At 47.7% G+C, this 144,179-nt stretch overlaps 1 protein-coding gene across 1 annotated transcript; it reads right to left on the reverse strand.

The window, feature by feature from the left end:
- Nucleotides 1-7,615: 7,615 nt before the first annotated feature.
- On the reverse strand, nucleotides 7,616-65,118 carry LOC143429770 (uncharacterized). Its single transcript, XM_076905535.1, has 3 exons — nucleotides 63,756-65,118; nucleotides 11,671-11,823; nucleotides 7,616-8,640 (listed from the first exon to the last, which is right to left on the reverse strand). Exons 1-3 carry the CDS (start codon nucleotides 64,833-64,835, stop codon nucleotides 7,621-7,623), a joined length of 2,253 nt encoding a protein of 750 aa, XP_076761650.1. The 5' UTR covers nucleotides 64,836-65,118; the 3' UTR covers nucleotides 7,616-7,620.
- Between the last annotated feature and the right edge of the window lie 79,061 nt (nucleotides 65,119-144,179).

Below are 144,179 nucleotides of genomic sequence, written 5' to 3' on the forward strand. Positions count from 1 at the left end.
ACTAGGTTTGCACCCCGGCGAGAACGCGTCGGCATCGAGCCGTCCAAGTTTACAGGCAAGAACTTCGCTGCGATTCCCTGTTGCGGATCTACTGGGTGCTCCGACTGTTTCGCCAGTGAAACGTATCCGCCTTGTATCGAGCAGTGATGGTCATCTTTGAATAGTTTGGTGTCATCGTGAGAACTGTGACACTAATCTATAGTATTATGTAAATATCATACACCACTCCAACATCATGGAGTTCTAAAGTAAATTCGAGCTTTTGGTTATAATAAATGAAAACGCCGATGTATTAGATAAACAAAATAAGGATTTGTCTCAATTTTTACATCATAGCTATAAAAGAAACGTTTTTCAATTTCTAATGATAAAGCAGTGTTTCGTTATTCTCCACATATTGTTTGTTATCTTTTTGTGGAACACTTAGGGGTCGTTTGCGGAACGCCAATGTTCCACGGAACATATTGTAATTTGGGAAACTGTGGATTATGTTATTGGTTCTCCTGCAACGCCCTCGTGCTTGTTACTGACAATTTCCAACGTGACGTTATTCATTAATATATTATGCTCATTCGTATTAATTTACATAAAAAATTCATCTTCGTACATTAAATCATTAAATATACGTAAAATTTTGTTGATGTTTATCAAAATGAATATCTTTGGGTAATTAAATATTCGTCAAAATGTATATTATCTTTCATTCAAGAAACTGCCTTATATAATGAAAACAAAATACGTTCTTTTCTTACATTTTTTTAAAGCTACTAAAATCCCTCGTTTATACTTCTTTTAATTTCGAGACTATTTTAGCAGTATATTAATCATCACCACGATTACCACGATCGTTCATCAACCGTGTATCAACCATTTTTCTACATTCTCCTCCACACTCTCGATATCGTATATCGCGTTAGAAGAAATAAAAGAATCATTAACGAACCCCTCGAAATTATCGATCAAAATTCACCTACTGTTAAAATGGCTGACTCATTATTAACCCTTCCTCAATATTAAACCCATTACATTCTAAATACTTTTTCCCATTTCCACTCTGCTTTTAACGCTCATTATCCGTAATTTAAAACCACCCTTCTCGTCGTTCCATAACATCGCATTGTAACACGCAAGACGGAAAAGCGGAAATTCTCACGAAATTTATCAAATATCATTATCGCACGCTGACCTGAACGCTCGCGCCATCAGCGCGGCGACTAATCACGGTGCTGCCCAAAAAAAATAGAAGTAAAAGCAGAGGAAATCCTCGATTCCATTTACGCGCGCATCATCCAACTCGCCACGATTTCTCGCCAGACGATCGATCGACGGCGCCTGGTGGCTGGATATCGATATTTAACACCCCCCGAGGCCTAATGGATATCCGCGGTGACGAACGAATCGAGCCAGGGCATTGTCGAGCGGTCGCGCGCAATTTACTTCTTTTTTTTTCACCCCCCTCTACTCCCAGTCGGAGGAAGCCCGTGACACGGAGATCACGAGGAGCTCCCCGAGGAACAATGGACGTCACGCACGACTCGTGGCCTGGCTGGGCCGGAGGGGTGAACGGTTAAATCGGCGCGCGATTGAGTTACGCCACTTAAGCTTCGATAATATGGCCGCCGCGTGCGGTGACGCTTTGACTTAACTCGCTGGGAAGTCTAAGCATGCTACGTTTCGGCACTATCGGTGCGCGAAAATAATTAGAGCTGGGTTGGGGGATGAAGAAGACTGGAACGTTGCAGGTTACCAGCTATTACCTGAAATTTCTGGGGAAAGTTGCGTCGTTCCCTATTGGACAGTGGCAATTTGCTGGATCCTGGCTTTGATTCTTCATTTTCTTCAGAGAATTTTAGAATAAATTGTTCTTTGTTGCAAAAAAAATGTGTACTCTTAGATAATGTAGAATTTAACTTGAATAACTTAAATAAGTGAGAAGGAAATGTCTAAATTATCAATTTTCTATTCACCAGAGAATAGATTTTAACAAATATGAAATATTAAATATTTGTAATATGAAAATTGAATAACTCCTCTAGTGGAATACAACATTATCAACCTAAATGACAGCAATAACTATATAATGTAAACTAACCACCAAGAAAATCAGGCAACTAAACGATAAATCACCCCATTGTCACTCCTTTGTTGGCGAACGTAGAAAATGACACTTGCATCGCACAACATCGTACCCAATATGATTGGACAATGCAGTTTTTGCATTACGAGATATCACTCGACTCGAAAATGATAGTCGACGCATCCAAGCGTAGAAAACGAAAGTCGAGGGAGGTAAAGAACGAGGAAACGGCGGGACACGAGTCAATACGGTTCGTTCAACGGATTCGCGACGGATTCCGTGCGTACGTACCCGTCCCTCGGGAAGAATGTAACCGTTCGTTGAAATCTCCGGCTGAGTTTCGGCGCTTCTTAATTTCTGCCGCGAGATACGACGCATGGGGTGTCTTCGAAATAAGTTTCGTAAAATAATTATTACGATGAATAGAGAATACTGTAGATTTGTGTTAAAAATATTTTCTTGCTTTAAGAGCTTGCAATTAGTGTAAAAATATCATATATCTCAGTTAAAATTGTATCGACTGTAGATTAGATAAATTTGAATGATTTTATTGTGTTTAAGGTTTTACAAACTCTTCTATTTTTTACTTGTTAAACGAAATTAATTAAGGTTGCAATTTCCTAAGTTGTCATTGATCAATTACTGTTTAAATATTTTATAACAGTTGAATGGCTTTTATTCCATTTCTGAAAATTTCGATTTCATAATTTGAGGATTAATTCGTTGAAATCGCTTCGAATTTCGATACTTATGCGAAATTCACAAACTTTCCACGTTTCATAATAACTTTTACAGTATAATCAACTACGAATCAGCAGGAATCTCGTTCGAACAAGCAACGCAATGGCTCGTGTCTATTCCAAAAGGAACTCTCCCCGTTATCGTCGAATATAATGGCGACTTCTCGATGATACGAGCGCTTCGAAGTTTGCTTGTACAGCGTCAGCGTAATCATGGCGTTTGATTAAAAGTCATTCGATGGAAGTTGGTGTTGAATTTTGAATAGAGATTCACGTTTTTAAATAAACAGAAACTTCCAAATATTTTTCAATCTCGTCGATCTAAAATATATTAAACACTTTCATTGATCGACGCGTTTGCTGAACGAATTTCAAGCATACGATTAAATAACTGATACCTCCGTTTCTTTTTAATAATCAGTGACGTATTCGTATACTACATCGAAGAGGTGAAATGACGGAACTTGGTGTTGAATTTTGAATAGAGACTCACGTTTTTAAATAAACAGAAACTTTAAAATATTTGTCAATCTTGTCGACCCAAAATATATTAAACACTTTCACTGATCGACACGTTTGCTGAACGAATTTCAAGCATACGAAATTAATCGTATCAGGTATCAGTTAATTACTAATACCTCCGTTTCTTTTTAATAATCAGTGACATATACATATACTATATCGAAGGGGTGAAATGAACTGTACGGAAAATTTTGGCCAGAGTCCGCCTGGCTCGACCGTGGATATTAGTTCCTTGATTAGTCATCAAGAGTTTATGGCAGGTAGACGGCGAAGGGTGGTTCAACACTTTTCCGACACAATGGCGGGATTTTCATGAAAGCGTTTACGATTTGACAGAAACTCACGGGCCTATTCAACCTGAAGTCGTAAACGAAAACTTGTGCTCCAGCGATATAGAAAATTCTAAACGTTCCGACTAAGGGTTGTCCGGGTCCTTATAATTTTCTTAATCGCGCGCGGTAGCGGGTGTCGAAAAAGTACGGAGCTGAATAATTTCATCAGGAACGATTCTTTTCGTTAACAATTTAGTATTTTGAAAGAAGCAACTTAATAAAGCAATAGAGAGATTAAAGAATGATCCTAATTAAAATTCTTAGGAAAATCATTAGCTTTGTTTCAAGTTTGAACATTGTTAATTTTAGATTCTATCACTTTCAATGCTCACGTATGTGTTGGAGAACGTTACATCTGGAGAACGTGTGCGATGACTATTTGAATAAAATAGAAAATGGCCATATTTTTCGATCGATAGTAATACTTAACACACGAATATTTTATTTACACCGATACGATTCATAGATTATTCAGAGATTACAATCTCCACGACAAACCTAGCAATATTCTTAAAAAATCTACACAAACCCGTTCACCTTAAAATACGCCCTTCGAAAGCAACATAACTCCACCAAAAAGCAAGACAAAAACTACCCTTCCGCCTTAGTCGAACCAAGCATCGAGAAGCATGTCCAGCAGCGAAGATCGCGACAAACGAGGTCCCCGTGGTCCTCGTCCGTGCCTGAAGTCCGCGAGGGTGACTCGAAGGGGTCGAAGCCGAGCACCACGAGCGAAGACGGATCGCAGAAAGGAGGGACACTCCGGTTTCTTACAATCCTCGTTATTCCGGGCGAGCAGAGCGGGCTAGCGGGGAAAGCCACGAAATATCCGAAGAAAAACACGTTCCCAGGGCGGAATCGATAGCAACAATGTCGTGGCAAAAGCACGAGGCCTCCGGTCTTCTCGCGTTACTGGCGCAGGGGCGGTGAAGGGGGGGATCCTCTGAGCCGTGCGCTTAGAGGGTAGAGAACGGGGCGAACGAACGAGGGGCGAGAAGAGGAGGAGGGTGGTGCGCGCGCGGTGGAAAGAGAAACTGGTGTAAGGGGTAGGTGCAGAGGGAAGAGGAGCCGGTAACAGGAGCGGAAAGGGAGGGTGGGTGGTTGGTTGGTTGGGTGGTGTGGTACGGGGCAGCCTTATTGGAATCGTGGTGAGGGGGCGGCGAGTTTTCCTAAGGGCAGAGGGAGAGGAACGGAGAAGACAGGTGGCGAGGAGTCGGACGAGGGTGAGACGGAGAGGGATAGGGGACTTAGAGAGCGAGAGAGGGCAGAGAGACGCCGGTTGATGGAACGAGGCCGCTACAACGTTGGCAACAGCCAGATGGGAAAAGGCTGCATTACCTATGGTGCCTCGAAGAAACGATCCTTACCTAGGGGGATAGAGGCGGAGGGGGCGGAGGGCAGGTAACCTGCCGCCGCCCTTCTCCGCTTTTGTTAAAGGGGGACTCGATGATTCCATCCTCTTTGTTCGCGATATTAAAGTACATCCAGCCGCCCCCGGCCCAACCGCCACCTCGCGCGCCCCGTTCGTTGCACACGGCCAGAAGTGTCAATTGCGTTCATTGTTCGTTCATTGAGCGGTGGATCGGTCGATCTTTTCCGCGGGCGATCTCTTCCCCCGGTTTTTCGTGGAGGAACGCGCGGATGATGATGGACGAAGGGGTTGGGGGGCGCGTGGATCACGCTGCGCTTGTTGAATTCGATTAGGGGGTGTCGTTGGTTTTGGAGAACTATTTCTGAGCAGGAATTATCTTTTTTTTTTTAGCTTTTGTATTGGTTGCGAAGCAAATGAGAAACATGGAACTAATTTCTTTGCTTGAATAAAGTCATTGCTTGTTAATTGTTTCCATTTTATCGTTACTCGTCTGAGTTATGCAAGATATATTTGTCATTTATGAATGCACTGAGAATTCTGGCGGAGATTGTGTTAAGAATTTTTAGAAGAGGGACACCATATCGAGATTTTCTGAGGATGCTAAAATCGTATTTGCTTTAGTGGAATGTTTTATTCTTGTTGTTCAACTATTAGTTGGATGCTTGATTGCTCATTGACAAAGAATAGCGAGATAAAAATAATGTTATACTTATTTATACGTCGCAGCGGATGTATTTATTTATATTAGTAATAATAAATTTATTTATTCTTCTTCTTTTATTATTGCTCGTTACACGAAATGGAAATGAATATTAAAATTTAAACCCAAAAGGGATGAATGACAGCGCTGTTTATTCAGATTTTGTAATTTCATGTATTTTCCCATTTTGTTCATGTGCAATTTAAATATAATAAAATAATAATTAATAATTAATTATATATATATAATGATGATAACTGTCACGGTAATAATAATAATATAATAATAATAATAAAATAATAATAATTAATTGCAATATTATTCATAATAATACAGTCGCGCGTTTTTTTATCCTTAACAACTAGTTGCGCTATGTTACAACGATTATATACAAAATAATATTCAGATTCGGTGCTATTCAACGCTTCTCGCAGTGTTCCCCGTTTTACTCTTATTCCCCTCAACATCTGCGTCTACTTTCACAACGATTATCAAACTCCTAGTACAAACACGTCCGCGTGTGACCACACGTCCACGCCGCTCTCGCGACGTTAACAGCAAGCTAATATAATACACGAAGAAACTACCATTTTTTTTCCCTTAATATCATACACGAGGCTAGTCTACACGGTCAGATACGAAAATGGTTTAACGTCGAACGAGCCATCCGCGACAGCACTCTCTCGTTCTCGACGACAGCTTTACAACGTCCATCGACACTTCCACCGAAAAAGGTGACGCACATCGTGGCCCCTTACGACGCCTTTGGTATAACAACGTTCGCTCCAAGCGAGCTCCCGATTACACACAGACAACTCGCGTAGTCCCAGTACGGTTCCCGTTTCATCGTAATTAAACAACGATCCATCGAAATCCGTCGAGTTAAGCGTGTAATCGCGCGTCCACCGATCGCGTTGGGTCCCAGACACTCCAAAAGCGACGAACAACTTCTAAACGAGGACAGTTCCGTCTGATCAATTTTCCATCACTGTTCATCGTTTATCGATTGCTCGCGACTTATTATCAGCACGTAATAAATGCAACGCGAAGTATACAACTGAAATAGAAAACGAACAGTCATCCAAAAACGGTCGCGCGTCCATTTTTAATCTGTAGAATCCAATTACAAGTTGTCCATCCATCGGGGATCCGTTTGTCGACGGTGAGACGAGACACGAGAAGCGTCGCGGGTCAACCAGCCGATAGGTCTTAATTCCGCGATTAAATATTCAGAGACGCCGCGCTAGCCGCCGTCGAACGCGCCGTCCATTTTGGTGACCGCGGTCTAACAAGTGAGTGGCGTTCGAGCCGGATCGCGCGCGCGCACCTTGGACAGGAAGCAGCGTGATCGGGTTTGCGATCGTCCCTCTGTAAATCGGCGACACGACGTCGACCCACATTTCGACAGACTCACGAATAATTCGTCCCGCCTCGCCGTCTATATCGATGCGCCTGGGGCCGAGGATCCGATCCGGCCACGACTTTAACTGACGTTGACGCCGCGACCAAAGTAATTAATCTTATCCGGTTTAATAGATGATCGCGTTAGCCGGCAGTTTGAACGACAGCGCGGATCGGATATTGGGCCGCGTGTTCTCCTGGAGAACGCGATCGCGGATCACGGAGTCGGTGGGATGCTACGTCCGATTAGCCGAGTCGACGAGCTGCGAGTGCATCCTCGATTTCCATCCTCGAACTCGAAAATAGCTCTCGCCAACACTTTGAAGAAGGAAAGTTCCAATTTGTAAAATGAACGATCGTACATCCGCGGTACGATCGGTTCAAACGAAATACGGGAACGACCAGCGAGGAAAAAACCGGTGCAACAACTCTGTGTCCCGATCGTTTCACATTGCCCAAAAATCCTCTGCTGTCTTTCACGTGCGATTCTCCGCGGTCTGCACAGACATCTCAGAGCCCAAGATCAGTCCGCTGGACAGTACGTTGGTCGCAGAGGGCAGCACGATCGGGCTTGGCATCGTCATCGACGGTCTGAGCCTCTCCGTGAGAGCGAGCATCACTTGGCAGTGGAGATGCTGAATGGTGGCCAATAGATTGAGATTGGTATCGATCAACCCAGTGGCGGGCGAGTATCTGTCCCTCTCCACGGCGTCGATCTCGTCCGCTGGCAGGATGGTCACTTTCTGCTCGACCTCTGTCTCCTTGATTGCCGCGGCCTTGTTCTTCTCCGCCTGCTGCAGTAGCCTCTGCTGATGCTTCAGGTACGACGTAGTGATGGGAAGACTGTAGTCGATGGGCGTGTTCTTGGGGTCGAGACCAGGGCTCCAAGGCCTTGGCAACGGCTGGCTGGGCTGCGGGGATGGTGTTCGACCCTCTGGCAGCATCCGTTTCCTCTTCGACGAGGCGGAACTTCTCGAGCTGGCGCGATCCGACTCAGGGGTCCTCCTCGACTCGGGCAGGCTCTCCGCGGTTGGTAAAAAACCAGCGGTGACCGACTCCTTCTTCAGCAGATTCGTGATGCTCAGGGGATTGTACTTCTCCTCTTTCTCTTTGTCGACTTTGTCGACCGTCGACACTGAGGCGGCAGCGACGGTGCTGCTGCTGCTGCTGTTGCTGCTCCCTTTTTGGTGCCTCTGATGCCTGTAGCTGTACAGAGGCTTGCTGTCGCTGGTGTGATTTCCCTCGCGCAGCTTGGGGCTATTGTGCACGGTGGTCGTCGAGGTCGCGGCGAGGGCGGCGCCGGCAGCCGGGTTTGGGCTCAACGGTGTCGTCGTCGACGTCAATGTTGTCGTTGTCAACGGCGCCGCGGAGGTCGACTGCGATTGGTTGGATAAATTCGTCGGGCTTGGGGTCCGCGGGCGTCGTTGGCATTCCGTGCACCCCAGCAGAAATCGTGTTACCGCTTCCCGGGGAAGGAAGGCGTACGTCTCCGTGATCTGAAACGAAACAGAAGAATCGTATCAGACTGGGTGGCTCGGCCGCCCCCGCGGGCTCGTCCGCGTTTGATGATTCCTCGTCGAACTGCGAGGGTGCGCGAGGATGTTACAATTTCTTTGAGGAACGCAGTGGTGCGAACGAGACTCTTATCAATTTATAATCGATCGTGACTGGGTTGAATTTGGTTGTCTGACGATCATACAATTTCTGCAAGGTTAGCGAAAGCTGATTGTTGGCAACAATTTCTTTGGTAAATAGCAAACGGATGTAACACTTAGTGTTAATTCTCAAGGCAAACTTTTTTTAAGTTCTCATCCATTTATCAATTTTACATTGAGTTCCATGTTACAGATTACCAACTCAATCTTCTTGAATTCAACTGATAACTGCATAACAGTTCATAACTGTTTTTATTAAATGTAATTACGTCTGAGAAGATAGCAATACCGTCTAGCCCTAAACGCCACGCACCAATAACTTGTTTTTCATGCAACTTTCATCGAGAGCTTGAGAAAAGGTTCGTGTCGCGACTATGGGCCTCTGTAGGTAACTACAGCGTGGGTGTTCCCCGCGATACAGATATTCTCCCTCTACCGGGCTAGAAAAGCAATTGGGCCTGCACTCGCGGCGCTAGCAGCGCTGGTGACCCTTTTAAGTCCGCTGTCAAACGTCTGCGTCACGTGTTGCCGTTTCACGCGAAACGCCCACTAAGGAAAATTCATGAGCAGTAACGGAACTTTGATGTCTTTGCGAGGAGGTATTTAGCTGGAGGGATGTTCTCTGCCTCTTAATAGGAAACGTTTCTCTCTAAGGAGGCGGAGGAGCAGCATAACTTAATCAAGGATGGGAGACTACGAGCCGAGGAAGGCGATGGCCGGTCCCGTACACACGTGCACGGCTCGTACGCGTGCGTGTGTGTGGAGGAGACGGTGCATGGCACGCTGAGGCAATTCGATGAGATTTACTCGAGACGAGACGAGACAAGACGAGACGAAGGAAAGAGCCGTGGATAAGAAACGGGGATAATGGCTTCTGGATCGACGTGACACACTGGCGAAGACAGTTCCGTTTTTGGAGTCCTTGCAGATTGACTGCACGTCGCGTTATTATTGAAGCGACAGATAAAAGGGGTGGTGAACAGGAAGTGCGTGAAACTTGTATTTATAAATATTTCAATGGTGAATAATAATTTGTGAAAGTAACAAACGGATCGTTTATTATGATTAAATGCAACACTTCAAGATATTTTTGTAACGTCTTAAATCCTTATGTTAAACAGTTTTTGACATGCTTTCAAGAGGGTAATAAAAGTTTAATTCAGTTAACATGAAAATTACACGTTACAACCACGTATCGGATTTTCTGATCTAATAGTATAATTAATAGCCAGTACTTTTGCGTGAGCTGATTAAAATCTATTATAACAAAAGGAAATGGAGGGTAATTAATGTGTATAGCATGTATAAAATGTCGCAAGCTTCAAGCGTAACCCAACAAAAATACTGTAAGACACAACAATGCAAATCACGATACAGATTTCGTTTTAGTGGAAAAACCAACGGATACCCTTGAGAAAAAAGCAAAATCCAAAGTTCTCAATTTTAATTAATAACATTTCACCGCGATGTTCCAAACACCTCATAACAGCCACGAACCCAATCCCAAAAGCGCCGTATACGCAACCAAAAATCTTTGAAAACTTTTCCCCACCTTGCGTTACAAGTAATCGTGAAGAACCCCGCAACCCCGATCGATTATTCAGCGTCAGCCTTAAAACAACACGGGTCCACGGGGACAGGCGCGCGAGAGGCGCTACCGCGGAGGGTAGTTTCCCGCCAGCCAATGAATCACACTCCGTACCAGCCGACTTAAACGTTAAAACAGTTCCAGGGTCGCGCACCGCGAGAGGCGAGCGTCGGTGCACGCGTCGCCGCGTGTGCGAGGGAGAGCGCGAGCGAGCGCAGGCCCGCGTGTGGGTGCACCCGGTAAGCAGGCAATGCAACAAGTGTCCTGAGGTTTTGAATCACAAGCAGATCGTGGCGGTCGAGAGAGAAAGAGAGAGATAGAGAGACAGAGAGAGAGAGAGAAAGAGGACGCGACGTGGCTCGAATGGGATAGGGGGTTGGGTGGGCGCGAGTACGGGGCGGACGGGGTGGACGGAGGGGCTGCGAAGAGGAGGCAGGAAGAGGAACGGACAGGAGGAGAAACGGGGCGAACCGATCGGGTCGCCTGTCTGCTGGAGGACGATGTAACGGAGCAGATACGATACCCCGGAGAGAGGTTTACGCAAACGCGCGCCGGAACACGTGAGATGACGTGTGGTATCGAGTGTTCGACGCTTGAATGCCCCGATGCCTTCTCCCGTGGGAACGGTAAATATCGCGTGTCGCGGCCGGCCATGCAAGAATTCGGCGCGCCCACGATCCTGAACGAATTCGGGGTCATCGCTGCCCCGCGCTGATACGGATCTCCTCTGGGGGCACCCTCTAAGCGATTCAATTCGAATGGCAGTGGACAGTGGGTTGAGGGAAGCTTTGTTCTTCTGACAGTACCATTTTGTTTTTGGTAGCTATGACATCTTAGTCGCTAAGCTTTCCTCTTTTCACATTTTCCGTTTCTCACTTTTTGGGGAAAATTAGAATGCCACTGGTACTCTGCTATCTTTGTAGAGCACTTTCAATGGTTTAATTCAATAATCCCTAATCTGGGATTGGTAGTGCTTTGAACATCCATCTTTCGAGGATGCGCTAAGGTATTTACATATGCTGACGCGTATGGTGAATTCTAAATAAGAAAACCAAAAGCCATAAACCATGATTACTAATATTCTATTCAGTTTGTGTACACGCGTTTTTAAGAGCTTTCACTAAACCTTGCAAAAATGTATTTTAACTAAAATACTTTTTAGGAAAAATGATACAGGAGATTCTGGAATCTCTGATTACCCAGAAATCTTTTTGCAGGATTGGATGGGCAAGTTAATTTCTAACTGCATCGACTCTGCAGAAAAGTAATGTTTTGAAACTTACCGTCCTGTACGTTCTCTTCTGGCCGGCATGCTTTCCCGGACGACCCTCAAGGTCAACATGGACAGCATGAATAATGTCGAAGAAGTTCTCGACGATCGCGACTTTCTTGTACACTCTTCCGGGTGGAACGGTACCCTCGGCGCCATTTAACGTCTGAAATCAAAACGTATGATATAGTTAGAAATTCAATCTAACTTTTAAATAGTTAAAGTAGCTAAGGAGAAGGCGATAGGTTCCGAGGAATTTAGAATGACTCGCGTTAATATCTCCCGTTGCCACGTTACCGCGTTCCATTAAAAAGCCTGCCTTACTTTACAGTGAAAATCGAGTTACACGTTTCATTCCACTAATTAGTTATTAGTAATAATCGACGAATATTTTTAATTACTCCGCGTATTCAAGAATTTTCAATTTCACGCGACGATCTAACACAATATTTGTTCGTCTCAATGCCATCTAACTCACTGCGTGTAACTGAACTGCAAACAGGAAGGTATCTACCTTCGTGTCAGATGCACACTAAGTTCCTGCAACTGCCTTACCAACGAACGCTCACAATTCGCTACTGTCGGTAAGATAGGTCACGGCATGACCCGTAAACTCTATGGTCGATAATACAGATTTCTACCCAACAACAACTCCATGATACTCTAAATTCAGTCTTTCCTTTAGAAAACACACCTGAAAATCAATATGCCTTTAGAAAAATCATTAAACAAGTGCGTTCTCATAATTGCAAATGTTTCATTCCTAAAATCTAACAACGAGAACCATGTTTAGTTCTCCATAGAAAAAGGGGAGAGCAGAATGCTTGCAATTTTTATAAACTGGATCGCGTCTCCTACGATTTAAGCCAAAAACTAGACGAGGTTCCAAGTTCTATCACGAAGAACAGTCAACATCCTTCCAGCAATGATTTCCTTAATTTTTGCACCACGGGGGTGACGTTGGGTTGCCGGTGGAGAGAAAAAAACTGCAACTAGTCTAGAAACTTAATTAACCCCAGGGTGGCGTGACGGTCCGCGTGTATGGGGCCGCGGTCAGATTGTTCGTACAAACTTTCCGACCTTAAGAAGTTGCGGGCGCATGCGCGACATTATTGTATTTCCCTAAACACCTGTTGAAGGGTAAAGTTGAACTCGTGGGGTGGGCTTACGACTCGGTTAAGTGGCTGCGGTCAGGCAGGATAACAACGCCGATATCTAGGTGACCGCCGCCTTAAGATAACACGCCCGTGCGCCCGATTGAACGACCACGACCCGTTCGTTCCTCCACCTCCGCCGCCCGCCCCCCATCGTAATTGAACGTAATCGCAGCGCGAGTGTCCCGCGCGCCTCTTCTTCGCCGTCGTCCGCGAACGGAAATCGATGCTCTCGCAAATATCGAGACGGCGTGATCATTCAATTTTCAGCGGCCAGCGGGAAAGATGACGGGCTAAAACGGAACCAGTTCGATCCGGCGGCTACTTTTACCGCGATACGCTAATACTTAAGTGTTCCGCGTTACTAACGAGCTATTCTGAAAATAACCAGCTCTTTTTTATCCAAATACCGTCTGCTGACTGTGCAGAGATCTTTTACCAGTTTAAATAATATTTAACTGTCCTCGACCTATGCGATATCTAATAAATGGGCAAATTTGATAGGTATACTATAACGTATGTATGAGAAGACAGAAGGAGAGAGGGCGTAAGGGTAGAAAATGGAGGATGAACGTTATGTTGTAGGCCTCCTAGTTCAGTGCTTGCGATTGTAAACGTAAATAACAGGCAATTTTTAGGAAAATTTGACAGGAAAAATAATAACTTTATTGTGTACGTTTGAAATGTTCATCGAGCTCCTCAGGAATTAAAAGAATTGGCTTTTCAGTGAGCGTCAACGTGTTAAGGCTATCTAGCAGACCCTACCATGGAAAGATGGAGACTAGCAGTAGTCTATATACGCTACTATCTATCTAAAACCGAGCAGGGGTACGCAACCCTAATTCTGACAAATTACCTTAACGATTACGAACCCATTTAACAACCTTCTCCTCGAAAAAGCTCGCGACCAGTCCCCAAGTCTCTCGCCAATCACAAATTTCACGGGGTAGCAGAGCGAACAGACCTCGATCTTGGGAACCACGATAATCGTCGATGATCCAACAGAGTTCCGGGGTCAGACAGCGTCCACCCCTATCGAGATAGTCTGGGCTCGATCGAAACAGGCGGAGATTAACCTACTTGGGGGGGTGTATGTGTCTTGCTGTCCGCTTATGTAAACGTACGTGGGGGTGAGTTTCACGGCTGAATACGGCCAAGCAACAGAGACGCGGAGGGAGAGAGAAAGAGGGAGAGGGAGAGAGAGAGAGAGGGAGGAGACTCGGCATTCTGTCGCCTGTGGATGGTCGTGACACACAATGCTTATTAGTAAACGTACGAGCAGCGTCCATGGCGTGGTCGCGTGTCTCCGCGGCCTGAGACCTGTCTGGGAACTTGTCGATACGCATGCCACTCTGAATCAGCTATTCTCCCATCGCGTTTTAATGTTTAACGCCAGGCGAAACGTGAATGGTCGCGCGCCCCGTTTTAAGTTAGGATACCACTGCCGTTGGGTCCCTCGAGCGTCTTCTTGGCACAGTTAGATCTCGTCGAGAGAATTCTGATTGAACGGAGAACTTTCGGGATGTGATAAATTGATAATAGTTTCCATCGAACGATTCGATAGCGCGAATGGCGGGGGAGTTGGGAATCTGGATATCGAGGAATCCGGGTGTTAGGTATTATTGTGTTACCTGGCATTCGCTGGCTATTGAGAACTTCAACGTTTTCGGGTGGCAATTGTTAACGAGCGAAATTACGAGAGGCCACGGATTTTTCTTCATTTGTTTGACTACCAAATAAGAAATTATGGCGATGAACGATTGTTGCGTACGGTAAAAAAAAACTAGGTGCGGTAATTTGAAAACAGCACGCGTCGATACAAGCGTGCGCGCAACTGCGGCACCGCCAGCATAGTTGTTCGTAACAAGAGGGAAATTTTATTCGATCTGACTTATACGTCACACCCTTCGATATCGTGTTTTCGTTTCACCGAACACAGACGATAACCATCGGTGACGTCCTATGAAAATTCATCGGACGAAGTTCAATCCAAATCAGCAATAATAAAATCAAACTTCAACGCGGAACTTTTTTTCACTTTACCCGACGCAGAATGATGGCAACCGCGAGCTGTACATTTTATCAAATTACAGACACGCGGGTAAACGAAATTAACATAATTGAGATACATCGACTGTATCAATACAAAGACTCGTTTCACCTCTTTCCTTGCGCTTCTCTCGTTAGTGATAACAAAAAATTCGAAATTTTTAGTTAAAATCAAGGATAACCAAAATTTCGTCCACATTCAGCTCTCGAAGGGTTAAGCGCGTGTAACCAGAGATCTGGATCCACTGGTCAGGGATCCCTCGGGCCGTCCGGCGTGCGCTGTTCCAAATAAGGGTCGATACCCGGTGGAAGCGATCCACCAGGGGGATGACACGCGAGAATCCTTCCAATTCGAGCAGCTAATTCGATCCGTCGACGAACCAGACACTAACACAAGCGGGGGCACAGATTGTTTGCCCGTATTGGTCGCCTTTCCTCCCCCTCTAAACGCGATAAATATTCATATTTTATGCGGCGACCTTTTTGCCGCGAATGAAACTGGGCGCGCGAGAAATTCTCGCGAGTTCGACAAAAAAGTGGACGAGAGAAGAGGACGGATGGTTGACCGGAATATCTGCGACTTCTGAGGTACGTTCCACGTTTGAATGGGTGTTTGAGATGACGAAGAGCCCATCGAAGGTGCCCCTTAAAAACGCGAAAGAACTGCTTCCCTATCTCCCTGCTGTCTTACTTCGATATCGACGAAGCATTGTGACTGCAGTACGATAAAGATTCTGAAAACAATTTAATTTGAACCAGAAATCGAAGAAGTTAATACAGAATTTTATGTTTCTTAAAAAACTGAATCGTAAGAGAACCAAAGCACTAAATGCAATCGCAAGTTATCAATTCATATATTTCGCACACCCTAAATACATTTCAAGTTTAAGTAACGATGAAGTAACAGAAAAACGCGACAAATTGCAAGATCAAAGTCCGATTACTTGTTCGACCGCGTCCAAAGGATAGCATCGACGGCCACAGGGGTTTATGGGAACCGTAGGAAAATGGCAGATGGGAAGAGGGAGTTGGAAAATGTCTGGCGGGCAGCCGTGAAAGAGGAGCGCCGCGTCGGTTACTGTATAAATCCGTAGGAGGCGCGTTGCGGGCCAACGGCGCAACGAAATCCGGGTATAGCGGGTGTTTTAAAACCCCGCGGACCGTGAGTTTGCATTTTAAACGAACGAACGGCCGTGAGGGGTGGTGCCGCGGTGCAGGGGGCGGAAAACAACGCGCGGCCGCCACGCAAACGCGCTGGTGAATCGGATTAAAAAAATTCACCAGGGAGTCGTCGAGCGCCGTGGCGCGCGTGAACCGTGCGTGGGAGGGCAGCCGAGGAACTGTCTAACGGGTGGCCGGTTTCCAACGAGTTCTCGATTCGTCTGGAATCTGATTATCGCCAATCGATACCGAGAGCGGTTGGTCGTTTCGAGTTTGCTGGGCTTTCCGCAACCACTGAATATAAGGATGCACGAGTAAACTATTTATGACTGTATTGTCCGTTTATCGTTGCCGTATAATATTTGTTCGAAAGTACGCGTTAATGTGTTGGTTTGTAATTTTAATATCTGGTAAACTTCAGCGCGGAGCTTAATGCGTGTAAATGTTAAAGTTGCGTTTGGGTTAAGCTGACTCCACCGCCATCTCGATGCAGTGGATAGGCCCATAGATAGCTTAATCTAACTGAATTTAATTAAGGCAGGCTTAAGGATAGTTGCAGCGTGCTCGAAACTTGAAATAGGTGCGCGAGTATTATTTTTCCCTTTAACATAAATTCTTCATTTTGATTTATATATTCGCTGGTTCTCAGGTAACATCAACGCCTATGTGTGATGCATGGACTGCGTATTTATATGTCACATATTCGTGACGTGAAATATTTTTGCCGTAGATCAACGTCAAACGTTGTTATATATTGTGTAACATGGTCAGTGTGTCTATTTAACACATTTTGTATATGCGTATGTGAAAATGCGCGGTATATTATACGTATAGAGCAACGAAAAACAGGCGCGCCCAAGATTTTTCAACTAAATCACCAATATGTAGTAACGTGAACGCTTACTGATAAATTACGAACTGTATAAGTAGTCTGGTATTCACTGTTATCGAGCCATGCAACGAAGAAACAAAACGATTTCCATAATTTTCACTGTTCACTTCGAGTTGAAAAGAAACGATCCAGATGCACCGTTCTATGCCCACCCTGAAACCCAGGTCAGTCTGGTACCAGTCGTTAACGCCGACTTACGATTCCCTACTCGCAAGGGCAATTAATAGTTTAATGGAGCAAAGTAAGTTGTAAGTAAGCTAGAAATGCGTGGAGATCACTCGAGATCCCCGAAGACCTGCCAGGGTTAACGAAGCAGTGGCAAGGAAATTACCGCCAAGTACCGTTACCAACGCCGCCGTTTGGACCTAACTTTGAATTATGTAACACGTTCCACTGGCGTCGAGCGTTTTCGCGATTCGCACATGTGCGTGCAACGATGACTGTATTTCCAGTGACACAGCTCATAATTTCAGTATCGATTGTTCTTAACGCAATAACAGGACCTCCTACCTAATGGCGACCAACAAATTTCCAACATAGGAATGCTAACATGGAGTAGATTAACCCTTTGACCACGGCGGACATTGGGACGCATTAGTCGTGCTATAAAATTTCTTTGCACTCTACATTGTTGCATCTAAGTACCTTTAAACGCCTACAGTATCACAAGCACAAGTTAAGACATAGGTGGAGTACATAGTACATCTAGGATCGATTTGTAATACGACTATTTTGCCATTTGACAAACCTAAGGTGTGGAAGATCGTCGCACGCCTTACTTGAATACCTAGAGGACCTCCTTCAGGACAGTTTCATTTTTACTAGGCACTGCTAGAAAAGCAACTTAATCCATACAGATAGAGACACTAAAAATAACATTCTTTTAGGATAAATTTACTCACAGCCTTGCTTGCAAGTAAAAAGGGCTCGCCACAATGCCCTCACACATATACCCTACAATAGTCAGATGTAAAATCAAGAAAAACCATATCGCCCATGTCTCCCAACCTCTTTTCCTCTAACGTCAACGCCTGCACAATACACGGACTCGTGCAGCAGCATAGAGCACCGCTCTAACTCGAATTCCCCATAACTCCAAAAGTAATCCCAGCATTGGTCGAAGCCAGAAATTCCGTCTGGCAACACAATCATCTGGCAGACTCGCCTACTCCTCGATGACGCAAGCGATCGGCCGGGGACTGACGTCAAAGTGTGTTCGGGAAGCGTGCCGAAAATAGTTCCGGGACGCTGGTATCGCGGCCTCCCGGCAGAAAACGGCGGCGCACGGCCGGATCTAGGCGAGACGGATTCTCTAACGGGCGGCCGTAGCCATTGAAACGGTCCCGAGGTGACGGCGTGTCCGTTGCATAATAACGATACTAGGAAGCGGCGCGAAAGTGGCACGGTATCATTGCGGCCGGCCGTTAAATATTCTCAACGAGGTCGGATTACCACCATTACGTGAAGGAACGACACAGCCGGCCCGGTCAGGAACTAGCCCGCCAGGAGTTGTACTCGGAACTGCCTCTCCTTTCCGGCCTCTGCTCTCTTCGTCACTGCCGCGCACTGTGTCGCGTGGATTATTGGCGGTTCGTGGTAATCGATCGGTCATGTCGTAGAATAGTTTTTCCATACGTCTACCTGGTGAAATATGTACATACCAACCGTTGAACGAAACTGAAATTGACAAATGACAATTGACTGCGCGAAGAATACATGAAGTTTGTAAAATATTGTAAATTTCAAAGTATTGTTGGTTAATGATTATTCGAATCCTTCGCACAAGGGATAAATTACCACCAAAAATCCAAAGCCTACGATATCTATAGGAAGGGACAGGGTTGAAAAGGACGCGAAGGGAAAAAAATGCGGATCAGCAAAGAAGAGGCCCGGCTAGGAACGCGGTTACACCTCAATCCATCGTGTCCCCCGCTATATCGACGTTTGTTTAGAATATATGAAGTTTGTAAAAATACATAATATCAAAATATTGTTCGTTAATGATTATTCGAATCCTCCCCACAAGGGATAAATTACCACCAAAAATCCAAAGCCTACGATATCCGTAGAAAGGGACAGGGTTGAAGAGGACGCGAAGGGAAAAAAATGCGGACCCGCAAAGAAGAGGCCCGGCTAGGAACGCGGTTACACCTCAATCCATCGTGTCCCCCGCTATATCGACGTTTGTTTAGAATATATGAAGTTTGTAAAAATACATAATATCAAAATATTGTTCGTTAATGATTATTCGAATCCTCCGCACAAGAGATAAATTACCACCAAAAATCCAAAGCCTACGATATCTATAGGAAGGGACAGGGTTGAAGAGGACGCGAAGGGAAAAAAATGCGGATCAGCAAAGAAGAGGCCCGGCTAGGAACGCGGTTACACCTCAATCCATCGTGTCCCCCGCTATATCGACGTTTGTTTTTGGGGCCCCGTTTCCTTTCTTCTCGACCGGCACGGCTTAGTTTCCGTCCGGCCGGAACAGGGCGCTGCGAGCCAGGCCACCCAGTAGCCATTTAGATAAACGACCCGGCCACCGTTGAGTGCCGCGGGACACCGCCACGGAAACAAGAACATCCGTACGAGCGTCGCTGAGGGACGAGGATGGACGCATGCGAACGGCGAGGAGAAGGGAGGGGCTGACACGCTTCCAGACGGCCACAGGCCGCCACAGGCTGCCCGGAACACGGAGGGAACGCGGAGGAACACACCACGAGGTCATACCACGAGAGCTGCGCAGCCTGAAAAAGTGTTTGTGTTTCGGTGACGGAACAAAGAGTCTCTCAGCCGCGGATCCTCCTTTCGCGTTCCCGTTTATTTGACCAGCTAACCCCCCCGCGCCCCGTCCCGTTTGCGCGCCGGATATTTGTTGATCTTGCCTTGGAACCCGCCGACGTCCGCCGCCACCGATTGCTTCTGTGATTCTTTTAGCCGGATTCCGGGATACGTTTAGTCTGGTTTAAATGGGTTTGCCGGCGAAGTTGGCCGCGAGAAGGCACCGGGTTCTGTCGGGGTAAATTAGTAATGCGATTTTATGGACCGCGTTTAGCTGGGTGAAGCGAGGTTATGGGTGTAACGGATTCGAGGACGTATATAGAACGCGCGCACGAGCACCCAAGTTCGGATGACACGGATACGCGAAGAAATTTGAAATGTAGATCGAGTTGCTTATACCCTCGTTTTCATCCCTGGTGGGTCGATGCTGAAAGTATTCGAAAATGAATAAAACAGAACTTTCGAACTTCCACTGTCCGCGAGAGGCTGATCGATAATCGGACCGCGATTCCGTCTAATCCAGAGTTAGAGGATGCCTAGAGGAGAACTTCGCGCTCGCGAGCGGAGGGTTCAGTTTTTCGAACGGTTCGCCTTGTCCAATGATCTTGTTCCTCGCGGCGGTGTTTCTTTTACGAGCTGCCCGGCGGAAGTCCGAGGCGGCGGTGGTGTATCGACTTTCCTCCCCAGCCCGTGGCATTTACGGACCCTCGGACGCGGGAGTGTTCGCGAACCGCTGGAATTCCGAAGAATGTTCTCGTAAAGCGGCCCGGCTACGAGGAAACGCTCTCTGCGTTACTCGCGAAATTGCTGCTGCCGCTAATCAGACGCTTTTTGGCCGAACGCCGTTTCTTCGGAATACTTGGACGAAACCCACCCATCCTCCGCGAAGATCTATCTCCTCCGGCCGTCGGATAAGAAACGCTCGTCGAGGCTGTTCCACTCGTTCTGATAGAATCGCGAGAAAACTGTCGGTCAATTATCCTGAACTTTCTAGCTGTACAGCCTGTCGAAAGTGGAGCGATGACTAATCGCAGGACTAATTTTCACGGTCCAATACTGCTGACAAAATTTCAACCAATTTATCGCCAACAACTAATTCTGCCAACGAGACGATTTAAACGTTTTATATCAAAACGAAGCAGGATACGTGTTAATATGAGACGATTGTTTAAACTGTATAAGAATATCGCGATAACCATTGCCACCACTCTGTTGCACAGCCAGACACTTTTTGCTGACGCCATTTAAAGTTCGGTGATAACGAGCGGGATCTGAACGCTCTTTGTCGCACAATGTTATCTCATTCAACGTTTCCGAGTAACATCAAATTGTTACGCGCCAAGTCAGGTGTCTTGCACTGACTTACGAGGCGGAATGGACAGGCGCGAGCAATAATTCTGGCCCTACCGGTTTCACAACCTCAAACACGCGGCGCCGCGACTGACTAATTGGACCCCACCTATTGTAATGGCATTATTTCTCGCTGAATGCATAGCCCGCGCGTTCCAGCTGACGAGGCCAGAAATCGAACTTCCCAATAGCGCGTGAAAAATACCGCTGCGATCGATTTGACGAAAAAAAAAAGGGGAAAAAAGCAAGAACACGCTCAAGGACCCCAACTTTCGCCGCGCGCATTTATCTATTCATCCCGAGGCCAACCGTGTCGCGGTGGCTCGCTTAAAAATACCCGAGCGGCACGAACTTTATCCAGGAAGTCGTTACAGTCTGGCTCCGAGGCCTGCTAATTCGGCCGAAGTTTCCAGCATTTTTCGCCGCCGATCTCTCACGGCGGAGCTGCTGTTTTATTTATAGCGGGACGCGCTTCGTTACCTTTCCGCCCGATTATCGATCCTCGAAACGCTAGATACCCGACACACACCGTCCCCCCTCCGTCCCTGTCTCCCTTCGCCCGTTACTTACGGTATTACTTAACGTTTTGCCTTCTGGCTCGAAGCGAAAAAAGAAATGCGTGGAGGGAGAGGAAAGCAGAAAAAAAAACTCGAGGAATTCTTTTGCCGTCCCGCTCGACCCGGTTCGTGTACACACGACCCGTTCCCTATCCGGACCAGCACAGCGAAGTGGAGGGCGAGGAGTGGGGGCGGGCAAGGCGGACGAAAAGGAGAGACGCTCGCGCCACGGTCGGGGATCCACCGTCAGTTCCCAGAGGTTTTTTGCGCCTCGCCACGGCTTGGGCCGCAAGTCACGCGGTTTTATCGGGAGCAAGGCCATCCTGCTCGACACCTCCTCCTTCGCGTCGGGTACTTAGGAAGCCCCGAACGACGCAGACAACCCATCCCTTCCGGGGCTGTTATGAGGCGCGGGTGAAAACCCTCAGGTTCATTCATTTTAACGATTTATCCCGCGGTAACAACGGGGCGCCACGGATTGGAACCGAGTGCCTCTCCGTCGGATGAAAGGTTCGGCGAAGGTCTGAGGACAGCCGGGGATTGCGACGCTGAAAGGAAACGGGGTGTCCGTGTGGGACAGGGATCGGTGCGTGTTGATTAGAGAACGACGCTTCAGATCCGATTGAAACGTGGCACGAGGATATTTCAAATCCTTCGAACAATGGTTAGCAAATTTCTGAACGACAGTATATATACATGTATAGAATCCACTAAGAACGAGAGGAGACGCAGTACAGAAATTCCAAGATATTTTGCGAATTTAAATGACAGGACATTCTTCGAGCTTGATTTGGTATTTTTTTAAACAAATAACATTTGCGCAAAATTATATTCGAGAAACATCTACCTGGCGACCTTGACCAAACCGCCAACAGCGAACTACGCTTCCAATCGCCGATCAAATTCCGTCTGAATCGATATTTCAGCACGTTCTCGCGATTCCGAGGCAAAAGCCATCGGGTTCACCGGAACCCGTGTACGGGTGTCGATTTCACGTAAGCCCAAGCCATTCCCTTGGTGCAGTTACAAACGCCGCTAAGGCTTTTTCCATCCTCGAAACAGCGTCGGTCCGCTCGTAAAAAGCCACGAACCCACTCCCCCCTTTCTACTGCTGCGGTAGGTAGTTCGTGGTCGTTTCGAGCCGCCGCTCGGCTCGGCCCCTTTTCTCTCCCTTCGTTAATTTCTCCTCGTGATCTTATAATCTTATAACTTGCCAATAATCCTGTAACTCCCAACAGTGCTCAACGGGAGATAAGTTTCTATTGCGTTGGTCGCAAAACGTTTAAGCGATATCGCTTGAAATTTCGAGGGAGACCACTTTGAAGATCATGCGCGTGCACCTGTGCTAGCTGGTCATATTAACGCAGCCGTATAAGGTTTCCTCGCGCTTTGCACTGTCTCGTATACTTTTACACGCATCACTGAACTCTCAAAGTCCATTTGATATATGTATTATTCCGTATCTTTATTCTCTCCTGTAAAATCTATTGGGTTCCACCTGGGTTTCGTGAACCCCAAAAAAAGTCTCGCGCTGTTTTCTCATTATATTTAACCGACGACTTTTTAATGCGACGTTTATTCCAGTGCAGACGATGATATTCTATCGAAGACGACATTAATTTCTCACAGCCCAGAGGAGGGAAGCGTAATAAACCTTCGATACCGTTTTAAATTCCCCCCCAGTCTTTCTCTCTTGGGCTCACGGATCGCTAACGACGAAGCGCGAATCGATAAGGGACCGAGCGCTGGGCCGACTCGCCAACGAGCGAGGCGGCGACCTGGAATCCGACGGCCCGTGACCGGAAACCGATCGTGTCGGCCGCACTGGCCGGCCAATCATCCGAAAAGCCGCGTCCGGCATGTCTGCAACGCCGATCCCGGAAAACCGGAACCTCCGGCTAGCTGCCGCTACGCCTGCCTGCCTACCTGCCCCGCCCTACATCCGTGCCCGCTATCAAGATACAGCGGAAACGTATTCCGGCCTGTCCGCGTTCATTATCGACGCGCAGAACGTTTTACGGCACTTCTAGCAACGCGCCACTAGGAATTGATTTTCAGATTTATGGCCGTTGCGCACTCGCGAGACCAGAAGAAGAAGCGAGGCTGGGATTGTTCGCGGTTCTAAGATGCAGCTTTGAGGCTTCTCGTTTAAACTGAAGTCGAGCTTTCAACTAGAAGAGTATCCGTGAGTCCTTTATTGAGCTATCAGAGAGCTTAGAGACTTGAAAGTCAGTTTGTGTATGAGTTTGTAGGAGGTGCGTGTCCAAGAAGAGTACAATTAGATTGGTGTCTGTGAAGTATGGTTTTCCTGCTGCCATCTTATTTTATTGCATTATATTATCTTCCCGTTTTGTCTCATTTGTTAGATAGACTCATCGTTGATCGAAGAGAGAGATTTAATCTTGAATTTTAATTCCTAAGTACGCGCGAGCCTTATCCCTGGCTTTCACTGCAGGAGCCGGTACGGTGGAAACCGCTCTTCCGCCGTTCGAGCGCAGTAGCTTATCTCTCCTGGCAGGGTCGTTACAATAGCGAAGGAAAGCGATAAACGCTCGAAGGTGTCATAAATTAAGCTCTTCACACGAGCTGCGACTTGGACTGCGGAGCTTGACTGTTTTGCGACTGCGATCAGTTACACAGCGAGATTGTCGACACGGACGAATGCCTCGACGATACATAGCGCATGCGGTTCTACTAGCCGAGATTTTATTGTAAATCTCGAAACAACCGGATTTCGTTTCTAGCATATCTTCTAGATGATACCAGTAGCCTTAATTAATGAAAATGGTATTTTTAAATTTGTTACATGCTACGTATCCTTTGTAAGTATGTATTTTGCTCAATTGTCACATTGGTTGTCAAATGAACGAATGCAAAAAAAAATACTTCACCCCAATAAACGTACATAAAGTTGCGTACAACATATTTACAATATACCCTTGTTTGTAACTGTCAGCCATAAACAGATTTATCGTCGATAGCCGTTCACGTTATCACGATAAGTGTTCGCGTCTATGTAACTAACTTCTTAGACGCGTTTCACAATCGCCGCGAAATCCGTGCGCCTAAGCGCGAACCAAATTACCCGCAGTGCAATGGGAGCATTTACAGTCCAGTGGACAGGCCTCGCACTTAGGACATAAATATATAATCCCTGTGTACATAGCTAGCTCTACATGCCGCCAGTGGAACGAATTCCAAATTTCCATCTATCAGACAAAGTTAAGGCCCCAACTGGGGACCCTCAAAGAGGAGGTCATTTCTACGGCAAGCGCGCGCACAGTCAACTGACTTTCGAGGATCTTCTGCCCTGGAAGCTCTAGGCAAGCTCTAGCTAATGATCCGCTCCCTACTCTTTTCAAATTCCTCCAACTAACAGCCGTATTGTGATAAATTTGTCGTAAAACTTCGACGACCAACTCGTGGCTGGAAGTAAAATTTGTCCAACGTCGTTGAACACCTTCTCTCCTCTGCGAAATCGCGGTATCGCGAAACGACATTATCACCAGGATCCTCTTGGCAATAGAAAACAAAACCAAAAAAAACACCGTCCCACGTGCGCGCGATCGGACGATGTAACAGCAGCGTGCGTCGTACATCGTGTTCGTCCTTGACGAGCCCCGACACGACGCTATACGCGAGGGGAGAGCCCCGGTGATCCGCCGTCGAAGAGACCCGACAGCGAGGCTAAACCGAATAAATTATTACGCAGGCTCCTCCGTCGTCGTCGACGTCGTCGTTCTTCTCCCCTCGGCCCATCCCACCCGTACGACGGATGCCCCCCTGCCGTTAAGCGTCAAGCGCGGGCCGCCCTCCGGGCACGAAGATTCATATCTGGCTGGGAGGCTTGCAGTTCCCTCGGCCGCGGCTTCGAACGGGACCCCTGAGAGCCCGGAGCGGGACGGGATTCGGACAACACTTGTCCCGTCTGCGGGACAAAACTTCGGCATCCTCTGACTCCCGTCTCGTTCGCTCGTATCTCCGTCCTCGTCGGCTCTCAGCGCTCGCCGCGGTGCCTGTTCCAACCGTACGGAGAGTCGAAGCCGCCTGGCGCGGTGCTCGACAGACAGAGAGAAAAACAGAGAGAGAGAGAGAGAGAGAGGAGGGATACCGCGAGCAGACACGAAGCGAACGAGGACAGAACGACGCGACCGAGAGAGACAACGTCTGCGTCAGACTGTGAGGCAGCGGCAGCGAGCGAGTCAGAGAAACGAGCGAACAGAGAGAGAGAGAGAGGAAGATGGGGGAACGAGATACGGCGAGGCTGGCGAGCGAACGGGCGACCCGTGGAGCGACGGAGAGGGCAGCCACGCGTGGGACGAGGAGGCACCTAGGTGATCGCGGCCCGGTGTTGAAGTCAACGGTGGGAAGGGTGAGATTGAGGAGCGGCAGAGAGTAGGGACGGGCGGAATCTCCGGAGATTCCACGCATGGAGAGTCGTGGAACGGGCCAGACCGGGCTTGTTGGTTGCACGGAAGGCAGCTGCTAGCCGGCTTACCGCCGCCGCGCATTATACCGGACGTGGGAGCGACGCAGACGGACCGATAGGCTGGAAGGAATGGCTGGTGCGGAGGGAACGGGACGGAGAAAGAGGTAGCGCGTGCAGAGTGCCGCAACCGTGAAAGGGGGACTGGGGGAGGGCACGGCTGTCCCGTAAAGATCAGCGCTAAAAAGTATACGGCTAGAGCCGCGCGCGGCCGAACAGAACGGCTCCGTGGCCGGGGAAAAAAATGTGGAATCGCTAACGGGGCACGAGGGAGTGTACACCGTGGCTGAGAGCTACCGAATCCGGACCAGCGAGGAACCCGGTAGCGTTTTTGTGCCGACTCTTTGCACGGGACCGATAGAGACCCGTGTCGACGGTTCTCCCGTTCTCTCTGACTGTCCGTCTGGCCGCGCTCTCTTTCTCTTTCACTCTGCCTCTCCGCGTCTTTCGTCGGTGTGTTCTCATTTTTTTGTTTTGTTTTATACTCGAATGCCCGGAATTCGTGGCACGGAGTTCCTCGAATGCGAAGAAAGGCGTGCCAGGAACTCACGGTGCGGAGAAAATGTTCCGTGAAAATAGGTGGCGCGGTCGCCATCGTTGCACATTTCGATAGGGACGATCGAGGGACACAGTGGGACCTCCGGAATGGAATTTTTTTCGAGTCTGCGGTCTCTTCGCAAAGATTTTCGCAACTATTATTTTATCGTGTAATTATTGTTGTACCTTTAATTAGACACTTGAAATTCCTTGCGAATGGACTTTGCTTGCATTGGGTTAAAAAATCACGATGTTTTTCCACCTTATCGACACGATGTTAATGAATATTTAAATAAGAAACAGTATCGGTAGTCGAACATAAACAAATATCCATAAGCTAAACTTCCATATTTTGAATGCAGAACCTTCCTACCCGTATTTTACAAAATGGAGGCAGACGGAAAGGGCGAGATTAATCCCTGGGATTTAATTCTCGATCGACGCGAAGGCAAACACAATTTTGTTGCTGGAAGCGGCTAAACGGCCCGGGGATGGGGAGTGGGGAGGTTTCAATCTTGCCAAAGAAGAAAGGCAAGATTACTCAAACGAGCGATCCGCGGCTGGGTCATCCCGTGGCGGAAGGGGTCGCGAACTCTTAAACCAATTCTGGCAAGACACGATGTTGGACGGCCACCAAGGAACGTCCAAGAAAAGAGAAACCACGGCTGATCGCGAGAATTCCTCCTTCATTCGCTTCTGCAATCTCTGCCTGCCAAGGGACACTTTTGGGTTTCACTTTCGTTTTTTCCACGGTTTTTCCGTTTTTTATTTCCGATCTTCCTCGAACCTTATCGCGATCCTGCTCAATTTTTTAGGTTTTTTATAAGGCTGTGCTGCATAAAAATTCAGCCAGGGAAAGAACAGGTGTACTTTAGAGATTCCAGGCTGGTGACTGAATTTATGCCACGTCGCGTCAGGTTTTAGAGGAACAGAGTCTAAAGTAGAAAAGGGCAATTTTGAGCAAAGAGATTACATATAATTGGTTTGTTACTCATAAGTGTTTCCTCGGAAAGAAAACAGATAAAGTGTACGAATTTTAATATGCTGATTCCATTTTCGAGGTTCCTTTTGGTGACGCAAAGTTTTCTTGAAATTTAAATTTCGTTGCTGGATTGGCCATTTTGGAATAAATTATTAGGCAAATCTTGACGTGTTACAAAATTTGTTAGAACATTCTAATAATGAAAACAAAGTACTGCTAGTTCTGGTCCTTGCCTTTCACATGTCAGTTAACGTATTCACAAATGTGTTCCTATGGTTAAGTTACGTGTACCAGGATTGTGTAACGTCATTTCGAAATCTGTCCTTCTAAGTCCCGAATGATGATTGCAGGGTAAATTAAGGTAATTTGTAGCCTGAGAGTGTTTCCATACACATGTGAACATAATTCCCATGCTTCTCCAGATATTTTCTATATATTTGTTATATTAGTCACTCAAATAAAACTCTGTTACCCTTACAATCTTTCTGAACAAAATGATTACTATATCAATGCTAGCAAACAACCCTTAAGAATTCAACTAAAAAGTAGAACCTCGCCAAAATTTTTTTACCATAATCTTGCTACCATTAAAAGCCAACACAGAAACCCAACCATAGGTGTACTACTTTTCTATCCACGTAATCGTAGAAGACGCATGCACGTGCCAAATGGCACCGTTCAACAATTTTCTCGCGTGCAACAAATTGGAAAAGATCAACCTCCACTATGCCTTCCCGCAACGCGAACGCGGGCAGAAACTATCGAAAACGCGAAAAGGTGGAGAGACGGGGACAAGCCAGCGAAAACAAGCGAAAGAGCGCCGCTACAAAAGTGACCGTGCTTCTGTCCTCCGTAAATTCTCCTTCCCAACCGCCCCCGAAGCGCGTGTCGCGCGTGCACGACCCCGGCACGGTGGAATAAAAAAAAAAAAAGAAGGAGAAAGAAAAAAAAACGAGGGCTCCCATTGTGGGACGAACTCGCGTTTTCACCCTCGTACGGTGACACGGGAAGTCAGGGGCCACGGGGGTAGAGAGCACGATCCACAGTCAACACGAACGGCATAAGCCCACCCCTGTTCCGGCCCAGACTGTCCCGTCCACCCGTGTAACTGTCTCTCTCTCTCTCCCTCCGATTCTCCTCCACCCTCGCCCCTATTACTCTCTCCCTTTACCCACCCTTCTCGCTCCCTCTTGGACCGGCTGGCGTGTCGGATTTCTGTTTGCGTTACCGTGTCACGCATCGAACCCTGACGCTTCGAATTCACCGCCGCCTGCCCTCCTCCACCTCCGACGCCCTTGTCGCCCCCACGCCGCCCCCCTCTCGCCTGTCGTTCGCTTCCATTTCGATCGCGCGCCGCTCGTGTAATCTGGACCCTCTCAAGTGTGATTCCGGCTGATCCCGCCTTCGACTGCGTGAATTATTAGACGGGCATTTAGGATCGGCGCGGGGGATCGATCGGACCCTCTTTTTCGCCTGGATACGGACCCGCGGGCGAATGATGAACGACCAGCCTGGCCTCTCTCTCTCTCTCTCTCTCTCTCTCTATTTCGCGCGCGCGATAAAACCGACCGGATCTCCTAGCCCAGGAGGAGGAGTTTCGTGGAATGCAGCGGAAGAGGAAAGCAGATGCGGCTGGATCTTGGCGAACCCGAACGAGGAAAAGGGTAAAAGCCAGTTGTAATGCCAGGTTTCCACGTACCGAGTTTGCTAGGACCAGGACGAGCACTGGGTCATTGGATTTTTGTCGAATTCGAGGTGGGCAATTGAAATTGGAGTCAAATTCAGAGTACTTAGGCTTGATTCTGTACAATTTCGATTTTGGAACGAACAGAAACTTAATAATTGAATTCGCGATAAAGAGATGATCTATGTTACCATCGAAAAAGTTGGGACAACAGGTGAAAATTTTTTATGTTTGGTCATCTGAATTTATTCACCCTGTCACACGCGTGGACAAGTTTATCTTGGGCATACTGAATCGATGACTCTTGACTGAGGAGATATTACATGTGTAACAGTCGCAATAAACTTTGCATGATGAAAAATAAAAGATTGGTGGGATGTGTGGAAGGGGTAAAGGAAACTTTCGTTCGGTTTAATTGATTGAATTATCTCGACGATGGATAAAAGTTCTTCCTTCGACGTTTAATATGTCGGCGATTTGAATTGAAGTGGTGAGTTGTAAATCGAAACTGTTTAGTCAGCGCAATGCTGGGAACTGACTCTTTTATTTCTACAATGAGATGACTTGCTATATATGGTGCAATTCATATTTACTTGGGAATCGCAGTTTTGGGAAATGTCAATCGTTTCTTACTTCATGAAGAGCCTAGCCCAGAATCTAATTAATTAAACCCATCTTCATAAAACGATGAAACACAGAACCTAAATCTAATCGTTATTAATACTATTTTGAAATAATATGTAAATGGTATGGGTTTGGTGCATACGTGCATGGTTCAGTGCGTATCACCGCATGTGAGGAAGGGCTCGAAATCCAGGGACCGAGGCAGGCTCTACGCGCGTTTCGAAAACGTGACAGGCACCGCGTGGAAAATGTAAAAGACGGAACGAGCCACAGCGGTACGCATGCCTCCTCCTCAAAGGTTACATCCCGCTATCCATCCAGCCGTTCATCCGTTCCACTCCAGCCCATCCCACTTTCAGGATCCATCGCGTCTATCCTCTCGCGTTCCTCGCGCGCCGCTTCTTCCGCCGCTTTTGTCCCGACGCTTTGTTTTTCCCGCTTCCCGTCGCCGGCTCACCGCAGACGGTTCCCATTTCGACAACTTTTCGCCAGGACCACGCGGCCTCTTCCCTTTATTCCTTGCTCGTGGGAATTTCTACCGGAATATTTATCAATTTCATTTTAGAAATTGTTGTCCGATTACAAAGATCGTCTCGTGAATTCTTAGGACTCGAAATAACGTTTTATTGAAGGAATTCCATGTTCCCTTAAATTTCCATTTTAATAAATTTCGGAGGGTTCCACTTGTAGCGATGTAGTAAAGTGTGATGGAGAGGAAGGAAACAAGGAAGGGTGTTTTAATCCTAGGTTTATTAGTAGATTACATAGTTAGGCTACCTAGCAGGCCCACGCCTTAAACGCAGGGATGGCACAGTTAAGTTAGGAAGTTTTTATACGATAACGAGAAGATTATGCGTGGGCTTGCGAGAAACTATTGCGACGGTGTACCTCTAGCGACAAGTGTAGAACGACCGCATACTTATTTCTTTTCTTACTACCCCGTGCACATCCCCATTAATATCCCCTCTCGCTAATTAACCTCTTTATCCTGGCGTACACGCGACAGCTCCACGCATCCTCGTACATCACGCCACTCCACGCTCCCGAATACTCCTCTAAGCTCACCGTAATTACTCAAATAGTTCGCTGCTCTGGCCGCCATCGCTTCTATCCCCTACAACAGGACCTTTTCTATACTCCCGCTTCTCTTTTCGATACATCTGCGTGCAGAGGTCGCGACTTTTCTCGCACGAGGCGCCCTCGCTTGCGTAATTCCGCGCGAAAGCGAAGGAACCGCGCGTGCAGGCCTGGAACGATAACCTACAAACAGCCGGCGCCGACGGTGAGTAACGAGATCGGGTCGTGTTCGTTCGAGCGAGATCAGGCGGGATCAACGACGTCGTAATGAACGCGGGGATTCCAACGGTCGGACTTTTTCTCCGCCACGGGAGGAAAACTTAACCTTAACGCTCAGACCGTGAGAGAAGAGGGCAGAGAAGACGTAGGGAGGGTTTCGACCCCAGGATTACTTCAAGTATCCTGTTTGAAATGTAGTTGAGGTCCTTCACATTATCCCTCGACTTGAAACAAGTTGCGAGCGATATAAAATTCATACGCGTTACGCGAGTATCTTCTGTGCATGAACAGTGAGGTTCTAATCATGGAGAACGAGCAAACACCAATGCCATTTGTATAATTCCTTACCCGACTCACATTCAACTTAAGAAACTTGGAATAAATGCTCGCAGAACCTACTTGAATCAAGTCGTACGTACGCGTATAAAACATTTTTGGTGATATAAATGCCTCAAGAAATGACGAACCATTGCACCACGCGCGACAAAACTGGTACCAATGTGGACGTTAGAATAGAATGGTGTACCAACTTGTACCAAAGGAAGCAAAATAGTGAGAGGCACAGTTCGACGAATAGTTATAGATTTCGAAAAACGAATGCTCTATGAGCAGTTACGAGGCGGTCGTTGTCGACTGCGTTGGTAACGCGAGCGTTAATGACATTTCGCGAGGTACAGCGCGTTCCCCGCGCGGCAAAACAACCGGCTGGAGACCGTCAGTGTGAAACCGCTCTTAGCCGAAGGGAAGCAACGGGTGGCGACGGTGAAGGGGGGGTGGGGCTGGCTGGCGAGAGGGGAAAAAGGAGGAAGACGAGGCGAGCGCCGGGAGAATTAATCTCTTACCACGAGGCTCGAGGAAGCGGCGAGCCGCGCGGTCTCTCAGGGAAAAAGGGGGAAAAAGGAGGAGAGGGAAAAAAAGACCGCGTTAAAACACTTTCCGGGCGTACGCGATTTTGAGCCGGCAAGAGGAGAGAAACCGGGCAAGCGGGAACGAACAACACTCTCCCGGCTCCGCCTCTGCCTCTGCCGCGTTTGAATGAAATTGTTCCGATGGAGATGCGGAATAAACGCGCACGACGAAGAAAATTGATACGCCGGAAAGCCGTCCCAGGAGGAATTTCCTGCGCATTTTCTGAACATCGTGGAAATAGCGTTTCCTCTTCTCTACGTGTCCCTTTTTCTTTCTCCTGTTCTCTGTTGCGCTGTTTCCCCCTTTCTTTTTTGGGGTTGGGAGGAGCGGGGGTGTTTCGTTTGACGCGTAACGAGCGTTGTTCGTGGGCTACGCGATTCGAACCTGTGAGCTAGAGCGATCTCCGTGAATATTATCATCGTGAGTATGTATTACTATTTTTTAGGAGTTCATAGAACTCAAATAGATACTGAATAAAAATTTACCCTCAAATAAATGATAATTCCACGTTAAGAATTTAAGTTGAGTAGTATTTGAGCAATAAAAAGCTAGCGCTGACATGTGTGATCTATCGTACTTGAGGATTCGTTTTCGAAAAGAATAAATTTGAAAATCGTGGATTCGTGCACTGAGAATAAGTCCATAAGTCAGTGCAACGTAGTGTGCGGAGAAATACCGAATAGTCTTGGCATTAGTGCGTGCATGCTCGAGGCAAGAACGCAGCTTCAAACCCATTTTCATTTGTGCCACCTGTAGCAGAACGCCGCGTATAGACGCATTCCACAATTTCACGCGAAGCCTTTCCTATATAAATCACAAACCTCTGACTGCAAAAATAATAAAAAAAAAGGGAGAAGGCAGACATGAAAAACGACGGCGCGTGGAATCTCAAAAATTCACGAGACAGCATCCGTCATGAATCCCGCGCGTCGCGACGCGGTGGCGGCGTCGAAATTACAGAGCTATCGAATCCACGGTCTGGAAGAGACAAGATCCGTGAGAGGAGAAACAACGGCTTTCTCATAACCGGAAGGAAATTCATCTGGCAAGTCTGACTTGAAATCGACTAAGAATGACAAATAATTTTTTAGATCAGAATTCGTAAGTTGCCACTAATTATTTGGCAGAATGTGCAAGGATTATACAATTCATGTTAGTAAGGATATTTCAAGTATTACAGCAAAGTAATTAACAGACACGAAAAAACATAAGGAGACTCGAATCCTTCTCCAGGGCCGTTACATGTACTTATTCATATGCGTACAAATGACTTGCATTTATTGCACAGGCATATGACACATCGATAGTTATTCAGACAGAACAAGGAGCTTCAAATAGCAAAAATGTCAATTAAGATTTCCAGTTAAATAAAATAAGCAACCCTAGGACCCACTTTTCTGGAGCTTTACAACCCAAGCACATCAGCAACGCTAGGACCCACTTCTCTGGAACCTTTAGAACCCAAGCACCTCAGTAACCCTAGGACCCATTTTTCTGAAACTTTACAACCCAAGCACCCATATAACCTTAGGACCCAAGAATATTTTAAAATACTGTGAAAAATGAAGAAATGACGATAACATATGTACATACACGTATCCGGCGGCTGGGAATCCCAGGCTTCGGCCTAAGTTGAACAAATATCCGCTGTCCCGTCAGTGACTAAGTAAGATTCGACGTAACTCCTCTCACCAAGCAATCAGCCGCATCGATACGGTAATCACCAGGCTCTGTAGTTGTTGCTAGGTACCACGCTCTCTGATTGCATGTGGGAATATTAATCTCTATGGGCCGTGGGCCGGCTTTATATCGATGCGTGCCGGTAACGACGCGCCGCACCGGATGGATTTTAAATGCGTCCCCGCCCTGCCTCACCCCCCCCCCCCTGCGCGCCATTAACATTATCTGGCTCGCAATTTAGAATATGCGCATCGTTTGCTCGCCGGAGAGAAAGGCGGAAAGAAGGGTACGATGAGAAGGGACTCTTCAGAGACCAACGCTGGCTCGGATGTGGGTTTGGTGACGATTCACGAGATGGGACGCCTTGTCTCGTGAATCCTCCGGATTACAAATTGTACAGTTACACCGTCCCAACTTTTGCCAAGCGAACTGTCAAATATTTTAAACAACTTTTGGTTGACAGAAAGAGCAAAGTTTTAAAGTTCACGAGTCCAATGCAAGGTTATCGTAGATTCCATGATGTCCAGGGCTAAAGATTAAGTTTTTAAATGATGGCTGATACTTAATCTCTAAACTCGTGTCTCTATGTAAAATTGTAATCTCTGATTTCCATTTTTGTCGTTGGCACAGAGGTTAGGTCAAGTGAATATCGTTCCAGAGCAGACGATCTCTCTACGCCCATGTCTACGCGCGTACCATCCTCGCTTTGTGTACGACGTAACCTTCCACCTGTACTCCCTGTAAGTACAAAACTTTCAGGAACCACATACATATATCAAACCAACACTTTCCCGCCCTACATAAACGACCCTAAACACAACCTCAAGTTGACCTACAAATTCCATCCCTTTTTCTCCATTTTAAAGTATAATAAACCTCTGTGTTACGCGGATTTGTATAACGCGATGAAAAATTTGCGGAAATCCACAATTCCATTTCGCGAAGAGCTTCAACCATGAATAAACGTTAAAGGGACTCTGCCTCTGCCTCTTTTATTTCAACTAGACCTGGAAGGCAGCATTTTTAATTCCAATACTTGACATTGGTATTCAAGCGAGATGAAAAATATTTTCTGGTTACTGTACTGTAAATTCCCCAGTTTCTCCGCCACCGTTACCAACATCCCTGGCGTTACGCTTATCATTAAATATGAACGCAAGCGAAGACAATACAGACTCCACGCGGGAACAATTCCTCGAGGAACCCAACGAAAACCGTCAAGCAAAACTGTCCCGCGCAACGATCCTGTCTACGGTTGAACGTCCATCATCGGAAAGCATCGGGGCTCTTTGTACCAGCCTCGACATCGATCGCGCGACACAATGCAAGGCCACGCAGTGCTCGCGGTCCGTCCGTGAAAAAATAAATTCCCCACGGTTTCGCGACCTGTTCAATTACGGCCGCGAGCGTGTCGGGCAGTTTGCACGGCGGCTACCCGGCCGGACAGCTGGTCGCAGCTGGTACGCCCGCCGTCGCCGTTGTCGTCGTCGACGTCGTCGTCGACGACGCCGTTGTCGCTGTTGCTGTTACCGCCGCTACCGGTTGGTCGCGTCGAGAGCGGACGAGGACGCGGCGCTCTGGTATTGGTATCGGTGTCGGTGTCACCGTTAACGGGCTGGCGGTGGTGTGGCGATGCTGCTGGCTGCTACTGCTAGGCGGCACGATATCGGACATAACGTACATGTGGGAGTATGTCATTACCGTGACGCCTAGGCAGCGCGACGTGGCGCATTGTGTTCGAGGCCGGCGGAGAGGAAAGAAGGAGGATGAGGAGCACTGTACGCGGCGTGGAGATGCGAGAGGAGGGCGTCGCCGTCGAGGGGACACGTACGTTGCGCGTGCGCGCGAGCGTGTGTGCGTGCGCCTCATTAACCAGACGTTTGCGTTCGGCTGCCGAGGGAGGAGGAGGAGGGTGAGGAGGAGGAGGTGGAGGAACAGGCGGCAACGGAACGGAGGCCAGGCAGGGTCGAGCACGGGGCCGTGTCGGGCCAAGCAAAGCCAGGCTGCGCCGCGCTGGGCCAAGCTACAACCTCTGCCCCTCTACCCTACCCTACCCTACCCTACCTTGCCTCGCTCTCGTTGTTATCTCCCTCGCGCGCTATTTCTGTGTCGCTTTTGCGCGCACGCCCTGAGTCCCTCTCTCTTCGACTACCGGCTGATCCGCGTCGCTTGTGCTGCCGTTCTTTCTCTGTTGCCTGGCTGCCTGGCTGGCTGCCTGCCTGCAAGCCTGCCTGCCTCTGCTTGTCGGTCGGTCGAGTCCCGCTTCACTCTCTGACCCCCTGGCTCTGACTCTCGCACGCTGTCTCTCTACCTCTCACCCGGCTTCGCTCTGTATCGCCGGCACGGGGAATCAACACACCAGTCGGCCGATTGCGGGCTGCTAAACGCCCGAAGCCACGATCCCGCAAGCGGCGACGTTTATATCGGGTGAACCCGAGGGCCGCGTTCGTTGCACCGTGCCGTGGCAGCCTCCGAATCGATCGTTCGGAAACCGTTCCAGCCGATCGGCCCACCCCGACTTTCGAGCGCCACGGCCTCCCATATCATCTTTCGATGCTTACTTTCACTCGCTCCTCTTCTTTCCACACTTTTTGGATCGATCCGCGGCTGGTCCGTTTCGCGCTCGAACGAGTCCAGTCGAAAGATTCGTCGGGGTTTCGAGACGGTTGGTAGCGGGGTTCGTCGCGAGGTAACGAGATTAGGAAATTAGTCGGGCATCAGAGTTTGCACGACTGCGCGCCTCGACGGCCAAATCGAAATTGAAATCTATGAAGATAACGATCTCTGAAGTGTACCTAGCGCCTTGCGTTTGGTGTAAGGTTGCGTCATTAAAAACCATGGTGCACTGCATGGGATCCCAAATATTGGCGTATCGATTGGTATTTTCGGATGCTTTAATTCAGGGCATCGTTATTCCACAGGGGACTGCTATAACTCGCAATTAGACCATCTGGCAACGGAATACGCGAGACTCGTGAATATCTCCTGGCACGCTTTGCACCTTGCCGACGACATATCGAGACTTTTTCAGCGACGGATCTTTCAGCCAACCGTTTACGAGCCTGCCGCTATATCGCGAGCGCTCTTAATTGACCGTGCCGGCAAAAAACCTGTCACCTCGTCAGGCTGCCTATCCGTACCTCCTTCCTCCGTCGTCTCTCGCTCGAGCGTCCCGTACACGTTCGCCGCTGCGAACCAGCTGAGGCGAACGTATCGCTTTTCCCCACTTTCAACCGGGCAATAAAAGTCGGACGGCGAAAAAGCGAGCGCTAACAAGAAGCGGCAAAAACAAGGAGGAGGGTCAGCAGCGAAACGCAAGAATGAGCGAGAAGAAGCTGCGATCCAGAAGAAAGCGGGAGGGCGAAGAAAAAAAACAAATTCCCGTTCCACGGTGGCCAAACGCGATGGATTCACGGATCGCTGCATTACGCGCCCACGTAAAAGAGCTCGCGGTACGAGCAATTCCAAGGCGGGTCCCGCTCTAACCTTTTACATCCGCCACGGTCCGGCGCGCGCGGTCTCCGTCGACGTCGCGACGCACACAGCCACCAGGCGCCGCGCCACCTACGTACGCGCGCACACACGGACGCGCAGACGGTCCCGCCGCGGCGTTACGCGTTACGAGAGCGCCGCCACCCACCGCCCCCGCTCTCGTTCGGTGATCGTTGTCGCACTCGTCGTCGTTAGGCTCCCACAGCCACCTCAAGTTTTACGATCCACCGCTGCTCCCGCGCGGTGGAAGTTTGAAATTTCGCACGTAGGGTGGCCCCGAGCTACGGGACGCGGGACGGGCTGGCGGTGGCGGTAGCAGCTACCAGAGAAGCCGTCGAGCGACGGCGCGTCGGTGCGCTATATAGCATCGCGGAGTAGGAGGAGAGCCAACTACGACTGGCGGCGGACCGCGCGTGGAACGGGTGGGCGGCAGGAGGGCACTGACGTCACCGGCTACGGAAAAGTTAGGAAGATAAGAAAGCGGAGGCGCGAAGCGGCTACGAACGGGACTCCCCCATTTCCACGAACGTACACTCGCGACGTACCAGACGAACGCGTGCAGCCGCGGCACCGCTGCTGTCGTCTGTCTCGTGATCACGCTCGGGTTAATTCGGTTGAGAGGTGCGCGCACACATCGACGTTGTCTGCGACAAAGAATGAGATGAAACGTGTAGCGAGGGGGATGAATCCAATTACACGCAAACCTCGCACCTACGACCCATTACCCCCCACGCCGTCTACTATTCTTTGTCTCTGCCCTCTTTGTCCGTCTCCCCACGTTGGTTGCCCTGACATCGCAGCTTTTTTGCCTCGAAACGCGGGGCAGGCCAACGGGACGGCGCAGGGTCGCCTCGTTGGGTCCGTACGGCTTCTTTCTCCGGCTTTCTCGCGTTCCTTTTCCTTTCTTTTCTTCTTTTTGCCCCTCTCTTTCTCCTTCAACGTGTTCCTCTCCTCCTCGCACGCTCTCGGTGCTCCTTTTCACCGCCACTTCCGGCCGTCTCGGTTTAGTTGTACGTATTCTAACTCGCTTACACGCACGGGGATTTGCGGTGCGCCCCGATTATCCGTCCCGGCTCCCAGCCCGCGCCCCCACCACGGCGGCCATAGCGTGCCAGCCAGCTTCCCTCTTCTTACACACGGCCCGGCATAATTCCTCTCGCACACTCGTCCCTTTTTCTCCACCGTCTCTCCGCTGCGGCCGGCGAGCGTTCGCCGTCTCTGTCCTCCCCCCAGCCACTTCGGGAACCGTGTACTCCTCTTTTTCTCTGCCACGAGAACCGCGTCCGTTTCCCTCCAGCCGCCACGGTTTCACCGTTTCCCTTCTCGCTTCTGTGGTACGGTCGGCCGTAGAGCCGCGCGCTTAACCGTCGCTCGTATTTCAGCGTCTCTTGGCGGGCCTCACACCACGTCGGCGGGGCAACAAATTCCGCGACCCTCCAATTACCCCAGGGCCGAGTTTCGTCCGCTCGTTTTTAGATTTAAATGTCCATGCGTCCCGGCTTCTTTCACGGCGCCACCGTGCGCTCTCTCCGCGTCTATCCTCTCCCTCTCTCGTACGCCTCGCACGGCCCGTATACTTCTCTCTCCGTCCGTCCCGTTCTGGCGTCGAACGCCTGTTGAAAATCGATGATCCCCGCACACCCTCCCCCTGCTCCGCCCAACGCTCGTTTTTTCACCCGTCCCGATCGGCGAGAAACGAAACGGCCGCGAGAGTGGCTTCAATTACCCAGAGCCGGGGAGTTTTACGCGGCTCGCGAGCCACGCTCCCTCTTTCTTCGTCGGGTTCCACCCTGACTCGCTCCGTCCCTCTCGTCCACGTTCCCTCGCTTCTCCGCTGCTGATGCTCGTTCTCTCTTCTCCTTACAGTCGGGGATAGTACTTCTCGGTCTCTTTTTCCATCCCATTAAAAGGAGAGCGTAAAAACGTTGTTTCCTCGAAGTCAGCGGCGGAAAGTTTCACGGAGCTTTCCGAATTTTCCGCCGCGATTTTTTGCTCCCGCTTGCACATCCGGGGCGGCGCGTTTAACGTTCTGACGGCGGCTCGCTTTTGCGCGAGAACTTGTTTCCCCGCGATGTTCTCTATTTATTTTATTCCTACTTTTTTTTTTCTGAATACATACACAGTCGGAACCCGCTCGTTGGCATCGCCGGCGCAGACCGCTGATGCGTTTTTTGGCTAGCTTTGCGATCATCGCGCGCTGTTTTCCCTCAATTCCACTGACTTTCGCGTTGCCTTTTTGAACGATTCGAAAGTTTTGAATATCATTTTTCGTTTTACACGTTAAACCTATCTTCGTAGCATTTCGATTGCACCCGCTGTTTCCCCAGCACGAAAAGAAGCTAAATTAAAATATAATACACATACATAATCTCTGGAAAAGAAAACTTTTCCTGGCGCGATTAAACTCGCGTCGAATTAATTCAACAAATTATTCCGCTCGCCAACGATTTGAAACCGATGAATAAAGTAGGAAAGCACATTCGTTCGACGTTTGGAGACAACGAGGGGCTGGCGATTTTTCGAAAGTCGCGCGATTCCTAATGGATTCACGGCTAGCTTATCCCACGGGCGATCGTAGTGAAAAGGAGCGAAACCGAGAATGAAGTGCCGACTCACGCCACGCTATCTGCCGGGACAATCGATATCGTTGTTGAGGGAGATAATTCCAGGCAGAAGGTAGCCGCGCATGGTGGCGATAACTATCCCTGCTGTCATTCATATTGCCGACGATATTATCGGTTATACCTCAGATCTTTGCAGCACGACGTCCGATAACGCCTCCCCGTTAACCGTCGGCTCAATATATACATCCGCGTATATATAAGATATGGCAGGGACGTGTATATAATGTATGTGCGTATATAGAAATATCTATACAGAAATGCCCCGTGGGAGTAATCGGACAGCGAGGTTCGATGCGAAGTCGGGCGATGGGAATCATTTTTAGAAGCGACCACGTCATAGTTGAAATCCGCATCCGGTTCCTGTTATTCCGCTGCAAGATTTAAACGTAACTACGTAAAATTGTTTTGCTGGTATTTTGGAATAGGAATACCGTGATGTCGGAAATCTCTTTTTCGTTATATTCCGATTAGAAGCCTGGTTAGGAGTAATTTTTGTGTGCTATCAGAAAAAAGTATTGCCAGTTACGTTTTTGTTAAGGAGTTTGTATCATTTTTTGCACGACCTGTGTACTTCGGAAAATGATGGATAGGATGGAAGTGTGCGAAATTTGTGTTGTTCACTTGTGTATTTGCAGTGCACGATATTTTCGATCCTTCGCACTTGTGTCTTTTTCGAAAGCAGAATAAATTGAAAGCGAAGTGTTGCTTCGAGAATGCGAACGGTTAAAGACACTCGAGTTGTTCAGTCTTGCTAGAAGCTATGCTATACTCGATTTGCAGCGTCATGCCAGAGTATCGATGAGAATTAAAAAACCATGTTGATCGATACGAGTATAATAGAAGAAATTAAAGAGGTGTTAAAAGAGTGTACAACGAATGGAGAAGTTGCAAATCTAATCTGAGCAAATGGAAGTTCATCAAATCGAATGAAATTTGCAAAATTTCCTCTTGGAAACGTCTAGACGAATTCGATCACAGTTTAATCTCGGTCTTCGCGATCATTTTACGCGTTACTCGATCCCAGTTCTATCGAAGGAAGCAACAATGGCGTAGCAAGAAAAAGAAGAAAATTCGCAAGAATTCGTCGCACGTAGCGATCCTTTTAATGAAGAGCAACGCGCTGATCGATACGCGCAGTTAAATCCTAATTCGCGACAGTCACATGGACGGACAAGCTGTGCACGTACCGTCAGAAAACGTTGCTAATCTGGACCGTATTAGCTTACGTATATGCAAATGAGTCCTACAAAATATACTGTCGCAAATAATACTGCATTTCAACCCTGCATTGGTCTTCATATTCTATCGTCAATGGGGATGCTTCGATCCAAGTAAATGTGATTATATATTCGACTTTAAACTTTCGTATATCAAACATTTCTAATCGATTAACATGTCTACCAATTAAATTTCACGATTAAACAACTTTCACTGACACAATAATATAGAAAACAGTATTAATAAAATAATATTCCAAGTTCTGTTAATTAAATATAACAAAATAAAAAAAACACTGTTAAAATACTTTATATTTTTATGGCAATGAGGTTTTCCTCTTTATAGAGGATTTTGGTTTTTTGTGGGGGTGGGGGGTTTCTCCTTGTAGGAGACATTTCTTCCTTGTGGGGGACCTTCCTTGTGTGTGTAATTTTGGGGGGGGGGGGGGGGGGGGTTCTCCTTATAGGAGATATTCCTTGCAGGGGAGGGTTTTCCTCGAGGGCATTTTTTGGGGGTTGGGAGCGCAAGGGCAGGGGTCGCAGCATTTTGGTACCAGGGCAGGGACGCAGCGCAAGCGATCGCAAGAGCAGGGTTAAACGGTATGGTATAGTGGCTAGGACTCTCATAGAGGGTCAAGGTACCTACGAGCATCAATTACGTCACGAAGACGCTACCAAAAAATAGTCGAATCGACGAAAGCATGTCGCGACCACCTGCCTTATATATACTCCCGAGTCAGCTACCCCTTGCGAGAACAGGTTAATTGCCGTAGACCTCTAGCGGCTGTGAGGTTTACTTCGCGGGTCCGTGGTTTTGGTTTAAATGTATAGTGGGGAGGTTGCTATGCGCTAGGCGCGTGCTTGCGTTAAGGGTGCTGCGATCAAAGTAAACACGAGTATATTATTCGACGTTCTCATTTCGATATCGAACATTTTTTGGTATCGATGCGAAGGTTATATTTTCACTCAATGACCGTCGCAACGATACGGCGTCTCAGTCGACCGCAATTAGCGAGAATTTTCTCAGGAGAACCCTTTCGTTTCCTTTCTACATCGATAATGCATATCTATCGCATCTGCTCCGCAGACGATTTGACGCAATCACACTTGGCCTTTCCACTTTCGTAACCCATTCCAACGACCGGTTGACTGCGGCCCCACGGGTCAGGTAAGCTAAGAATAGAAAAAATCTCCAATCCTCGTGCATAAGGAGATTATGTACGCGAAAATAAAAAGAATATTTAAAGAATTCAATTTTATTAATTTAATGCTTCATTTCGCACGGCTCGGGTGTGATTATTATTATTCTATGATATAATACGTTCGAAATTTCTGAGACATTTTACATTTCTCATAAATGTTGTTCATAATTAATAAGAAAGATCATTTTATTTAATATTCCAGGAATATTACTGCGGATAATTTGCTTTACGTTAATCTGCGGCTTTTATACTATATTCCTGTCAAAGATTTATTAAAATTATTATTTATATTCGATGCGAAATGTGGATTACTAAAATTATCAGCAACCTTTATGCGATTTATTAATTAAATGCATTCTATATATATATATAAACTGTTCTCCCTTTTGCAATCGCCTGTGACAGTTACCGCCAGCAGAAGGTTTACCACGACAAATTTTCTTCCAACTCCCTGCTTCACCCCACGTTTAACGCACGAATCCGCGAGACAATCCCAGCGACGAGTCTGCCAGCAGACCCGGCACGAAACGCCTCTCCGTACCCTTTCCTCGTCCTTCCACCCACACTTCACCTTCAACGCCCACGCGTCCGTCTATCTGCCGATATTTCATACATCGTACTGCCTCCGACGATATTAAACGTTTCCGTAACAACTATTTAAATACACCCTCGGCGCGGCGCGTTGAACGGGCGCGCGAACAGGATGTCGATAACGGCAACTGGCCGTTTCAACGCGGAACGCGGCAGTTAAAGGGTCAATACCCAAGACACTGGGAAACGGAGGCGAGCACGGCTTCTCCTGGCTCTCCTTCGGCTCCACGGAACGGCGGGAGTTTCCGGCCAAGACGTTTGGACAGTTTCGCCGTGGCTCGGATATCATATCTCTTGAACGCCACTCTTCATTTCCGCAGCCACGGCCAGAGAGAGAGAGAGAGAGAGAGGGGCAAGACGGGCGGGTGCCGCGACGTCGGTGCTTCCCATCCATACCCCCCCTCTCTGCGCCCCTGTCTTCGACCACGGTCGACGAAGTCACTCTAATTCCCTGAAACTGCGGCGTGTTTACGAGCGGAAATCAAAATCAAGCCGAGGGAAACGGCGCCCTTGCACTGTCGCTCCGGCGACCCAGATAAAACGACGAACCGTGGAGCTGGCGTAGAAGGGGAGGGGGGATCCTCATGAATTCGCAGGACACCGCTGCGAGTTCACGTTTTATTGTCCCAACTCGATTTACCCGTTCGCGGCCTCGAGGACAGTCCGAGGACGGAATTCTGCGAGCTTTAAACGGATTTCAGTCGTCGGTGACTGGGTCCCTCCCGCGTGGTGGTAGGTGTTACGTAGTTCTTTTAACCGTTTCACTGCTGCGGACGACTGCGAACGCCTAGACCGGGACGGTTGCACGTTTACGGGGGATTTAAATGGGCGAACGAGCGCGCGCATATAATAAAATGTGTACGTGAATTATGTTCGGATGGCGGGATAAATTCGAAGTCTACGGATTCGTATTTAAATTTGCAAATCAATTTGTTTGCGGGACAGATGACGCGACGAGAGTTGTTAAAATCGCGTTAAAATTTTGTTTCGTTCAGTAAAATGTAAAAATGAGAGACACTCGTGCGCGTTAGAAGCGAACTTTTTTTGTTACCGCGAAAGTGAAAACTTTTCAGAGCGAGGAGATGAGCGCCAGAGCGTTATCGAAGTTCGTTCCCCGACAAATTAATACGTTCAACAGTTTCGCGACATTGTACCGTCGCAGGAATAATATCAGCTCTCGCAACTGTAAATTGTCCCGGCTGGAGTAGACTGTCAGGCCCAGGCGATTTCTATAGAGCTCCCGTTGTCTCGGTTCTAATTGAACCAAGGTAAAATCGCTCTACCCATCGCTTTTTCGTCGCTTCTAGAGTAACGCGAACTGGAAACATTCGAAACGAGGAAAAATATGATTTTCAATTTTTAAAAACACGTGAGACGCGCGAGAAAAATTCCAAAAAGTCTCTAAAAAATCCAATCTTCGTTATCGATAATTTCGAGAGGAAATGTGAAGAATAAAAATTAATTCAGCAGTGTGGAAAAAGTCAGTCGAGATCTGAAGAAAAGCGACGAAATCGCGCGAGAAGAGCGCAGGTCCCGCGATTAATTCGTTCCCCGCAACGAAAATGGACGGCGGTCCGCAAGATCCGCCGCGGTTTGACCGCAAATTTCTCGCGACGACCACGAAAACGGTTTGACCGTTCCGCGGGAAATAAACAGCTCACGGTGGTGTGGCCGACACGCGGACGGCCGTCGGTGGAAGAAAGCGATGGAAACGGCGTGGATGATAAAAGAGCGCGGACGAGGTGCGGCTAATTAGCCGTGGATACCGGATACCGGCCGCGCGGCGGCAGCTACGAGAGTTTCACTCGACCCTCCTCCTCCCCCTTTCGCCCTCTTTCTTTTGCTCTCACCGGGTCTGCCACCCGTCTTTCCCTCCCTTTCTCCGGCCGTTCACTCAGTCGTGGCGCACGTCGTTGCCGCGGGAACGAGGGGACCACGCGCGTTCCGGATGCTCGACCACGCTTCTGCGTCGACGGTGATTCCATTTTGGGACAAATCGAAAGGTCCCCGCCCGTGGAATTAAGAGTCGACCCGTGGAAAACGTTTCGACGGAACGGTAATCTTAATAAGTGGAAATTTAAAGGTGTTATCAGATGTTTCACTCCATTATTAGTCTATCTGTAGTATTGAAATTGTACGCATTCATGAAGAGTGAGATATTCGTTGGAGATACGCGTCGAAGGTTCCAGATAAGTTTCCACGTGCAAGGATTATGAATTTCCAGGGTTTTTCATAAGTTACGCAAGATTGAATGTGGCGTCAGCTGTTGTACGTCAAATTGGTAACCTCATTGCTATTTTTGTGGGATGAAAGGTTCGTTATACTCTTGTTGGAGAGTCTAAGTGATATTCGGAAGGCAGCGTGGGAGAGAAAGGAAAAAGTATTCAATTTTGGGTTTGAAACTTGAGGATAGTAGAGTACAGAGAAACTGTTTGTGGTCTAATTTCTAATTGCAATTTGGACGAAATAAGATAGAACGCAACGCGAGCTAATTTGTTGATTAAAAAGAAGTCGAACGGTGGGAGATGTTAAATGCACGCGTCCCAATATAACTCCAGCGATTGTACGAACTTCGTGGATAGACGAAATGGGTAGAACTGGATTTTCGCGTGGACGGAGCTCCGCAATGCTGGGTTTCCGCGCATTTGAGCCGCCAGCACTCTCGTATATACGCGGAACTGCCGTCTACGCGTAGCCGGGATACGCGCGGTGCTTCTTCGCTACGTAGTTGGTCGAGTGTATGGCGCTCCGTTTTCAAACCTTTGGGACACCCAGTACTACGCCGTTCCGACGTAGAACTCACCGTATAATACTTCCTTTCCGCGCAGTCGGATCACATACGGCTCTAGTTTCACGGATTTCTGATACGCACTCCTCCGTTTCTGTGCACGTAAACGGGCCTCGAGTTTTGCCGCGGTCCTTTCCTTCGCTTTCCAACGTTCGACGGCTGCGTGGGCTTGGGATTATTTGGGGTTACTTTTCAAACAATGAGGCAGGAAGTAAACGTTCCCCTTTCTCTATGAAATTACGCCACGGAACTCTTAAGAATTCATAGACATTCGACTACCCAATGAATGGAATTTTCGAAAATTTCTATGCGTATCATACAGAACATTTAACATCTTCGATTTGTCCTTTCGAAAAAAAAATGTAAAACTTTCACTTTCGATCTTCAGTTTCCCAGTTGCGCTTGAGACGTTCCAGGAACGAAGTATCTTATCGGCAAATAGAAAAAAGGGTTCGAGTAACCGCATCTTTAAGGATTTCCATCGGAAGCGATCGCGGGTCCATCGTGCGCGCTCAGTCAATTTGACGAATCCCGCGAAAGACGAAGCCGCGACGCATAAAGGACATCGACGAGGGGTAGAGAGGAGGGCGGATGAAGGAAACACAGGAAAGAGGGATCTTGATTACTGGCCAGAGAGACAGGAAACATCGGGAACGCCGGGGAAGACCTCTGTCGCTGACGGGAACATCCTTGTATCGTATAAAAATGTATGACAGCGAGGAAATGCTATTTTCCAGCTAGGAGAATTCCATGCACGGAGAGAACGAATTCCTGATACTCGACGGAGTTCTGGTATCGATTACCAGCCACGAAGAGAGTGAGAGAGAGAGAGAGAGAAAGAGGGAGACTGCATACCAGCGTCGGATCGAAAAATTCGCGTATGCAGAGCCGGTCTTAAGAAGAGTCTCACAGGATTGGAAGTGTGTAAGAAATTTTGAGCCGAACGACCCGGCAGCCCGCTGCGCTACTTATTCCGTATTTATAGAGCCAGCGAGAAATTGCATAGAAACCTCTCATTTCTGCTCAAAAGAGCCCAGCACCGGTCTCCTCTTCGCGCGAGCTCTGTAATTTCAAATTTTAAGCGGGCTCCGTAGAATTGTAAATTGTCCCTACTTGCTCCTCCGCGCTTTGAACCGCTAGACAAAGCTGGAACACTTGTGTAGACACCAGTACTACAATTTATTCCCTATATTTTTCATTTTTAAATACATATGTATAGTTCGTCTGATTCTCGTACAGAAGGACATTCAGAATTTCCAAAGGCAAACACCTGCGCGCAACCCTAAAATCAACTCCCTTATCACGAAAGCTCGACAACAATCCGGTTGACTTCCGCTCCCGCCATCAAATTTATCGCGCGGCGGCCAAAACGTTTCACCGAAAAAAAAAGAGAGAGAAAAAAAAAAATACATCCATCGCTACGTCGCTTGAATTAAACCAATTCAAGTTCATCGCTTCCGTTCCGCTAAACCCTGTACGAGAACGCGAACACGCGCGCGCTGGCTCGATCCGCTCGGATATTCGAACCGCGCTCGAATTACTCGAACGCGTCAAATTTTTCCAATAATTTCTCATGTTCCAGCGTCCGGTCCCGCCTCGCCTGCCGTTCGCGCGACCCCACCCGCGGACAGCGCTCGACTCGGTTTCACCGAGCGCGCGATCTAAACGCGTCGCTTTAAATCGTGCCGCGGCGTCAGCCGTGGCGAACAAGTGTCAACCGCACCCAGGAACGTAATCCAACTCCCCCACCCCTCCCACGGATCCGCCGCCGCTCGTTCCGTCTCGCTCCAGGATGGCCATCAACGCGACGGGACGTAGATCGTGAGTAACGCGGCGAACGGGGGGTGGAGGAGGAGGCGGAGGGACGACGAGACCATACGGCCGGGATCCCGTCCGTGGAAAGGAGTTTGGGAAGTTATTTGTAGGGAAGGGGGTCGTAGAAAGGGGTCGATACGTATCGCGATTTGCCGGGCGGCCGGGTTATCAGGCAGGAGCGAGGGTTGCGAACGAAGGGGGAAAAGCGGGCTCTCTCCAGGCTGTCGCGGGTTGCGTGTAGGCAGCTCACCGCCTACGCCCACGTTACCGGACGCCTGGCAGATAGGCATCATCGAGGCGTGTTCTATCGGCCTCATCTCGGGCACCCTCTAACAACCTCGCGCTCCGTCTCACTCTGTCTCTCTCTCTCGCTCGCTCGCTCTGTCGCTCGGTCTCTATTCCGGTCTCCGTGTTCGGGCCGTGAACGAGCAGCAGCGCGAAGCGTGGAACGCCTGGCAGAGGGACGCGGACGAAGAAGAAGAATAATAGAAGGGAAGAAAGAGGGAGAGGGAGAACGAGGACGGAAGACCCGTTGGCGCCATTGAAGCCCGAGATACGAGCCGAGGAGAACGCTTCTATGGCACGCCGGGTACCCCGTGCGCACACAGAAGCGAACGTCCTGGGAGGACGGGGAACACGAACGGGGTCTATTTTTGTCGGGTGGCGGCGGCGGTGGCGGGACAAAAAGCCTGCGGCTTCCACCCTACTCCGCGCTGTCTGTCTCCCTTTTTCCCTCCGCCGCCGTCTCTCTCCAGCCTTGGTTCCACGTTTTTTCCCTTCGTCCTCACTTCCTTGCCTCGCGCCCCCCCGCCCGCCGCTCTTTTCACTCCGTACGCCTCTTTTTTTGCTGCCACGCCGCTTCTGCCGCGCTCCGTTCTCGTCGTCCTGTCTCCCTCGCGCCGCCGCGGCATCCGTTCCGTCGCGCTTACCCACCGCCTCCGTCCTCGTCGCGCCTTGCTAAACTAGCTTCCGCCCTCCGCGTCGCGCTCGCCTCTCTGTCGCGCCCCGTTCCAACGACGGCCGAAGCAATCGAGCACGCGAGCGACGAGGACGCGCGTCGTGCGCGGGACAAGAGCGGACGGAAAGAAAGAGGAGAAAGGAGGAAGCCGTGGCTGCGGGACGGAGACGGACACAGGCGCGCCGAGGAAGAGACGCCTCGGTCGGGCATGGTCGAGTCGAGTCGACTCGAGTCGTGGCGGGTCGCGTTCAGTCGAGTCGAGTCGAGCCGAGTCGAGTCGAGTCGGGGAGCGAGTCGGCCGTGCCCGACCGAGGAAGGACGGAGAAGCAGCCGGTGCGGCGATAGTTACGCCAAGGGCAAAGAGGCGGAAAGAGGAAGAGGAAAGGGAAGCCGCGCGCGTGAAAGACAGAAGGAGAGTGAGGCGGACGACTGAGGCCAGTGCGAGAGGGAGACAGAGAGACTGAGCGAGCGATGGGATGGGCGCAGCGGGTTGGGGAAAAAGGCTGAGGCCGAGGCTCCCTTGGCGGCCCGCTACTAATTGCCGCCGGCCGCTCCTGGCTACGGGCCGCTGAGCATCGCGCCACGCACAACAGCCAGCACGGTTATGTTCTGTGGGTTATAGAGGCGTGACTGTATGGTCGAGGCCCAAGCTCGGACGCTCGAGTTAACGTGCCGCCCGTTCTCTATCGGCCTGAGTTCGATCGTCGCGCGCCCCGCTTTTCGGACGCGGACCTTTTTGGGACGCGGTCTCGATCGCTGCCAGACCACGGCCAGGTGGATTTCGGGGACGCCCGTTCGGCGAATTTCAAACACGGTTAAGAAACATTCCAATTATGGGACTTTTGCTCGCGGGTAATTGTTGCGCGATGTACGTTCCATTTACGAACTGCTCGCGAGTTTCGCACGCCAGGCGCGTTCGTTGTCGATAGAACCGCGTTCGCCCTCCACTTTTTTTTCGAAACTATTAGCTGAAATTCGTTCTGCATTTTACGGATTGCGAGCGATCGAACCGCTGTCAATCTTTCGCGAATGATAATAGAAAATGGGACTACGACTGTTTAGATATTGACGCTGTGGATAAGTAAGAGTAGTCGATAGAGGAACGTTCATTGAGGTGGCGAAAGTCAACGAAGGACGACGTCAAGACGGCGTCTGCGGGTTACGCGGATAAATAATATACGCGCGCTGATTGATAGCCGATGGGATATTATATAAATCGATCGTTGCTCTAGTTAAATTCAAAACGGCCGTCGGCCATGCATATTGGCGGTGGAGATAATATCGTGCGCGCGCACTTTTTTAAACGGATCGCCGAGGAGCGGCTCGAGGCGGATGGAAGATCGATCGCGCGCGGGGGATTAAGCCGAAAGACTAACGGTATCCAAAGTTTCCAAGGCGACGATCGGAAAACGTGGCTCGCTAATTAGCCCCGGCGTCGCGCGGCAATCTCGAGTTATCGGCGCGCGGAGATTTGATAAGCTGTTAATTTGTTGATAATCCGCGCGTCAACCTGCACGGTTTTCGCGCTAATTTGCACCGCAAAGGTATCGGATTTAAGGGCCACGCGTAAGGATATTGGTTCTGCATGATGGCATCTTGAAATTACTTGCTCGACACGTTGGTACCATTTTTTTTTAACACCAAGGCGAATCCTGAAGCTTTCTTAGGGTCGTTCGAAAATTTCTACTGAACATTCCAACCTCATCGAGTAAAATATTTACGCTGCAGTTAAAGCGTCGTAAAAATGTCTTCTATGAAAGTTACATGATGTTCTGTGATGACTATAGTCCGTAATAAGTAACAATATTTTTATTTTAATAAAGTGGAGAGATATTTAAGGAGATACAAATTTTGTGACGAACGACTGCTATAGTTGAAAGTACGAATTTGTTTGAAATTTATAAATGCGACTGTAGTTCGGTGACGTAATGGTACTAATAAAATGAAACAAGTAGACGAGTTCGTCGTATTCCGGATGTCTCGAACCTTCAGAGGGTTAACGAGCGAGTCAACGCGGAACCACCCCGCGCCAGCTTTTTCCTCGAGACGCGACTAAGCCGTGAGTCGTGCGAAGATAGCGTTTCGAAACGGCAGAACTAACGGTAACGATAACGAGCCTTATCCATCCGCGGAACAGATATCAGCTCGTAAACCACCAGCGGCGTGTTTCTCCTCGCGAGCGGAATTTCTCGCGGAGAAAAGTCTCGCTTGGTTGCCCTCTCGGTTGCAACAACTATCCCACGAAAACGCTCAGCGTTTCGCACACGTTCGTTCGCCGATTTGGATACCGCGATAAACCCGTGCTCGTCAGTGAAATCGAGCGATTCGACGATTTTTCAACTGCTCCCAACAGCTTCTTTCTCTCTTTACAATCTCCCCAATGTTTATTTAACTTAATTCCCGTCATTGCATTAATGATGTCGAAAATATAGTTTGCTCTCCTCGAAATGTTATACAATATTTATAAAACTCGTTTCCGTCGCGAAGCATTTTAAAATGACCATCGTAAAGACCCACGTTCACCCATCGCGAGCGACCCCAGCAATCCCTGGAAATCCTTAAAAATATTCCCACCTTCGCGATCATTCCGGAACCCCAGTGCGCGTTCCCAGCGAAGAGAGAGAGAGAGGGAACAGAATAAAAAAAAAAAAAAAAACTCGGAACGAGCGGTCGTCACCAGCGAGAAATCGAAAGGACGACACCGGAACGAGCGGGACGGGGAGGCTAAAAAAAAAAAAAAATATCGACGCTCCCCCGACGTAATGGTTTCCAACCCCTTGCCCTAATATATCCCGTATTCGAGATCCGGCGTGGCGCGCGCGCACCCTTTTCGACCTCTCCATCTACCAGCCCGCCTCCACCCCTCGCCTCGCCCCTCTCGACGTGGGCCAACGGCGCACGATTATTATCACCGACCCTGCCCCGATAATGAAAGTACACGCACGTGCTGGTATTAGTGCTGGGAGAGCAGTAGGGTTCGCCGCCTGGTTGCATTCAGGCCCCGGACAGCCACTGCATACACGAGTGGGGAGGCACAATGAGGGTGGCTCCGCTGTTTCGGCTCCGCTGAGTCACGCACTAAAGAGAAACGCGTGAGGTCTCTCCCCGCGTGGCCTGTGGCCCGGACAAACCCGAAGGATCCACGCTTTTTCCTCCCGGAATTTTTATTTTCTTCTCTTTTTTTTTTTTACCCGACGGTTGGGATTCGAGGCTTTCTTACGGTCGGACCCGATCGGGGATTAATCTCTATCGCGGCACTTTTGAGCCCGCACCGGTGTTCCGGGTGATCGATGCCTCTTTCGCGGGGGGATGATGGAATTTTTCGGCTCCGATCGGACTTTCTTCGACGTCTTTTCCAAGAGGGATCGCTCGACGGGGGAATATCTGGGAGGAATACTCGATGTTATGATAAACAGAATATTGCACGCTGCGGTGTGTGCGGTATTCTACAAATGTTCTCGAATAAACATCTGAACAGTTGAGTGATGCGCCAGTAGAATGCTGACACCGGCGGTATAATTGTAGCCGCAACGATATTTGAATTACGGGTGTGCCTGATGTTACGTCAAGTAATCAACGCGTACCAAGGAGAGCTAGCAGAAATATATATATGTGTGTGTGTTATACCCAGTAATACCAATTTTTTCCAACACAAACTTTCGACCACGTCGTTCTGTTCTTTGAGTTTTATTATTTTTAAATAAAACGCCAACGGTTCTGGCCACGAGGCAGGCGCATTCACGGGGCATGTGAATAGAAGGGGCGATTTGAATGGACGATTTCGCGGTGGCCAAGACTATTAGCAAAGGGAGAAATTCAGGGTACTCGCCAAAAATCCGAGTGCACTAGTCGACCGGCGGGTTCTAGTAGCGGCGCATTATTTCCTGCTCTCCTGGAGGAGGTCAACTGTTTTATTGACTGAGGGTCGAGGTGCCCGGCCTCGGAACCACGGTTACGGTTAACCGAGCCAAACCTCTGAAATCGTGGCGGGGGAATTATCGGTTCAGTTAGCCGCTCTGCTCCGTTTCCTCTTTTTCTCGACGGCGCAAGGACGAGGTTTACTCTTCGCGTCCCTCGGATACACTTGGGTGGCGCTTGAAAATTTATGGACACGCGGCGGTCATTCGAACCGCGCTCGTTTCCAGCCTCAAAATTCGAACACCGCGATTAATCCGCTCGTACCAATCCCGGCAGAAACAACGCACGTAATTTTTAATCATTTTTACACTTCACGTGCTGCGGGTACAAATACCGATCGTTTCCTTTCTCAATACTTGGCAAATATTGGAAAAACCGAGGGCAAAGTACACACGAAATAATTAATTATTGGACGTCGGAAGATTAAAAATCGCGACCGACCCTTCTCGACGTGTATTTCGCTCGGCTACGAAATTATCGCTCGTAGAAGGAAAAATAAATTTTTCCCGCGAGCAAATTAAAAAAAAATATGTACTCCTTTCGATGTTATCGTTTTTCCGAAATTTATTTCTAGAATAAATTGGACGGAAAGCGATAGAGGCAGAAAAAATATGGAATAATTCTTCTTAACCGTTACGGAAACTGCTTCCACGGCGGAGAACGAGAACTCAAAAGTTTCCCGGCGCGCAAACACCGAGCCGTTCCATCGGGAGAGTAAACGACGTCCCAGCGATTAGCCGGCGCACCGGATGAAAAAAGAGAAGCGAAAATCGTCGGTCGATCGTCACGGTAACAGATGCCGCGATTGCGGTGTCGAATCGACCGCTTTCTATTGAAGCTGCAGCCGGCCGCAATCTTTTCCGAATGGCGCGCACACACGAACAGACGGAGGGAGAGAACGTGGCGACGAAAAGTGTTCAGGCCAAACGCGCAAGAACTCTGGCCGCCTTTCGCTACCACCTTTTTGGTCAAATTAATCCTTAATTACTCGCGTCGCGTTAAAATCGCCCCGTACAACTTACATTTTATCATTATCCTCGACGTATCTGTGCGCGAAACCTAATATCGTTGGAGGCTACTGCATTTTTGCTAATTGGTATCGCGCGGTAACTCGAATAAAAATTATTGTAGGTATTTCGACTTCTTTCAAGCTAGCATTCGCTGTATTCAACGTTCTCCAAACTCGACCCAACTCAATTCCACTTCCGGTGAAGGTAATTTGGGTCTCCCTAAATTCCGCCGCACTTGATCAAAGTTTTTTCAAACTTCATTCCAGCCTTCCCGTAGCAAACTCAATTATTCCGAAACTCGATTCGACCTGACTCCTCTGTCTCCCAACTTGCCACGCTGAAATTTCAAATCCTCCTGCCGCCCCTTTTCCCGAAATAATATGCCAATACATCGCAGCGATCGAACGAATCCGAAATTTCCCAGACCCGAATAACACCGTCACTCTCCGCAAACCCCAAAACACGCGCGTCTCCGATCTCAATTTCAAAAGCGACCGAGAAAGAATTCCTCCGAAGGAAAAAGTCGAAAAAAAAAAGAGCCCCGCTTTCGTAACGCCCGTGGTTGTTCGCGCGATAACCATTCCGGCAATTTGCAGGGAAAAAACGGGCATGAGAGGCAGAATCAACGGAGCGCGCGTTCTTCTGCGTAGCCAGCGGGGCCAGTCGTCGCGTTTTTTTCGGCCGCGCTCGTTCCGGCGCGCAACCGAGCGTGCACTTTCGACGGAGTGTCGTGTCGTCGTTGAAACGCCTGCCTGGGTGCGTGCGTGCGTGCGTGCGGGGCAGAGAGAGAGAGAGAGATACGCGCGAGACCGTCACGTACACACGCACGCCCACACGCGCACGAAGGACGGCCACCGCCGCACGCTGACGGGCCCGTACTTGTACGGGACCTTTAGCGGCTCGTGAGCCGCAGTCGGGACGATCAATGACAACCCGTCCCTCCCCTCCGACCCCCTGCTCGTTCCGCGGTGCTGCTCGTGTTCACGGAAGGCACGATAAACGCTCTCTCGCTCCGGATCACGGGTCTCCGAGAGAACGTTCCTCCCCACCCGTCCCACCGCGTCGGCCGCCTTCCCCCGTTCCACGACCCGATCCGACTCACCGCACTCGACGCCACTCTGCGCCCCTCCCCGCGTCCCGCGACTCCGCAGCCGTCGTTCCAACGTCGTTCTGGCACAGGCTGTGCCGCCGTGCCGTGCCGTGCCGTGCCGTGCCGCACCGCGCGCTCCGCCGGCGTCGTTCCTCGCTCTCAATCAAGATAGACGCGCGCGAGAGGCTTAGCACCGAGAGAGCAGGCGAGAGAGAGAGAGAGAGAGAGGAGGCAGAATTTCTCCGTGACTCGAGGGAGCGACCGATATACTACAGGGGCGGCTGGGGTGACGGTGGGGGACGGTGAACGGGACGAAGCCACAGGCGGCGGAACCGAGAAGGGAGACTTACTGCTGCTTCGAGTCGCAGCCGCCGCCGCCAACGGCGGCACGAGGGGACGACGAACGAACGAACGGGTCGAGCAGGGTGGATGGGCGGGCGACGGCTGGGTGGCTAGCGATGGGCGCTCGAGACGGCCGCTCTCGAACAATTTCCAGCGTGAACCTCACAGCGATGATATCTCCGCGGGGAAATTGCCGCGACGCTGCCTGCACCAGTTGGGGTGGAAAGGATTAATTGGTGATCCGAGTTTGTTGATAGCGCTCCCGCTGGGTGAAATGTTGGCTTTTTTTTTTTTTTTTTTTTGTTTTCCCTTTTTCCCCGCTCAGGGATTTCAGAGGGATGGGATTGGTGTTGACGTTGGGACGGGTGGTTTGAGGGATTTCAACGGTGCGATGGTGTTTGTCGGATTAGGAAGATTGCGATGATTGAACGTATAATATTTTTTCGTCGCCTTTTTTCGAACTTGGATATCTCCGTTTTCTTGCCAATTGGGAATAAAATATGTACGATTACGGAATTAGGGAAATCGATTTTTGCTTGTAGGATGTCATCGGATATATTGACGTATTCGTGCTATTCTCCAACCGAGCGTCCAATTACTTGAACGCATACATAGAACACGCAACAGAAATGCGTAAAAGCGAATGATAACATATTCCAGGAAAAAGATATGTTATTTAAACACTCGTATAATAAACGATCACCGACTTAATTTCTCTTGTAACGGAAGTGCAATTTGAGCAACGCCGACTTTCAAAACTTTCCAAACTCCAAACGTATTAACACTCCTATCGCTTCCGTTAACATACTAGTTCTCACTTTTTTCTCTCCAATTTCCCAACAGTTTCAGACTTCTCGTTTTCATACCACCCATAATTAATCCGCGCGTCCTTAAGCTGCAACTAATTTCGTAAAACAATGCACGCATAAATTCAGGCACAGCTGCACCCTTTGTTACGCAACATATTATGGAAGCATGGGAGAGTGCACAGGCGTATACAAGCTCGTCAAAGGGATGTACGTACAACGCGTCTTCGACTAAACGCGATTTAGCCGGCTGTCCACGATGAAACCGTCGGCTAATATCCCGTGAACCGAGAAACCAACCATCGGCGAAGTTCCTCGAATCAACTGGTTCTCGTCGACGCGGCGCGTCTCGCAACCATCGCTGAGGGTGGCCGGTACAGAGACGGCGGCAAAGCGCGGCCCAAGAGAAGGAACGCCGCGGCGTCTCGCGTCGAGGGAAAGAGAAACGCGAGCCGTTCCGTAGAAGGCAGAGCGGCGCGCGGACGGAGAAAGGATGAGAGCGCGCGACGAGGCGCAAGGGATCAAAAGAGCGAGAGAGAGAGAGAGAGAGAGAGAGAGAGAGGGAGAAGGAAAGGCGGCGAGCGGATACCGGCGCAGGCTGTCTGTGCCTCTGCTTCGGAAAGTGACTAATGACTAGCCAGCCAGACCTACTCCTCTGCCACCCAACGAGAGAAAGAGCGCGAGGGACCCGCGTGCGCCTTACGAGGGAACAGACATAACGGAGAGGTGAGCCGCTGTTATCTCGCGGCCCTCGACGACGGTCAACCGTGAAAAATGACAATCGTGACGAAGAAATATTTTACGGCCGGTGGCGTTGGTACGGCGTCGTTAGGCGCCACGGGCGGGGGCCCGCCGTGTGCAACTGGAGGGAAATAAAGGAAAGGGATAAGGGTGGAACTGGGAGGGGTGAGAGAGAGGTTGGCGAGAGAGTTCCACTGGGAGTAAAAAAGAAAAGGAAAAGCGCTGTCGCGTAAGAAAACCCGTAATGGTGGGCGCGATTCTTATTCCCGTTTTTGGGAAACGTTTGGTTTCCTTCGATGCAGTCCGATTACGATTTCGGAAATTAATTACGAACGAAACACTTGTTGATCTGAAACGTTCGTCTTTTTTATTTACGCTTTCGACATCGACCATCCTTTGCGACGAGGATTACGCTGGAGTACATTTTGGCCAAAGTTTTCTGCGTTTATCATTCGAATCTTGTGCAAAAAATTAATGCAAAACGGCGCAACGATCTGATACCATTAACCACTATGTCCTTCAATACTTATCATAAAAATGGGAACGAATAGTTATGACTAGATATTTATGCATTTATGAAGAACAGAGAAATATGTGCAAATAAATTCCGATTACAGGTCGAAAGAAATGTTCATGTAAAGCTCGTTTCTTTAGCAGTGTTCATAAAAACGTGGATCTGAATGAAAAAAAAAAAAGAAAAAACCCGTCCAGTTCTAATAATTCCCAAGGAGACCGCGGAGCGGGAAAAAAGTCGACGTTGGAAAGGTTCGAAGAGCGCGGAGAGCGAGGCATCGGTAGAATCGAATGGAAGACGCCTCTCCTCAGATCGATCTCCGCCGCGACTAGCACGCGGAACTGAATCCGGATCGGATGAACGAGGGAACCGGGCAACTTTATGCGCCTGCTCTGCTTCTCTTCCTTCCGTGGGAAGCGGGGCCAATCTCTCTCTCTCTCTCTTTCTCCGTCGCCGCCTCGCTCTACGCCCGCCGCCTCCCTCCCCGCCAAACCCTCCACCACGCTCTCCCTCTTCCTCTCTCGTTACTTCCGCGCCTGGAATCCCACGCTTACGCCGCCGCGGACGTCAGAGGCGTAAATCCGAGAGAGCTTCCTGGGCTGCGAAGCGTCGCGGCGTCGTTAATGATAGCTTCGAGCCGCGCTCTGCCTTTCTGCCGCCGCGCTCGCTCTGTCTCTCCCTCCTCTCCCACCCTTTCTTTCCGTCTATGTGCACCGTCGCCGCCTGAGAGCGCGCCCGCGCGCGTCTCCAGACTCAAAGCCTCGGTAAAACGCGCGTTTCGTTCGCTCGTTTGCCTCCCGTCCCGGTCATGAGTCGATGTCGGCAGATACAAGTTTTTCGGTCGCCGTAGTTCCAAGTAGACTGCCAACGTCTACGGGAATTCGTAACTGAACGAGTGGATGACAAACAGGGATGCCTTTCACGAGTGTATGAAAGGGTGGCAGAGTCATTGGACTTAATATATGCGATGACTGTCAATATGATACCAATACTGAAGAATTTTCTTAAAAAGTGTATCATATCTGACACACGCCGTAGGGATTCTCGCGTGTACGTTTTTATGCATTCAAATTTTCCATAGATACAGCAATAGTGTCTACTTTGTTCGCGTATCAATAAAATCTAGTAGTTTAATCGAGCATTAATCGAACCAAATTATCGACCATGTCTAAGCATACAAAACAAAGTTCAGTTTCAACAATTCTTTGGTTATCAATTGTACGACATATGGCAACCCCAACCCGTGGACGGTTTACGTGATTTGAAGAAAGCCCGCGTAATCGATTGCAATCAGCGAAGACAGTGACATGTACGATCATTTCTCCAAAGGATCGATTCAATCCACAGACCAAGATTACCATACCCACAGGTCCCTCGCACAACTTATTATCGGTTAATTATCACGGCTGTCCCTGACTGAAATTTTTCGCGGCTAGCCCGTATCAAGAGTCCGAGATCCAGCGCGCGCGTTCCACTTGCGAGAACGGGAGCCGCCACGAGCTCCCTCTGTGAGAAATGGACGAGCCATTTACGCGGCCGAGATCGAAGGCCGCGGCGCGTTACATCGGAAACTGCCGCGAGCTGGATCGAGGCACCGCGTAGCGTGTTTCAGAAAGAAAAGAGACGGAGATCTAGGCCGTCGACCCGCCAACAAAAATGCAACAAAATGAATCAGAGAATATAGGGAAGATCGAGAGAAAAGTTGTTGTCTTCGAGAAGCGGTTGGGTTAAGAAACTAGCGGAAGATGTACTTTGTGTCTAAGAAGGTGGGGAGCAATTGTAGTAGAACTTATTTTGGACAATCTATATCGTTCAATTGGTAAAAGATAAGATTCAACACCAGCTAACTTATAAACCACCCCTATTTTCATTGGCACGCCTAAGTTGAATGCTCGTGGAGAAGCCCAAACTAGCCAGAATAATGCTAAAAACCATCAGAACGATCCAGCTTCTAACTCACTCTGGCCACAAGCCCCATCGATCACCGAAACAATCGCCAGGCTTCAACATCTGACCCACGATCGACCTCTCAACCTCAGCGCCTCAACTCCCGTTCCCCATTCCAGTCGCCTCAACTTTCAATCTCCCAGCGCCCCGTTCTTATCCGTTTACGCCACGCTAGAGGGCTCCCCGCGAGTCGCTGCGAGCATAATCGGTCCGTGACGAAAGTTCGGGTCGGCGAGAAATCGCGGAAGCGACGCCGCGTGTTACGTGAAGAGGCCACAGGCGTCAGCGAGCGGACTTAACCCGTTCGAAGCCGTATTCTTACCGTAAACCCTGGTACCCTGGCTAAGGCAGCCATTTCTGACGGACTGTTCGCGAGCGTGAACGTTTGCATAAATGTTCGTTCGTACGTGCCACCGCGACAGAAATGTCTCGATCGTAATAGATGCAGGCGTAAATGTGTTGGTCAACAAGTGTAAACGTGTTGGTAAAACGACTCGAGGCCACGCGTTGCCCACGAATGGGCGTATCTTGAATATTTTGACGGTCCTGGTCGTCCAGAGTACTTATGTCTTACGTCGAGTCCCTAAGATGGCTGTCTCCGTGGTATTCCGCCATACTGAAAGCTCCGTGTGACTACTCTTGCGTCATGCATCGCACTGGTTAATTAAGACATTGCATCGGTTCGCTGACATTTACGTATCGTTACATTAATAAGCGAGAGGTATTTATTGAGACAGATGTGTTGATACGCGATTACTTTTCCATTGAGGTCTTTCACCGACTCGATGAAACCTGAGACGGAATTGGGACTGCGGTATATATTAGCACACTCTGGGGCTGCGACCTGGGTAATTCGTATCGTGTTATGTCAAACCTGTACCCCCAGCATGCGTTGCTGCTGAAATTTTTTTTCTATGGAACGAAGGAACTTTGCGATTCCCTTTTGAACTTTACTCCGGGCATTACCGGAGGATTTAGAATTCTCTGTGTATCGTGGCTTTCCATCGTATTATATTGAAATTATCGCGCCACGGAAAAGCACCCCGCAGCTTGCGCGGCCCTAAACGAAACCCGAAACGATACATCGTCGGCTACGAATGCGTTAATCCCTTCGCGGCTCGATACGGGAGAAATCGTGACTACAAATAGCAAGATGGAGGGTGTTTCTCACTCAATCCAAGCGCAATTTTGTCACCGTTGCTGGAAAGTGCTAATTTGCCGAGTTGCAGCATTAATTTTTTACCTCTTGCAGAGGCAAAGCTAAGAGGACGTATTACGTCAGTATGTAACATGGACGTATGCTATATCCTTCTAGACGTGGCTTACAACCCGGAAGCTTCAAAGGCTGCTAAGAGCTACGATGCTAACCATGTCGGCTCAAATTGCAATACCAATGCGTGTATTTTGTTTCCACTGGACAAAATCTTCATTCCACTCGCCAGGATCTATCTATTTCGAAGTTTCAAAAGAGGTTAGAAAACCCGGGAATTTTTAAATTTTAGTCCAAGGGACGAAAGCGAAGCAATTTGTCGTCAGAGCTTTTTGGGCCACTTAAAACAACTTGACAAACGATGAATATCATCTACGTTTTACGACTCTAAACTGTTCTATCTTTGCTCAACGATGAAATTCGTGAAATATAAAGACTAAAAATTGTACGCGATCAAGGTATTCAACGCGACACAATTATTAAAATGCATACGGATCCCACAGCTTGCAGAACAAAGCGAATCCCGCACAGAAAGCGAAATATCCGAACAATTTTTACGCCTGTACTTTCCGTAATCTTTCGTCATTTCGTTACACCGTGAAAGTGTTATGCTCCGAACGAAACGCTGGAAACTGGATCTAAACGCCGTTGTTCCAGGCTTTTTCTTACCGGACGAGCGGACAGGTCGTTGGCCACCCCGGCTACCTACGTATCCGTGTAATTAGACGTAATTAAGCAGCCACCTTATCCGACCGCCTTTTCCTTTTTCTCCCCGGGTCCCTCCAACCCCCCACCCCTGCCACATCCACACCCCTCTCTCCCTTCTTCTTCTTCTTCCGCCAATGTTCGCATCGCGCGGGCGAGCGTGCTCGCGATCCGTTTTCCCAGCAGCCGTGCCCGAGATTTCTCGCGGTTTTTCTACTTGCACGCCAGAGAAATTCCCAACCTGTAACCCCGTCGAGGCATCGCGCGAATCCGTGCGAGAAATCGTCCGCGCGCGTTTCAGCGGGCCAGCTTCCGGTGACGCTGGGCTTTGGGACGGGTTCCCCCGTACACGGACCTACGATACGCGGTTATTTGTCGAGTCAACTCGCGCCTCTTGGCTCCATTGTACCGTTGGATTTTTAAACGTACCCAGTGCCAAGCTATCGCGCTTCTTCTGTACGTAAATGCCGCCGCTCTAGGCTGCCAAGCCGACAATCGCGGCGAGCGCGGTTTTTGTCGATGCGTGACTTTACGGTGCGCACAGAAAACGGCGCGACTGCGTTCCTTGGCATTTTTTAATACGGGATTAGACGAGAGCTAGTTTCGATTGGGAAACAGTAAAGACCAGTAGCACTAAAACTTAGTTTTTTATCGGTAACGGGATCATAAATTCTGGGCAGGGTCTTTGGAGTTATATAGAGTAAGGTAAGTGTAACGGATCTTAGGATACTGTGCTTTTGGACTGGCGTTTTGTTAGCGAAAAATAGCGATGGTGGTCCAACAGATTAGCTCGAATTATGAGCGTTACAAGATTAATGCAGTTCAACGATCTTTGCAGTTCTAATGTAGTGCAATCAGTTTTTTCTTGTCGTAGTGGCTGTGGGCCACTACCAGATCAGGCTGTTCGAGGATATCTACCAGCATTTCTCTTTCACCGACCATATTCCCCTCGTGGCTTCGTCGTTTGTGATGCTTCCCGATTAGTTAGCCCACGCCGTGCACCTATGCATTCGAGAATCCTGACGTCATAGCGCGCAAAGGGAATCGTGGCCCTATACAGATCAGAGTACTCCCACTAGCGCCTTATCCCCACGATTCGTGCGCCATTTTTCACTGGCCCTGCTCTAAGTACGTACGTCTTCGAACAGGTACGCTCGATCGATTTTTCTTTAGTCTTAGCGATGTCTCATAAGATGTTTAAGCCGGGTATACATTATTCACTTCGATTCTGCGAGCGAGAACATTGTAAAAGTGAAACTGTCGGCTTTTTGCGGTACGTGTATAAGTATTTGTGAAAGTAATTGCATAAGGAGGTGTCACTTCTAATATAGTTAATACCGTGTCGAGAATGTAAGACATTTACAATCCCATTCATTGTTACATCACACACAATACCGATTTTCGAGGAGTCAAGTACATTGTAATAAATGTAGGAATGCATTTGCATGCTGCATAGATTAATTTACAACAGCCGACCGAAGGCTGAGAATAATCAAGTATTGTATGATAAAGGTAATTGCACGAAGCGTCCTTAACCTCTTCAGGGACACTGACACACGTATAATTTTTCGAATTATAATTATCCTAAATGGAGAACAATATTAAAATCAGTCGATGATCGAACTATTTTATAATCAAAATTAATAAACCGTTCATTTCTATAGCTATCAGTATTTATTTATAATTTTTATGGAAAGCAGCTTCCCTATCAGCAAATGTCACCGCACGCTTAGTTCTTTTTTAGGGGGAGTTATAAACGTGCGCATATGCGTCAGTGTCTTCGCAGAGGTTAACCCTTTGCACTCGACGTCTTCCTGGTTAGCGATAGAAAGTTATTGCTAACATCTATCAACAATAGAAAATTTCCATTTCACCAGAAAACGTCAAGAACACGCATTTCTCAAAAAGTTGCGATAAGTTTAACTTCAGTAATTACTGATTAATTCTGATGTGCCCACAGAGGGGACATCCGAGTGATATATTGGACTTACGATGTCCCCTCAGAAGGGACACTCGAGTGCAAAGGGTTGAGTTCGATTTAAGGAATCGAACGACGCTCGTCGTCGGTGAGAAACGTGCTCGAACGACGTTCGTCTGCCGTTTGGGACGTTGAAGTTTAAAAATGATGACTATGAGCGAAACCGAACCGAGGCGGTCCGAGCGAGTGTGTTTATACGCGGTCGGAGTAAATTCAGTGCTGCGTCGGACAAATGTGCGAACTCAATATGAAGTATTTTTAGCGCGTCTCACTTCGAACACGTTCGGTTACCGACCATTCGACTTGCGATTTTGAATTATACGCTGCGCTGCGATTCGCAGGTGTCTCGGCGCGAATCGATCCCATCGATTCAAAATCTGTCGTTGCCGTTAAATTCTCTAATTCAAATTAAGAATAAGCATATCTCCATAACACTAAATTTGTAGATTATAAGTTTAAAAATTTTGACATTTGGATTTTTTATGCTACCATGAAACGCGTTGCTTTGGTTTTGTTGTGAATGAAAGAAGCAAAATGGAAGGAAAAGAGATAGAAACGTTTCGTTCTAGACCTGTTAGTGGACTCATCAGTAAGGCCACCAAGCAGGCTCTGCCTTAGACGCGAGAATATGTTAGGGTCAGATTAAGAAGTGGTATATATTGAAACGGAGAAGGAAATGTACACTTTTGGAAATCTGTAGGTGTCGTTGTGCCTTTAATCGCGAGTGTCGAAGGGTCACCACACCACAATTTCAGCTATTCCATTTTATATGAGATGCAGGATAGCTTAAAAAATGTATAAATGGCAAGATAGAAATAGAAGATCTTGCTTCTTGATTCAAGTCGTGTCACTTAACCACCCCAAATATTAACTGCAGATCTCAAACTTCGCAGTCGATTCAGAATTCCTCGGAACCGTTCGTATCTAACCGTAGAACCGCAGTGTCCACGGTCGAAGACGAGGCGAGAGCCCCTGGAAACACGATAATCTATGAAAGGACAGACTCACCTTATTGTGCGGCAGCTGTGTGGGCACGTAGAGCGGGGGATCCAATCCGGGACTCGTCACCGCGTGACGCCCGATAATCCTGTCCGCCGGTTTCGCGTCGTACTCTTCCGGCTGGCCAATATGGAAGCCTTTGCTCTTCACCCAGAACCGGAACTTACTGTTCTCCGCACTGTTCACTTCCTCGCCCCGCAATGTTCTCAAAATACGCGCGTACTTCTTAATAGTGATCGTCTTAGTCTTCGCCAAGTCCCCGTACGTTTTAATAACCCACGGTTGGTACGCGTTGAACATGCCGTCGTTCTGAAACTTCTTAGGCAGACCAGCGCCCTCCTGTCCCTTCTGCATCCCATAAGCAGACCCGTTCACACTAGGCGACATACCAGGATACGGCATGGACACACCGTTCTTCGAGTCCATCGCGTTCCCAGTGTTCCCATTACCGACATAAGTAGAATTCAATCCAGTCGTGGTAGCCGAGCTCAACGAGCCTCCAGTCATGTTCGAGATGTCCAGGTACGATACGGACGAGCTCTTGCCCAGATTGGTCGCGTTGCCCACAAACGTGGCCATGGAGGAGGACATGTACGGTATGGGAGTGGGCAAGCTGAGACCCCCAGCGCAGAGTCCCGCAGTTGGACTCGACGCCATGCTCAGTCCAGCCACAGACGCGTACGTGGACACGTCGGACATGTTCGACGTCTGCCAGCTGGTGGACAATACACTGTTATTGGTAATCGCATCAGTAGTGGATACAGACGCCGCTGACGTCTTGGTCTGCGCGGAGGACCTCGACGAGTTACCACCGCGGCTCTTTGACGACGGGCTGGTCTCTGGCGAGGAGGACGAGGCGTTCGAGGAGGAGGAGGACTTGTTAGCGTTAGTCGAGGTTCCACGGGACTTCTTCGCAGGCGGCTCGTCCCGTGACCCGTTCATCGAGTTCAGATTGCCCTGGGACGGGCTGTTGTTGTTCTCGGACCTTGAACGCTTGCTCGACGAGCCAGAGGACGCGGATTGGCTTGGCGGGGTCGGCGAATTGTTCACCGGCACTCTGCGACGGAGTCCCATTGTCGCGCTGGCCATTATTCCTCGGTATATTTAGTAGGACCGCTGGCCGGTTTCCCCTGCTGACGATCGATTTCACACTGTCACTAGTTCACCGTGCGCGTCGTCGTCGATCACCAAAACCGTCAGCCACCAGCATTATCGTCCGTACGCGGGTACACGGGCCGATAGACGGACGTAGGCACACGGAAACACACAGAGGGGGACGATACACGCTGGTACAACGAGGGCGGCGCGCCTATGCCTGTTGTATATCGACGTCGAACGTGGTGTCCGCGGCGGCGGCTCGGTCCAGTTGTTGTCGTCGGCGACGCTTCCGGGATACCGCCAGGCGGATCGACCCGGTCCGCTCGTGTCTGCGTCGGCTGGAAAATAAAAAAAACCCACACGGATATCATCAGGTACGCGCGATAAGTTGGATTAGCCATGCACGATTAAGCGGCGGAAACGTTTAAACGGGACCAGACCGCTAATGAACAGGCGGACGGGGTAAAACGCGCGGCTGAACTTCGCATACGAAATTGGTTTCGCCTGCACGCGCGCCACGGAACCTTTCTCCTCGCCCAGGGAAAATTCTTTTCGCGCGAAATTAACTCCTCGATTGGGACGGTTGCGCTCTTGCGCAATCCTGCGTGGTTGGTTCTCGCGTTGGCCGTTTGGGTAATTCCGTGGCTGTGTGTAAGGTCGTAACGAGTTTCACCTCGTCGATTTGTGTGTTAAAGGGTTACGTGGTAGATGGAGAAAAATGAGGTAATAAGGATTGTTATTAACTTTAGGGCGAGAAGTATCGACCATAAGGAACTTGGACAGTTTCGAGAGCTTGTCAGCACGCCAGAATCGTTATCTCGTCTAAAGAAGACCGTCAAAGAGCTGGTGTCTATCAGGATTAGCCTCGATGATGTGCGCAAGAAAGCTTTATGAGTACGCTAGACGTACTTCTGACTGTCGTCGGAATAATATACCGTGGTCGTTAACGTTGTTTTCAAATAGCTGTGGAGATTAGGTTCGTTAAAATATCGCGTCCTTTCTCTCTCTCTCTGTCTCTTACTTCTGAACGCATCGCAGAGAATTAAGTAAGACGAATAATTACGATAAATAAAACCATACAATTTACTTGGTAATATCCTTCCATTACAGATATTCAATTTTTCTATTAAAAGAAAATTTTCCGTATTTTCACCATCAATACGAATCTACATTTAAAGAATATTTAAATGTTCAATATCATGTTCCTTTAAAACAACCCTGCAAATGCAATAGTATTGTTAACGTCTTCCTGTTTCCTTACATTTTCACTTTTAGAATCATCTCCGTGAAATTTCTGTCGATAATAACCGACGCTGCGGAGTGTCGAGCGCAACAAGCCGTGAAAAACGTCGGCGACATCCTCTCGAGGATCGCGAGGTGCGAGAACCAACGGAGGGTAGTCGGCGGTGGTGGAGTAGATCGTCGTACGGCCACGAGCACGACCACCAGGGCTACAAATTCACCCGTCAGCCGACTATTCGGGCTCCGTGCATGCGCGCCGCTAATGGATTTTCGTAAGACAGGTGTTGGAACGTCGGGGCGACATACATAGATGATATTCAATTAGACACGAGCGCGACTCGGACGGCGCGGCGAATTAGGAAACCGGTTATTTACCAGCCACCGACTTCCTTCGCGTGTCGTGACCGCCCAGTCGTGCCGCTGCCGTAACGGCGGCGCGTCGTCGCCTCGAAAGCAGCGGGCCCCGCCGTCGCCTCCGGAGGATCGTTATTAACGATTTTTTTTAACGTAGCCCACGTTTTCTCCTTCGCCACTTCGAGACTGCGAGGAGGCGCGACCGTGTCTCGCGACAGCTCGTTGAAGGTACGCGGAGAAAGCGCCACGGACCTTCGAAAAATTTGAATACCATGAAATAATTGCCGTTCGAGTTTGTAATTCATGAAGACTGACGCTTGTACATTGTGACTAGTGGACTGGAAGTACGAGTCGTAGAGATTCGTGTCATTCGCTGAGAAATGTATGGTAAATTAATTTGTAACAGAATATTTAGTTTGATTATGTGACACATGTAAATGGAGGTCTACTTGATGCTGGTACGAATCCGTCGAAGAGGAAACGATCGTACAATGTGTATGTTAATTATCTTAAGGAACTTTCCTTGAAGAAGAATGAGAGAGAAGAAGAAAGGAGAGACATGTCGTGAAAGTGGTGGAGCGGACTTTTAACGTCCCCCTCGTTGCGCCCGCGCGCTTACCCATCGTCGTTACGCCCCATGATTTCAGCCCTATCTCAGATCGAACCAACCCCCGCGATGCCTGTTATGATCGGAACGAGACCCTCTTTCGATCAGCGGATGGAATCATCGGAAGCGTCCCGAGTTAAATTTTCTTGCCCTCGATGCGCCAGTAGCGTCATTAATGGCACTTTCAGCGAGTGCCTTTGCAATCTTCAAACTGATTTTAGCATCTACAGTATCAAAAGCGCAAGATTTTCAAGCCTTCATAATATTATAAGCTTAAGTTTTCTTAGCGCCTTTAGGCGCCCACAGTATCACAAGCGCAAGATTTTCAAGCGCTCACAGCTTCATAAGCTTAAGTTTTCTAAGCGCCTTTAGGCGCCCACAGTATCACAAGCGCAAGATTTTCAAGCGCTCACAGCTTCATAAGCTTAAGTTTTCTAAGCGCCTTTAGGCGCCCACAGTATCACAAGCGCAAGTTTTCAAAGCACTCACAATATCATAAGCGCTAGATTCCAAGCGCCCACAATATTACAGGCACAACTTTTCCAAGCGATTTTAGGAGCCAACAGTAATTAAAGGATTAATATGTGGTGGTCCTCCAACACTCGTCACTAGAGAGACAACGACACCTGCAGATTCCCAAAAGTGCATATTTCCTTCTCTGTTTCAATATACACCAATTCTTGACCTGTCCCTAACATTCTCGCGTCTAAGGCAGGGCCTGCTAGGTAGCCTTACTGATGAGTCCGCTAGCAGGCCCAGAACGAAACATTCTTCCCTCTCTTTTTCTTTCATCTCTAGCAAACCAAATCAACGCGCTTCAAATGTATTCACAATTAGAATGTATCCCTAAATCGAATATAAAATACATCTTATATATTATTATATTGCTGTAACCCATCTCTGACCCTCGCAACTAGCTGAACATTAACACTCATGATCTCCCACAGGTCCTCATCTTCCCTTCCTCCACAAGAGTCTGATCCGTCTAACGCACGGGTCAACTAAATAGCCTCAATAATGAGTCCAGCGGACCCAGAACCAAAACCTTCCTTCCTGCCTTTTCTTTTTCTCCTATACATTACAACACACGTCCTTCGCGAAGCGAACCGCGTGTTTTGGGGTGCGCGCGCTATTAACAGCTTCAGTTGTACCAACTCGAACTGTTCTACCATATAATTTAAGTCTAGAAAGGAAAAAGAAAAAAAATAATAACTACAAGTAGGAATGATTTTCTGTGTGTCGTAAAGAACGCGAAGAAAGATATAATAAGAAATTGTCTGAATCCATGGGCCCACGGTCTGCGAAGAAAAACTGTGGCCTGTACGACGCTTGAAAGGGGGGACTCGCAAGGTATACGAAGAAACGACGACAATTTATATAACATTTGAAAGTTGTACTTCGAGAGGGTTATTAACGAGTAATGCAAATAACTGAATCCAATTCGCTCGCTTCACTGTCCACGTTTTATGGTGAACCAGAGATCGAGCAATTGGGGATTCGGTTAACCCAACATTCCCTGAACCTACGTTCCAATGCACAAACATATTATACATAAAAATGAAATGACAAGACGTGACGACTTCGCATGACAAAAAAATGTCTACCAACACAAGAGCTTACTTGGAGCTACTCGCAGACGAACGACGTGTGTCCTCGGATTAGAGTTAAAGATCCATCCAGTGGAAAGAGGTTCCATTGGAACAATTGACTCCTGTAATGGAGCCAGATTTTGTTTCCGTAATTATCGCGGCCGATGCGACAACCGTAACGAACAGGAGGTGTACTGAGATAGCCTGCGTCAGATAATCGCGAAGCAAACCCTACTGCGAGTACTAATTCAATAAGGCCGATCGCGGTACTATACAACGCGATAGCCTGGATCGTGCAATGAACTCGCTGCGATGTATTCGCGTTCCTTTAGATAACAGAATTCAACGTAAAGAGAGTTCCAGGGACACATTTCTCTAGCTTTATTATCGCGCAGGTAGGCACGCTCGTAGGAACCTTAAGATGGCGCTGGACAGTCGGAAGGCAACACTATAAATACAGCCAGAAGCGTCTAGGTATAATCGACAGTTTCAGCGATCGAGAACTTTAAGAGATTTACGAACGTTCTTAAACACGTTATTTCTGTCAAGTCGTTCGCGATAAATTTCGCCTACAAATCAGGTAATCTCGAATTTATATTTATTCAATATCTCCCTCTGGTCTCTGGTTTAGAACGAATTTCTTTAAACTGATGAAACTTGTACCAAGTCTAGCGCTCGAGTCGAATACCGCTAATGTGACGGGCAATGTATCGAGATCTGTGTTTGTCCATCGTGAGAACTTCGGTAGAGCTATTTTGGTATGCAGATTACGCGAACCATGTACGTACTATTCCTGGCTCTTCTGTACAGCATTACACAAGCGTGGCGACGGTCTTCCTTTTTTTATCTCAGTCAGATTACAATTACGTGTTCTCGACGATAATGTAATTTCAGTCTCGCAATAGACGGTTATCGTTTAAGAGTAGCCGAAATAAAGCGACAGGTCCGAGAGAAGTGGTAAACGGATTACAAAATCGGGTACTCCAGCGGTTATGTCAAACGCCAAACACCGCGAAACCTTCGCCACCCATTTACGTCCGATGATTTATCTCGCCGGTTCTTTAATCTCCTCGCGACACGGCCTTTTTCTCGCGTTACTTCCACACGTACTTCTCTCCAGCGTCCCGTACATTAATACCTACGCGAACTTTCACTAGCCCAAAAGTAATCATTTTTACCTCTGGTTCGTGACTCGAGCTGTTAGCACGTTAATGGGCTCCCCTGCATACCAAGCCCCTAGATTTCAAAGATAGGGACAGAACGTCACGGACATCGGACTTAGAACCTTGATAACTGCAATTTTTTAATCGATTTCTCTAAAGATCGACTCTTTCTTACCCACAAAGTGAACATACTCCTCCACTCTACGCAAACTGGCATAATTGCTTTTTAAAATTATTAAAATACATTCACACGATCGAGTTGTACCGCACGCGCCGCGATTGGACGCGGCTAGGAGCTAGCGAGCCGCAGCGAAACTATCGATTAACGATACCGAAATGGCGACCCGAGCCTTTGTCCTCGATTTTTCAGCGGATCGTCCGCAGCGTTCAATCTGAATCGATAGGGAAAGAAAAAGAAAAAAAAAATGAAACCGATTTCGTTGCGAAAAGGAAAAAAAGAACGATGGGGGACACTGATCTACAAGGTCGTTCGAAGAGCCGAGTGCAGGCCTGAAGCGGGCCAAAAACCGCTCTCGAAGCTCAGCGGAGGGAATTAGAGTCCACGGGGAACGATAACGAGGCGAGTATCCGAGAAGGGAACCGATGGAAAGAGGACGATAGCCTCGCCGCGATATAACCGCGCTCCTTCAGCTGGCAGAAACAAGGTCTTTAGCGCGGCACCGGCTTAAGGCGGCGCGGCGGCTTACTGTAAATTATCTCCCGCGTCATTATCAAAGATTGCGCGCGGCCGCGAATGAAAATCGACAAGAAATCGACGTCTATTTCTGTCCGCCGCCTGAAAACCGTCCCCGCTACGACGAATAAAACGATCTCTCCACCGCGCTCCACCCTCGTTACGACGTACCGTGGAAATTTCTGGCCGCGAGATCGATCGCGCTGATTACTGGCCGATACGAAAAGAAAATCGCGCGCAGAAGTGCCGGCGCGTAGAGCGTTTCGGGTGGCGCGGCGGGTACGGTTGCGCGCGTTGGCTGCTGGCCGACGAAACGTGTTCGCGAGAGCCGAATTAATTAGTCGAGGATCTAATTAATCATCGTGAAAGGTGAATAGTTACGCGCGAGAGGGGAACGGTTCGCGACGATATTTTGTTCGTTGGTGAGAAAGATGTGTATAATTATTATAAATAAAAAGTTATAATTGTTACTCGTTTATCAGTTGAATAATAATAATAATCGCAGCAATGGTAAGGAGGAATAATAAAGAGAGCGAGTATCGTTCGTCTGCGTTTGAACGCTGAACGCATTCCTCCGAGGCACTCCTTCGTCGAGCGGATCGTTACCGTTGTCACCGTCGGCCAGAGGAGCATCAATGAATCGAAATTAAGGAGAACAATGGCGGTACCAAGCGAGGGAAGAGGCAGCCTTGACACGCCACGCTCCACAGTGATAATCAGATACATCTAATCAGCGTCTCGCCTCGGAAAAACCGAATACTTCAAGGCGTCCCGCGTGCCGCGCGGACTCGACCGGAAAACGCGTGCGAGCGTACCAACAAACAGTGGAATGCGGCGGCACGCGGTGGTAAAATTGGAGCGGTCGTGAACGAACCGATACCGACACGCCGAGGACGTTAATCGCGCGAAGGAATTGAGAAAATTGAAGGCGGCACGTCACCTTTCACGCGAACGAGACGCTCGTGCGCGTGTTGGTATCGCGCGAGCCGCGCTCGGTTTCCTCGGTTATCCGTCGCGAATCGCTTCCGTAAAAAAGATTTTTCGAGATTCCACGCACCGTTCGATCAGGAGCTTTTTAAACGATAGAGAGTGAGTTATTGTATTTTTTAGAATATTCGAATTTTTGAAATTCATGTGTTCGATGAAATTCCGTCGCGATCTTTATCTGCGAGGTACATAACTGTATCGTATATAGATATGAAAGATGGTTCTCGTGGCACGATCATTCACCGCAACGATCTTAAGTCGCGACTTACGCAACGCCTCTCAAACGTGTATTCTCGCTCGGTGTACGCGTAGAATTTCTCGCGGCCCACTCAATTTTTCGCTAAAAACTCTCATCAATTTTTCCTGCTAGCGAGTCCCGTATTACCCAAGGACACGAGGCGTCCTGATTTCCCGCGACCTGTCCCACTTCCGTCTGAACGTGGTTTCACGTCAATTTACCCTTGCAGCTGCAACCCAACAATCCTAAAGGCGCGTTCGATTTTTCCACGAACCGCTGCTGCGTTCCCTATTCATTTCCCTGGAACTCTTAGATTTCTCGCGACGATATCGATTTCCAGCAGAAGCTTTTACCTAGCCAACCATTAACGCGCGATACGTAAGTATCCACGCAGCAACTAATTTACTCTTAGCTCACGACTTACAATACAAAATACGTATCCCCTAACGATCGAGCCACCAATTTACTTCTTACTGACAGAACTACCTCGAGTTCTCCAAATTTACTTTACTTTTCCCAGCCGCGACGAGGAAAGCGAACCCACCCTCGACCAAAACTGCTCTCCCACCGACCCGTCTCTCGTTCCACGGTTCCTCGCGGTCGTGAAGCCCAACGCGTCCCGATTTTCCGCGAGGCGGCCCGTTAAACGGAGTCTCCCTCGGCAATTTGCCGGCGCGCCGCACAACTCGCCACTCCCGAGGGCGAGCAAACGAACGAGCGAGCGAGCAAGCGAGCTAGCGCGCGCAATCGATTACCGTGGTCGAAACTCGCGGTCGCCCGATACCGGATACAATAAACCCGGGCGCAATAGCTCGCGCTCGCGCGCGCCTCCTTTAGGTGGCAGAAACCGGGTCCCCGGGACGGCCACGGCTCTCTCCGTCCCGGCGCGGCGGCTTAAAGCGGCACACAAGTCACGTATACCGGCTTGGGACCACCGAGTATTATGGCGCGTCCTCTACCCTGAACCGCCGCCTCCCCCCACCCCGTCCCGCGGCGGACGGGCTCTACCCGACCCTCTACCGGCTTGCCTGGCTGCCTCTACTCCGACCTTCTCCCTCTATCGCCGTCCCGTCGCGCCGTTCCGTCATACACGTATTACGCGCGCGGCGTTATATAGTGTGGGTGCCGCTTGCACAGAGCGAGGCGGCCCGGTGTCACGCTACGTGCTTCCTGCCCGCAGGCCATGGTGTGACAAAAGGCCTTATGTCCGCCCGCTCGTGGAACACTCGTGATCGCAATGTGTAATCAAGCTCGCATGGCCACTGTATTACCACGTACACCTACCCGTGGCCCGCGGCCATCCGAGTGCCTCTATGTGCGCGAGTGCTGGCGCGGCGGCGGCGGCTGCTGCTGCTGCTGCGAGCTCGCGCGCGCCTACGTACACAGACACGTACAACACACGGGGACGCGAGCACGCACGCGAGTAACGCGCCGCTTTTGGACGGTCGTTTCCCGCGCAGGACGCCACCGACCCTCCTTTCCTCGATTGGTTTCGCAAGTCGGACAGAGAGAGAGGGAGCGAGGGAGAGAGAGAGAGAGAGAGAGAAAGCCGAGCGGCGCCCACTTTTCTGCTCGATTCGTCGCGCCAGCGTGCCCCCCCGCTCGCAACCACCGGCACCGCGCGCTCTCGAGAAAACGACCCGTCTCTCTCCGGGGGGACTTTTTTTTACCATTTCTTTTTGGCTCCCCCTTTTTCGCCTTTTTTTTTCTTTACTGGCGATCGGGCACGATTTAGGTACGGACGTGTTTTGAAAGGAGGATCGAGGTAAGGAGGATTCGAGGGGAGAGACTTCATTTTGGCTCGTTTCGAGGGTTTTAAGGGTGGTTAACGTATTCGCGGATAAAATCGTGCTCTAGCTATGAAGCTGAGTACTATGGGGCGCTGCGGTTTTAATTAAATTTTTTTACTTAAAGTACCTCCAAAGGTGTAGCTTCTAGCTAGCCTTTTTATAGACTCGCGTGGTATTCTATCATGCATTAGGGCATCCGAAGGCGTCTTGACACTAGCGCGGTAATAAAAAGCTGCGCAAATTTCTCGAATGCCAGGATAGAGTTTTGAGTCAGTTTGAAAAATACGAACTGAAATGTTATAAACGAAACCCCGCGAATCCTACCGGATGACACTAACGATAATTAACTCGAAACCAAATCGAACGGGTATTCCCGTATTTTTCGGTCAAAAATCGGAACGGCCAGTTTCTACCTGTTTTTCCGCGTACGAGGCCGGGACGAGGCGGGTAGGGGCTGGAAGTTAAGAGCGGAAAAGGGCAATCCTGCCCGTCGTACCGATCCCCCGGTGTACGTTGCACTTTTGGCAGTTTCCGAGCGGTGTCGGGATGCAGTCTGCCGCGAGTAACGTGTTTACCTAGACTATTGATCGAAGGGGGCGAGAGATCCGTGTTCGGGCAGAGGTGTGCGGCTTCTGGAAAACTTCGACCACGGGGGTTGGGTCGGGAATTTTTGTGGAGTTCCAACGACCGAGGGGGAGGAGCAGGGTGGCGGCGGCGGTGGTGGTCGGGCAGATAGGTTACGGATATTCGAGAGCCAGCGGGATAGCCGAGCGTATCCATGCGTCAGGAAACTTTCGAGACCTCGGACTCGACAACTCGACGAGGACACGCTTTGATATTTCTCCTGGCTCGATCGGAATTTTTCCGCGACTCGATTCGACGTTTTTCTTTTCCCGGTTTTTTTTTTCTATTTTTCGTGCGATTTTCCCGATGAACCCGACGCGACTCGATATTTTCCAAGGCAACACCGCGGATCACCTGGTATATTTCGGATTCCTTATTGGGACCGTCTAATCGCGCATTCAGGCATTTTAGAATTTTTCTTTCGCGAGTTCGTCGTTTGACACGGGTTCGTAATGGAATTGCACTTGGTTTCTTTGGTTTTATGGCACAGGGCTCTCGATCTGACTTTCGAACTAAACCTAGAACCTAAGTTCGTCGAAATCATATCGATTCACGGGTAATTTGTCGAACGTGCTATTAAATAAAATGGAGTCTCAGACAGATGGTTAACACACTGTACTCCTGGCACAATACGCTTTCGAAGTATCCCCAGTGGCGACAAAAAAAAAAATAACGGCAAAGCATTCCAGCTATCCCGGCAGAATTTGAAAACACGCTAAATTTGGCAAGCCAAAATTAGAAGAAGATCAACACACCTTAACGGAGACCAATAGAAAACACCTGCTCTAACAGCGGTCCAAAGTCTCCATCCGTCAAAACTTTCTCAAGTCCGTCGATGGAAATAAAAATAGAAATCACCACTAAAAGAAATCACCCGATCGACTCGTTCACCACAGATGCGCGCCGATTTTCGAGGATCGTAAACACCTTGTACATAGTTTGTAATCGCACTGTCTCACAGGTATCGATGTGTATCGTCCACGCTGAAGATCTTCTCGAGAAACCGTTTCGATCCGACAGGGCACTCTTCTTTCCCGTTCGCGTGCAAAAGTTTGAATCGTTCCGTTTTGGTCGTTCCGCCGTCACGTTTCACCGGGAACGGCGGTTCGGATGTCTGTAACGGCACGGCGCGGCGCAGAAAAGCGAAAGACCGTGGGCAGCAATTTCTGCGCCGGTCGGAATCTAATCCGCCGCGAACAGCCGCCTTTCGTGATACCCGTTACACACACCGTGGAGAAAACGTCGAACGCTTCGGTGTCCCGAGCGGCAGTAAGTTGAATTCCCAAACGGGCGGGTGTGGCGACCGTCCCGCAACGGGCACCGAAACGGATGCCGCTATCTCTCCACCGACACGCCGCCGCGACTCCCGGCGTTTCTCCCTCTCTTCTTCTCTCGCTCCGCTCCGCGACTTTTTCACTTTTTCTCCTTCCACGCACCTTCCGCGATTTTTCTCACTCCGTGCGGTATTTTTCGTCGTTTACTGCTGGTATCCTCGATTTTTGCGAAAGCCCGCACAATTTTTTTCGAACCCTTTTTTCCTTACGAAATGAACGAAGGTTTTGTATTCGTCCGTTTTTCAGGTTCCCTGCGTACTTTTTATCGCTGAACGTGTTGTTTTTTTTTTTTAAGGATAAATTTTGTTCCTCGCTTCGATTGTCAAGCTTTTCAATTTTTCTCCTTTCGTGTTTCCCCGATGTCTATCATCGGATAGGAACCCTTTCGTAACGGTATACACCTTCCGTTCGTGAGAAAATCGGCGAAGTTTCGAAAGCGACGCGGTTTTTCATAGAACGTAGACGTAGACTTGTACAAACCACACTGTTCCACAAAAATTAACGATAATTCATGCAATATTCGCCTGGCGTGTACACGACACAAGTTGTAATGGAAACTTATCGATCCTAGAAGATCGATCACCAAAGATATGTGAAACACGTCGTCGATGTTGTCACTGGACACCGCCAACACAAAGTACCACAATTCTCACCAATAAAATGTACCAGGAGATAGAAAGAAAATACAGTCGCGGGCAAGAATCAGTTGGCCGAAAATCGGCTGACAGGGCAGATATAACGACCTTACTCGTGAAAGCGTAACACACTCGTGCCGTCAGCGACGCGTTCGATCGAACACTTTCCTCGTGACACTTTTTCAGCACGGAAAACGGCGAGCGTGGCAGGCCGGTCCGTGGTCGGACCGGGTCGTCGACGGTACGACACGGGACGATTTCGCGTGACGTGTCGTCACGCGCGACGAACGGGCCGTGGTGGTCGCGTGCGAGCGCTCGAAAGAAACTCGAGCACGTCTCGTTCGTCGGCTACGGGCGAAAGAAAGGCTACGCGGGAGGGGGGACGGCGAGGAGGACGAACAAGGATCGACACGGGCGTCCGTTCATCTCCATATTCATGGGGGGAACGTCGCGGCGCGACGATTCCGTGAGCTTTAACGAGCCGTAAAACGCAGCGAAAAAAAAGCGCAGCCGCGGCGCGATCAACGCACCTACGATTACCGCCGCCTTTTCGAATTCCGAGCGGCGGCGAGTTATCGCCGGCCCACGGTTGTCACGCTGCCTCGACATGGTGAGAACGAAAGAAAAAGAAGAAAGCGCATAAAGCGAGAGAGACACATGCACACTCACTGTCTGCGTCCGTCGTGGACTGCGATCGTCGTAATCGTGGACGCGACGATCCCGAGACTGATTCCGATATAGCGATATACCTGTGCGCCTGGCGGAACGCTGGCGGAGAGGATGGACAAGAAGAAGGAGGAGAAAAAAAGCTGCAGCTCGAGCGCGTGTAAGAAAAAAAAAAACACGCGGTGTGCACCAAAGACAGAGCGCAGCGGAGAGTGAGAGAAAAAGAAAAAAGAGCGAGAGCTCGCGGAACACTTGACTCGCCGCACGGCTACGAACACACAACACACTATATCACCGACCTGCACGAGAGCACGGTAGCCAGCGGAGTTCCCCTGGATCCTTCACGTATCCAGCGTGACGATCCGTGCGTGCCGCGTGTCCACGTTCCGAAAGTGTCACCTCCCTCTCCAGTCGGTTGGCTTCAGACGTGTGCACCCGGCGAAGATCCGTGAAAGGAGGAAGAAGAGGCGAGAGATCGGGCAAGCCAGTCGTGGTTGGACGACGTCGGTGGCGCGCACTTCTCTATCCTTCTCTCTCCCTCCCTCGCCTCTCTCTAGACACTCTTTCTTCCCTCCTGCGTTTCTCTCGCTCCCGACACTGTTCTCCTTTTTTTTTCTCTCCTTTCCTTCCCTTTACTTTTCCCGTCTAGCTTCGCCTCCTCGCGGCGGGCCTCCCTTCGTGCCGATGTTTTCCCTTCTTCCTTTTCCCTCTTTTCTTGCCGACGACTTTTCCGCCCTTTTTTTTTCCCTTCCCTCTGGGAAACCACCAGCTAAGCCGCGCGCACGTTCGACGTCGCGCGGCGGCAACCAGCCGAGTATAGGAAGAGAGCAACGGCGACGTGTCCGCGCGCGAGACGGAAAGGAAAAGGAGATCGCGCGCGGCTCCGCGAAAGAAAGAGGAAGAAAGAGAGCGTAGGAGCAGATGCCGTAGGAAGAGGCGGGACGCGCGCGCGGGAGGAGGAAAACCGAGCGACGGTGGCGGCGGCGGCAGACTCGGTTGACTCGGTGGCCGAGCGGTATCTCACCCGCGAAAAGCGTCCCGCGATCAGGTGACAGCCGTTGTACACACCGGCGCTACCCGGGAGCGAGAAAGAGGGACGGCCGTTGCGCGCGGAACACGAGTGGAACCGAGCGAACGGGACGGAACGAATGGGCCGCTCGAGTTCCCAACGGAGACAGAAGCCGAGCGCCGGCAGTGGAGGGGGCGCGTGGTGGAACGGCGGGAGGTTAAACACGCCGAACGCCGACTGAACGATAGAGAAGGAGACCTTGCGGGAGGGAGAGAACGATAGCCGGCGCTCGTGCGTTCCGAGTGTGACTGACGGCGAAAAAGAGAAGAAGAAACGGGGTGGAGAGTCTGGCGTAGGGAAGAAGAAACGAACGAACGAAGGAGGACCAAGAAGAAGTGGAGGAGCAGGGTAAAAGGAGACCAGGGTGGTAGGCAGGCGGTGGAAAAGAGGAGACGACCGGCAGACGGAACGCAGAGTTGAAAATCGGGACAGAGGAGACGACACTCGCGTCCCTTCGCTAGGGACAAAGAGGAACAGCGTCGCGTAACGAAGACGAGGGAGCAATGGAGCGAGGAAGACGAGAAACGGATATAGCGATGGGTAGTATATATACGCGGTGCCGCGACGTCGTCGGGGTGGAAGGGCGCGCGCGCGCGCTCACGCGGGTCTCTCTCTTTTGAAGGGGGAAGTCGAGGGAGAGAAGGGCTCCCTGATCGCTTCTGAGTGCAAACGGTTCGGCGTGCGGTGGGACACTGGCAGGCGGGCGGCTGGCTGAAACTGCTGTGGATAGCGGGTGGCGAGCGGTGCGATACTCTACGGGACGGGACGGGCCGAGAGCCGAGCCGGGACCCCCATCCACCTATACGGGAACGCACACAACCGTTCGTTCGTTCGTTCGTTCGGTCGGTCGCCCCTCGTGCAGAGAGGGAGAGAGACCCGACAGACGCGCCACGCAGAGAGCCAAGCATACAGCCGTGCTTTCACATGGATAGTGAGTCAGGCAGGCGAGCAGGCAGGCAGGCAGGCAGGCAGGCAGGCGGGCAGGCAGACAGGCAGGCAGGCAGGCGGGCGAGCAAGGCACGTTACTACGCCAACGGCACTGCCTGCCCTCGGCTCGATTCGGTCTCGCTCGGGCGGCCGCGTTAGTTCGACTTCGCCGTCTTCGTCGACCGCGCGCTCTCTGTCCTCGTCGTTCTCGGCTAACTCGTCTTTCGGCGCGCTTCTGTCTCTCCCTCGCTCTCTGTCCGCCTCTCGTTCCCTCGTTCTCTCTGGCGCTCCGTTCCGTGCCGTTACTCTCTTCGCCCCTCCTACACCGCCTCATCCCCGATCTCGTCGTCGTCGTCGTTCTCGTCCCCCCTCCTTCCTCACGCTTCAGCCGATGCTCTCTTCCGCAAGCGCGCACGATTCCGCCTCTCTTTTTCTCCACGCTTCTTCTCCTTCTCTCGGATTCTCGCCTCCCGTCCTTGTCCAGCGCGCGGTGTCCCGGTCTGATCGTTCCCTCTCGGATCGTGTGCACCGCTCCCCGAGTCTTCTTTCTCCAAGGGTCGGCTTCTCTTTGTCGCGCCGTCCTCGTCGTTTCGCGTGCGCCTCCTCGTCGCGCTACCGAGTGTCGCGTTCTCTCTCCGACCCCGGGTCGTTCCTCGTCGGGCTGTTCTCGCGGCGTCCTCTTCGTTTTCACGCTGTCCTCGTCCGACCCTGTCGGCGGCCCTCTGTACTCTCGGGGGAGCGCGCGAGCGCGCGCGCCCACACTCGAGCGGTAGCATATCGTAGGTCCGCCTGCCTACCGGAGCTTTTCAGACACCGACGAACGTGCTGGAGGCTCGAAAGCACGACAGAGCGATCGGGGAGGGGGGTAAGAGCGACGTAGAAAAAGGGGCGAAAAAAGAAGAAGCTTCGAGCGCGAGGAAGAGGCGAGACCCCGGTGGGAAGAGGAGAGGGAGAGAGATAAAGCGAAACGTGACCGCGGGGATGTAACGGGTGTGTATGGAACGCCGGCACGACGACGACGACGACGACGGCGACGATGGCGGCGACGACCGGCCCGTCTTGTTCACGAATTTTTCGCCGCTCGACCGGGATGAGTTTCGGGAACCCTGGGTAGCCGAGGTGGAAATTGCTTCTAGAGAAATTGGATTTCACGATAATGGCGCGAATCGGTTCCAGAGATTTCCAGGAAACCAAAACGCTGGGAAAGGAGCGGGAACCGGCGGTCCCGCTTCGATTCGTCCCGTATTGCCGGGCGACTGTAAATTTCTCGATACACGCGAACGGAACCCGTATGTGAACGGAACCCGTTCCCGTTTCGGCTTTCTGGGGATGCCTGGCAACTGTCGCGGCTGCCAGAGATTAAATTCTTCCTCGGATTTCTCTAAAAAATTTCGAATACATTATTGGAAACCGTGTACCCGCGCAGCGGCGATTGTCGATGGAGTTAATTGGACGATGCAATTAGTAATTAGCGATTTTAAGCGTTCCCTGTTTTAAGTTACGATCTCGACGGTGTATCGACGGGTTTCGTGTTTATAGCGACATTTTCCGTTTTAAGGGTAGCTCCCTTTACGCAATACGCAAGACACCTTGCGGTTTCATGTTTCCTTGTTTAAGTAGATTTATGTAATATCTTCGTCGCTACTAATTGGCTAGCCCCTCAAAGCGCAGCCAGTCACTAGTTACGATCGCAAACAGAATTAGTATGATTTGCGGTCACAGATCTTTCCATTAAGCTTCCCCAGGATGCAGAAACTAACGGAACTTACGGAAACTTACAGAGCTTTAGCGGTTACATTTTTAGAACTTCTCTATGGTTGGTCCCCTGCTATCCATTGTCACGTTTAGACTTTTCAATGTTTCCATTCCTTTTCTAAATCGTACTACTAATTCGAAAATGTTCGAAGCCTGAGCTTGCTCCTCAAGTGAAACCAAAGGTTCATCAGCATTTTACAAAAGAAACGTGTTAATTGCGAGGGCAGAATCGTGGACAGGGAGGAGGAATTGAAAAGCGACGAGGGATCGATAAAATTTTTGGACAACGACGAACCTATTAAATTCCACTTTCAAATACTTCACCGTCCGCCCGAATAACGCACAGAATTAAACTCCGTTCTCCCGCGGAGCTTCCTTTCACATTTCAAAGTCACTACCCCGGGTCCCGAAACCCAACTTATTATCATCGCTGTTTACCATACCAGCATAATTCTCCGGAACCAAAGGCTCGCCAGCGCGTTCAGCCCTGGCAGACACGATCCAAGAAAATAAGAGGAACGGCCTCCGCTACCAGCGTACGAGAAGGTAGCAGCCGTGTCCGGCAAGAATCGAGGCGATCGGTCAGCGGGACCCGAGCGCGCGGAAGCCTTGTCCGTTTTCGTCGCGGCGCTTCTGATCGACGGCCAGGCGGTCTCAGCTATTCCGACAAAGTATTCCGCACACAGAGCCGCGAGCGTGCTCGTCGAGTCTCCAAAGTTGCCTTAATCTCGATCCGTCTCCGCTCGATCCTTTCTCCCACTCTTTCTCCCGCTCAGTTCGCTCTTTCCACCTTTCCACCTTCCCACCGCTGAAAACGGCAGACTTCGAGGGTGACTTCGCGTTCGAGCTGGGGCACGGAGCGGGACAGGACTCGTCAGAAATGAGGAAACGAGTCGTGGGCCGAAGAAGGACCGTCGTAATCCGGGTGAAGAAAGAACTTGGGCGAGGGAGACGACGGGTGGACGGCGGACGTCGCAGACGATGGTCCAGGGAAGACACAGGCAAGGAACGAGGGTATACCTGGGTACAAAGGCGTGCTTGAAATGGCGAAATGCTGGGCCCCGCGATACCATGGACCCGCATCCCGTGGCAACCGCCATGGCTCTGAGGCTTTGCACTCGACGCCGTGCCGCCTCGGGACCAGCGAGAGAACGTATTCGTTTCGGGTTACAGCGTGATTGTCGCCTATGAAAGCGGCCCGATCTCCGTCCTGGCGAGGGTAAGCGAGCGGGGGACGACGGGATAGGAGACGGGACGGGAGATGAACGCGCAGTGGGAGGGCGGTACCCCTTAACACCGGGCACGAGGCAAAAAGGGGTCCAGCTGCGCCGCATCCTTGTCCAGGCCGCTCCGAAGGGAGTCCTGGGATTATTAAAATGCCGCAGAGGGGTGGGGAGGCGAGCTCGGTCTACTGTTACCGGGGCTACGTAGCCACGAAACCGGTAAAACCCTCCTCGTCTCCCTTGCGGCTCTCCGTCTCGGTCCCACCGTCGTCTCCCCTGGGCTCGACCTCGTCTCTCCTTCGGCTGGCTGATTCGGTATTCAAGTTCGAGCCGCGGTGCACGGGCCGCTGCATAAAACGCCTCCCCTCCCTCTACAATGATACCAATCAACCCGCCGCCATCGAGCCTACCAATCAGGGAGGCTTTGACGCGCGGCGACAACGTTTTTCGGGGTTAATTCCTGGGAACGGGTGGATGACTGCGCGATACCGAGATCGATCACGGTCTTACGACGTGCTGGAAAATGGGTGGCTGCAAGGTGGGACATTGTTCGCGATTTCGGGTACCGCTCGAGCGATCGATCTAGGGTTACGGAGATGGTTATCAAGGTTATCGTTGGTTATCGTTACGATTAGTGACATGGATAATGCTCTTCCTTGAGGGGAAGTGCTTACCATTTATTTGCATTTATGATTCGATGTAGATATTAGTAAGTGGATATCTTCAATTTGAAAAAAACGCATAAACTTAATTGTTCAACTTTTGTTCTGAAGATCTGGTTATCGTTACGATTAGTGACATGGGTAATGTTCTCCATTGACGGGAAGTACTTGTTATTTATTTGCATTTATGATTTGACGCAGATATTGGTAAGTGGAGATCTTCAATTTGAAGAAAACGCATAAACTTAATTGTTCAACTCTTGTTCTGAAGATCTGGTTATCGTTACGATTAGTGACATGGGTAATGTTCTCCATTGACGGGAAGTACTTGTTATTTATTTGCATTTATGATTTGACGCAGATATTGGTAAGTGGGGGATCTTCAATTTGAAGAAAACGCATAAACTTAATTGTTCAACTCTTTTTTTGAAGATAGAAGAAATGTGGAATGAAATTTGATGGACTGATAAATGTTTATTGGCGTTTAAATAGAAATGTCAGATTCGAACTTGTCTTGGCACATCCGCGTAAACAATTTGTCGCCCGTGTACGATAAGAACGCTAGACAAGATGAAGGCTAATTATGCACGTCCCTTGTCATCGTTTAACGACCTAAACGAGGGAATCCTACGACCCTTCGACACCTTGCAGCTTCTTGGCCACCTTGCACATGAGACCGGCACAAAGAAAATGCCCGTGAAGCACGTGCAGTCTGTCCCTCGGGGACTAGTTACCTGCGTGCGTTAAGGATCCTAATACTTTGTTTAGGGTGCGGCCATTGTCGACCAAGGAACTCTAAATGAAACTATTAGAGGACGACTCGTCCAACCTTTCTGACAAAAAATATTGCCTCGAGTGATTTTTTTTCTCTGTTTGGACTCTTGCAAGGTGTCCTGTTTCGACCTCTCCCCGTAATTATGTGCTATTCATTACTGGCGAAGCTTGTCAGGTAGAAATGGAGGGCGAGATTTGTGTCAGAGAATTAAGCGAAGTTTTATAGTAAGTTACACGCATATTGTTTATGCGTTTCATAAAATGGTCAGTTAATTAATGCAAACACTTACCTTCTTGTATAAATATTGCTTCCTCTTTTTTTGTTGACGTCCTGAAATCCTGTTTGATGTGGGTCCACGACGGTCTTTGAAGAATGATGACCACTTGCTTTTCTGCAAAAGAAATATAGAGCACCTGTCAGAGTACTGTATAGAGTACTGTATAGAGTCCTGTAGAGAGTATTCGTCAGCACGTATGACGTGGCACATCAAAGTAATTATTCGAAACATTCAAGTTAGGCATTTTTCAACGTCAATATAAAAACAACGAACAAAATATGGCCTGCTATATTTTTAGCAAAAAGTACATTTTCCTATCATATCCCTGCATACACATTTCCTTTATATTTTTCCCCATTCTATTTAGACATTTCTCATCTACAAAATCCAAAGTGCAAAGTAAACGTTAACATTTTGGAGCCTACTACCCACTACTTAGAGCCCTGTGAGGGTTGTATGACGTCCTTTAGGTGCCAAATAACGAAAAAATGAGAATTGAACAATATTACCAAATGAATCATAGAAATCGATAATTGGATCCTTCGACGATCTTTTAGAAATATGTCAAAATTCTTCAGAACACTATATTCAATTATATTAACCTTTTGCGTTCGAACAGCGACTCTCACACGCCACGATGTTTCGCGTGGCAACTCGAGCGGCGAGCGAGAAGCGACTGTCTCTGTTTATAGTGAATTTCGTTATCTGCAGTTGATAGAAGCGAAGTATTGGTTCGGAAATAGGTGCCTTAGGCTGTTTATGTTGTTGGTTGGAAAGTGACATTATGACGTAAAATTCCTCTACGACTGTAGTCTTGAATACGATGTGTCTAGCTTCAGTACAGTTTCGACGATCGTAGCAAGCACACGTATCGCGAAATTTTCCACTACTCGTTTTGAAAGTTTTAACGCGAGTTTGATTTTGAATTGTACGTATGTTCGTGTGACGTAGTATCGGGTATGAGAAATAGAAAAATTAGAGTAATGGACATCAGTGAAACCGGAAGTAGCTGCGATGATCCACAAGATTCTGGCAATTCAGAATACCTTGGTAAGTGTTTTTGTAAAACATCACATCAAACGCAACTACAGAACTACAGAACTCCGATAATTATGTTTTTCAAACTGTAAAAACACTTCCGTATGTTAATTTTTATATAAATTCATTTACGCGGGGAATCATCTCGAGTTGCAGTGCCATCCGACCAAAAAAGTCGAAGGTTAACCATTTGCGCTCGCGAGACAACTCGCCACGATGTTCCATGCGACAACTCAAGCTTTCCATCGACTGATTTTAACCATTTGCACTCGAATATCTCCTCAGAGGATACATCAAAACTGATTACTAATTACATACGTTAAACTTATCCCACCGCAACTTCTCGACAAACACACGCTCCCCTCAAGCTCTCCATCGAAATGGAAATCCTGTACGACCGTTAGACGCTAGCAGTAGAAGACACAACCGCAAAAAGGATTAAAATAACCGAGGCTCGACGCGTTAACCACCACCGCCCAGTAGCCGACAGTGAACGTCCCATTTCCTAATCGCCTCAACGAGCCATTACCTATCCGATGTAAAGTAACAGTAAAATAACAGATATTACTGGGCGGGATGAGCGTGCAACAGTTCACGGGCCCTCGCAGAGCGCTCGCCGCTCCCGTCCCTCAGACTCGAAGCGTAGAACAGCTTACTCGCGGCCCAGGCGCGCATAATCGCACGGAAACGTTCCGCAAACAGCTCCGTCCCGGGATCCATAGATTCCCGCCGAGTTTGTCCCGGATATCGTGCCGGCCAGCCGTTGGGAGGGATCGCCGGCAACGTCCCGTCACTAATTACATTCTCCTCGCGCAATCACGGCCGCGTGTACACTTACCGTCCCGTCCCGTTCTCCCGTCCCGTTCCTGTCCTCCGCCTGGCCCGCGTCCAATTGCCCCACCGGATCAGAAGCTCCTTCTTGGCTGCCCTCTCTCTCTCTCTCTCTCTATCTTTCTCTCTTTCTCTGTCGAGAGTCCAATGAACAGTTCTTTCTCCGCAAGGGTTCGCGCTGTTCCCCCTTTCGCGTCGCTTCGTTCCTGTACGGGATACCTGGAATTTGGAGGTTACTCGCGAGCAGCCTGAAACAAGCCTTGCCCACCCCTGTTCAACGAGGTGTCCGGACCGAGATTCCGACACTTTGCTGTTTGAAGAGTTTGGAGAGTGTGTGTGTGTGTGTAGGAGCGGGTACGTGGAATAGTTAAGGTAGATGGAGTGATGGGGAGAGGTTTGGTTCGCAGCCAAGGTGGCGATACGGGTGTTTTTGATAGGTTGGGGTAGGTGAAGACGTCGAGCGGTCGCGGAGGAGTTCCGTGGGTTTTGGAGATTGGTTTCAGAGTTGGATATGCTTGTTTGTGGAATCCTTTGGGGAATTTAGGGCGCACGAGTGGTGATAAGTACTTTTGTGGGTTTAATATTGGAATGATTAATTTTGTTTAAGTTAATAGAATATAAGGAACTTATGATGTATTAGAAAATCTTTGCTTCAAATGAAATGCTTGCAATCGTGTTGTTGGAATTAGAAGCTCTGTAATTTTATTTTAAATTAATTTAAAATAAAGTCTGTAGCAAACTCTTTGATTTAAAATAATTTAGAAAATGTTTTAATCTAATTTTATTTAAATATCGTGAAATGATTATCGCAAATGAGTAGGATACTTAGATTAATAGAAAAAAATATAAGAGCCTGTTAGAAGTGTCGCAAAAGTATTTAATACTTTTGATACGTTAGATGTAATGGAATTTCGAGGGAAGGATAGTTTTTCAGAGGTCGTTTTGCCACGGGACACAGGCAATTTGCTTTGACGTTTTTGGTGTTAGGGACGTAACGAGTTTTGAGAAAGGGATGATGGTTTTTTGGACGGATTTGAAAAGAGGCGCAGAGTGAAAGAGAGGACCAGCGGAAATTGGATTCTAATTCGAAGCAGGGCTTGATAATGCATCAAGGGTTGTCAGATAAAATATGGAATTGATTTTTTGACAAAAAATTGAATAAGAGGAAGTAATTGCGATTAATCAAGTGATCGCATTTAGGTCTTGAAAAGGGATAGAAAACTGGTTTCAGAGAATTAGAATTCTACTAAACTTTTCAAATTAAAATCATACGGAGGAAACAAAGTTACTTTACACGAATTTTATATCATGCGATAACGATTCGAAAGACATGTACATCGAATTTAATAAGAAATTGGAAAGCAAATCAAGATTGAAGAATATCTTCAAATTTCTAACGGTTTGAGTTAAAACCAAACCAAGAAATTTTGCATCCTAAACAACCACACCAAAAACCCTTAAACAATATAAAAATCCTCAAAAACCTAACAATAACTGTCAATCTGATCGCAAATAATTATCCAAAAAGTTCAGATTGTCCCAGTTGATTAAACAGTCGACATCAAGCGTATAATTACCGTAAGAATACCGAGATCGTAAGAACAGGGGATGAATAGAATGTGCGTGGAGTTGGGAAGGAGAAATGTAAGAGGCAAAGCGTCGAAGGCGATAAAATTTTATCAGGGACGGCGTGCGGCGTTGCACACGAGCACGCAAAAATCCATACACTGAGGCAACCCCCTTAACACAGGCCGCGCCGCCCGTTACGGGGTGAGATCTGTAAAACTTGAAACACTCGACCCAGGGAAACGTCGCGCGTTTATCCGCACGATTGCACGTAGATATCGAGCCGCGGAGGATATCTTCTCGGGTCGTTTCCGGTATCGGAAAGTTCCCGCGGAACGATTCCAAGGAGAAACAATTATCCTTGCTCCGGACCTTGGGCCCTCGCGACGGACGTTATGCTTCTGCGACGTTGTTCTCCCTCGTCGAAGCTTCTGGAACACAGTTTTTAAACGAGTTCCACCATTGAAACGAGAATTCAATACGTAGTACATTCAGCATTAATTAATTCTAACGGTACTATTAAATAACTCTTATCATTTTATTAATTGTATTTAGAAAGTTCTTGCAATTTTTACTTATGATTATAATTTCTGAGATTAAAAAATTTGAGAGTTTTTAATAATGAGATTAACTGTTTCATTCTAATTTTTGTATAAGTAGTTTGAATGTTATAATAATTTCTTTTTATTATGAGGTACTGTTTTCAAGTGTTCAGGCATTCGTATCGAATTTTCTATAATTTTTCACTTCAGAGTCATGAAAAATCCTCTACCATGGATACAAATTGAGGTCTCAGTAAAATCGCACAGCCTGGAAAACTCTGCTCTCCAAGCAACGGCTTCAATCTACTCCCTCAATCAGTACCCGTTGAAAAATTAATACCCAAGTCTCCGCAACGTATCAATTTCCACCCGCGTGCCTCGTCCCCCGTCCCAGCTTCAATCACAATTAGCGGTTTAAAAATTCCCCGAACAACTCCCGGAAGTTGGCCAAATTCCCCGGCGAGCGTACCCGTTTAAACAGACCACGTGTCTTGTTTCGAAGATTCCGGGCGCTCGCGAACCGCTACCAGAAGATTCTCCCCCGCGCGGAAGAGTCAAAGTTGAACGAAGTTGAAGACCTCGACGAGGGGGCGAACCCCGACCCCGAGCGAGAAGGAGCCGCGGTCTCGAGGCGAGGATGAGCGCGCAAGAAGAATGGTGCCGCGTTAACGACGTGAAATTTCGCACGCGCGCGATATCTCCGCGTTCCCGGCTAACTGGCGACTTCCTACTGCAGGAAGATCCCGGCACGCGATGGATGGGGCTGCGCAGGAAACTGGGATTCTTCTTGCTCGTAGATCCGCCGGCTAACGGAAGCGAGTTATCCCGCGTGTTGATCTTGGATCGCGGGCGGTAGGTGCATAAAAAATCCGCATTCGACCAGCTTTCGAAGGAGGAACGACGCGGAAGGGGGTAGCTTTGTTGAGAGTATTGGAACGATTCTGAATTGTAGGCGAACTCGATCGTATTTCGTTGCGATTGATCGTCTCAGATGAGAAAGGTTTTTTTTTAGTATAAAGATTAATAAATTTTTTGTTTAAGGAGAATTGTAAAATGTAATGTATAGTAATTAGAGGTGGGTTTTCTTTCGGAGTATTTGAGTTAATGATAATAATTAGTTAATTATTAAGCTTTTACAGTATTAAATTGACTGTGTATATAGTAAGTTTAAGGTGAAGAATTCTATCGAATCTCGCTAATTGATCTTCAGATCAGAAAGATTTTGTTTTTGCATATAAAGGTTAATAAATTTTTTTTTTTAGGAGAATTGTAGTGGATGTTGATAGAAATAGTTAAAGGTAGGTTTTCTTTTGGGGTATTCGAGTTAATGATAATAATTGGTTAATTATTAAGCTTCTATAGTATTAAATTGACTGTGCATACAGTAAGTTTTCATAGACAGTTGACTGTTATTATAGCTGTTTTTTCATTTTTTAATGAATCGCATTGAAATATTATACTTACAAATTTGACGCTGTGGAATCGTAAATTATGTAGATTCGGCTTCGTTGCATAAATTCGCTTCGTTTTGGTTACAGGATGTCCCAAATTGTTGCAAATTATCAGAACGGATAGCCCATTCTAGGAGATGTGATAACGTTGAACAGAGGAATAAACGCTGAAACTTAAGGTTTTTTATATCATAGTTAAAAAGGACACTGGAATAAAAACGTATTTTTCTACTTTAAATCATGCTTTAACGAAACGTATCTACATCAATTTTAAACAGGAATTACTGTAATACCGAATTATCAACCACCTACTATTTTTACATAAATTATTCTTTAAGTAAAAGTTTATACAAAATACAAAAAACAGCCCAATTTCCTATTTCCTTCGAATTTCTACTTTTATAATAAAAACTTTTTCCTCAATTTTACCTAAATTTTACCAACAAACCTACTATTCATCCGTCAACCCCATAACCACACGCAACCATTAAAAGATCTGTTCACCACGATTTTTTGCAAGTCCCTTGTCATTTGCTATATCCATCATTTTCAAATTAATAGTCACACAATTATAATACACGTAACTACGTCCAAAAATTTTTCTAAATTCCCTTTGACTTCACCTCGCCAGCAACCCTCAGAAATATTAATACTAAACCTTCGACCAACCCCCAACAGCCATAGAAAAGACCGCCAAAAGTGTCTCCCGTTGCAAATTCCCGAATTCCAAAGTCGCTTGAATCATTCACGCGGCTGAAAGCACACGGAATACGAATAATCGAAACGCGGCGGCGTTGTCGATGGTGAAAAAAATCGGTAAGCCGTGGAACCGGTTACGCGGGGCTTAGCGTCGACCGCTAACTGCTCAACGTATAACCGGCTAATTACGTTAAGATGGATTACTTGGGAGGTGTATTTCAGTCGAACGAATTGGCTTAAAGGAAACGTGGCGGGCGTCTGGCTTTTAAAGGCGATGGTACGCGCCGCGGAGAGGGTGGCTCGACGCTCGCGCGCGCGTGCTCGTCCAGGGCGGCCCGCTTAATAAATTAATGCTAATAACGAAGAAGGGCTAATTACAGGGGCTGGAAAAAGACGGGCGATGATCCGCCGCGGCTGGCAAACACCGGCCCGGGCAATTAGTTAAGCGACAGAAACGAATGAACCGACCGTAAAACTGGCCGTTTATGGGTGTAAATTAAACGAATCATTTGGAGAGCGGCGAACGCCGGACGATTTGGTGAATTAACGCTTTTCACCGTGCGAGCGTGAGCCGGAGAAGTTCCGTTTCCCGTGCGAATTTCCGCGGATCGAGTTCCGCGACGGCGATCCAAGGGGAACGGACGGAATATCGATTCCTTGGGGGGATGCGAAACGGGTGGGAGTGGTTTCCGTAATGGGACACGTGAAGGAAGTTAAGTTGATGAATTGGGATTTTTGTTGCGGGGGTGCACGCGTGGGTGGCACCGTTCTGCATGTGACCGCGGTGTGGGCGCGGGGATGAAAATTCACGTGACGATTTTATGAACGCATTTACGGCGCAATGCTTGAAAGCATGAACGAGTAAAAGTTTTTCTTTTCAAGTCAATAATTGCAATTATGAAAAATCACTGTTGGTAATGCATACGAGAAATATATACATATGAGTAGATTTAACGTAGATATGCGAAAGAAGTTAAAAAGAGCAGATGGAAAGTAAGAAATGCGTCAGTATTAGAAAAATATATTTACACGAAAGAGTAAAAAGAGGAAGAGTAAAATAGATACGTATAAATTCAAACAACTATCAATTAAAAGCTTGGAATTTCACGTGCAAAATTCATGCCGTTCCTTTCGCAACGTTTAAAAAATGAAAATACCAACAAGAAAGGAAAAAATTCCCCAAAATTCATACCAACACCACGCTAAATCGATCAAGAGCAATAAAAAAAATCCGCAAATTCCGTCTACTTTCCGCAGTAGCGTCAAAAACCAATTCAAACAAATCTATCACCGCATCCACAAACTGTTCCAGACCGCGGAGAAGAACGATCTTTCTCAAAGAACCATGCTTCATCCCCCCCTCTAGGAACGGTCCAGTTTCTGGCGCGTGTGCGGCTGATCGGTTAGCGTCGGATCGGCGTAAAAACGGCGACGTCGCTTCAGCCCGATGACGACGCGACGCCGTCGAATGTGGGTTAATTAGAGCGGCAATTAGCGTAATCACCGCGGCGCGTGAAATCGCAGCCGCTTCCGGCGCCACGATCTTCGACCTCGCGGTTATCACCGCGTGGCTTCTCCCTCTGTCTCCCTCTCTTTTTCACTTATGTATCGCTCTGGGACGGGCCAGAATCCCTGGTCCGCCTCGAGCCGCTTATCGCGCCACCGTGGATCCCCGGTTCGTAGGTCGTGCGAGCCCCGCGATTGCGTCTCGTCGCGCAAACAAAACCACCGAGCGCTGCCAAACCACTAAAAAGTCTCTCTACTGATCCTCCGCCGCCATTTGGCCAATTGGAATACGGAACACTGTAGGTCAAACAATTCCAAACTCGTTAGAAACCTTCAGCTACCATCCGTGCGGGATATTCTTCACGATCAGATAACTGGTAACTCACAATATCGTAAAGAAACCCAACACCCCTAACGAAACCGCCTAATGCACCCCTCGATCTCAATGCTCCACTTGTGTACGATTCTGGAACAGTCAAAAACGGTTGGCCCGCTTTAATCGTGCTCTCGAGTAAATCCGTAGCTCGCAGAATTGTAAACCCCAACACTGTTCGAGATACCGTCAAGGCTACCCCTTCTATCTTCCCTCAGCACTTATGGAGGACCACCAGGCGGTGGAATATCGTTCGATCCGCTTCGAAACTTCGATGGTATCACCGCGCGGACTTCCGCACACCGTTCTGAGATCGCGCGTGTCTCACGATCGTGTCCAAACTGAAGGCAAATATCATTTTTCCACGACTGGTCCCCTGGGTGCAGCTCGCGTGATCGCCGCGCCCCACCCCGTGGATCGTGCATCGGGATCCTAAGATCCGCGTAACTCTGGACCAGTTTTCGATTCCAGGCTGATTCTCACGGGACACTGGCGTGGCGAGCCTGCAAACGGACGGGAGCAATGAAGGGGGAGAGGGATGCTGAGAAACTGGACAACGGTCAAGCAGTTCCGTCCCGTTTCCAGCTAAGCGAGCGAGGTTCGGTGTAGGGGTTGAATCTCTCGGAGATCGGAAGGGGTTGCGGAGTAATTCTGGTTTGATCCGGCGGGATGGCGGCGTCGCGTGAGAAAGGGCCCTCGGATTCGACCTTTGCCTCGACGATCCACGGCCGTAGAGAAGACGTGCTCGTTCTTCTGCGACGAAACGGTCGCCCGGATGCGATTAGAGGAGCCTTCGAGGCACCGTGCTCGGCCGCCACGCTGTTTTCCTTTTTCCCTCGCCCTCGTGCCCGCTTCCACTACGTTTTCTTCCCGATTTCTTCTCTGCTTTTGACGAGCGTGATCCTTTTTTGGTAGCAGCGGGTTTGCCGCGCCGCGCTATCGCGGAATACTGATGGAAGCTGGGAAATGTTCGAGGTAGATGGGATCGAGATAACGGTTTCGGGAAAAATAAAATTTCGTTTCTTTCTTTGTTCCAGGTGCTGTAGAGACTTTTCTCCTCGTTTCGCGATTTTTAACCGTGCACCAGGAGTAATTGAACGTGTCTGTAGCTTTTACAAACGCTGATACTTCGTTAATTTATGATATTGTTTAATTGATTTGATTTGGATATTTAATTCACAATTTTTATTATACTTTAATCCATAGTGCGTAATTGAACAAAATCTTCTGTAGTGAGTATCAATATTTGTGATACCGTGAATTTTGCAGAAATACAAACAATTACTTTGCATTCCTCGTCAAATTTGATTTCGTGTTTGTAATTAATAAATTTAGGGTCAACTGAATTATACGTCTGCTTAAACCAGCACCCCTTTTTCTACACTGTGTACAAGGAAGATTTGGTCAACCTTTTGGGGGTGTATTCTATTTGCATTAGGGATGAAGGTCAGTTGAAAGGGCGGTGATACTTCCGCCCCAAATTACGTCATTTCACACAGGACAGTCCTCGAGGTTTATGAAATACTAATTCGCGTTACCTCTCTCAAACAGAAGGAAACGATAGCCATTCAATTGGACGTCGACGTAAACGCGTTTCGTCGCGTCCAATCAGCTGGCGATTAACTCGATGCGACGGAACGTAAAAAAAGGCGGCGAGAGAGGAAGAGAGACGGAGAGAGGAGGGGCAGAAAATGGAAATTAAAAGTGGTCCTGCGAATTAAGTCGACGTAGCGGCGATGAAAGAATTACCCCCGCATTGTTCCGTAGTCAGAGCCTCCCCCTGGCGGGAAACAAAGGGAGAGCGCAGGAGGGGCGACCGGGTCGCGCTTAATTCTAAATTCGGCACTAATAACGGCTGGGTTCCGTGTTTCGTTAGCCCCCGGGAGATTAACGGGCCGAGGAGCGATGGCCTAATGGCGGCGTGCACACGGAATTCGAATAATATTTACCTTAGCCTCGACGCATGGCCACCCAAAGTCTCCTGGGTGCGGCTAATGCGATTGCTGTTGACGCTTGCATAACGCGGCGATAACATTCCCGCAAGTGTGATACCCACGTGCATTCTTCGACGCGTCCCTTCTTGCATTTTACTGCAATTAAACAAACAACTACCCTTAAAAATTCAGAATTTCATCCCCTCGCTCTTTTATCCGTATGTTCGAATAATTTCATTTAGTCGCAGTTGGAAGCGAAGAAAAAAAGAATCGCGAGAAATTGTTTCGCAATCTTAAACGATGTACCAGGAAAACCGCGAGAGCCTTTTGCCCCGCGCGGTAATTTATCTGTCTTGGGTAGAAAATTTCTAAAGTGCACCTATTTTTTAGTGGTCCCAGGCACAATGGTGTCATAAATTCGTACAATTTCTTGCTCGACGAAATTCGCTGCCGCGATATTTAAACGCACAATGCCGCGTATTGTTTCGAAGTCCGGCGGTGACCAGAGGGAAGGAGAAAAGAAACGGCCATCTGCGCGGACGCGTTCCAACGCGAAGGGTTAACCGCAGGAGGGACGGCGAGGCGAATAGAGCGCAGCACGCTTTGACACCGGGGTATGTCACGTCGTGTTCGATCGGCCGCTTGTTTTCCACGCGTGCCCACCGAGGAAACGGTAGTCGAACGGAGGATCCTCCTCCCGCCTTCCGCCAACGGCGATCAATCACTGTCCGCCACGAGGAGCCCCGATTCCAACGGTCCTGCGGGTTAACCATCGATCGACGATCGAGATGAAAGATCCGTTCGAACGTCGCGGCACATCCATAACTTTCGGCCCCGGTTATTATGATTTACGACGCTGCGCGGCCGGGACAATTAATTTTAATTAAGACGCGCGCGCCAGCCGGACCAGAACCGACGGTGAGCCGTGCGCGCGCGAGCGCGCGCCATCGCGATCAGCCTAATGGGGGATGATCGCTGCGGCTGATTTTCGCCGTTCTAATGACAGCGGATGAAATTGCGCTGGGAATCGTGACACTTGATAACTTCGAGCTGACAGTTGAGTTTTGGATATTTCTTTTTTTTTTTAAGAAATTTGTTTGGTTTTGTATATGTAACGTTAAAATTCACGCATTCACGCTTTAGAGTTGTTATTCTGGTAACCACATAGAACAGATACGAACGAAGTAGACGAATAAAAATGGTCCCTCTTTCAGCTAATTTCGATTTACCACAAATCTATCGAATTTCTTTCTGCTTTGAAATTAAGGAATTATGGACCACTAAGTAAAGTAGCCTAACGAGTTGCACTGCGAAGGCATAGTATTTTTTACTATGTGACTTTCAACTACTTTCAACATTATCAAACCGATGTAATTCGCTTCGTGGATGTTGTTTGTAATAAAACAATGACTAAATGATCTTCACTGTTATGTGTCAATCACGTTTCAGGGTTCGCAATTAAAGGTGGGTCTCGTACAGAGTCTCTAATTAATCAGGATGGCAATTTTTCCGTCCCATAGAGTGCGTTACAGGGGGGAAACGGGACGAAACGTGGATTTTTAAAAATAAACCGCTATTATTACATCAGTTCCGTTGTTTTCCTGCGGCACCGCGGTATTTTCCCGCGGCGCGGCCGCCGCAGCTGCACACGCGGCCAGCCAGGAAGGAAAAAAGCGGGAGGAAAAAGGGGAGAAGGTGCCGGTTCGACGAGCAACTGGGGAAGGATTACGAAGGAAGCCGAGAACGACGGGATCACGGCGAGGATCGGTGGAATTTTTCCTTGACACAGATGTCGGATAAAGAATCCTGGCGGTCGCGTCGAGCGAAACACGCCGAGATATCGATCTTTTTTATTGTGCAAGGAAAGACGCTATCCACGGAGATTGCTCTCACTCCTTTCGCCAATAATACGTCGCGGGTCGCATGGCCGCGTTTATATTCCGAATCGTTTCTCTGCCCCACTTCTGCTGCTCTCGAATCGCCGCGAGATGTATCGAGATAGACGACCTCGGTCGATTGGCGTCCGCCACTTTTCGAGGGAACGGCGGAATTTTATTTTTGGTATGGCCAGGAATTCCACGCCAGTTATCGTGCGTTCTTCCACAACGGAAACGCGCTACTTTTCCGCGGTTCTCTTCGAACAACCTTGCAAAATAACTAGTGCTTTTTCTAAGGGTTATTGTTCTTTTATGGGTGGGACCAACATTGGTGCTAGCTAAAACGTAAAAGTTAACTCAGATGACTTCATGATCGTGTTATCTGTATTTCTAAATATTATATCCATTTAAAATCCGCGCACAAAATGAATTACGTAACTACAAAAATTAGTTGCAAAGCAAAATTAGAAACTCTTCGCACGTTTGAAAATCCAAGTGAAAAATGAGAAAATTTTAGTATAGAGAAAAGAGAAATTTCCGATAGAAGTTAAAAACCAACAGCGCTTTGAGTCACTCGGTATAACTTCCTCGGGGACTTCCATCGACGCGCGCGTCAAAAGGTCTAATTTCTGCTAATCCAAAGCCCGCGACACGGCAGAAGGATGGCGCGTCGATAAACAGCACGTGTGCCGCGTCGTCACGAACAGGGTCGCCGATTAGCGGGGGCGATAACGGCGTACAGGCATCACGCATTAACCGTTCACGGGTAGGCGCGGTAAAGCCCCGCCGGAAGGAGATGATCGCCGCGAAGGCTTCAGGTAATCCCTGCGGAGGGTTCGTCCCGCGGTGTGGGTAGTCTTTATCGGACGCATATTTGCCGGCTCCTGCAAATCCCACCCCGGGATTCCGCGTCGCCCCGGGGACAAAGAGGCGGCGGTGGTGAAGAAGGACGGAGAAAAATCCGACGAGAGCCTGCCCACCGTCAGCGTAGCCCCGTGTCGTCCCACCAACACCAGTGCGAACGACCCTTCGTGTGCCACCGGTTAGACTCCACGGCTTTGAGGGATGATGGAACGACGGGGGGAGGGTGGTGGCAAATAGAGTGGGACAGCGCGAACAAGGGTGCCGTGACAAAAGAGCGAAGGGCCCACGAGCCGAAGGCGGCAGAGGAGGCGTACAGCGAGCGAGAGGGAGGTGGACAGACGGAGAACGAGACAAAGAGAGAGAGAGAGAGGAAGAAAGAGAGAAGTAGAGACCAGCGACAAAGAGAGTACGACGGTGAAACAGGGACAGAAGCAGAGGAGATGGAAAAGGACAGAAGGAACAAGACATAGATCGAGCGGAAAAAAGAGGAACAAAGGGAGCGACGAAGAGGGAAGCGACAAGCCTGGCCGAGGATCCGACGGCGGCAGAGTAAATGGAAGCGGACGGGTAGGGGGATCGGCCGTCGAGGGAAGGCCGACGGGGTTGAAAAGTTCAATTGCGCGTATTTTCGCAGTGACGTCTCGCAAATCCTGCGCCACCGTTGCCCCGCCGCGTCCCTCCTCGTTCTATTCCTCGTCCCTTAGCCGGAGCCAGACTGAGGAAAACTGGAATGACACTCCGGGACAGCCCTCCCGCGCCGCCTCCGCAACCCCTTTCCCGCCGATATTTAACTCCATCGCTCTTTCGGTCCGCGTCGACTCCTAGAGCGGCGCGCTCGTACGAGCCGAAAAATCCACGCTGAGACGAGCGCACGGTCAGATTAAACCGGCGCATCGCGTGTACACGCGGCGCAGATTGCGTGTACCTACGCGGGGGACACACGTGTGGCCAAGCACGACCGGACTCGTCCGCGCTGTTCACATTTCCGCTATTGTCGATCCCTTTCTACCGCAGCCGCGGCTTTATCCCGCACACGCGTTTCTTCCCGACCTTACCCCCGCCCAGGAGCACTCTTCGTTTTCCCTCCCAGGGCCATCAACCTGTTCCACGCCACACCTGTCTCCGTCCTGCCCGCGTACAGCCCTCGCCCCCTGCCTCGTTTCGTTCCACCCTCTCCGTTCTTTCTCGCTTCGGGTTCGTTCCGCGCGGCCTCTATTTTTATTGTCATAACCAATTTAATTAAGTTTCGCGTTTCGACGTCGTACTTGCGGCTGTGTTAAACATTTTAATTAAGAGCCTCTCCCATTTACGCTGCCACCGTTCCCGCACCGCCAGCCCGTCCCTGCGCCCCCTCGCGGCGAGCAAACGTCAACCCTCCAGATTCGACTGCCGCTCGACTTTGTCTTTTTTTCGATAGGCGCACTCGCGAGTCTGCACGCGACCACGCGGAAATTAATGGCCGCGGGAACGGAAATACGCCCGGTACGTCGCGAATTAAAGGTATTCCATCGACGCGTGAGTAGTCGTGGCAACGGATGACCATGTTTCTACATGGTGCATATATAATAAATACGATCAAGGTCACGCGTTTCACAGCGAAACAAGCTTTTAGTTAACGATTTTCAATAAATTTTTTAGAGGATAATACCTACAGTGGTACAATTCCACTTTTTTTAAAATCCATTTATCGCAAAGCTCGCGAAGAATTTGCAATATTTACCTGCGATACGGGACTCTAATTCACTCGTCGCGATATCTTTACGAACCCCGCTGCGAGCGTCCCCGCCGACAGGAAAAGTAGTCGTTCGATGATTCCACGAATTAATGAGGGAACGGTCTCGCTCCGTGGCGGCGCGATTCTCGGTCCATCGCGCAGATGGGACGCCAAGGGGGTTGGGGTGGGCGACGCCAGCAACGAGGGTGGTTACCGCGTAGGGTAGGTGTTGATTCTGTGATCAACGAAACTACGGGACGGCGGTTTCGAGGTACACGCCATGGCGCCGTGGTTTCGTGGTTAAGGAGAGTCGACGTCACCGGAGATGGTTCCCCGTAGACGTCGAGGGCGTACACGCTGGGAGTTGTCGGGGCTCTTCAGGACCTCCACGCGCCGCCGTCTAGCCTCCTGGAATATGTATCGAGTTATGACTCGTAAGTGATGCCGTTTTTAATGAGAGATCATTTGAGGGCTGAGAGGCACAATAAAAAGTAGCGCGAGTCGACTGTTAGCTACGCGCATTGTAGATTAATTATATTTGCGTCACGGAAGTGGTACAGATCGAATGAGAAAAATGTGTTTTCACAAGGATTATTTAGGATTATTTAAAAATGGTATAATAATATGAGGGAAGATGTTATATTTTTATTTGTACCAATAACGTGTCTCTAATTTCCAATTCAAATGTCAGTCTAAAATTGTAAACCGTTCTGTGAACTTCTATTGAATTTCTGCAGACAATGAGAAGATATATCGATCCTCCTTCAGACAGAGGTGATGAATATTCGATTAATGGTAGCGACAGTATAGTTAGATGTAGGAGTATGTACTGTCATTGTTTAATAAATCTACCAAAGGCTATAAAAACCATTATAGCAATGATACTTGGACAATAGTACCTGCTATGGCAGACCCAACACTGCGTATTATACATTTGTGATATCAGAATCTGCATGTTAAAGCAATTCAAATCTTGCTTGAAACGCTTTCTTTGAAATTAACCTTCTTCCTGTACATCTTGAATCTTTCAATTCTAGACTTCCATATAAACTGAAAAAAGGCAAAATTACTACCATGTCTTGCAACAATTATTAAGTAAAATTTTTAAAACTTTATTATCCAAAAGAAAGAGATTCAAAAACTTGAAATCGCAATCGAATGAAATTTAATTCAAGCTAAAATATAAGCAAACTTTCTCCGTTTCAATACCAATAATTAACAGAATAAAACATATAAACAGTTTCGCGAGCAATTAATTTGCAAACCTGCTGACGTTGTACCATCGCGGACGATGAAATTTCGCGGGACAAAACTCTAAATAACAAATATCTTTTTAGCCGATCGGGAATGGCGAAACGGTCGGCAGAAAGCGCGCTGGCATCGCGGACCGCGGAATCGTTGCCGATTTCGCGCTTGGCTCGTAAATGAAGGGAGCCCGCAATCGTCGACGATTTTTCCTGCCGGAGAAAAACGGTCGCGCGGCAAATCCGAAGTTTTACGCCCTCGTTCATTGCGCCCGTTCGAATGTTACGTATGAATTATTTAACGCGTTCTCCATTAATTACCGACGCGGCCCGATAGCGCAGCGCTGACAGTCGGGAATAATCCATGGATTTTATGGGTGCACGGCCAGTTTCAGGGAGTTTTCGGTGATGAACAGCTAATTGTAAGGCCCCGTCTTACTGAGAACCGATCGTGCCTGTAAAATTCATCGATCGCGCACTACAATGTTGCCAATCATTTTTTCAAACTACTTTCGTTTTCTTCTTTCGATCTCGGACTTTATTTTGTTCTTGTTTCGCGAAAGGGTTGTCCACGATTTAGGTTCATTCTGCGAAACGAACAATTTCGAGGGGAAAAAAAGAAAATACGGGAAAATAAAAATAAATTCTCTGTTTGTGGCTCTAATAGAATTTAAAGGGAACCAGAATGTGTTTGCAATATGTGTTACGTTCGCTTTGTTCTCACCAGCAAGCATTTGTTTTTGTTATTTAATCACGAGCACGATTAACGAAGTGAAATCGGATTTTAGCGCGTAAAAAACTATTTTTCTGCCAAAGGGGGTTACAATCTTTTTTTTTGTAAAAACGATATTAGAGGTAATGGTGATAATGTGATATACCGAGTGCAATTATTTATGCGTATGTGTAATCTGTTTTGTATTACATGTACTTAACACGCGGTTACGTAAAATATATTTATAGTATAATTTAATCACTGCTCACGTTCGTCTGCTTTTGCACAATTTTTAAGTTTATGTATTCGAATGTACAAATTTCGCGCAGCAAGTGTTTGCGTCGCGACGATAACTCTTCCACTCTAGAATTAGCGAACTGCACGCGAACCAGAAAATGACAACGCACAATTATTTACAATGTGTATTAGAATTTTTCAAGTAAAAAAACGATCATATCCCGAACAGCTGTCACTTTCGTACGTGAATATTTCCTCTTTGAAATATTTTGTTTAAAATGCCTTTTTCAGCTAGCTACGGGTATAATAGTGCTCCTCTTTTCGCGTTCCAAATACATAATATCGGTGTATGCATTATGTATTCCAGGTTTAAAGAGGGAAAATTTTCGAACTGGCCTGGACAAGGTATTTAAATAAATTTTCTCTGCAACAAAGGACATGCAAAATGCCCATTAGTTGCGTTACACCAGAGAGATAGATCAAAGATAGCCCTCCTCTCTTTTACCATTGAACCAAAAGAAATATACCATGGTTACGATTGAGAGCCGAGCGATCCATTTCGCAGGTATTTTTGATCGTTTAAAGCGTAGAGTAACGCGATTCCTCGTAATTAACAAACATAATCAAAACAGCGTGCGATGCGTTGATTTCATCTGGATATAAAAAAATGTCTAAATCATTTAGTAGGAAAATGGAGAACAAAATTCGTTCAAAAATATTCACTGAATCGATTAAATCAATTACCAGTACTAAATTTTTAACGCTTCGCTGTATTTACAGATCAATTAACAAGAAACGATAAACAAGTAGTGAATTTCGCATTCTACAATTAAATTCACGCTACTATTCATAATCTCTATTATTTTCATGTAATTTTCAATCTCAAATACAGAGGACGCTTAACTTCATTTGACTTGAATTGGCAAATTTTTGACTCACACGAACGTAAACTCAAAGTCAATTAATTCACCTTACAAAAATATAAATTTATAATCAAGTAACTCTATTCGCGCGAGTACAAAATTGAAATCACACGACTTGAACCGCCCCAGATCAGGGGCCATTTAAATGGTCGAAGGTGCGAACGGTTCTCGCGGAAGATTTGCGGAACATTTCCTTAAGAAGTTTCGCGAGGGAGCCAAGGAGGGGCGATAGGTACTTTTATGTTTTATCATAGCCACGGGGAATGACTAATTGCTCTGCTTAGAGCCGCGAAAAGTCGAGCGAGGCGGGCGGGGAAAATTTACGATAAAGCGACTTTAATTTTGATTCATGGCACAGTTTCTGCCCTCCCCCCTGAACCAGCGAGGGAGAAAGGCGGGACCGTGGAGGAGGGGAAAAAAAGAGGCATATTTCTCATCCCAGTTCTTAAACTGGAACTCGGCTCGGCTCGACGCGAAGTCGCGAGGAGACGAGCCCAAACGGGGGTGGCGTGCAACCGAGCCGGGGCTGTTTATCTCGCCGCCGGTGTCCCTTTCGAGGTCGATATTAATTGACGCGAGATTAGAGTGCCGCCCCAACGATTATTTCAGTCGAGCTTAACGCCGCGTTAAACGAAAGATGATTCAATTGCATGATTAGTTTCGGGCCTGGCTGACGTAAATTATGGGGGCCGATCGGATTAATTAGCTCGCGATTCGTGGACGCGAACTTCACAAGTCCTAGGAATTCGTCTGATGGACGACGAAATTGTTGCAGATATTGCTGTTCACTTTTTACAGAAGATCAAAGAGAAAGATTAGTGCGAGTCATGGCACTGTTTTAAATCTAATTTGGATCATGTTCGTTTCGCACGTTTCGAAAAATTCGAATTTAACAAATTCCAATTTGTAGTTACATAAGTAAAGTTTGACTTGAATTCAGAACCTCTTTTAATTACTGAGTACCAACTAAAAGTGACTCTAATTTTGACTTCTTTCAAGCTTTACTTCAAGTCAAAAACCACTAAAAGGAACCTCTGCATTCCACTTGAAACTCAAAGGACAATTGCTTCCAAGTGCCTTAATCGCCACGTTCCTCGTCAATCTTATACAACAGCAGTGCATCATCCACGGTTAAGACATTAAACCATCTATCGCCATCCCATCGCGTACGATCGACGCTTCACACCACCCCCGTGCCATTCAAATTTCCCATGGCCTCCTGATTCACAGCTAGCCGGTCCGCCAAATCGTCCATTGACTCAACGATGGATCCTCGCAGCGGACCAACAGTATACGCGACGGTGTACACCAGGCGGCGACGGTTCGAGCACGATCAGGCCTCCCCATCGATTCCCGTGGAACGAAGAAGAGGGTGAGAAGACAAGGGCGGTTTCACGGTAGCGTGCCGCGCGCGGCCTGTAACATCGGGGTGGCTTCCCCCCGTGGCAAGGCAGAGCCACGGGGGTCGCTGGGCTCCGTAATAGGGGCTCGCTATAGCGTTATGGGATTATTGAGTGCGGGAGGGTGGCCACGGTAGGCTGAAAAGTCCCGGGACCCGTTCGCCACCGCAAGCTTTATGATCCCGAGCACGGAGACAACGTGATTGCGCCACCCCCTTCCGCGACCCCCCTTCTTCTTCTATACGTGCACGCACATGGGGCGTCTCGGGTACACTAACGCCAAAAAGTGTCCGGATATTTGTTTATTAGTAAACGGACGCAAGGGTTTATTAGGAAATTGCGAGTGAGAGGGTGTGTCATTATTTTCAGCGGTGTACGAGTGGAACGAGAGTCACTTTTAAGGGTGTTCGTTGTTGGGATGCTTCGTAGTACTGGTTTTGTGTCCTCTGATTGTTTTAAGAAGTTTGGTTTTTGGAAGACATGGGTTTTTTAGAGAAATTACTGTTCTGTGGTGATCACGAATTGACACTTGTTTTAGTTTCTAAAATGTTAGGGCAATTGGTGGTTAATTTAGCGATTGGTTATATAGCAGACATATTAAATGGGGTAACGTAAGTATAAATGTTAGAAACAAGAAGGAGAGAAGATTTGTGCTTCGTTGACCCTTAATTATCGGAGCTTGCTGAATACTTTACACTCCTGAAACGAACACCTTAATACACCACGATGTTGCAACACCCATTGTCCTTCTATACATTTAGATTAAAATCCACCTCCTTTTAAAACCCATGCCTCTAACCATCCGATCTCTGTAACCACCGTTCCAAAAAAAAGATGCACGAAAATGGTGCATAGAACGTCGCTTAAAAAGAAACGGGAGATAAAAGATAAAGCCAAATTCGCGAAAGTAACTGAAATACAATTCCAGTTTCGTCTGCCGCGATTCGTCATAAAATCGAAGGAGAGTCCTGAAAGTTCCGCGACGACGCTCACTCGGCACGTCTTGCGCGTACCCGTATATAGGATTTGCTGAGCCCGTTCACCCTACACGCTCGTACGAAACGGTCGGAGAAGTCCGACCGGGAAACGAATGGGACGCGTCCGTCCGGACAAATTAATGCGACGATTTGTCGCGAGGCCGGTTGTCCGACACTCGGCTGCCTGCGGCGTTCTGGCTGACCGAGTCGAATGGGGTGCACCTTCGAGAACCCGGGACGGGAAGCTGCTGATAGATTTTCCAGGCGGGGCTGATGTGATCGATGCCTCGAACGCCAGTCCTGGCCTGTCAGGAGTTTCGTGCATTTTTTTCAGACGGATTCCAATTTTTCTGATACGATTTTTTACCCTTCTTTAATCGGTGGTGTGATATATATTCTTCTGGCAAGATTAGGACCAGTATGAATGGTGATTAGATTGCCTTTAATGATATTAAATAGTACGGAGAAGGTTGTTTATGTGTTTGATTGCAAAATTTCAATTTTTTCTTTTTATCGCAATTTTCTAAAGGGAGTCATTCTTATTGGGTGTATGATATATACTTCTAGCAAAGATTAGGTTCAATATGAATGGATATATGATGGTTTTCAATGATACTAAATAGTATGGAGAAGGTTGTTTATGTGTTTTATTACATAATTTCAATTTTCTATTTTTATTGCATTTTTGAAGGGAGTTATTCTTATTGGGTTTCTAGTATATACTTCTAGCAAAGATTAGATTTAATGTAAATGGTGATTAGATGGTTCTTAGTGATACTAAATAGTATGAAGAAGGTTGTTTATACGTTTTATTACAATTTTTCAATTTTTTCTTTTCATTGCAATTTTGTAAAGGAAGTTATTCTTATTCTGAATAATTCGTATCTGGTATATACTATCTTACTCGTATCTGGTATATACTTCTACCAAAGATTAGGTTCAATGTAAATGATGGTTAAATAGATTTTTAATGGTTCCAAATAGGAGAAAGTAGGTTCTTTATGTGTTCTATTAAAAAATTTCTGTTTCTTCTTTTTATTGTAGAATTTTAAAAAGAGTTACGTTGAATGTGATTAATGATAATGGTTAATGGTAATAACTAATGGTATTGGTGATCTGATTGTTCTGATGTCATGTTTTTGATAGAGGACAATGATATTTGCGAATATACCAGAGAGAAATATAAATAACTATACATGAAAGATTCAAACTTGTACTTTATTTATGGCACTTTTACTTGAGGTCTAAAAGCAGACAATAAAAGAAAGTATTCGTACGAGGAGAGTCGTTAAAGAGGGCGCATCACACCAGAAACGACCGAGCAACCTATATTTCTATGTAAATTTTCAGGAAACAATTCTCGTTGAAAATCCACCTTTAATCCTTCATAAGAATGCAAATTACCATTTAGAATAGAGCAATAAATTGCGATAAAAATTTCTAATACGTTCTCCACTGTCCCAAAAAAAATTCTCGATTTAAAGTCACATCGATTCGATTGCTCGATTAAATACATAAACAATTTGCCTCGAATTACTTTTCGCAAATCGCGCGTATCGACAGAAAAGAAATTAAACGAACGCGAACGAAGTAGAACACTTTGATCCTTATTGTCCCGTTTATATTTTAACACACTTTCAAACATTTCTCATACTTGCGCAGAACGGAGCGCACCGCGGAACTTTGGCTGGGGGGGAAAAAAAAGAGAACCGGAACACCGAGTACGCGGGGATCGTAACTTTCTGCACTTGCAAATCCACTAACACGTGTAAGTTGTCCATTAAGCGCGCGCGCGCGCGCGCGTGGCTGCCACGGCCGGAAGCCGGTCCGAACATTTTCTGGCGAGTTGCAGCCGCGGAATCGCGTCGCCGATGAAATTTCGAAAAGCCGTTAATTAGCGTTCTTTTTCTGCTCGCAGGAACGATACGAGGACTCCCAGCGGCGCGCTATAACGCGGCCCGCCGCGATAATTAAATTATAATTCGCGAAATCCGCGGATTCACTCTGTTCCATCGCGCTCGCCCCCGGGGGAAAAATTCTCGATTTTCCTGACGCAACGATAAAATCCGCCGGCGCGCAATATTTTCCGGCTCGGGGAAAAGGGGCGAAAAAGGAGGAAGGGAACTATTGGGTCACCCTGAAAGCTCCCGTGCTTTTTTAACCGTTCGCCATCCGACGGAACATTTCTGTATAATCCCGCTGACGTTTAATTTGTTTAAATAAATACCATTTCTCTAGCGTCGCGCCAGGGGATGTCTAATCTTCGCGTGTACAGGGAAACGGACACGGCGTGTCTTGTCGTTCACCATTGGAATACTCCAGTTGGTTTCGACAATTCACTTTTCTTCTTTTACTATCAATTTTGTTATATATAATATATATTCTACTGCATTACAGTTCAGTTTAATAGAAATATAGCTCGATCTACTATATTTTGAAAAACCCCAGCCTAATTTTCCCGCACCAACGATGAAAAGGAAGCCGTATACCGTTTTAAATATCATTGATCGTACGTTTCAACGAATAACCAACTTCGAAGCTTTCATTCGTTCGAATTTTGCTTAAACACAGACATCCAGTGAAAACAAAATCGAACGCACTCGATAAGAAGGGAGGAAATTCGTTGGTTCGAAGCGTAGAGAAAGAACGGAAACGGAGTTAGGGGGTGGCTGCGAGGAGGGGTGGTTAGCATGTAACCCAGAAATACGGCAATAATTCACTGGGAGAGCCGGCCAGGCGTAGAGAACGTTTCGTCGCGTTTCAGTTGCACGCGTTACGCAGGAAATGCGCGATTTACCCTTATGCAGGCAATTTCTATGCACGCACTGCGCGCGAGCTACGTACATGTTGCCGGCGCGCAGAAAAAAGGTGTTGGGTACGCGACAGCTGTAAGCCCCGAGGGCATACGAGTTCTCGACTCCAACCCCCCACACGCTTGCCCCGCCAACCCTCGGTTCACCCTCTCGTTCGCCAGCCCCGACCCTTCTCTCTCTCTCTCTCTTTCTCGTCGACCCTCTGCCCCGTTCACCAACTACGTCCCAAACCCCACCAACCACCGCCGTTCGACGTTCGTCTCCGCGTGGATTTCTCCCTCTCGCTTTTGTATTGTCATTTCTCCAGCACGCCGCTCCGCATCCGCTTCCTTTCTCCTCGGTTCCTCTTCGTCCCCGTATTCGGCTCGATTCCGCGTCTCCTCCGTTCCGTTGGATCGGTTTCCGTCCTCGAGTGCATTGCGTTACACAGACGGGGTAGGAAAGAGTTTTTTTCGTAACTTCCAGGTGGATCGTAGGGGTGGTCAACCCTCTTAGAAAATTTTTAAATGGTTCATGTTAATCTATGAATTTGAATATTCTGGGGGAGTGAAACGTTCTATTCGATAATTGAAGAGTATAATGGATGCGTGAAATGTTTTGATAAATGGGACTATCGTTGGGGGTGATCTTCCCTTTAAGATTCTGGAATATATGAAACTCGACAGAGTAATGTGTCTTGGATATTGAAGGGATAAATTGTTTTGGGGGAATTGTCATTCTTTTTTTGTTTCTCGTGTGGTTTATTTTTTGTTTTTAATTTCAACTTCCCGGAAATTTTCTTTATATATAGAACGTTTCTTTCTCGTAGTTCGTTTTCTACTTTGTAGGTTGTTTCGCTCCGCTTCGTACGGTTCCTTTATTTTCCTCGCATTTTCCAATTTGTTCTTCCTTCTTCCGATCTCAGCTTTTCCTTTAATGAGTTTCTCTCCTACCTGCCCAGTTTTGGTCTCTCTCTATGTACCTCTAATCGCAGTGTCCTCTTTAGATTGCTTTTATATATCTCTTATTCTCTAATTCCGTTTTCAATTCGCTCCCAGTTTTTTGAAGCATTATTCTTCTGTATTTCCCTTTCATCCTACCTCCCTTTATAAAACTTGATCCGTCTTCGCGCCCCTTCCGTTTTAATTCTGTAAATCTCATTTTTCTTTTATTTGCATTTTTTAGGACATATTCCCAGAAAAACTATTCCATACGCGTCCCTTTTGTTTGCAATCATTCGTACCTGATGCATCGGCTCTCAAATTAATACCCAAAAACCAATGTATTCGACATCACTAATTATACACGCTTCAAAAAAAAAAAAGTGAAAATTTTCATCCTACCTCCCTTTATAAAACTTGATCTGTCTTCGCACCCCTTGCGTTTTAATTCTGTAAATCTCATTTTTCTTTCACTTGCATTTTTTAGGACATATTCCTAGAAAAACTATTCCATACGCGTCCCTTTTGTTTGCAATCATTCGTATCTGATGCAACGGCTCCCAAATTAATACCCAAAAACCACTGTATTCGTCATCACTAATTATACATGCTTAAAAAAAAAAGAGTGAAAATTTTTCGCATAAAAGAAAAGCCCAATATTTCCCTGAGAAACTCCCTGCCCGCGTCCCCGTTACACACGCTTTATCTCCCAGCGCACTCCTCTTCCTTTTCCACCGCTGCGGCCCCATCTCCCTCATATTTCCACCCTTCCGTGCACTGACACGATCATCCCACGCCCCTCTGGCCCCGCCGTCGTCGCTCTCATTTCCACTCCCCCAGCTCGGCTACGGTCTCATCCCTCACGCTCGCTCGGTCGGTGTCCCAGAGGCGTTGCTGCCCCCGCAGGCGACACAGGAAGCGACAGGAGGGTCGGCTAAGAGGGGCAGCAGCGGAGGCGGCGGCGGCGGCGGGGCGATGTAAGCTAACGATACCAGAGCCGGGTGGCCACGGCGATTACGTTGTTCAGAGGAACACGCACGTCCGCGACAGATCCTCGTTCGCGTGCCCGTTTGTCCCGCGTTTATTCCACGTGACGGCCCGGCCCCGTCCGACTCTCCGATTCACCCCATTAAATTTAATTTCGACGCGACGCGAACGTGCGCGCGCGTTCCCTACCCTACATCCGATCTCCGAAACCGGGCCGTCGATTACACACTCACGGCCGCGTGATCGCCGCTATAATTGCCCCAGCCAGGGTAACCGATACAGGCCCTCATTTGCCGCTTTAAGCGGGTAGATGGGTTGGCCTGCTGCGAGCGAGTGCCGCGATTTTGCCATTAAGAGATGGTCCTTGGGATGGTCGCGTTCTATGGCGGTTCGGCTGGGACTGTTACTGAGTATCGAAAGATCGTTTTTTATGAGGAACGTTGAATCATCTTTGGTTTTTTATAATTTTTTTTAAGGTAGATTGTCAGAGGGTTTGAGTTTTATTTATTTGTTAAAAACGTGTTTAGTGGTTCTCTTTATATAATTTTGTTCTGTATTTTCAATTTATTGTAAGACTCTTTGCATAATTTTGTTCTGTATTTTCAATTTGTTGCAAGACTCTGTTATCGTTACTTACAGTTAGCTGATTAAATAATAACAGAATCAGATAATAAATTTGTGTAGTAATGAATGCATGACCAAGTGTGTAACTGATTAATTAACTGTGTGATTTATTGACCGACTATATAGTCGATCTACTATTGTACAATTAACATGCTGATATAAATTGACATTGAACCGCAATTTATCCGCTGTGATTTAACACGCCAGGAACGTAGACTCGCCACACCTCTTCAGCAGCCAGAACAGACACCTTTGAGGCGTTTATAAGACACTTTGAGTAGAATCTACATAGAACACGACTCAAATCACGTTTCACGAGTTCAACTGAAAGTAGAATTCGCTTTCCGTGTCCATATCGTCCCAAAAACTCGTTCATTGATTACCAAAATAGAGACTGTCTGCTCCAACTGGTCCACCGTCGTCGCTAGACACTCGAATGACACGAAAATATTTTATTTAGCCAGGAACGAAGCAGGGAAAGAAGCGGAGGGAAATTAATATACACATCATTCAGCAGAGCAGTCGCTTTGTTCGGAGACGGCGGGTCCCAAGCATCGAGCAGAGAATTCTCCGCCACTGGCAACGCGATATTTTATTAAACCTGTCGGGACGCCGATCCGGGACGCGGCAGATGTAATCGATTCGGAATCAGTTCTGAGTTCGACGCTCGCTCAGAACCTGCCAATCACGTTATCATTTCTATTCTTAATGCCGCCATTTCTATTCCTAATTGACTCTCGCAGTCTATCCCTACCCAACCGTTACCACCACTCCCTCCAAAACCCTTGTTCCTGCTCTTTAATCAAAAGATTAACGTTTCATGCACGCTAAATGCATGCATGATTGATAACCCGTTAATCATTCATCGTGGATGATGTTCGTTGAATGAAAAAAATCGTCAGACGTTTCGAGATCGTCGACGCGGACTCAAGAGCCAATCGTAACGGTGGATGTACTTTCGTCTCTGTTTATAACACGTTTTAAAATTTATCGCGTACATGTAACACTGTAGAATTTGTTTAATAAATTGGACAAACGTATCGTAACGCGTTATCGATATTAAATAAGTTATAGAGACAGAAATACTTTTTTTTTATGTTACTCAAGAGACACTTATAGTTATATGATAATTTTGGTATGTCTATTGTTTTATGTAATTTGTTGGTTTCCGTTGGAATCCAAATACAAAAATTAATCTTTTGTTCTCGAATGAGAAGAGATGGCATTTTTAAAGTTTGTTTATGCAAAAGTGGATAGAGTCTCGCGCACACACATGATTAGTAACCAATGCTTTAAGTAATCGGTTCTACATGTTTTAACTTTAGTTTAGTTCTCTACAGAGAGTCCAAGGGAAGTTCTACACTTCCAATGCGTAGAAATAAACAACATTATAGTTGATTATTTGTAAAATTCATTTCTAACATAATCTAGATATACGTGTAAAATACAGGAATAATAGAAATTTGTCCGATGAGATAGAAAGGTCGTTGGGCAGCAAAGACAAGGTGCAATTATTACCACCTTCCGTGAATGCTCGCGTCACTTGGTGTGCTTCCTACACGCCTCGCAGGCACATTGATCGATGACGTTGCTATCTTGCCTTCTACTCGTGACAGGGGCCGAATGAACATGTTTCGCGCGAAATGAAAAAGCGGTGCGCGGAAAAAAATGGCGTCCTTGACTACCCTCGACGTAGGATTTCAATTAGGAATTAAACGAGCCAATCATTCGCGTTGGAAGGCGCTGGATGCGCGTGGATTATTTGTATTGTATATGGAGACTGTCGCTAATAATTTCCATCCTCTCGCTTTAAATCGACTGATTTGCAACCCCTTCGATGCTCAGCCTAATCCAAACTGTTTTCAGTTGCCAACTTTTTAAGGCTAACCGTCAACTTCCAATCATCAATTCTCGATCTCTAATTTCCAATTCGCGCGTTTGCAGTTTCCAATTTCCATTTTTCAATTTCCATCTTCGAACGTCCGAGCCTCAATTGATAACGACCAATTAGCAATGCTTAATCGATACGCGCCACGCGAGCTTTATATACAACCGTGTAAAATACGTAACCAGAACGTAACTCTCCCGCTGGCGAGCAACAAAACGTAGAATTTATTCGTCGCGTAACGAATAAACAGCCGAAAAGATGCTCGCACTTTTTAAATCACCAATCCTGGTTCGGTATCCTACATTGTTAATGGCTCGCTGGCAAAGCCCCGCGCGCATCAGAACTTATACGTCCGTCATAATCCCCACACAGACGCAGATTATTACATGCGACTGCAGGCTCGCACAGTGCAATTTTGAGCCGTCTGTTTGAAGGAAATTAGTTCGAGTTCAGCAGCCATCGTAATAAACCTAATTAACACGCGGCTAACAAAATTAATTAACCCGCCCGGCAACTGTCAAAGGGGCAACCGTCTATATCTAATAATTAAAATCGGACGGAAAAAATAAATAAGCACGGACGGACGAAGGGATGGAAATTGGAAAAATGCTCGCGCGGTTGATGACCAACGAAAAAGTGTACGTGTGTCGGTAACATTTTTGGCAGGCCATTGCACCTGCTGATCTAATGACGCGACCGCGGCTGAGCGCACATGACCATTACCTAGCCGCAAGATAAAATGACGCCGTCATCGATCAATAACGGGCCGCTAACGGCAAAACCGAGCAAGGATCCCGCAAAATTGTACGCCCGCTGGATTCGCGCCCTGTTCCATCCGCGTCTGACCCAGACGAACCGGTGCGGGGTTCTCGATGGAAATAGAACACTTGTCTTTTTCACCTAATCGTTTCTCGAGATATTTCAATACGCGTTTGTACATGCGTTCAGATGGAAAATAGACGCGAAGACGTGTACTCGTTGCGAGTTTTCGTTGACTGCATTGTGTTGGAAATTTATTTTGTATTACTTGTCGGAGGGGATGTTGAAATGCGTGAGACGCGAGTGATTTGGAAATGCGCGAACAGTGTAAGAAAAGGGGAATGGATGAGTTGTTCTTTTAGAGTCATTTTTTAAATTAACAAAGGTACTGCGATATTTGAAGTTAATTGAACACGTCGTCAAGTTGTGGTTTATGTGTGAAGATAATGACATAACGCAAGTAACGTATTCTTATCGATGTTGATAATGAGTAGGGAGATATGCTGACAAAAAGTTCTATAATATAGTTAAATGTTATTAAAAGGATGTGGAACAATTATTTTGACTGTTATTTAACAGATTACTAATTACTAGATATTTTTATTAAAGAATACTAGTGTATTCTTCCCCTCAGTCTGACTTATTCCATCCTTTACTATCTTGCATAAAAATATTAAACAAAGGTAATCAAATTTCATCCAAAATTAATTTGTACACATACCATTTTTCGTTTTTGTTAATAAGTACCTACAGTGTATATACTTTTCAGACCACCCTATACGTATGATAACACACGATCCACTGTAGAAAAAAAAGATTAAGACACCTCGCATAAAGTCGTAGCAGCCCAACAACATTTCTCTTTCCTTTCTTTTTTATGTAATACGTAGAAAAGTTGTGTATCGAAGGAAATCGAGTTTCAAAGTTCGTAAAAATCGATGCGTGGGTGACGCAGCGAAGAATGGAACCGAATCCGTTGGGGATATTTAAATGGCGAACGGTAGCATCGGTATGCAAATGCACGCGCGCTACGAATTCGAAAATTTTTGAAATAGTACCGCGCTTGCCATTTCCAATTCTCTTCTCGGCTGTACCCTTATTTTACTTTCGCGAAATTTTCTCGAAACGCGCTGGAGAACGTCCGTTTTCGAGATCGCCATATTAAGTACGAGACTCGCTAATTGAGTCATACCTGGCGCTTTTTGGCCAGTCCCAAGGCGGCCAATCATAACGTCCTTATTGGTGCGCTAAATATGACTTTCCATAACCAGTTTTTGCAACCCTTTTTAAAGCCACTCATTTTTTGCGTAATACTTTCCGTTCCGACATTTTTAATGATTAACGTAATTATACCTTGTTTGGAGAGGAAAGACGAAATTGTAACTCGATACGGAGGCATCATCAGTATGAAGGGAAATGAGCAGCTGAATTATATTGGGCTTGGTGTTGAAGGTTGTCACCGCTTATATCGATTTATTGGCACCGAGATAATTAAGAGATGAAAATTTCTTTAATACCTTTTTGCATAAATTATTTTCTTATTGAATCTTATATTTGCCTCTAATTTTTTTCATTTTATATTTCCACGAATGTAAAACTTGCAAACAGAACCGCAATATGAACACTTGAGAAATGAAACTTCAAATTTGCTCTGGTTATCATTGTATTAGTGTCTCAAAATTTTCGTTTTCAATCATTGCAATTCCATTCAAACCCTACGATTTTTAATTTTTCATAACCTTCATTGTATCACTTTATCAATCACAAGTCGTTCCCAATTTCCTCCTCTGCAACCAAATTCCAAAGTTACCCATCAACATAAAAAAAAAACATCCTCAGCCTCCCCCATAACTTCTCTCGAACAATCCTCTGTCGAAAAATTTGAACCCCTTACCCAAAAAAAAAAAACAGAGTGAGAGAGAGAGAGAGAGGGGGCCTGAGTTTAAAGGAACCAAAACACGAGGCACAAATAAAAAATAAAAACGAAAAGAGAGAGAAAGAGAGAGCAAAACTTGCCAACAGAACCGTAATATGAACACTCGAAAAATGAAACTTTAAATTTTCTTCTATCATTATTTTAGTGTCTCAAAATTTCCATTTCCAATCATTGCAATTCCACTCGAATCCTGCGATTTAAAATTCGCAAGTCGTATCTAATTTTCTCCCCAGCAACCAAACTCCAAAATTTCCCATCAACACCAAAAAAAAATCCTCAGCCTCCCCCATAACTTCTGTCGAAAAATCTGAACCCCTCTTTCCACACCCTTACCCAAAAAAAAAACAGAAAGAGATAGAAAGGGAGCCCAAGTTTAAAGGAACCAAAACACGGGGCATAAATAAAAAATAAAAACGAAGAGAAAGAGAGAGAGAGAGAGAGAGAGAGAGAAAGAGCATGGATGCATGCGAGAAGCTCGCAGGCTGCGCTTACGAGCTTATAAAGAGGCGATAAACATAACCAGGGACTCCTTTATATCGGCCTCCACGAGCCGTGGACTAGAAGGTCGACGATGCAGAGGAGGGTAGTTCTCTCGGTGGGAGGACCCACGTGTGCTGGTTTCCCTCGTGCCGGGAAGCGGCGGACAGGCGCTTGGTGGGAAGGCAGAAAGAGGTGGTTAAGGGGCGAAGGGGCTGCCGGCGGCGGGAGGCCGGCCGGGTTATCGATTATAATCATCGGCGTACGGGCGCCGCGACGGATCCGCAGTCATTAGGGTCGCCTGGGCGTCGTTCCACCTTATTCCGACTGCCGGAAGTGAGCGGAGAGGCAAGCGTTTGAATATCCACGCAGGCACCGAGCCGCGTACCGAGCGAACAGCCGCCGTTGCCGCCTCCTCCGGGCTCCGAGCTATTTCTCTTTCGAGCCGTTCGAGCGGCTGTTGACCTTCCGTGAAAGAATTTCGTTCCGTTGCCGATGCTCTGCCCCGCAGGGGTGGGAAGCTGCTAATCGCCTTGCCGCCTTGATGAGAGAGGCGGGACGCGAGGTATTGTCGATCGGGAAGAAATTGTTCTGGTAATTCTGTTCGGTTAATGGACTCTTGGCAGCTTTTTCTTTTACATCGCTGCGAACGTAGACGGGCAGCGGAGGGATTCGGTTTAGGTGTTAGATTAATCGTGGACGGGGGCGATGGACGTAACGGATTAACACGTTCGTGCATCGTGAAATGTTTATCAATTGGGAAATTATTGTCTTATTAATTTTGCTGTGGTACTTTGATTTTTTACATTTTTATGGCCAATAGAAGAGGTTAATGAACGTGCTGTGCACATTCATTGTATCGTAAATAGTGAAGTATAGATGACTTCAAAAAATTGTTCGATTAGATACTTTTCTTAAACCTTGCAGAAAATAGTGACACCATTATATCAACCAAATTTCTAGTTGACGTTCAGTTTAATAAATTCTTTTCTACTAAAATTTACAACTGGTAGAATTTCGTTCGCATTCACTATCGTTTATCTCGAGATTCTAATTTCTAGCAGAATCTCCTTCTCATCGATAGAAAAATAGTTATTTACAGAAACACACATCGAGAGTATCCTCGATCGTGCCATTGCTCGTTCCACCGAAACAGTGTATCGCGAGCAGCGGCGGTGCTCGACAGAACGACACTCGGCCCGCTAATGAGCAGTTATTAATCGGTCGGTTTCCATATTCACTGACCCAGAAATTTCTCACGAGGCCCGTGAGAGTGGAAGCCCGTTACGGTCGCAGCGCCTGCGAAAGAATATCGATTATATCGAGCAGGAGACGAACGTGGAGGCCGCCGTGGAGTCCCGTGTGTCCCACCACAGCGAAATAATCCGCGGAGAAATTCGGCATATTCGTACAGGGAACAGGCGGGGCCTGGTCACCGCTCGAATATTTATGCCTCGCGGTAATTCCGCGTAAACAAAACCCGCGAGCGGGGCGTTTGCTTGGCCCCCAGCGCGGCGGAAGCGAGGGCGGAAAAAGGGCGGCGCGCGTGTTGACCTTCGTGGAAAACGAGCCAGGAATATTTATCGATTATCAGAGTTTAATAATCTGCATAACGAGGCGCCCACCCAGCCAACCCCTTCTCCGCCGCTGGCCCCGTTGTTTTCTTCCAACACCCCTGGCATCGCTACCCCCAATAGGGCGCCACCGATCGAGATCACGTGTGTAACTTTCACTCGATATTATTTTAAGCGCTTTTAACGAAACGCTCCCTCGATAATAACGACGCGGAACGCGAACGCTCGCCTACGTTTCAGCGGCCGCTGACTAATTACACCGGCCCCATTAATGACCGCCGCCCGATTCCGGTGAACTTCGCGCAATAAATATCCCTGTCCCGCGAGCTACCAACACGTTCCACGTTCTCGATCCAGATACCGATTTTCGTGTTCGCGCTGGTTTGGGTACCGTGTACGAAGGTTCGAGAGAAGACGGTTTTTTTGGGGGGGAATTCAGATCGTCCAGCGTGGCTTCAGTCGACGCGAAGGGTGCGCACCCAAAAGTAGAGCTTACGTATTTTTTTCTAAATATCGATACTTGCGAATGTGGTAAATTTGGGTGTGTAATGCTAATGGCGATTGTAACAAGTTTACTAAGATCTCTAGATGGAAGAATGGAGAAAGTAATCCTGTTCTAGTAATTTTTATTATCTTTATTTTTGTAATATTCGCTTCAAGATTAGAAAGTAAATGTAGCAAATTACAACACCGTCATTGATTTTCAATGCAACGCAGCTCTTCCATGAACCATTAGAAGGATCGCACCGCAAACAGTTTCCCAGAAATTTTTACCTCACCTTTCCGACTGGACCGTTACCTTTTTCGTATCAAAAGCAGGAACCTTTGACTCCCTTTCCCTTTACCAGGGACCCTTTACCAAAGAACAGAGAGAGAGAGAGAGAGAGAGAGAGAGAGAGAGTACATCAGAAAACAAGGAGCGCGCATTGAGAATAAAGAAGTACGCAGCGGAACATTAAAATCCTCCGCTACCTATTATCCAACCGCCCCAAAACTTCCACGAGTATTCTTGCGAGTCCCGACTCGCCAAACAACCTGAACGAGCCCCATCCCGCTTCCGCCACAAAGTACCCGGAAGAAACAGTTAATAACCCAGAAACTGGGCGGAATCGGGCGAGGTTAGCCGTCCCAATCTCGGGTGGAATTCGAGCAGGGCTCGTCGCTATCGCAAACAAGCCAACCAGAGGCATCCGCGCGGTGGCCCTGGTCGGACTTCCATAATTATACCGGGCGATTCCGCGGAGCACGGGCTGTTTTCCCGCAGGAGACGATCCCACGGTGCCGATAAGATCGATTGCAGCGGCGCGGCGCGGCTGTGGCGGGCAGCAAACGGCCTGCAGCTCTCTCGAGCCACGGAGAATCCCCGTGAGCGTGCCGCGGCGGTTTGGGCAATAAACCCCTAAGCCGCAGCTGAGCGTCACGCAATAAACTCCGCACTACGTCTTCGGAACAATAGGACATTCTGGGATCGTTACACGCAACGCTTGGCGCGGCCCACGGATCAGCCGTTTGCCAGTAACGCTCGCGGCCGCCTCGAGGAGCGCGATCAATCTTCCCTTTTATCCCTGCGGGGCTCGCGAGACGGTGCTCGCAAGTCGCCGCTGGCGTCGCGACGACCCGACTGCGCGGGCATTTGGCAACGGATATTTAGAACGGGCGTTTTAAAGCGTTTCAGGATCGCTTCCGGTGTTGGAGCTGTTTTAGGGTGCCTCTGGTACCTAGAGATGTTAACCCTCTGATAAGAGGGTCGTTGATTATAGTTTTTTTTATTTGATTTTAAAATTTGCGATGGGGTTATTAATGAGTGGATGGTTCAGGTGGTATTATGGGTTCCTTGGGATGAAGGGAATGTTGGGAATTATGGGTTAGTGGGATTCTTTGTAAGTTCTGTAGTATGGTAACGTGACGTGTGAACTCATTAGGCAACTGGAGCGTAAATAGTTGCAGTAGAGAGAAAAACCGTGACCAATCGCGTAGAACGAGAGTTAAACCGCGTTGGGTGAATATAGGGATATCCGTACGGTTCGCATGTATTATGAAGCAGACGGCTCCCAGCTGAAACTGTTCTCTCGTTGGGATCGCGCGAGTCACGCCACGTGAAATTTCACCGTCTGTCGCTTCGTTTACCCCGCTAATTCCCCTACCGTGATCGTAACACGCAGCAGCAGCAGCAGCCAGGCCGCCGTGGGGACTTGAAAATTTCAACAGAAGTTTTTCTGGGTCGTGATTGATCGGGTGCACGCGTCGCTCTCACTAAAAATATTCCCGCCGTCAGCGTGCCGACTGAAACGGCTCGCTTCATACCCGATCATTAACCGTAATAATCCTTAATGCCCGTCAACTTTTTACGCCGCGACGCTCCACCCGTCGTCGTTCAGGAGATGGCCACGGGATTAATCCAATCCTAATGTTTACGCCATCGATTGATGACGCCCAGCAAGTATCCATTATCGATCACGAAATCGGGATAAGTGTCACTCAGCCTGGAGCGGTGGTATCGATCCTTCGGCTGGTGACGCGTTCTACCAGCGGGCTTCGGTTTTCTGAATATATTCTTGCGCAAGAGAAGAAATCAAATTACTGTAAAACCATTTGCTCCCTTGCTCTCTCTTTCTCAACTTCCTTTTTCCGATTTTTAGTATTGTAATAATGTATAATTATTTTAAGAAAAATGCAATTCATTTGTTAAAATTGTTCATGATAATAATAATAATAGCATTTTTTAAATATTTATTTGGAAAATGGCAATTTTGTAAGACAAGAAGAGAACACCATTAGGTGAGCTAAGGATGGTGGTAGTTAAAAATTGTAGCTCTCATGTAAATTGTAACTTCAACTAGTAAATTTTCACTCATTCTTCATTATTATAACCCCACTTTTCATACGCAACACACATTTGCGTCAGTCTTCCCAAAGTTCGTACAATATACCATAAACTCACACTGTTCAAAATGTATACCGAGGCAAGGAATAGTTGAAGGGACATTAGTTTCACTTGAAATTTATAAGAATATTTCGAATTCAATAATAACGTGGTTTCAATTCCGACTCGATCAATAAACCTTGACAAAACTATTTCAAATTACTCAATTTCAAGCAACTCTGCCGCGAGATATACTTGGAAGCTCAGCTCATTTACTAGAACACCTGCTTACACAAACATTACACCCACTTCAAGATCGCGTCCTTTTCATACGGATCATGACCATACTCCCAACTATCGATTCGAATTCGAACCTCGTCGATCCTGTATACCCGATACACTCCACGCTCGATCCCATTACTGCCTCCCAAGGTAGCCGCCAAGTACGATATTCTAACCGCTCCATTAAAACGAAAAGGGTAGGAAAAGAAAAAAAAGAGCCGAGCAACAGCCTTAATCCCGGTAAATAGCGTAACCCACGCGACACGTAGCACGTTAGAGGACGCGGTCCCGTGGCCACGGAATTCAGCCGCGCCCCGAGGATGCTTGAAAACCGTGCGAGGCTCGTAATATAAATTACCCGTATCGCGGACCCCCGGTATTCCAGTCGCCACTAAACTGCCAGCCCCCAACTATTTCACCCGGTTACCCAGCGCGCATCAGCCGTCACCCGAGGGGTTGCTCGCTCGACCCTCGCCGTCACGAGCCGGCTTAGGTGGGCGGTGCCCTTGGCCAGCGCCGCGAAAACAAACGAATTTTTAATTGATCACCTGCTAATGAGCTGGCTGTCGAGTAGGGACCAAACTGCGTGGTGGAGAGACGAGAGACGGGGGTGTGGGGTGGGGGTCGAGCTGTTGGGGAACGCGGTCGGTCCCAAGTTGAAGATGGAGCGGCGGCGTGAGCGGGGCTGGGGTTCTGGGATCGAAGGAGGAACGCGAACGCTCGGGGAGAACACGAGCAAAGAAAAGGAAAAGTGTGTGGCAGACAGTTGAAACTTCATCATCGACCGTTTCGAGACTTCGGCGAACGGTGGCTGGAGGAGAGGCTGATAACCCCCCAGGGGTGGGGGACAGGGTGGTTCAGACGCATTAACCCTTCCGCGGAACTTCCGTTTCTAGTCGTGGAATCCTTAACGTATCTGTGATAACGTATACATGTGTGGTAATTTTTAACTGTTTTATGAAACTGTATTTGTAATGTGTTTAATATGGGCAAGAGTTTTGTTTTTTTTTTAATCGATGTTGGAATTGCTGGAGATTTTCCAGAAATGATTTGATATGCAAGGTTTTTAGGGTGGTTCAGACGCATTAACCCTTCCGCGGAACTTCCGTTTCTAGTCGTGGAATCCTTAACGTATCTGTGATAACGTATACATGTGTGGTAACTTTTAACTGTTTTATGAAGCTGTATTGGTAATGTGTTTCATATATGCAAAGGTTTTATCGTTTTTTTAAATCGATGTTAGAATTGGAGAATTGGAGATTTTTCAGAAATGATTTGATATGCAACGTTTTACATGCTACAATGATTAGTATTATTTATATACTATTACAGGAAGTTTCAATTTCGGTGACAGTATTATCTAGCGAACTGATATACTTTAGATATAAGATTCTCGCGTAATGAATTCAAGACGTTACAAAATGAACGCGAAGCAATTATAATTACCTATTGCCAGACGTCGCAGTAATTAACTTACCAAAGTACAATTTCCTATCGGGCGAAGCACGGGGCCATTAAACTATTTAAAACCGCGCACATCCGTCTCTTCTCATCCATATTAAAAAAAAAAGCTTCCGCCAGCGGTGTTCCTGTTTCCACCAGGCAGCGAATCTATCGCGTAACCCGAGCAAATACGTCTGAATATTTCATCGAAACTACCGCGTTTGATACCCGCATTTATTTAATAGCCGTATCATTTTTGTCAACCGCCGTGGTAACCGCGAATTAAAATTTATTTAAAATATCCGCCGGGCTCGCCAGCGGACCTCCGCCGCCGCGTATCCGGGCATCGATCGTACGCGTGGCAAAACCGCTCCAGCACTCAAAGTGTTAACAAACCTCCGCCGTTGGACACGTGTCCCATTACGATCCAGCTCACCCGGTATATAATAACGCGACGCAGAGGCGGCGGGTGTGCGAGGCGTGGAAGGAAGAACCGTTTCCTCCTCTAACGAAACTTTTTTCCCCGCAGCAGATTTACACGGGCGTGCGTTAACGAGCGGCACACCGGTGTAATAATTAGTGCCACTATATACCGTAACTCGCAGGCGGCCAGGTTCACGCGCGCGCGCGCGCGCGCGCACCACACACGTACAGAGCGTGCATACATCCGCGCGACCGCCGGCACGGAATTTCCAGGCCGATTATCAGCGTCCTGTCGGGAACGGGCCACCGAGGATCGTGGCTCCGCTCGAATATCGATTCCTCCAGCTTATCGGCCCGCTTGCATACCCTCCGCCCGTAGACCCACGGTAGCGCGTCACTTTTTTTTTTCTCCCACCCTCCCTCGCCCCTCAGCCGCTCGAACCCCCCTCGTTTTTACCCCTCGACGATGCTTCCGTGAGGTTTTCGAAGGTCCTCTCCGGGGAGAGCTAAAATAACGCGACTTCGTCAGGGAGCGTTCTTCGTTTTCGTTCGGTCCTCCTCCCACTCCGCGCTGTGCTTCCACCCTTCTCCTGTCCCCGTTCGACGTGTACGTCGCGCGCTCCTTCTCTCTCTCTCTCTCCCGTTGGACTCTCTTTTTCTGCGTCCTCTCCTCGCCTCCTGTGTTTCTCTGGTAGCCGCGCTCGGGGGTTTAGATATTTATACGCGGTCGACTCGCCACCCGTGAACCGAAGGAAAAACCGTCGTGAAATACAACGCGACGCGAGACGACGCGACGCGTCGGAACAGGACCGGCAACTTTCGAAATGCCTCCTTTGAGAGGCGTAATTGGAGGGTAATGGCGGTAAGAAAACGGCGGGGAGGAGAAGCGAAAGTATCCAGGGCCTGGGGAAGCTGAACGCCGCGGGGAAGCGACGATTAAGGACGCTTCGGGGGCAGAGATGTCCTGATTTCGGTGATCGCACGGGTTTGTTAACCCCTTAAGGTCCACCTTCGTTAGAGCAGATTTCCCGTGTAACAGTTTAACCCTTCCCTGGCTCGAACTTCGTTCCTGAAATCTATGCGGGACTTTAATGGCGTTACTTTGTTTCGGGTACGAGAAATTTCTAGCTTGTTATTTCGCCATTAACTGAAATTATTATTCTTGGTGGTTCGGTTACTTTTTAATGAAACTGAATAGACATTAATAGCGTTAATAACATCTTGCTGGCCAATAACGTATTAGTACGACTTTTATATTCAAAATTTAGTAGAGGTTTGATGTAGGTTTTCCTTTTTTATTGTTATAAAAAAATATTTAGTCCCTCTGTCTCAGAAAATAGACAGAACTAGACCGATCTAAATTTATGCTCCCGTAAAACTCAATTACAGTGATGCGCCATTTAAATTCACATCCTGTGCCGCATAAAATAAAGGAGAAACAAGAAGAGGTGCATAACTAAATTTTTAAATAAGTGTACTTGGTTTAGAATGGCTCTCAGTTTCTTTATTGATTAATTAAGAAATCACATTATACACGAAAACCAAAAATATTACTGAAATAATTCCGAATGAAGGGTTTTACCATTTTCTTCTTTCTGATCTTATGTACATACACATTTAATGGGGATGGAGATCGAAGATGTAAAATAAGCCCAAAATCGAGAGAAAAACATTTAACTCCCACAGAATTTCTCGTAAAACATTTTGTTCATTTTTATTCAACCGCTGACCGAATTCTAAAAACCCGAGCGTATAATACACGATAACAACAATAATAATTTCGCGCTGTTGGGTTATCGATCTATCGCCCTTTTGCTGCGCTTTAATCGGGCCGGCCATTTCGGTATGAATTTTTTAAAAATGCGTTTTTCTCGAGAGAGTCATGCTCCGTGAAAAAACAGCAACGGCCGCAAATATTTGCGAAATCGCTGTTGTTTATAGCTGTCCGCGCGAAGGGATCTTTTTTCTGCACGCGAATGAACCTTACAAACAGTACGTCTTCCTCTCTTATTGATCTACCCTTTAACCAATGTTCTAGACAGACAAATGATGAAAAACAAAAAATATATGCGTGTATATTATACACAGTGATACATATTCGTATGGATACAGCGAACACAAACAACATTTGCGCACGTTCCTGTTAATATTTATCTTCCACGTTCTGTTTCTTTACTTTGCAGTTTTTCAAATTGGGTTGTGTCGCCCGCAACAAAATGAAGAGATTATACCTAAGAAAATTATAGTGCATTATACAAATATGAATGCGCGATTATTACAATATATGTAATTACCGAAAATTATAGCTTACATAAACATAAATGTATAATTGCTAGTTATGGTAATATAATATTGCTTGCAATATGTAATTGGACGCGTTTAAATGACTTTTAAATCGCGTCGTACAATAAATTTTTCGACGACACATCGGCAGTGTGTATGTGTATCGTGTAATAAATTGCAACAGTGTACATCGAATGATGCACAGTTACAAACGTGCTATTTCTGCATTCGAAATTGAACAGATAAAATTTCTTGGATTTCTAAAGAAAATAAATCTAAACATTCTCAACAAGTACAGTAGTTTTTACAAAGTTGAAGATAGAAAGAAATGATTTTTATCCTTGTCGTCACTTTACTCTTGTCGATGATATATTTTCGAGAGAACGTTTTTAGGGTGTTCCATGCTTCGTACTTCAAAATTCAAAAAACATATGGAATTTCAAGGCAAAATGTAGTATAGTACGCTTCAGATTGTTAGGATTTACATCGTTTTCAAATTCGAAAGTTCTACTTAATTTTAAAATATTTTCTACTCCCAAAAGGGGGGTAAAAATTGTACATATCGTCCATTATCTCAGCACTTCATAGTCTCGAGGGCAGAAACCAAGAGTCGCAGAGAGCCAAGAGCCTCGACCGATTAACCGTGTCGCAATTTCGAGTGGAATGGCCCGTTTTAAGGCTTCAGCGTCTCGACGCCGCCGTATCGACGCCTGCGATTTCGATTCCATGAAATCTTATCTAACGACGCGAACTATTCCACACCCCACCGCCGTTTGGCGTGGAAAAGCAACATTGTCGGCGCAAAATATCCGTGTCGTTTCCCGCGGCGCCGGCTGAACCTTTGACGGCTAATTATTTCGCTTAATTAAAGTGAAACCCGATGCGACCCCCGTCGGAAATTAAACAGCGTTTTCGTAATCGAGCACCGCCACCCTGTCGTTCCCGACCTCATAGATTTACAAGCGTTCCGCAAAAATTCTCCGCTGCTCGTCGAACGGTTTCGTTATTTTTGCGAACAAATTCGGGAATATCATCGGACGTTATGGTAATTCTGTTAATAATAATTGTTCCATCCGGTAGTACAAACACATATATATCAAAACACGATCCATACGGTTCAATGAGTCACGTACTAAAATTATCAAATTGGCAACTGTTGAGATAATAAATAATTGGTGTAACATGATGAATGAATGCGAATTAAAAATTAGTGGAACGATATTTACGTTTGAAAAATGGTACGCGTAATTTTAAAAATCTTACAAAATTATTTTGCATTTCTAGGATTGAGGAATAATTAGAGTTATTTAAAAGCAGACTTTCCTATTTTGATTTTTCGAAAGGCCATTTACGTTCTCAGCTGCTGTTTAAAATTCTGATTTATTCAGAGTAAATCCGTTACTTGAGTCAAGTGCTTTGACACGTCCCCATGCAAATTAAGTTACATCAAGTGACTTGACTTCAAGTAGTATATACCTTAAATCGCGTCGACATTCTTTACAATTCTAATCGCATATTTCAGATACGCCCAACATTAATTAACTAGTATTAATTTATTTAAACTCCACGTTATTTAAAATACGTTACAAGTCGAGAAATACTTGAAAGAACCCAAACATTTCACTTGCAAGAAATAAAATAGTTCGAAGTTACTTGGAATGAAATTAATAACTTGAATCGACTTGAAATGATTCGACTAATCTAAACGGAACTTAATAGCGAAAATTGTTCAATATGGCCGCCCCGCACGTCGATCATTCCAATAAATTGATAACCTCTTCTTTGTTTGCCACGTTTGCGCGATGTTTCCCGGTGCCTTTCCTCTCTTTTCCCCTCTATTTCGTTTTATTTTTCTATTTTGCTTTGGTCCCGTTTGTTTCAATGGCTCGTCGAACGGGTATCGGTTGCGTGAATTTTTATGGATTAACGTTCTATCGAGGCCGGATTAAAAACGTTCCTTCGCGAACACTGGTCCGATTAGAGCGAGTTGTGGTGGAAATTTTGTGTTTGAGTCTGATTTTGTTCTTTGTGCACGGTGCGACGCAGCGCAATTTTTTTTGCCCTTATTTTTTGCTGCTATTAATGCACGGTGAAGATGATATAACGAAATTTTGTAATTGAAAGAGAAAAAGAAGAGCGTTCGTAAGAGGGTGAAGATCATTTTTCAATGTTTAATTATCAGTCTTGTGAATGCAAATATGCTTATTTAATAGATGTTCACTGCTCAGATGATCACGTTTTCCATGTGTTTTAAAAGGAAAATCATTATAATGAGTATTATTGAAAGCATTTGTTCTGCAAGCTTCCAATAGCATTGCTAAAAATATATTTTTAATTGTCAAGTATTAATTCCAATGCCATGTTCTTTGCTCGCACAATACTTTTAATCTTTTCTTGACAAAACTTGGTCTTAATTCGTTCCAATTACTTACAGTTAGAAGAGTAACATATCGCAATTTTATGCAGTTTACAGTCGCAGTTGTACCATTTGTTTGAAAAATAAGGAAAAAGTAAAAGCGTTGGATATATTTTTTAAAAATGGGTAAGTACAGGAACGTTGTCGAGTCGGAGTTTAAAACTTTAAAATCGATAGCGATTATATTTACTGGGAATAAATAAAACATTAGCTGTCAATAGCACTAAAGTTTTACAGTCAAAATCGCGATGTGCCGTTTCACCATTTGCTCACAGTTCAGTTTTTATAACCTCGATATAATCAGTAGTGAAATCTCCACTCAAAATTGGAAGCTCAAGCTTTTTTGCACGGCTTTGATTCCTCTCGAGTGTCATCAAATCTTTTATTCTATGCAACAGACGCAACTGCTTACAGTCCACATACATTTTATCTTCTAATTGTTTTTAGGCGCCACATAGACTCGTTTAGATCAGTCAAATTACTTCAGTTCATATCGTTCGAATTGAAGCCATTCAAAATTATTTTCAATCGTTTCAAATTTCCACATTCGAGTCGCTTGATTTCCAATTACTCGAAATCACTCGATTACTGTGATCTAAGCAAAATTGAAATAAATTCAAGTTTTCTAATCGCATAGCTGTACACTAGAATTCAAGTAACTCGACTAATTAGAAACCTTCCTCATCCTTGTTCCACGTACCCTATGTACCAATGAATAGACAACCCAACCCAGCCCAAATTTACAAATCAACGTCCAAACGTGCGCATTAAAAATCCCTGTAGTCCAATTAATTCCTCCCCAACAGGTTTTCCGTTTCCCCTCCGAACAGAAGATAAAAGATCGTCTACAACATCGACGACCAATCCGCGATCCATCAAAGTTATTTATACGATCAACATCGACCAAAACGTTCCATACACCCATGTGCTCATACATCCACTACACGAATTCGTAAAATAATCGAAAACAACAAGGAGAAACGATCATTATCGCCCATCGTCGATACACGCGCAGCATCTCGACTCTATACACCCAAACCTCCTTCGTATTCGAACGCGTGTCTCGCAGCCAACATCTCCAAGTCTCTCTCTCTCTCTCTCTCTCTCGCACGGTGCCCGTGGCACGGCTCATACGCTGGTAAACATCAGCAACTCGACGAGCGCCGGCGCTATCGCGCTAATATCCAGACGTCGTGAAATGAACTGCATTTAATTACACGCGCGTGCACCGTTACCACCGCCCTGGGTAACCAGCGTGCACCCACCCTACGCGCCTCACCCTCGGATCCCAATCACGTTGCCGCTGGCGGCGGCGGTAGCGGCATCGCGAGCGGGTATTTATTTCCACGCAGAAGAAAGAGAAACAGTGGGCCGCAGGGAGGGACATCGACCCTCCTTCTGCGCGCTAGCCCGTGGACCCCGAATGTTCATCCATTAATCCTGCGAGCAAAACGATGCACCGCGTCCCACGGACCGACGGAACCCTTCCCAGTTCTCTTGGATGCCGGCCGAGTTATTAATGAGTTAACAGGATTTCCTTCGGTCGGAAAATACGCCTGGAAAGCCTCCGGAGGATTTGGATTTCGGGTCGAGAAGCCAACGATCTCTCTCTCTCTCTCTTTCTCACTCCCTTTCATTCTCTCTCACACCGTCTCGCGGTCGATCCTGCTCCCCGTACCTTGATCCGGCGGCGCACGCACACACCGCTGGAACGATCACCGGCGTGCACGTCCAATTGATTGCCTCGAGAAGGTGGTTTGTGAAAAATTTAGCCGCTCGCTGGATATGGGTCGAACGAACCGGCTCCACGAGGCCACGAGGTCTCCCGTCGTCGGTCTCGCGAAGACGCTACGAGTGAATGCTGAGGCGATTTGGGGATTTTGGTGAATTGGCAAATTAGTGCCATGGGTCTTGGGTATTTATTGTTTTTGTCATTCGTGGACCTGGAATGCGATGCGAAAGTTTGATCGAACGAGGAAGCAGAGTTTGGTTATGAAAGCAAGAGAATTTTTCCTTTCTTCCTTAATGGAGCTTCAAGCATAATTTTATTATCCTTCATTGGTTCACTTATACTGATAATCAGGAGGATGTGCCATACCTTGACCCAACGTTTGTACTCGACTGATCACAATGATGATGGCCCAAATTACCACAAACCCGTCAATTTGGAGTCATTAACAAAAGTACGTATGTAGATCCAGCCAACAATTTTCAACCCTTCCTTACGATAATTATAATAATTAAAAGCCTGTTTCTTCATTTTTTTTTATATCTTCACTTTTTAAAATTATCTCCCAAAGTGTCTCACAGAGACAACCTAAATACGCCTCCTAATATATTTACATCTTCAAAGAGTTAACGTTCAAATTGATTAATAAGAATTCGTTATTCCTTCCATCGCGTTCGTTCTCGAAATTATGCAGGCAGACTCGATGAACACGTACGCGCAGATCGAAGCAAAAACCACCCGCAGACATTCTTTCGCGTCGAACCTACGCTCCGACCAATCCAATCCAGGGTATAAAGGTTCGACCGAAATTATCGGGAAGGTTGGACGTTCCGCGAAAAACGGGACGAGCTACATTCGAGGCGAAGGGTTTAGTCATCGCTTTCTAAGCGGCTTCCGTGCCGATCCCGAGCTCCCGCGGAGATCAGGGTGTACGTCGGTAATATCGGCGGTAGCAGTTACCGATCGATATATCGACAGGCCACCGCATTGCGAGAGAAGCTAATCGCCCAGCCTCAAATTCGTACCAGTTTTCGCGGTAATCACTGCGAGCCTAGCTTCGAAAACCGGCGTTGTCGAGTGCTCCGTTTGTAAAACGCGGGCTACGGTCTTCTTGTTACTCGAATACTAGAAAATGTACAGAAGCTTGTAAATTGAGACGTTATGTCTGTCAACGAACAGAATTAGTAACTATTGTCAATCCCAAAATAATCTCATTCCCCTTAAAATGAAACTCAAACATTATTTCTAAGTCTCCATTATCTTTAACAATTCCACGCGTATCAGACAATTAATAATTTATAGAAAATTCCAATAACTAAGAAACATTTAACCCTTACTCTTCAGAAACAACTACAATCCATAATCCCACGCACATTACTAAATTGAATCGAACAGCATTTTAATTGCTTTATATTCAACGGAGTACTAACAATCGCATCTTCTATACTTTTTCCTGAGAACCCGCAGGAACCATCCCACTCAATTCCTCCCCTCACGGTCGACGAATCGCTCTGCTCATCAACAAATTTCCAATCCCCATTACGGGGACGAAAATTCGTCGCTGGATCCAGTCGAGGCTCGTCGACGCCCTCGACCGCGGCGTTCTCCAAGCGGATCCTCGAGCTTCCCGCCGTGACAGAGTAAACGCGTGCAAGCGAGGAAAGGAAGGGCAGGGGCACGAGGGAAGAGGGAACGCAAAAAAGGAAGGGGAAAAAAAGGAAGACGGCCCATAAATATTTATGGGCCGCGCGGATAGCCAGGCCGCGAGCGCGACCGCCCCGCGGCATCGATATAATTCACGGTTATCGATCGAGCGCGCGCCGGAAATGTGTTCCTTCCCCGCAATCCGCTTATCGCCGCGACACCAGATAGGAAGGCGCGCGCGACGCCGACGTCGGAAGACGGCGACCGATTCGTTCAACCTGTTGCAAGGCCATTAACATCGACCCTACGTGTCCTCCATCGATTCAGCCGGCGTGCACCGCTCCGCTGGGTGTGGCGGCCGGCTCCAGAAAACCGGAAAAAGAGAAAGCGGCGATCGAAGGCGGAACGAAAAGCGAGACCGGCAGAAATCGGCACGCGACGGCTAGAGATGGGAACGAGACCCGTTTGCACTCGCGAGCTCGAGACTATTTCTTCTACTTTGCGCAGAGTCGAGCAGCGTTTGTAATCGGACGCACGGATTGTCGATGGTACCTGTGATTCGTCTTGCTAATGTTTCGCAGTTTTTAGCGTTGTTGTACAGTTTAATCTTCAGTATTAATTATACTTTCCGATTTTTTAAATTTTGGTACCAAAGACTGATACTTAAATTTGTAAGTTTTATGGGGTTATAATTGAGATTATAAGGAATGGGTACTTTTTGGAAGGCAACGATACATCAAACTACGAATAGTCTGCAGTTCCAATTAGACGGTTGTCGATGGTACCTGTGATTCGTATCGTTAATGTTTCAGAGTTTTCTACGTTATTGTACAGTTTAATCTTCAGTATTAATTATACTTTCTGATTTTTTTTAATTTTGGTACCAAAGACTGATACTTAAATTTGTAAGTTTTATGGGGTTATAATTGAGATTATAAGGAATAGGTACTTTTTGGAGGGCAACGATACATCAAACTAGGAATAGTCTGCACTACTAATTAGAGGGTTGTTCAAGAGTATTGGCGAAGTACTCGAATTAGAAGGCTGATTGGATTTTTTAATTATTTTTATAAACTTTCAGAGTTACATGTCCAAATCATCATACTTGCAATATTCTCGATCCCATCGCTAGGAATGACGCTCGAATCACGCGCACCCGTTCGACCCGCCTATGATCTCCACGAATCTGACCCTGCTTCCTTCGCCCACTCGTTACAATTTCCTTATTTTCGTTTCTGTTCTTCAAGTCCTTCTTTCTCCTACATTTCGCAATCCTCAAACAATTCTTTCTCATATTTTACAACTATCATCGCAAAGTGAAAAACACATTCATACAAATTATTATTGGTAACTTAATAAAAGCTCAGAGAACGCTAGACAACGTCAGAAAGAAATATCGCAAGTTTCCTGAACGCGATCGATGATCGAAATGCCCAACGCGCCAGCGGATTCTTTCTTAAGGAAGAAACGTTCTTCAGCTGACACGAGCTCCTCCACGGGTACCAAATTTATTGGACGTCCATTATTATGATTACGCGCATTAATACTCTCTCATGATTAGTTTGCAGGCACACCTGTCCACGTATTAATCCTGCATTTAATCACACTGCGTCCACGCGTACCTACCATCGCTACCAGCCAAGAATTTCCAACAGAGAAACTGCTGTGCGCTCACGCAAACACACACACACACGCGTGTGCACGATCGACCACGATTTCCATCTGTGACGACGATGGAAAAATTCGAGACGATAAAGCGACACGGCCTGCGTCGAGCAAGATATTATCGGCCGTGGTTCCGGTAACGACACCAGCCACGATCCAAGATAAAATTAGGGTCACCTACGATCGATACCGGCAAGTGGCAGAGCCTGCGGACTACTGTTGATTGCAATCGAAGGTAAAATTAGTGTCACTCGCGACTGATAGTGGCAAGTTGTAGCCGATCCTGCGGACCAGTCTGGTGCCGATTGTGGTCGCAGGTTAAATTAGTCCCGACTTCGATCGATACCGTATAGCAAACGATAGAGTCTCCTAAGAACCGGTAGCTACATCTCAACGTGCATATCCTATCGCTCTGATCTCTCTGCTTTCTAGAGAATGATGAGAATGACGCGTAATAAAAGTGAAACTGTATTATTTACGATTATTAGGAATATACATAAAGATTAATGTGACTAAGTAAATATATAGCAGTGAGATTGTTAATGAATCGCACCAGACTACATCCCTCGAATATTAATCAGATATTCAAAAGATCGACAACGCAACAAAATTAATTTTTCAGAGAATTTAATGTTACTTAAAAATCTGACGTCTTACTTGACGTGTTACTTAGAATCTTCGTCGAATCTGGATCAAATTACACACGATCAAGGAATATGTATAAAGATTAATGTGACTAAGCAAATATATGGCAGTGAGATTGTTAATGAATTGCACCAAACTACATCCCTCGAATATTAATCAAATATTCAAAAGATCGACAACGCAACAAAATTAATTTTTAAAACAGTTCAATGTTACTTAAAAACCTGACAACAAAACTGAGAGAGGATCCAAATCTGGACCACCAAATTACGTACGGTCATCCCAAAAAAATCCACGAAACATCGTTCGCAGACGTAAATAAAAACCCGGAAACATATTTGCGTACGCGGACGGCACGACAAACGTGAAACAAACCGCGGCTAAGATACCCAAACATCCGAATGACCCCGTCGCGGTAAATTACATACGCGGTGACCCTCTGGCGCGCCTCGATCCACCTCAGAGCATCACTCGGGACGGGCGTCAGTGGCCGAGCCGTCGACTCGGAAAGGCGGCCCTTATTAGCATCTCCGCTCGCGATCTCTGTCGCATGCGATGTCCCGATTAATCAAACCCTGTCCTGGTCCCCCCCCTCCCGAAAACGGGGCAAAGACATCGACTCGATAACCCGACGCGGCGCGGAAGCGTGCATAATCCTGGCCACGGGAGCGTGGGCTCTCGCGATCAACCAGAAAATCAGACCCAACCCCAACGGGTCGAGCCGTGGGGCTGCGACAGCCTCCGCAACCCGTTGGCCCGACTCGCGATCCTCTATCCCGGCACTGAATGAGGAAGGGATAATGATTATAATAATAATAAGAGAGCCACCCCTGGGCGGCGTATCATAGACGGCGACCTATTACGCGAAACACGACACCGGCGCCGGTCCGAGGCTGGAACCACTTGTAAAAGCGAGCGAGAGGGTCGAACGTCGATGCGGTCTGGCCGAGAGGGAGGCTAAAGCCGAGGGAGAAGAACGGCGCGGAGGGGCGGCGAAGAGGGAGGTTGGAAGAGAGGACACGAGGGATCGGCCGCAGGCGTGAGGAGAGGATATGGGGAGAGATGCGGGACGGAATAGAGGGTGAGGGTGTGCAGCGGGGGTTGGAGAAGGCAGCCGCGCCACCGGTGGTGAAACAGAACGGGGCAAAAAGAACGTGGAGAACGAGCTGGCTGGCTGGCTGGCTGGATGGCTGGCTGGCTGGCTGGCTGGCTGGCTGGCGCGAGGCGGCAAGACGCCGAGGGGGGTGAAAAAGCGGGAGCGGGTGGCGGTGGTGGTGGTTGTATATAGCTGGAACACGCTCGAGGGAGCCAGGGTAACTGAGGAGCAGGAGGAACAGCGGCAGCGGGAGGAAGAGGCTGCAGGGGTGAGGAGGGCACCGGCGAAACGAGAGGAAACGAAATGCACGGGGATATATATCGAGGGTACGATGGACGGTGAACGAGGCCAGGGGAGAGGGGCCAGGAATTCTGACTCTGGATGCGAAAGAGCCGGTACCGCTCTCTCTGTGGTGTGCAAAACTTCCTTGCGATGCACCGAGAGCACGGTTGAACGAGAGAGCGAACGGGAAAGAAGGGTGAAAAGAGAGAGGGGGGGCTGACGGGGAGTTAGAACGGGACGGAGGAAGGGGAGAGAGGGAGAGGAAGGACGAACCGGGAGCCAGGAACGGGAACGGAACGGTTCGTTGCGGCGGAGGGTGAGAGGGGCAAAGGGACGGGTCGGAAAGAGGGTGTCGAGTACCAGCCAGAGAGGGAGCGGAAGAGCGAGAGAGGGCGAGAGCGGCGAACGGAGACGGAGGATGAAATCGTAACCCGACTCTGGATGAGAGCCAGCATGAAACTCATGGTGTGCGAAACTCCCCGTGAGAGAATGAGGGTAGAAGACAGCCGCGTCGGCCGAGATAGCCCACGCACGCAGTCGGAGAAGAAAGGGAGGAGCGAAGGAGGGACGGGGGAAGAAGAGCACCGGTGAGAAAGAGTGGAAAAGAAGAGACGCTTGTTTGCCGGTATCGTAATCAATGGATTTCGGCGAACAACAACCTCCGTCTCCCAACGAGCCAGCCTTTCGCGTTCTCTCTCTCTCTCTCTCTCTCCCACCGTCGAGTTGCCCGTTTACCAGCCTTTGTCCGGGGGCATCGGTTCTGGTGCATGGGACGTCCCGTTATTGGCCAGCCCAAACCGCAACGGGAGATTCATTTTGTTTATTTATTTATTGATTTATTTGAAATGATTTCGCCGGTCATTACCGACCGATTCCGCGATATTACCCCACACGATAATGGCCCGTGCAAACCCTGCGAACGGTGGACTTCATTTTATCCGGTCTATAATGAACGAAGAATCCGCGGTTTGGAATCGCGTTGACCCTTGCTCGGACGTGTCCGACATTTTTTTCTTTTTTTCTCGCGTAGCTCCGATCTAGCGAGCCGCGATGAAATATTGAAATTGTGACTTGGATAAGTTAAATGGAGTTCGCTGGGCGAGTGTACGCGGTTCCCGTGGAATTTGTTTGCGAGTAACACTTCGTACTTTGACTTCTTCGGGGTTCTTTGACCGGTCGATTGGACGACTTTCCTGAAATCGCTGGAAGAATTAATGCGACGGTGAACTGATCGCTGCCTTTCAGTCGTTGGATTGGAATTAACACCTTTGACGTGGTTGTTGCAATATTATAAACAAATTGTGATTAAATGCCCACCAATATTGTTACAGGATATTTACTCCTGTGGAATAAAATAAAAATTTTTTCAAAATTCATCACCTCCTTCTCGTACGAAAGATCCAACCACGTCTGCGTCCGCGAAACGTCTTTTCCCCCGCGAAAAGGTGGCAAATTCGTTGTCGAAAAGTGCGAGGGCAGCCTCGACTTTCGATCGAGGGTCCAAAATCAACCTGGCCGATTTGCAAGCTCTCTTCTTCATTAACCTCCTCGCGTTCACTTTAACGGCGCAAAAAGGGTTGAAAGGATCCTCGTTCGGGCTGGAACAAAAGGGTGGAGGCGTTGGCCAAGGAACGATGTAAATTTAAGCAGGCGAAAAGCGATACCCGCGCAATGGCACGACATTCAAACGTTCGATGCTCCAGCGACCTTAAAGCGTAATGGTTTTACGGTACGTCAAAGCTAGAAGAGTACGGGAACTGTCCGGGGGTGAAAATGGGGGGAGTGGTGGCTACAGAGGATCGAGGTTGCTCGTAGGGGGTTTGCGCTCTGACGGGGCCATTACACCCTTGATTTCATTACGGCAGCCTTGCTAGTCAACTGCAATCTCTCCTTCTGCCGCGCTCACACCCTCGTCATTTCGTTCAACCCCGCGATACTCCCCGCGTCACCCCTCCCCCATCTCGCCTAACTCTTTTTCCCTTCCCTTTCGCCTCGCCGTTCTTCATCTCACCGTTTTTTTCTCCCGTAACTTTGCCCTTCTGCCCCTTTTCCTTACCGTTCCCGGTCTGTCTGCTCCTCCGTTCCTCTCTCCTTCTCATTTTCTTTTTTATACCTTTCCACTCCCCCCTGCCTTTTTTAATGCCTCGTGTAACTCATTTTGTTATTTTTTTCGTTACCTTTTTCTTCGCTCCCTTTCATCGTATTTACAACTTATCTTTGACCTATATCCCTGCCCTGCTTGTGCTGACCTGTGTCTTGTCTTAACTCACAATCGGTCATCTTGAATAGTATTTTTTAACATCCGCGATAAAAAAAAATTAAAACTAACGAAATTCATAATCATATGTGCGAAAGATTGATATGAAGTAATTAATCTGTTTGAAGAACCTTTAAAGGCATGTAAAACGCGACGACATATTTTAATATATATAAGTTTCACTTTCGTTCCTATAAAAGTCATTTAAACCAATTAGTCTCGCAAGTATTAATTTGCCATACCTGGGTTGCTTTTCACTCGGTTATCCAATTTCTCGCACGCTATATCCCTCAAATATCTCCGCGATTACAATTCTCCCTCCTCCCTTTCCTCATTCCCACCCTTCCATCCTCCCGTTCTTTGACCCTGTTTTTATAATCCTTCCACCGCGCCCTCCACTTCTTCGCCCGTTCTGCCCTTTCGAGACCCACCCTCCCGCCTCATCGTTATTCTCCACTCGTCCTCTTCCTCTCCTCCTTCTTCTTCTTCTTCTTTCCCGTAATTTCCTCACTTCTCGTCCTCTCTCCAACCCTTACTTTCTCCACGCCCCCCTCACCGCCAACGTCCATATCGAGTTTCCGTTACGAAATTCGTTTGCCAAGCAGCTAAGATCACCGCGCGATTTTCCACCACCGTCGCCTCCTCCCCTCCCACCGTGGCTCCTCGAGCTAGCTGCAGGGGCGCAAATTGGACGATGAAGTTTTTACGAGGAGTGTTAACAGTCCGCCCAGGCGTCGCTGAGCCTGGCTCCGAGCGAGACGGCTTAATTGTAAACCCCGACAGGAGAGTCCCGTGTCGCCATCGACGCGGAGGGTACGATCGGAAATTGGATGGCCTCCGTTCGAGGGAGCCCGTCGTCCCACAGCCCACGGCTAGATTGAAATCATAGGCAACCCCGTCCGCGTCACGCTATCGGCATCAGGGTAATCCGTCGAGCTCCGCCGATATTTATCTTGTCGAGTCTGCCACGGCAACTTGGAACGGGCGCGCGGCCGTTGCACGGCTCTCGCTTGATTGACTGCAGCCAGAGTCGCGCGTCCGGGCCTCGCAGCCAATTTGCATGAGCATTAGGAGGTAATTGATAGAGAGAGCCGGATGGAGCGTGAAACGAGCGCGCGCGGTTCAGGGCTCGTGGATTTCGCGCTGGCTGCGCGGTTCGGATTGTCAAAATTTCCGGGGTAATTAGATCGTCGATCTGCGATCGGGAACAGCGGAGATTTTCGCGCCAAGTGCCGGCAAATCGGCACGCTTTCGAGTAACGCTTATCGTCGTGGAGTAGAGTTTTGGTTCATCGAGTAACACGTGAACTTCTGGAAGTAATTCGACGTTTATGTCTGAAGATGACGTTGATGTAAATAAAGTGATGTTGTGGAGAAGGAATATTGTTGCCTTGTAAATGTTTGAAAATGTGAAATATAGAATGAGAGGTCAGGGTGTCCGATATCTAGCTTTAAGTTGAGTACTTGGGAAGCTGAGGATCGTTCTGTGAAGGAACATAAATTCATTCGTGTACCACTGCCTTATAAATCGCCCTCTCGTTCGATATGTAAATGCACAGCATTAATTAAGTTTGGAAGCCTCTTCTTATCTCTTCTGATCTCTCCCTGTCTTTTCCATTCTTTGTATCCGTTTTTTAAATACCTGCATTCGTATCTATCCTCTTCAAAGCTGAAGAGATTAATTATTCTACGCTGCGTTCACGTGCGATAAATTTGGACATCATCCACGCATCAAACTTTATGAGCATATCGATTCTCAAATTCTTACAATTTCTAAAATGGTACGTATATCGCTGTGCCATAGTGCCATTTCGAATGGTAAAAAGGGGCACGGGCGTATATTTCGCGCCGCATAATGCACAGGGGTATCAATTTTTTATCTAATACATTATTCCATCAGCAGTTTCACTGAAACGTTGATTTCTAGACCGCAACTGCGTACTGAAGAACGTTACCATGAATTTCGCTAGCTTTTGCCGCAGCAATAACTGCATCATTTCGACGAGCAAATTCGCGAACAATCGCCACTGCGATCGCGAATTCCTGTAATCGGCATTTTAAACGATCGTAAAAACCACGCGTCCCTCCCCTGTCTCTGTTTAATTGGGGACAACGGCACGCTTCACGTGTACGTCATATTAATTATTTAATGTCCCGTTTAATACCTGATCCTTAAAAAACTCTAATTAACTGCTTAATGCCCCGTGACGACTCCGCTACAAGGAGTGCAGGTGAAAAAAAATCGCCACTAATTACCGCGAATTCAATTTCAGCAATCACCGAAATGGCAATTAACATTTTACCCGCACCAGCTCTTTTAAATGTATCGAGAAAATATTGTGCGTGACGACATAAGTTAAACGAGGTATTGCATGAATGAAAGTGCGTTAAATTATCAATGTGTTCGATATATAATGTTGTATACGTGTACGGAATGGGTACAAATGTTTCCACTATCAATGAACCAATTCGAATTATTATCTTACGTGATCCAGGATGAGTTCTTTACAATAAGATACATATTTTATTTAAAAATTTTACACTCTAAATTATTACGAGAAAAAACAATGTACAATCCAATAAATATTATAAAGGTTATGAATAAAAATCGAATAACACTAAAATAACTGATGAAACATGAGATCAGTGTAATGAAATTGAACGTGGGAGGATGCAAAGCAGACTTAACCGAAATTCTTTTGATCATGGAAAAATCGAAGTAGAATTGGACACGGATAAAACGTGGAACCCTTGGCGGTGCTGCTCCCCTCGCAGCGTTCAACGATTGACCTTCAACCCTCACGGCCACCCTTACCCCTGTGTCTCCGCTGCGGCTACAGTTTGTGGGTGACCGCAAGTGGCTGAAAATCGCTGGCACGAGATTGATCGTCCGCTGGTGATTGCCGCTCCGTCTTCTAACGGAGAAATCTCGGCTCCCCGGCTGATCTACTGCTTCTGGCGATTTACGAGCCGACGCGTGTTTTCCTTGTTCCGCCAACTTTTCAGCCGGCACAGTCCGTCACTTTGAACGTTGCCCCGCGGCGTGCTCAGAATATCGTGCCACTTGGTGTGTAAATCCATTCAGAGTTGACAATTTTTTTACGTTAGGCTACGTGCTGCCTTAATTAAACGGAAGAGTTGAAAATTTTAATGAAAATAATAAGTAAGATTGGAAACCATCGTAGTCTTAGAGTAGATTAGAATAATTACTGAACAGTATTTTACTGTCGAGTTATATAACTTTGTGACAGATTAATAACGTTAAGTAGCATAAAAAAATTAGAAGAGAACACAATAATTATAATCCTAAGAAGTATTATCCAAAATAGCTAAATTTAACCGAAAAATTCTCAAATAATTAAAACCAGGACCTCCACTGGGAAACCAACCAACATAATTCAACCAAATAGCCATCCAGGAAAAAGGGACGAAAATCTAGACAGCGTCTTAGCAGAGCTCAGTCCGTGCGCGAAATTAATCTTTCCATCGACCCGCGTTTCCCACTGACCCCAGCCCCTGCCAAAAAAAAAAAAAAAAAAGAAAGTAGACGCGGACGTCAACAAGCCCCAGCAGGACGACAGTCCTCGAAAGGCCGCTGGCCACTTGTTGTCCACCCCCCTTCCCCTGCGAGCTTCCTCCAGCCGCACATTTCCCAGAGGGTAGAACCGAGGCAGGCCGGTTGCATGTCGACCACTTCCTTCTCCGCGACCAGGAATTATATTCCGTCCGGCAACAGAAACCCGCCGTCTCTCTCTGCTCGTCGCGCTCTTCGTCGCCGTCTCGCTCTCGCCGCCTGCAGCGATCGGCGCTCGTTTCCAGGGGAAATCTTCCCGGACGCTGACAGGGAGGAGGGGTTCGTCGGATCCGGAATGAGTTGAACGACGACTCGGCAAGTAGTCCGGGACGAGGTGAAACGGGTGAGCAATCACATTACCGGGGGAGCCCACCCTAGCCCTATTTCGATATCCCCGTGTCGCCCGTCTGCATCGAACCTTCGACCCTCCCGCTTCGATCCACCCCCTCGTTCAACCCTCTTTCCCTGCCCTCCACCTTTTTGTCCGTCTCTCTCCCTTCTCCCCCTATCTCTCTCTCTCTCTCTCTTTCTCTCTCTCCTTTTCTCTTTTTCCGTCTTCCTCTTTCGACCGCGTAGCGCTCATTCAGCCTGGTTTCTCGTTCTTAGCAGTAGCGCGCGCGCTGGAATCGAGCCGTACTCGCCGGATTATCAATCGAGAGCCACTTTCGACCGGTCGTGAATAACTCGGTGGCGAACGGAGTCCGCGGGGGTGAGAGAGCGCTACGTTGGCTCCGCGACGGGCCGAGGCAAAGGAATCGCGTCGGGGAAAAACACGACCGGAAGCGCTGATCGATTTCGAGAGATGGTTTTCCGCTCGAAGTGTCGCGAGGATTTCGTCGATCGCGTGCACGGGTAAATAGGGTGGATTTTTATTTTTTTTTATCGCGCGCGGATATCGAGAGGCCGCGGAAATGCAATGCTGTTTTTTAGGGGGGGAACGTTTCTAATTGTAGATTTTACAGTTTTGCTGTTAAATTATTAACTTGTGCGATTTATTAAGAATTAATAAATGTTAACAATAAAGCTCGTTATTATTAGTTATCCCCTTGGTCTGTTGTAAAAAATGAAGTAATAAAGAAACTCTACCATAGACTTTAACCCTTTGCAACCCTAATGAAATATTTTTTGCAAACGAGTGCAAAAGATGAAGAAGAAATATGAAATTTTTGGGATAACGAAGAAATGAAGTTTTTCAAAATACTTCCATTTAATCGACACCGTTGCAGCAATTCGCCAATCTTTTTAATCGAAATACCTGAACCAGCCAATGCTTTCTGCTTAGGCCAGTACCACCTATTGCTGGCTGGCCAGCCGGCCAGAGAGTAGCGAAGTTCAAAGAAGCTTCGACTTTCAGCCGGTTCGATAGCTCGTAAATCGAGGTCGCGGGATCAAAAAGGCCCACGGAGTAGCTGTCAGGGATTAAGGAGTGGAAAGCGCATTCATGCGGCCGCTTGTGAAGGCGAGAGAAGGTATTTCTTTGAGTTCCTCACGGTTCTTCACCAAGATTGCCGGGGAGAACTGTTTGCGCTTTTTCCACCAGTGAAAGCACCTTGCGCAAAATAATTAGGCGTTCGACTGCTCGGCCGGTTCTGATGAATGGGCCAAGAAAGATATATGACCGATGCCATACAATTTTTAATAAGCGTTTAATAGAAACCTTTTTTTCCTTTAAAAGGTCGCTTGATACGAAAATTTACGTGATTTTTCATTTTTGTCAATTTTGAGACGAAAGAAGCTCGACTGCTTGACGAACATTTTCAATGAATTTCTTCTTCAACAATTATTTTAGAGTTGAACAAATTTATTCGATTACTAGAAAATAAAAAGTATATGAAGATGGAATAGAAAAAAATAATATCCATGTATGGAAGGTTATTGTACACATGTATTACATATATGTAATCGTGCAAGTGGATTACAGTAATTTTATGCATTGGTACCAGACCTGACTTATTTTTATCTTTCGAGAGCACATTTAGTAACAATTATATAAATCCACGTGTCGCAGAAATCCCATACCCTCCTCTCCTTATCAATTGCCCGAAAACTGACGCGCAACTTCTCCCATCCCGAAACTCCGAACATCCCTCGTCGACCCAAACAGGTTGGCGTCCATACCTCGGCGGACATGCCTCGATAAACAAGCCTCGCGTCCGGCGGGCTGCACGCTGTCCAAGTACCGGCGTATCCATATCGGTTGAAAGCATAAGGTATCGCAGGCGAAACTTTCAGCAGTGTAAAACTGAACGGCGCGGCGTAGTAGCGCGGGAGGGACGCCAGGACGATGTCAGTTCGAAAGTGCGAGAGCAGAGAGAGGCATAGGCCCGCGGCGCGACGCATCGATCCCGCTTTCCATCTCTCGCTCACCCCGAGCGTCATATCCTCTACTCCACCTCCGTCGCCGCTTCCACCGCCCTGGCGGCCCTCTCTCGCCCTCGTGCCGGGCCCGTTTCCCTATCCAGGCACGACCTCGCGCGCTCGCAACGACCATTCCGCCGCCCCCACGGCCGTTACGTACGACGGCTAACCATGATACAGATACCAGAAATCCACTTCCACCATCTCGCACGGGAATAAACGAACGAACGAACGAACGCGTGGGCGTGGGTACGCGTTTGCACGCGGCCGCGTTACCCGCGTGTTGCCCACGCCGTAACCCCCCTCTGCCGCCCTTCTGACCGCTCGCGCCGCACGCCGCCCATCCCTTTTCTCGACTCCATCCACCCAGCCTCCTGGCTCCGTCGGGCATCCCTCGACACCCGCTGCCCCTGCACACGCGGCCCCCGTGTACCTGGCGCCGCTGCAACACGGCCCGCTATCATTTTAATGAAGATGTAATTACGCCCGTTTCGGCGCCGGAATCAACAACGCGACCTCGCCGCGCGCCACCGCGCCGCGCCACGACACATCGACTCGCATTACCGGCTGCCTTATTAACCGGCGCCGTGTGTGCACACACGCGCTGCTACCTGGCCGGACAGGTGCGCGTTCCCCAGGGGTTGAGAACGGGGACGAGCGGGGGGAACCGTCGGAGGATGAGGCGTCGGACGCTGCGGTGGGGGACGACGACGCGTGGAAGGGGAGCGGGTTCGAGGAGCTGTACAGGAAATTGAGTGAAGCGGCCAGCCTCGGAAGAGCTTCCATTTGAATTCATAGGGAAAATTGGGGAAAGTTTGAATTGGGTTAAGCGACGGGGGCGAAGAAACGGCGCTGTTTGCGTTCTTGTTCGAGGGAACCGAGATGATTGGTATCTGCGGGCTGGCGGGCCCGTTGCAGAGTTGGGCCCGCGGTGAGCGGAGAGAATTTGATTTTACTAAATTACATCGGACCAGTATAAGAAATGCCTCTCGTTCGCGGTTCTTGTAAGCGTCGATAGACCAATAAACGAAATTGACATTATCGTCGAGGCAGCCTCTGCTAGATCTCTAAGCAGTCTTCAATATGTATGACTTGCAGTCGCAGCGGTTCCCTAAAAGTGGCGGAGATCATTGATACACGGGCCAGCGGACATTTGTCATCATCGGGACGAAGATGTAATTACGGATTTTGGCATCGAAATCGCCATCCCGCCTCCGAGTACGACATATCAGTCGCATTATTGGCTGCTTTATTAGGCGCTGCCACGCGCGCGTCGCCTGTCACTCGATTATACATTCCGATATACGCCTGCGTTCCAACGTAGAAAACCGCGAAGGAAGAACGATCGCTGGTGACGAAGTAATTACCTATTCAGAGACGTTCCTCGTTAACCGCTCCGACTCGCCATCCTCGTCGTCGCGATTTCTCCCCGTTTCAACAACCTTCCGTTGTAATCATGCGATCAACCAACTTTTTCACTCGTGCGCGCGATCATTTCCTCGCGTTACAGGACAATACTTGGGACTCTTATTGAAACCAATGCTACTCCCCGGATTAATAAATGTGAACCGTTCTTTACGCGTAACCCTCTCCATACTTTATTAACTAACATCGCGAGCAATAAAACGTAAGCTTCTTCGCCTTTAATCAGTTGCAATGATCGAAAAAGCTCTGAAAATCGTAAAACAAGGACACACAAGGCTTTCCTCTGGCAGCGAGTTTCATTCGATCGAGGCAGCCAGGGTATGCATAATTATGGCGGCTCCTCCAAGATAAATCGGCCGGACCATTCCAACGTATAATTTGAAATCAGATCTTAAATTCCCGAGGCGGACGCCGGTTGAAGCCCTCTGGCAGCGCGTAGGACCAAAAGCCAATCGAGCGCTGGGCACGCGCGTGTCCGTGTGTGGACACGCACAAATTGGGGTGAGCGTAAACGGGGGGTTGAAGGGGCGCGCGCGCGCGTGCGAGCACAGTGTGTATCGGGAGGATTGCATAGCAACGCCAAAACCTCGCGCGCACGTTCTGTAATCCCGTTAGGGGGTCGAATCAGGCAAAGCACATTAACCACCGTGAAGGGGATAGTTGGCTTTAACTGCTCTAATTAATATAAGGGTTTCCTCCCGGTCATTCTTGTATCGAGAGCATACGTGCGCTGCCTGGCGTGTTAAGCTATTATAAACTAAACCGTGCCCGGGATATCGCTGGCGGCGGTTCAAGTTTTTACCTTTCTTCCATCGCTCGTGTTCCGGGGCGATTCGGGTTGCGATCTCGGGGTTGCCACGGGAAAAGTGTGGCTGGAATAATTTTCTGAACGGCTTTAAGTACAGGGCGTTCAATTTTTCGCTGCTGGCTCTCCCCTTTTTATCGTTGCGAAATATTGTTCAGGTTAAAATGTTCCACGCGGACGAGATTCTTCCTGTGCAATGATTTTCTCATAAGTTTTTTGAAACTTTTTCTTTAAAATCCTCTACTCTGCCTTTCGCGTGAATCTAATTAGGTATTCAGATAGTTTTTCATAAGAAATTTGTCTAACAGAATATGGCATTTAAATTGTGATATGTTTGAGAAGTTTGTGGTTTAAACAATTCTGCGGGAAAAGAGATTACAGTTTTTTTTTTTATTGTCAGACGCAACCGTGGAGCAATTCTTGAAAGATTCAGACACCGTAGACTCTTCACCGCCTCCAAGTCTGATGCACAAGCGTCGCGCAGCCCTTCAAAATACTTGCACGATGGCTCTCTTCGAGAAGTCTAATGATGCTCTCATTAAACTAGTACCAGAACCAGCATAGAGTACAAAATTAGTATCCCACGATCTCTTTCGTCCATTTCTCGCTTGACAACATCGCACACATTGCAATCTGAGAATTACGATCGAACGTGACACCAAACAGTCGATAGTTTAACTAAAATTCTTCGAACTATTTAAAATATTACGTTTAAATACAAACAGAACTTGAAGTAAGTGCACGATTTGGAGCAGTGAATGCAATCATCGCACGTGTCACCGATTCTAAAACCTCAATCGGATCAAACGCACCCATTCTTCTGGGTGCTAAACAATTCAAATTAAAGGAGATCATCGGGACCAGCGAGCATTACCTCTCCATGGGCTGTTCAAGTTTTAATAGAAAAGAGCTCCCATTACTCTCCAGAGATCCCTCGTGTCTAAAGCCAAGGGGTGGGCCTGCACAGTGACCCCAGCGATGGGGACCACCCCATCCAGTTCGGGGATGCTGCGCGGTCCAGCGCGAGCGACGCGAACGGATCTTGATCTCGTAGCGTGGGTCAACAGGTCATCAACGTACTTCTGCTAACGGTTTCGTGCCATCTTGCTTATCGTTAATGTTCTAGAAGTATCTGGATAGAAACTTCCCCTTCGAATATCATCCTCTGCTATCACTATATTTTTCATTTAACTCGTGCTTGCATTGGTAGTTTAAATTTAATTGAAATTACAATTGACTAGTAATCGATTAGTCGAAGTAAGAGGACCAACCAGGAGCCCTACTCGAGCTATGACAGAGTCAAGAAAGCGGTGGGTCTTTGACGACACTAAGGTTATCGATTAAATAGGAGTTGTTGTCCCGTGGACGCCATAGTTCAGAAAAAAACATCCTCTGAGAGTATGAACGGAACGATTGAAGCGACGATTCTTATTATAACTATAAATTCTGCACGTTTTTTTTTTTTTAGAAAAGTGTCTGATTATAGTGGAAATGAATATATTAGGAATGAGTAGCAAAAATATAAATCGGAAATACGCGATATTGTTGTTAGAAGTGTAGAGAGAAGTAGGTCCTGGTAGAGAAGGGATAGTGCCCTGCAAGAAGTGTTCCAAAGTTCGCTGCGCGCCATTGAAGGACAATTCAAGTAACAAGAGGAAGGCAACTGGAT

This window comes from Xylocopa sonorina, chromosome 12 (assembly GCF_050948175.1).
Source record: "Xylocopa sonorina isolate GNS202 chromosome 12, iyXylSono1_principal, whole genome shotgun sequence".
Lineage (NCBI taxonomy): Eukaryota > Metazoa > Arthropoda > Insecta > Hymenoptera > Apidae > Xylocopa > Xylocopa sonorina.

Coding starts and splice junctions, on each gene's coding strand:
- LOC143429770 (XM_076905535.1), bottom strand. CDS start 64,835: ATGGCCAGCGCGACAATGGGACTCCGTCGCAGAGTGCCGGTGAACAAT. Junction 11,824..63,755: donor CACAGCTGCCGCACAATAAG/GTGAGTCTGTCC, acceptor TTTTGATTTCAG/ACGTTAAATGGCGCCGAGGG. Junction 8,641..11,670: donor AGAAGAGAACGTACAGGACG/GTAAGTTTCAAA, acceptor GTTTCGTTTCAG/ATCACGGAGACGTACGCCTT.